This window comes from Coloeus monedula (genome assembly GCF_965178545.1).
Source record: "Coloeus monedula genome assembly, chromosome: 6".
In the NCBI taxonomy this organism is placed as follows: Eukaryota; Metazoa; Chordata; class Aves; order Passeriformes; family Corvidae; genus Coloeus; species Coloeus monedula.
This window is the reverse complement of record NC_138786.1, coordinates 44,531,021-44,675,199: the sequence shown is the minus strand read 5'-3', so window position 1 is coordinate 44,675,199 and position 144,179 is coordinate 44,531,021. Positions and strand designations below refer to the sequence as shown.

Below are 144,179 nucleotides of genomic sequence, written 5' to 3'. Positions count from 1 at the left end.
AGAAAATATTTCACCTTGGATACTTGTCTCCTTGTTACTCCTTGGATACTAACACCCCTGACACACACTCTCCATTTCATGTTTTTGAAGCAGTGTACAGGGAGTTGAGACAGAACACTCTGCAACCCCAACCTTTCCCAACACAAACAGAAAACAAAGGTAGATTCTGAGCTGTAGTGTGTTAAAAAGTGATCGTTGGAGCTGGACAGACACAGAGGTGTTCTGACTCCTCTTGATTTGATCACTGCCTAAGGGTTGTTGAATTTCTAATACAGTTTTTTATGCAGCAAAAGTTTATTCAATTCTGTTTCTCTGAGGAGTGGGAGGAGATGGCGAAGAGGCATCCATACCTCTCCCAATATGTTCAGTGCTGTTGTTCTTAGTTGTGCATATGCCAAGGACATGAAGCATATGGCCCGGGGGCTGGCACTGTCCCGTTTAGCAGATGTCTTCAATGCATTCTGCCATAAAAATCTTTTGGGGGACTGGTTAACTGCTTTTTATCACACAATTCTCTCTCTCTAGATGATAGAGAGTTATTCACCTTAGCTGAAATCTCACTAAGCACCTTTGGAGAACTTGTGCAGCTTTTCATATCCAGCAACTAGAAAATAAGACTCTACTACTCTCTCAAATTAAGTCTGCACCTAGCAGATAGATTGACTGCAAACTGACTACTAGGTGCCACAGGAAGACATAAATTGTCCTGAAGTAGTTATGCTGCTTTGGTTTTTTGGACCAAGGAGTCAGAGACAGGAATCAATCTTCAAAGGCAGGCACTCTTCCCCTTGTGGCGTTACTCCAAAGCAGTCAAGGATGAATACATCAGTAATTTGTGCAGGCCTGGCATGCCAGCAGATAAAGAGGAAGACACACATAGCTTACAAAAAAGCAAAGAGAGCAAGTAGATATTTGGAAATCCACTGTAAATTAATCTTGCATGTTGTCATTGTAAGGATTTACCAAATTATTCAAATGGTGAACAATATTTAATCCTGTAGGCTGTTTACAAATTCTACCTGGATTGTTTTATGGCCAGTTAATTCCTACTTTGGGTTTGTGCATTTGACAATCCCTTCCCCACAGGGCTTCCAGTGTTTGGGCACATCCATCAAGATGACGGACAAAATAATCCTTATAGAAATTATTCCTTTTTGACTTTGTAGAGGACACACCAGACAGTGGAGTAATGGCTGGATGGGAGAAGAAAATGCTGTTCCACAATATCATTGCCCTATACAAAATCACAGGACAAAATTGGAAAGTCAAAACATTAAAGGCAATTACCTCCTAGTCAGTGAGCTCAAAGGCAGAAGAATACCCAAAACTGACTTAAATTCTACTTTTTTTTTCTAGCTCTTGTTATAAAGGCTGAACACTTTCACCAAGTATCATGATCTGGTTTAGTTGAGCTCAACACCTGTATCACTGTAAAACTTCTACATCCTCACAAATTAGACGGGAAAGAGTAGCACACTTTGTGATCCCTCATGAAAATACAGAATAAGACCCAAGAGAATCCAGAAGAATTGCCCTTCAAGTGTCTCAAACTTGGAAACTGATGTTCCACAATGAGCATTTTCTTCCCCCTAACCAGTGGTAGAGCATTCCTGATCCCTAGCTGGTGATATGAACATGCCAGACTTCTCCCAGGTAATTTTTCTGATTACCATGCAAACAACTCACACAAGACAACTCTTTTTTGATTCCCTTATCAATGTGGTCAAACATCCTGACTAAATATGAAATTAGATTGCCTCAACAAAGTCCAATCTTCAGTGAGCAAGGGTCTGCCTTAAAAAAAAAAGAATGGGAAGGCTTTTTTAAATGACTCAACCAAATAAATAGTATATTTTCAAACAAATTAAAGAAAATCTGTATTATTTCCCCTCCACCCCCTTCTGTGAGCCCTTAGGTACAGATTCCTTGTGTCTGAATCACAGAATAATTCATCCTTTAAGAACTATAATAAGCTTAACTCTGCAGTGTTTTCACTACACAGTTGTAAATACCCCAATGGACAAAGCTTCTCCTCCTGCCTTTGGGGGGCTATTCCCTAGTCTAATACATTTCACCATCTACTTGGGATTCAGTCCTCCACAGATCAAAAATTCTGAACAGATTAAGGAAAAAGTGTCTAATTCTCCTGACAAATTACAGTCCACGTAACCTTAATGAATTTTCCTGTATCCTTCTCTGAGAAGTTAACCACTTAATTTCTGAGACTTTCACTAGTGTGTTACCATTTTGAAACACTGCTTAAGAAGCGATGTTGGGGAGGATGAAAGTTTGGTAAGAAAGTTTCACAGGTATGTAGGCTTGGCAGAAAGATCTCTGAATGTAGAAACTGGGGGTGAAATAGAAATGAAAGCAAGTTTTGATATAGAGTAAAAGATGTTTTGCTGAAACACTGAGCACTGAGTAACTGAGAAGGCAAAGGTGGGAGATGAGCTGGAAAGAGATTTTTATGAATAGGACAAAGGTATGTGACTACAAACAAAGACATGTTTTTCACCAAGTAAATAAGTCTCAAGAAGAGCATAAGTAAATAGAAAACATGTCTTTACCAAAAAGAGAGATATCACAGGCAAACAAGAAATGTTGATGTAGGAAGAAGAAGAGAGGTCTGAGAATTTTCCATTGTAAGCTTAAATTGTAACATACTTACTCTTGTGATTGGATAATAATGACTGTAATATGGTGATGGTAGTAGCTATGATAGGCTATAGGCAAATGTAAAGGCATTGTGTATGGTGCTTATTGGTTGCTATGTATTAAGATACTCTGCAAAGAAAAGTATATAATGCTTTGTAACTTGAACAGAAAGGGGCTTCAGGTATGCCTACAGCTGGAGCTGGCAGCTGTAAGGCTGGCTCTGGATACCCACTCCCTGAAATGCTGTAACTTCGCCTATGCAAGAAACAGCTTTCAAGAGAGCTGCCTGAAGTCCAGACATCCTTCATGAAACTTTCTCCTATAAAGCATATATGAAAAGACTTAAATTCACAGAGCTATTTTTATTGTCAATTGCTTCCTAATCCTTAGAAAAATTTTTCATTGGCCCCTACCTCACAAAGCACTTAAAAGCACAATCTTCCCCAACTATATGCCCCGAAGTCCCAATGAAATAAAGCATGCTTTATTTCCATTCAAGACAATACACAGACAAGAGTATCACACATAACTGAACTATTTCAATCTTGTATGAGCCCAACTCATGTGCCCAAACCACTCAGACATCTGCTGATGACTAGACAGAGCAGATTACATGAAGAATTGATACAGGTTTTACATGTTTGTCATCACCTGTTCAAATTGAGGCATGTAAGTGTCCATGTAGTCATTGCTATCTATATAAACCCTTACTCCCCTGCAGCCCATGAGCACTATGGGGCTATTGAATCCATGATATGATCACAATCTTTGCTTGGATATTAGATCTATGATATGATCACAGTCTGTGACCAGTCTTGTCTTCTGACTGTTTAGCTGTTCATCTCTGCAAAGCTTTAATAACTCCACGATTTGACAATGGTAGTGCAGAGTGATTACTTCAGGTAACCTCAGCAATGTCAGACTTACATTTTCAGAAATTAGAAGCTACTTTAAACATTTTTACCCACAGTCTCATGATCAGCCTGTTAAATTGTCTTTTCAGATAAAAAGCAAAAACAAAATAAACTACTGCCTTGACCAGGATTAGAAAAAGAAAAAAAATTAGGGTAGAAAAAGTGATTTTCTTGATGCAACTCTTCCAAGAAAGACAAAAGGCATTTGCAGTTATACTAAAAAGAAAAAAGTATGATCTCTGTGGTGCGTGGGTAGCTGGACTCAAATGAAGAGAAGCAAAAGGAAAGCGAAAAAATGTCAAGCATTGCCCATTTTTATATCTTCTGTGGAGAGAAAGACGCATGCATGTGAATGGAAGTGAGGCAGTGGCACAGTGTCAGACTGGTTTGTTTTATTTGAAAAAGCACTGAAGACTGATGTATGAGATCATTTACTAGAGAAGCTGGGAGAGCAACTCACAATAAACAATTTCGTCTCCAAATGTAGCTCTTTTACTATTCAAACTATCCACAAAGAAGCTATTTTTATAGATGTTTGCTGTTTGTACTTATCCAGACAAGTATTTCCTTCTAGTCCATACCAATGCAAGTGGGAGGATTCAGCACTCACAGTGACAGCACTGTGAGTGCTCAGGCAAGTCAGCTGGCATTTCTATTGCTCCAGCTTAGCTGCATATGCTAAATTCCTTTATACAGAACTAAAACTTCTGAAAGTTCCATCTCAGCATCTACATGTCTGAGGTTATTTGTCCCAAAACTTAGCATAAAAACCCCTGCTCTTTCTGTACACTTCACAACGGATTTGAAGAACATGTCACCATAGAATTTTATTGCAAGGTTAGTAATTTTTTTACTTATTTCTGCAGCTTTGCTTTAAAGCACACAGAGAAAAACAGAATTTAGTAGACAGTCTGAGAGACAAGACAGGTAGAATTAGTCCTTTTTGTTATATCTGCTGTGTCCCTTTCCTCTATCCTTTGAAATTCAATTTCTTGTTTGCTGATATAGCATCTCATAAAAGCTTAACCAGAATACACATAAAACATTTCTTCGTAAATCTGAGATTTATCTTTTCAGAAGGCAGGTGTAAGTGCAAGAGAATCATACAGCTACTTTTCTAAATGTAACTTGATTACAGACCTCACACGGCTCACAGAATATGTCATGGTGATATCACGTATCAGGCAGGTAATTTTATATACATTCACTGTAGTTCACATGCATACTCTGTTTATTCATATTAAGGTGCAGCTGTTGAAGTACTTATGTTTCAAAAAATAAAACCATTTGGAGTTATGCTCTAGGATTTTAGAAAACTGATGGAAAAGGAATGGGTTTTTTCCCCCCAGTGAATCTCAATGGAAATACATCCATTTTCCATGAAGACTGTGTTTCTTTGGGATAATACAATTCTACATATATTAAAGGTCAGTGTTAGGCACAACGTTCCTTACTAAAACTGGACATACTGCTTCCTAATATCATACTTCTCTGCTTTCTGTAGGACATACAAAACTAAAGATACAAAATAAAAAACAAGGTTTAAACATTATTCAAATCCTAGGTGCTGAAACAGGAAAAATAATATTTGCTGTAATTTGGCACTGGAGAATAGATGAGATAAAAGGTACATCAAGTAGTAGAAGATTCAAAGACATCTGGAAGAGTTCAAGAAGGATTGTGCTATCTCAGAATTAGAAGGTTATCAGTCATTAGACACCAAGTATCCCCTGACCTAGGGGAAAAAAAAAATCAGAGAGCACTGTACTCCATACTTGCTTCCGGTCTAATAAAAGTTCTCCTCATAATGGGCTTCCTTTCATAAAATCTGACCCAGTAAAGCATTCACCGGACTTTGGTTACAGGTACAAGGGATGCCATGGATTTCTGAGAGACTATTTACATGACATAATAATTCACAGAGTTCAAAGTTTGCTTCAGAACATAAAAATAATTAAGTTCTTGTAGGATTAAGCCCATCACTAAACCTCTAAGGCACATGATTTCATTGGCACAATGCTAATCATCACAATGCTTTCTAACACAATGCCTTCTGTCCTGGAAAACCTGTCTCACTAATTTCATCTTAAACTAAGATTTTTAGCAGTCCTAATAGAAATTATACAATTACAGAAGTAATCCACATAAATAGAGTCAAAATATCTGTTATTTATTTATTTATTTATTATTCAAAAGTACAAATAAACACATTAGCAAGAAGGGAGAAAATTGTTTGACTGCAACACCTACTTTTCTAAAGCTATAAAGAGATTTTTAATGCATGAGAGGTTTTAGAATAATTATATTTCCAAGAGATTACTCAAGGATTACAAGTCTCTTTCAAATGAACTAGTCTTAACCTAATTAATATTTCTAATTTTACAGATGGGGTAATTGACACAGCTGACATTTTCAAATTAGGTCTCCTATATTCAAATTACTATATCCACATTGAGAACTGAAGGAATGCAGGATCTTTGAATGTCAAGACAATTTTTCAGGAACCTATGCACTGACTAAGGTAAGAATTACAGGAGTTAATTTTGGGGAATTGTGGTTGATATGATGAGACCATGGATATCATTAGGAAGAAATGGGTATCTGTTCAGTAGTTTGACTACTGTCTGATTATAAAGCTAATAGCTTTGTGGTCTGCAGGTCCGACTGACAGGAGGGCTAGAGACTTCTGATCTAAAGTTCCCCATTAGCTCATAATGCTGAGCCCTGGAATATAGTTGTTGTGCATATGGGTAGCTAGCCACGCCACAGAAGAAAAGCCACTCTCAGTCCAAGCATTAAGCCAAGGCTCAGTTCATTAACAAATCCTGGAGCCTAATTGTTTCTCCACGAACTTTGGGGAAATTTGAATTTAAAGCAAGGAATCAGCAGGCTACACTACTTTTCATTCACAAATTTTCAGCATGGTAGAGGAAACAAACTCAGACGGCTCTAGTCTGTGGTGATCTGCTTACCCGCTGCTTTCCTGATCCCATATTGTTCACCCCCGCTTTCCCCTGCCCCTAGCCCTGGCCACTCCCTTGGGCTCCTGTACCCCAGCTCCGCCCATGTACCGCCCCTGAGCCCCTGAGTAAACCCCCTGCGTCCAGATCACAAAGTCTCTCTGCTTCTGGGGATCGCTGGGAGAAAATATAACTATTAGAAGTCCTCTGAAACCCTCATGGAGAGACCCTTCTCGCCTCCTTCGCCGTCACTGTGCTGTAGAGCTGATAGCTAGCTGGAGCAAAACTGTGGAGCCGTCCGAAAAGGACTGCAGGAGGACAGGCTGCCCTAAGCAGCTCCACTGGGCTCTCAGGAAAAGCTGCAGCTTGCTAAACTAAACCTAGCACTACACGAGTCCATTACAACCCGAAAGGTGTAGGACACGTTCGCAAAGCAGCCACTTAACCATACGGCCTTAAATATCTAGGGCTGTCTCCAATCCCATTTTGCTTTATTTGAAATATATTATTGTAATACTCATGCACAAAGAAACCCTGATCTTTGAATTGCTCCTCCTCCTGAGTCATTAAGAAGATACCAGTATCTCTACCTTACTGTTCCACTGAATAAAATATCCTAGAAAATACATACAAATTTACAGTGCTATCTTGATACTAATTTTATTCAGTTTCTTTAAAGTCTCAGTATCTTTTGCCAATCCCTTCTACTAGCAAGTTTTCATCAGCCAGTACAATATACATTAAATGCTGATCTCTTTCTGCCCTCGCAATATGCTGGTTCACTTCAGCAGTCAATAAACAAAAAGAAACAAAGACATAAAATTTGGGATAAAAACAAACACTAATCATTACAAAACTGGAACTGGATGCACTTGTAACATCAAGCTTCAGCTACATCTCCAGCAATACTGAAAGAGCAGTTTTAAACCAGACAGCAAGACTTAGCAACAGGTAATCTGGAATGTGTTATATAAAAATTACACCATTCATCTTTCCATCTCATATCAGAAAATTGTGCTTTTTCAAAATGAAATTTTTTGAGTTAAAAATTGCTTAAAATTCAAAAGTGAAAAAAAAGTTACCTGAAGAAGTCAGTCCCATTTAGATAAAACAACAAACAAAAACCTAAAAAATAATACCCACAAGATGAAAAACACCGAAGTAAAAATTGAAGTAAAGAAAAAGGATAGAAACATAAATTGTTCCTCTTGTTTTTGGCTATAAATACTTCAAACATGTTTAGGGATTAAAATGTCTAAGTCTCTGAACATTTGTTTTCATGATGAAGAAATCAGCTATTATTCTACAACTTGGTGAGGCAGATGATGCACAATGATGCTACATGCTATTTATGTACTGAAGTCAATTTTGCCTTGCATTTGATTTCTTTGTGATGTTTACCTAGAGATTCAAATAGCATCATTATTAAAATACTTAGAATATCACTCCACAAGCAAGTTCTTGTTCAGTAGAGAACGGATGCATTACTAATGCCATTTCACAGTTGAGCTATATAAGTTTTGAGAGATTAATGCAAGACTTCTCAAAAAGTGGACTCTGAACCAGAAAAGCTTTGCCTGTTATTTTTACAGAATGACAGAATGGGGTTGAAATGGATCTTTGGAGACCGTGTCGTCCAACCCCTTTGCTAAAGCAGCTTCACCCAAAGCAGGCTGCCAGGATCGCATCCAAGCGGCTTTTGAATAGGAGATTCCCCAGCCTCCCTGAGTAGCCTGTTACAGTGCTCAGTCACAGCAAAGGACCTTTTCCTCGTGTTAGGACGGAGTTTCCTGTGTTTCAGCTGGTGCTTGTTGCCCCCCCCCCCCCCCCCGCCCCCCGTCGCTGGGCACCACGTCCCTTGGGACCGTGAGCAGCAGTGCCGCCGCCGCAGTGCAGAGCGCTCCGCCCCTTGGAACGGCAGCAGTGTTCAAGGTGTTTTCAGAGCCCCTTGATAAGCGTAATCGGCAGTGGAAACCCCTCCGATTAGCGGCAGGAGCCTTTCTTTCTCTCCGCCCGGCAAGCCTCGACCCCGCGCACCCGCACCGCGCCCCGGGCAGCCTCACGCGCCCCCGGGCTGGCGCCGCAGCGACACCTGGCGGCTCCCGCAGGCACCACGGGCGGCGGGCGGGGAACCCGCGCTGCAGGCAAAGGTCACAGCAAACATTCACAAACAAACACACACATTGTAGGCACGCATATCTGTGGAACATACAGATATGCACACATAGCATAACCTATATGTATATCAACAACCTTAAAATCCCGCTTGCAGCGTCCAACTGTCGCAGCTTTCAGAAGCTTTGAGGTATCTGAGTCAGTACCCAGCAGGAAACTCTATAGTAGAGAGGACCACCACACATTCAGGACAAATCTAATTTACATCTCAAGCACTTTTTTTTTTAATTGTTAAGATTTTACTTCAGTGTTTAGAACAGGCACTGTTGAGGAGCAATGCCCAGTTGCTAATCCGAATGTGACATGTATGGGAGCAGCAGTAGTACAGACAGACTTTCTGCTCAAGTCAAAATTATTCTTAAGCCTGAACTCCTCCTGCACAACAAATGGATAGTTGGATCTCTAATCTAGTCAGTTTATAGCCGAGGGTACTGAAGTTTGCAACATGAACACTGTGCTCCATCAAAACTGTTTGTGTGCTATGGCTTACAGACCAGCTAAGCAGACAAAACCCGAGATCACAGGAGAAGTAAGCTGGCCACCAATGTCCTGAGGGAATGTTATAGAGTAAAAAAAGACTGATATGCCAAACATTTAAAACTCACAATCAAACCAGAGAAAAAAAAATCTGAAGTGCAGGCTGTCTCCTTGCCAATGTGAGAATCATCTGTCCTTCCATGGCATGAACTGATGGATGCTTGCCCTAATCAATCCATTCGAAAGCTCAGACTCCTGGAACAGTATATGAATAACCTGCCTTAAACCACATCTGACTGGCAATACCTTAACCTGAGTGGCAGAACTCTGAAGCCATCTGTGACACCCGTGTGTCCTTTAACAAGGTACAAAATTTATGAGATACATAGCAATAACCAAAATTAATTCCAATTTATTTCCCTGCCATTTTTACAGAAATAGCATCTAATTCTGTTTTTGAAAAACAGAAATATGAGCTACTTAGGAGCAGAGAGCTGTTACCATAGTAGAGTGACTGGGCTTATGAAGCCAAACACGGTATTTTATTGACACAGTTACATGTCATCCAGATCTCAGTTGGCTTGAATTTGTCTCCTCAGAACACACTGAATATACCAAATGAGCCTGATTCTGTGTCTCGGTCCAAAGTAATATGTTTTTTACAGACATTACAGCCCATTAAAATGGACTAGAAACACATACTCATTAATGTTGTCAACCATTTGCTTGGTAGGTGATGCAGCTGTGAATCTCCAACAGGCAAAAGCATCTGTGCATTATTTACCTTATTCAGACACCAGTGCAAGTCCAGTACATGCAAACAATATGACACCAAGTTGAGTGATGTGGCAACACACCTGAAGGACAGGATGGCATCCAGAGGACCTGGACAAGCTCGAGAAATGGGTCCATGGGCATCTCATGCAGTTTAGCAAGACCAAGCACAAGGTGCCGTACCTGATTTGGGGCAACCCCTGGTATCAACACAGGCTGGGGATGAACAGATCAAGAGCAGCCCTGCCAAGAAGGACTCAGGGGTGTTGGTGGGTGAGAGGGTGGCCATGAGCCAGCAAAGTGCACCTGCAGCCTGGAGAGCCAAACGTGTCCTGGGCTGCATCCAAAGCAGCGTGGGCAGCAGGGTGAGGGAGGGGATTCTGTCCGCCTATTCTGGTCTGGTGAGATCCCACCTGGAGTGCCACATCCAGCTCTGGGGTCTCAGCACAGGAAGGACATGGACCTGCTGGAACAAGTCCAGAGGACCACCAAATTGATTAGATGGATCAAGCACCTGTCCTATGAGGAAAGGCTAAGAGAATTGGGATTGTTCAGCCTGGAAAAGATAAGGCTTCAGGATGGCCTAAGTGCAGCCTTCCAGTACCTGAAAGGAGCCTACAAGAAAGATGGAGAGGGACTTTTTACAAGGGCATGTAGTGACAGGACAAGGGAGAAGGGCTTCAAACGGAGTGAGTAGATTTAGATTAGATATATGGAAGAAGTTCTTTGCTGTGAGTGTGGTGAGGCACTGGAACAGGTTGCCCAGAGCAGTTGTGGATGCCCCACAGGTGTTTAAGGCCAGGTTAGACGGAGCTCTAAGCAACCTGGTCTGTTGGGTGACACACCTGTCCATGGCGGGAGGGTTGGAAGTAGATGATCTTTAAGGACCATTCCAACCCAAGCCATTCTGTGATTCTATGACTCTATGAAATGGTAGTTCTCCATCTTCCCCATACTACTTCTGATTTCATAAACATTTAACAAGTTGGGTTTTTTTTCAGTTGCCTCTTTCCCAAGGAAAAAAGAACCAGTCCATTTAGTTTCCTCTCACATCGAAGGCGGTCCATCCTTCTGAACATCCTCAGTGCTTGTGTGTGGATCTTCTATTAACTTCTCTTATGTAATTTTTAAGATACAATGAACGGAACAGCGCAATGATTTGGACATACACTCCCTTTTTTATTCTATTATTTTCCTAGGAATTCTGAATGTTCCCTCTGTCTTAGTATTACTGATCACAAAACTGACGTATTCACAGAACTATCAAAGAAAATTCAAAGACTGTTGTAGGGCTACAGCCAAAAAATGCAACATATTTGTTGTGGCAGTTTGTGAGTGGCACAAGAGTTTCTGGCACACTTGCCAAGCTGGGGAAAGCCAAAGCTTCTGCAAAGCCAAAGCATCTGTAAATTTTATCTTCCCCACCAACACCACAAATGTGCACATGGGAACATCTGGGCAGTCTCCCCTCTAAGAGCTTTTTACAGTGATCTCCCTCCACGTTGTTCCAGCTCTTGCAATCATTCCTCAAGCACATTTTCTTCCCAAAAAAAATGTAATTGTTGTTCCAATTTTCCTTGCTGCTTCCTTTACTCATCTCCCTGTTCAATTACTGATTTATCTTTTGTCCTTGAGCCTTCTGTTTCTCCCCCATGAGACTTTTTTGGTTAAGAAGTATGTAAAATTGACTCTCAAGCATTTGAACAGCATGCAGTGAAAATGAAGCCACTTAGACCTGTATTAGATGAGTTCATGAATGTCAAATTCAGTATAAACTCAACTCTCATTCATTCACACACTGCATGCAAGACCATCTCACTTTGCAGCTTACACTTTTAAGTACAGTTAAACCATAAACAGAAGCAGCTAAACCATTATAGGAAACAGCTTTTTCACCAAAGCAAATATTTTCAAAATAAAATAGGTTTGATACTTTCCCATTATTCTCTCTCTAGACATCTGATCACTAGACCATTGTTAGCGCGTCAAGGGCCTGACATGAGAAACACAATGAAACTGATAGCAGTGGAGACTTTGTGTGAATCAGTGTGACAGTATCATTTGGTGGCAAGGTGCTGTTCCATTCCTGAGGAGCAGAGCCCAACCCACACACTTCAGTCCTGGCTTTCTACTAGTCCCATTTTTTATATACCAAGTTAGTTCTTTGATGATGTGCTTCAAAGAATCTTGCATGGGCTGACATCCATTCTGAATACTTTAATATCAAGTATTAGGTTCTTTTACATGTAAATTATTTCTACATACATGTTTCCAAATACATACAGTTAATAACTTTTACCATTCTCTGTTCCCAAATAACCTAAACAAAAAAAACTCCACCAAGTATGTTCATTATTCACAAGTGTTTCATGAACCATTTTTCTGAATAAATTATACTCTGTATGAATGCCAAGATTGTATATTTATGATTGATAGTTTAAAACTTGTGATTGTTTTCTGTTCTTCCACCTGAGTCAAATTTTCTAAGCAAACCATTACAAATAGTAACTACCCATATTTAAGAGCTAACTCTGAGAAAGCCCAAGAAATAACAGTGTTGGCATACCATAAACACAAATCAGATACCTGAGAGTTCACAGAAAGCTAGGGGACATTTAATATAGCAAAATATGATGCTTTCAGAGATGCACTTTTCTTCATTTAGCATTGTGTACCTCCCAGAATTACAGCTCTAAAGATGTTTCACAGTTAACACCCAGCCCTATTCCCATAATAAATATCCTGCTGCTTGTCTGATCACTGAGCAGAGCTCTGGCTTTGGTCTTGAGCCTGCAGTCAGCACAAAAAGTTTCAAGAAAAGGGCTCACAAGCTGGGAAGAAAAACATCAAAACCAGGTCCCACTTACCCTTGAACCCATTCCCAGGCTGTACTTGTTATCTTGTCCTATTTTCCCTTGAAAGCTTTCAGCCCTGTTGAGATTTTCTTACTTTTAAGTAATTCAGGCTACTCTAGAAATTGCCACTAAAATAACTGACACTGCTTAATCCATAACTGCAACTGAAGTTTTAGCTTGCAGGCAGCATTAGTTTTAATTTCGTCTGCACTGCAACTCATAAGACACCTCTCTGGAAATCATGTGAAAAACACACTAATATATCAAAATTCACATGTGTGTACATGTTTCAACTTGTTTATCAATAGCCTGGTGTGCTGGTTTGGCCAAATTTGGAAATATATCCTCTGAGAGAAGGCAGGTCACCACCCCTCCCCCACCAGGTTCGGGAAAAAATAAATTTTCCTCAAAGGAAAGTAAAAGAGATAAAAATTATTTATTTAACAAACACACAGGAAAAGAATAATAATGCTAAATAATAAAATCTTTCACTGTGGAGAAAAAACCTGGGAAAGTGTTGGAGTCCTCCCTTTGGTCTCCTCGGAGCTGGGGCTTAGCCCACGGCCAGGCCCTCTGTACTCGGTGGAAAGTCCTCCTGATGTGTTCTGAGGTTGAAGCAGTCCAGTAGAAAAGGGAGAAAATCCGAAATTCCAGGCAAGGAAAAAAAGTTCAACTCTCAGTCTCTCTCTGGAGAAAAAGAAACTGAAACTGGCCAAAAACTGACCCGGGAGCAGCAAGCCGGGTGCCTCCTTCCTCCCCTACCGCAGCTGGGAAAAAAACAGTCACTGTCTCTGCGTGACTTTGGACAAGCTGCAAACTGCTCTGAAAGTGTTTTGCTCAGTTTTTCCTTCCCCCTCTCAGGCTCAGTTTAGAGGCATAGAAAGGCACAAGAATTAATTTCTGGGCATAGGGCAGCGATATGGGATACACATCATAAAGTCACCCCAAGACACCTGGGCAAAGGGAGCCCTCAGCAAGTTTGCTGATGATTCAAAACTGGGGGGAGTGGCTGATCCACCTGAAGGCTGTGCTGCCATTCAGTGGGACCCTGATAGGCTGGAGAATTTGGTGGAAAGAAACCTAATGAGGTTCAACAAGGGAAAGTTCATGGTCCTGCACTTGGGGAGGAAGAACCCCAAACACCAGCACAATCTGGGGGCTGTCATACTAGGGAGCAGCTCTGCTGGGAAGGACGTGGGAGTCCTGGTGGATGACAAGCTGACCATGAGCTGGCTGTGCCCTTACAGCCAGAAGGGTCAATGATATCCTGGGGTGCATCGGGAAGAGGGTGGCCAGCAGGTGAAGTGAGGTGATCCTCCCCTCTAGTCAGCCCTGGTGAGAGCACATCCAGACTGCCATGTCCAGTTCTGGGCTCCTCAGTACAACAAAGACAAGGAGGTACTGGAGAGGGTCCAGCAAAGGGCCACAAAGATGATGATGAGTCTGGAGCATCTCTCCTGTGAGGAGAGACTGCAGGACATGGGCCGGTTTAGTCTGCAGAAGAGAAGACTGAGAAGGTATCTCATTAATGCATGTAAATATCTCAAACATGGGTGTCAAGAGGATGGTGCCAGACTCTTTTCAGTGATGCCCAGCGACAGGACAAGGCGCAATGGCCAAACACAGGAAGTTCCACCTCATCATGAGGAAGAACATTTTTACAATGAGTGTGGCAGAGTACTGGCACAGGCTGCCCAAGGAGGTTGCCAAGTCTCCCTCTCTGGAGACATTCAAAACCCACCTGGACAAGTTCCTGTGTCACGTGTCCTAGGTGACCCTGCCTTGGCAGGTGGATTGGGCTAGATGATCTCCAGAGGTCCCTTCCAACCCTAACAATTCTGTGATTCTGTTCAGCAGTACAGAAAGGGAACAGACCATCACTTGCAATTTCCAATTACAGACACTTAACAGACTGCTTCTTCTTTTCTTCATTTTGTCCAATTTCTAAAAATTAGGGACTAGAATACAATTCTACTGATTTTACACAGCCTTAAAACAGTAATTTAAACTTTTTTAAAGTTACAAATACTACGTTTTCACCAGACTTGTACACAGGTCAGCCTGATGTCACTATACTTTATCTCCAGAGTAGGCTTGCATTTGTTATGCTGTAACGCCTGCAAACTCATTTGTGTTTGCTATTCATTGTCATCTAAAGACAGGACATTGAGCACGCAGACAACTGGGTAACATTAGTTTTAGTGCAAACACACCAACTGCTCTTGCTGGAGAGTTCCCACACTAGGCAGCGAGCTGATGTTCTCAGCACAATTTGTACCCATAAGAAATCTATACAAGCAACTTACTCATGCCTCTGGGACTCTAACATTACAATTGTGGTAAGCATGTAATACTCAGGTGTCATTAAATCCTGTAGGAAATCTCACTGAAGATAACTGGAGCTCTTCCGTTGAGAAAATGAACAGGAAAAAAAGCAAGTTATAGCAGTAATTCAATAACAGAGGTAAAATCAGAACCAATACAAAAAGCAGCATGATTCCAGGATCTTAAATAAACAAGAGTATTTTTCCTCTATGCCACTGTAAGAGTACATAGACTGTAAGAGCATCTGGTTCATTAAGCTCTCCAGTTAAGGACCATTCAGTGTAATAGAAGTAACGAGTAACAAGGAAAGCAATAAAGCAAACATACACACAAACATTAATGAGCAGGTAATAAGGTAGACAAAGACCAGAACTCTTCAGTCACTGATTGATGGGCTGTTAAAAGGAACTACTCAGACATAGGCAAGGGCAAGGGGGAGGGGGGAGCAAAGGAGGGAACAGAGTAGGAATCAAGACTTCATGAGTATGATGGCATATTTGAAAGTCTTTGTGCGAGTGTACCAAAACCATGGAAAAGTTGAAAGAATGTGTGGGGGTTACGTAAACATTATAGATTCTTTATGGGAAGTGAAAACAGTAAGGAAAGATAGAGATATGAGTGGATAGTAGAGGAAAAACATAGGATACTTGTCTGAGCCACATGATCAACGTGATCAACACATGATAAACATATGATCAACACAGTGTATCCTTTCTTCTTAATAAATTCTGTTACTGCCTTTTTAATCTCACTCTGTTCTACATGAGTGGGACAATGCCCAATTGCCAGCAGCTGGAGAACATACCACGGGTTCACCAGGTTGTAGATCCATACAAGAATGTAATTGAGATCTGAGTGCTAGCAACAGGGGAAGGGATCATTCGCCATCGGGAATAGCATGTGTGTTGCTAGGGTCTAAACGCCAGCAACTGTGGCTCACAGGGCCCACATGTTTAAGGGCCAGCAGTTGGAGACACCAGACTGTTTATATTTCCCTAGGGAATTTAATTGTGCATACACATGTGTGCATGCACATTCATGTGTACACATACATATACTTTGCTAGCCAACCTTAAGCTGGACTAGCCATGAAGTAGAAGATCTGTATCTGGAAAGACTCCAGCTCTGAGCCAGCAGCTAGGTAAGGGACAGAGTGTGTGTGCGTGGACATTGGATCACCACCCAGTGAGAAGCCAGTATCTGAGGGATGCATGAGAAAGTGTGCTTGTGAGAACAGCACATGAGTGTGTGCATCTGTTCTGCTGTTGAAGATCTAGCCAGACTCTCCTGGTAAGCAGGGGAGGCCCCACATAATGGGTGAGGGCCACGAGTCTAGGCATGGATACTAGAGCCCACACTGATACTAGAGAGATCTGTTAATGCTGGTATATTTGGGAAGCTAGAAAGCAAGGGCTGATGTTTTCACTAATGAGCTTCAGCCCTAACCATTTGGAGAGGAGAAACAGGCCTGGGCAATCTGCATTTCTGTTTATGTGAATGCTGGTAGTTCACAGTGTTGCCTAACCTCTGCAGCTTGTTACTGGTCTAGACTGGGTGACAGCTCTTCAAGCTACATCCTTCTTGTTCGTCTTGACCGGAGTCTTCACAAAAGCCTTGCAAACAACTTCTTTTCCAACATACACTGCAAGAGACTTCTTTCCTCTCTCCATCACTGCTTCTCTCTCCCTCACTCCCTGTTACTGGGCACTTGATTTTACAGAGCAGGTGATATTAACCATAGCAATTTTCACCTTTTCTCCCTTAGCTTGCTTAAATAACACCTGTATTGTGTCTCTTAGTTTGCATATAGGCCTTGCTAGAATCATAACCCTCCAACTGCCATGAACACTGAAGATATAAGAGTATTATTCTCCTTGTAATTGTTTCCTCAGAAATTAGCATCCAAAAGCTTTAAAAACACATATTAAAATAAAGTTTTTTTAAAAATCATTTAAAAACTATGAAAATTAGTGTGCCTAAAACTATACATTTTGTACACTAATTTTAAAAAGAAAGAAATAATATATCTTTTTGTCAGAAAAATCTGTCACAAAGCCAATGTATTTTAGGACAGAAATCTTCCCTGAGAGGCGTCTCAAGCTTTCTCCTTTTAATTTCTCTAAAGCAAGCTGAAAAAGCTTTATGAGAACATTCTGCAAGGGCAACTCTCGGGAAATTGCTCTTCAAAATCTACCAAGCTTCATACATCTCCCACCTGTGCAGTTTTCATTTAAAAAATACAAGAAAGTTTCTACAATCAAAGTAAAAAGTAATATTGGTACAACACAGATAGTTGTATGATCAAACTACAGAGACAGAAGACAAGAAAAAGGGTATGAGAAATAATCATAAAAAATGTGTATCACTAAAGTACTCCAAACTTAACTCCCACACTTCCATTCTCCTAGCTAGAGAACATCTAGAATTACATCATGCCAGACCAGCTAGGCAGCACTTATCAGGTGAAATTTAAAAATCTCTTGAAAATTTAGATCAGATAATAGTTTGAGAAAACATACCTATGAGTACCTAAAACACAAAGGATGCAATTTAAGCCCTTACCATTTGTCTGGTCATTTGGACTGCTGCATAGAAGACCATGACATTTTGGCATAGAATAGAGAGGAAGAACACTGCAAAAATACCTAAGCTTCCATTTAAAGCTTCAGAGAAAAAAATACAAAACGGGCTAAGAAAATTAATGGGAATTTTATGGCTGCTGCACACATAGATGGAACCACAGTAATAAAATTACAGTATATACTAAATTAATCAGAACTAACTCAGTCTGCAACATCTAATTTTTTTGTTTGGAAGGTTATTAATTAATTCAGAAAAACAAAATCTGTTTCCCCCATTATATTTTTCCTCTTGTTCCTTCAGTTCACTTAACCCCACACACAGAGCTTTTGTTGTAGAATAAATTTGGTTAGAAGTGATCTCCAGAGGTCATCTTGTTCAACCCCTGCTTGCAGGAAGGCTGATTGGGTCAAGTTGAGGAGAGATTTGTTCAATGAAGTCTTGAACAACTTATGGGCTGGGAGTACCATAAGTGCTCCAGGCAGCTGTGACAGATTGACCCTGGCTCATCACCAGGTGACCACCAAAGCCTCCCCTCCTCAGCTGGACAGAGGAGAGAAAATATAAGGAAGGGCCTGAGGGTCAAGATGAGGACATAGAGAGATCACTCACCAATTATTGTCAGACTGTCAGGGCAAAACACACTTGACTTGGGAAAATTAATTATGAATCAAATCAGAGTAGGGCAATGTGAAATATAACCAAATCCTAAAGACACATTCCCCCCCAGCCTCATCCTTCTTCCCAGGCTTTACTTGCAAATTCTCTCTCTCTCCCTCCTAGTGGTGCAGCAGGACAGGGAAAGGGGGTTATACTGAGTTCATCACTCGTGGTTTCTGCTGTTCCTTCTTCCTTACGGGCAGGACTCCTCCACTACCTCTGCTCCAGCATGGGCTCTGTCATATGGGAGACAGTCCTCCACAAACTTCTTCAACGTGACTCCTTCCCAGAAGCTGCCGTTCTTCACAAACTGCCCCAGTGTGGGTACCTTCCACAGAGTACGGTCAGTCCTTCAGGCACAGCCTGCTCCAATGTGGGTCCTCTACAGGGTCACAAGTCCTTCCAGAAAACCTGCTCCAACGTGGGCTCCTCTCCCCAGTGGGCCACAGGCCCTGCCAGGAGCCTTCTGCAAGCATGGACTTCCCACGGGGTCACAGACTCCTCCAGGCATCACCTGCTCTGGCGTGGGATCTCTGGCTCCTCCATCAACCTCCACGGGCTGCAGGGGAATCTCACCTCCCACACCTGGAGCACATCCTCCTCTCCTCTGCTGACACTGGTGCCCGCAGAGCTCTTTCTCTCACATACTTTGTCCCGCAGCCATTGCCATTGTGCAGTAACTTTTCCCCCTTCCCTAGAGGTGCCACAAGTGCCAATGACGGGCTCGGCCTCGGCCAGCGACAGGTCCTTCTCGGAGCCGGCTGGCATGGGCTCTGTAAGACAAGGGGGAAGCTTCTGGCAGCTTCTCACAGAAGCCAGCCCTGTAGCCCCCCATGGCTACCCCAGCCTGCCCCACCCACCCCTGCCCTCATGCCTTCTGGGCAGGCCCGAGCCATCTCCTGCGGTACGGCCGAGGCTCCGGGTCACCTCACGGCCCCTCCTGCTGCCTCGCAGGCTGACCCGGCCCGCTCCCCTGAGCGCTCTTACCGCTCACGCCGCTCCCCAAACGGGGCGGGCTCCCGTCCTCCGCCCCAGGCGGTGACATTCACAGGCACGTGGATTTATGCTTTTCCATTTACCAACACATAGGTTAAACTTAGGGCTGATCCGGGCACAGAGAAGCGCCCTGGTGAAAGCCCTTCAGACCTGTTCCGAAACGGCACTCCCATACCTGTGCAGCTTCGTGTTGTCAAACTGTTTAGCCATGTGTGCTGTTTAGCTGTACTGTAGCTAGAAAAAAATTGACTGGTACTTCAGTGTTCTCCTACTTGGAATCAGAACCACTCGTTAGTTCTATCCAAGGCGCTTACATGCTATTTAGACACCTCCCGGCTGCAGCAGTGCAGGCATTCCCTTGCCTGCAGACCCTGCCCCAGCAGGCAGAAAATCCCTCACCCAGCCCTGGCTGGGACTGCACTTGCCACAGCTTCTGCCACTGTGTCCCACGGGAGAAAGGCAGCCGGTGGTGGCCACTCTCGCCCTGCAGGGATCCCAGGTGTACCGCTGTAAGGCTGAGGTGGCTTGACACTATTGAGACAGTGTGAGAAAAACCCACTTTATAATCTAGCACAGCATTGTGTAACGGCGCAGTCCTGTGAGGCGGTGGCATTTACCACCTAGCCATGTTTCAGTCCACTAAAGGCTGAGTTGCTACTTCCCTTCCTCGTTTGCTTTTTAATTGACCCAATTCCTGTGAGAACCGAAGAGTTGTGTCCCTCAGCGCTCAACCCCTTTCCAGAACTGATGCCTTTCTGAAGATAAAGTTTTACTAAACGCTTTATGTTTCACATACTCCATCTGTGCTGGTTTAGACACAGTTAATTTACTGCTGCTCCCCATACTCCCAGTCAACGAAGCATACCCGGTTCCCGGGAATTCTGCGGTCTGGAAGGGGCGGGGCTGCGGGCGGTGACGCCACGCTCGCTCGCTGCGCCTTTCGGCGCGGGGAGTTATGGGTGACGTAGTCTCTGCCCCTCCGCGGGCCCCTGAAGGCACACGCTCCCAGGCGGCGCCGCGGCCCTCGCAAGGCTCTGTGGGTGCTGTAGGAACGGCGCACGAGCCAATGGATGGAGCCGCTTCGGAAGGAAGCGCTCGCGCAGAGGCTCTGGCTGGCACACGTGAGGCGCTATTTGCGAACGGGAGGGCGTGGCGGGCGAGCCAGGCCTCCGCCGAGCCAATCGGAGCGGGCCATGTAGCGCAAGCCGTTCCCCGGGGTTGCGTGTGCTGCTGCCAGCGGCCCGTAGTCGGCCGTCAGCGCGGCAGTCGATTGGTGGCGGCGGCGCGGCGGGCGGGGCGAGGGAGCCGGAGTCGGGGGCGCTCGGTGCGGCCCCTCAGAGCCCAGCGGGATGGGGCGGTGGGCGCTCTGGCTGGCTTTGGTGCTGTGCCTGGCCGCGTTCTGGGCCGGAGCGCTTCCCGCGGCCGGAGCGCTTCCCGCGGCCGGTGAGTACTGCGGCCCCGCCTCCCTACGCCCCCCTGGGCCCGAGCGCTGCGGCGGCATCGCCCCCCGGGGCCTGCGGCGGGGGAGGAGGGCGCCGAGGTATCTCTGCGAGTCCTGGCGCCTGTAGCGAGGCACGGAGGCGGTGAGAGCGGGGGAGGCGACCCGGTGCTCTCGCTGGGGCTTTGGGGTGCGTGGGGGCAGCGCCGACCTCGCCGGGGCGCTGAGGCGGCGGAGCGGAGGGGAGGCCGGGAGCGGGGCTCCTGTCAGCTGCTTGAGCTTTGCCTCACCGAGGCTGCTCCGTAGGCCTGATAGGGGAGGACACATTGCTCAGTGCGGTGCCTACCTTTAAACAGCTCGTTAGGAGCCCACTTTGGATTGCTTGCACCGCTTAAAAGCGAAGTGAGGCGTTTTTTCTCCCTAGAACGGATTTTCTCCCCGAGGCCCTGATAATGCTGCTTTCAGCCTTATCAGAATGGCTTTCTCATCTCGATATATAGAGAATACTTATGCATCCTGCATTAGGTCCCCATGCTTTTTTCCTATCCCTGTTTTGTTGTTATGCATTTCGGGGTTTGTGTGCTTCTCATATGTTGTCATCTACTTCCTTTCCTGGGGTTTCTACCTCCCACATCCTTCTTTCCACCATGGCCTGGTGGGGGGGGATGTGCAATGTATTTATTTATAAAGCGAGAAGCCACTACCTTAACGACAGCCATATGCGATGCTACTGGGGATTTGCTTTTACACTATTTCAGGAAAGTAACTAGACGTTTTCAGTATCGGTAAGTTCAGTAGTTTGGGGGTCATTTTTCTATATGAAGTAGGAAGTTGAAATTTAAAGTAATATTACTTAAATTTAAAGTAATATTACTTTACTTCAGATTATATGAGCTCTGTAGGTCACTTTATAAGCCAGCAGGCCACTTTCCAAGTTACAGAAAAGATACATGCAATTTCTGTTAAACCACAGAGATGTAGCCAAGCTTTTGAATTATGTGCTCTCATTTATAGTGTGTATAAAGAAAAAGCTAAGGTGAGATGAGGCTGTGAATGTCAGATGAATCATCTGTTGTATACATGGAAGTTAGGTGACAAGGGCTGGTCAAGTGTGCTGCAGTGGCTGTACTACCACACAGCTCTTCTGTCTTGACTGTTTGTCCACTATCACAAAATTATTTGTGAGTATGAAGTTCTGGTAGTTTAATTCAGCCTGTATAAACAATATGCTTAGAGTTGATTGAACTAATACATTTAGCAAGCTGAAGAAAGCACAGTACATGAATGTAGGTGTAGGAGCTGTTTACAAATTTAAATTGCTACTGTGATGCCAAGCTGTTCATTGATATCCACAACTAATTAGGAGAGGGTGTTCTGAGTCCATCTTTGGCAGAAATCTATGAGAGGAATACCTTTCTTGCTCCAGTTTTTGACAAGAATCATTCTGAAAGAAAGTTGTCCTCACTTCATGCTTTGATTTCCCACAGTATGTCTTTCTGTAGGAGAGACTGGTATAAACCTTGGGACTGTGTATTAAATGCTTCCTTGAATGCTTATTTGTTTCTAATGTGTGGTCTGGAAACAGTAATCTGGGAGGGGTTTTAAGAAGAATGAGTAAAAATGGTTCAAGTTTTACATTTCCTGACTTTAGGAGGAGTTTTTAGTGAGGATATTTTTTTAGTAGTGGGTATTTTAAATATGTATTAGTTTAAATCAATTTATTGAAAACTTGAGGTGAATACGAGAAAATTCAGGCCTAAAGAAATGGGCACTGTATTTTTTCTAAACATATGATATTACTGCAGATTATGAAGGAGTTTAAAATTGGGACTGGGGAAAGATATTAAGAAGCATTTCCAAAATCAGCTAAAAAATGCTAAGCGTGTGTGTGTTCTCCAGACAAAACTGGCTGTCTTCTGCTCGTCGCAGCAGTGATGGCCTTCCCCTGTTGATCACTCATTGAGAACATTGAAAAAATCCCTTTAATTTTTTTTTTTTGTGATTGCCAGTATTGTTTCCTCTTGTTCACAGACTAAGAGGTAGAAATGTTCTCATTCTGCTTGAAGAGAGTAAGTGATGCTTCCTCTGACTATCCTACATGTTCCATGGCTAACTTCAGCATTTACCTGTAGGGAACCTCAGAACCTATTCTTCCGTAAGACAGAGCTCAGTGGTTTTCCCTGACCTTTCTGGTTTTACTTAACTGACTGAAAAACATTCCCTAAACTATTTACCTTGTTGCTTGATTGGGAATCTCAGTTCCTGCCGAGGAACTGCTGGAGAGTAAGTTCTGTAACTAGGTAGCCAGCAGTTGCAAGGACACTGGAAAAAAGTTTTTTATTCAGGATGAGGCTTGACCTATATCTCAATCTTCTAGTTGCACTAAAATGACTATGCTGCACAGATCGTAGCTGGGAACAATTTACTTGCTGCCAAGGATACTTTGGAACTATTCTTGCTGAGTAGGTGCCACTTAAGGATTTTACTTAACTCACTGCATGTTTTAAAACTTTGTGTAATGGGAATAGTATCTATGCTATCGAGTCTGTTTCTGTGCTGAATATAACAGTCAAAAATTGATGAAAAGCAGTCTCAGGTATTTTTTTTCTTAAGATTTCCTTTTTTCCTGCAAGAACTGGATAAACAGAGTTTGCATTCCTTTTCAATGTCTATCTAGTTAATTGCGCAAAAGCAACATTGAAAGAAATTGCCAAAAATACCACAGAAAATCTCTCAAGGATGCTCTAAAGCAGTCACTGCCAAACCATTTCTGTTCATGCACCTCTCTCCATAGAAAGATTTTTGAGCATGCATTTTACATGTATTTTTTGTAAGTTAAACATTGATGTATTCTGGTCCTAACATATGTACATCATAAAGCATGCACAAAAACACAAATGAAAAAATAATGAAACAAAGGTGGAATGACCACAGTATTAAGAAAAGTTTTATGTATTGACAGTATGAAAGGTATTTTGTTCCTGCAGCCCCTGCACGTTGTCTGACATACTCCCTGAGGTGTGCACGCTCCACGTGGGAGATCCCTGCTCTCAGCAGAATCCCACTAGTTGCTTTGTTGTCATAGTGTTTGAGCCTTGAAGAGCTTGGCAAAAACTAGAAGGAAACTGACTACAGTAATCAGTTAGGGATTCATCAGCACTGTGGGAGACTGTTTCGCTTTCTGAATTTTTTGGCTACTTCCTGGCTGGGAGTGATCATTTTAACATTGAAACTAGTGGTATTTTTTCTCTGGTAGTAGCAGCCCTTTAGCTTTATGGGATGTCAGTTGATCTTCTAATACAGCAAAACTTTGGAACTGTTGAACTCACTCAAGCTAATGATGTTATTGCTGAATCACACTGCATAGCTCTTTTGGTTTCTACCCTTCTCTCCTTAGTGCTCTCTTGAAAACAGTAATTCTCACAAAATGGTGGGATCTTTTTCTCTAACATAGGCTGCCAGAGTACTTTTGCTATATTTACGTAGCATGCTTGAACACTGGCCTTTCTGATTGAGGAAAAATGAGTACTTTTTAAAGCTGATTTTAATTATACATGAAGTGGCGGATGGTTGAAATAAGATTTTAGCTCTGTGAAGTGCTTTAGAGTCCTAGCTGGGCATGGGAGCACCCAGCAATGTCTACATCTCAGCACTGTTTGTAAGTGAAGTATTCTGTACAATGTTGTCAGCTGCCCACTTAAGCCACAAGTATTTTTGCCTACCTTTTCCTTTTAATATATCATTGCATCTCCCTAACTTGTTTAACAGATGTTGAGATTAATTTCCACTTGGCCCTCTTAGAAGAGGTTTATAGAATTAGACAGCCTTGGTAACAGATCCAAATAATAAAAAAAAAAAAGTAAGTTACTCTTTTTTATTGAAGTGTGGAAAAACAAGCTAAACTATCAGCTTTAATCTCTGAAGCAGGTGCACAAACATAACATCTGTGACTTTGTTCAATAGCTCAGCCTTGACTAATAAACTGTTCTTAGGCCCAACTGTGACCTTCCACAGACTTTTCATTAACACTTTCAGAACAGTTTTTTTAACTGTTTCAGAGATATAAGTAGTGGGTGCATATTGGTCAGCAGTTCCATGAAACAACAAGGCTGTAAGTTATCCCTCTTCTAGTCACACTATTCATTACCACTGCAACCTCATCTGCCTACCTTAGAAAGTAGTCTCAGAGCTAAGAGAAGTTAAATTAATATTTTGGTTTTGCTTTAGTGCATTTTGGAACCACTGTTTGAAAACAATTGTTCGAGTACAACTTCTCAGTACAAAGCTGGTTCCTTCACAGAGAATTTAAATGATGCAATAGAAATGAAAGAGGTTTATTTACTTTCAAGGAGGAAGAGCAAATACTTTGTGAGCTCTAACTTATGTTGCTCAGGTGTCTCTTGCCTTTCAATTTAGTAAACCTTCTGCTTTGCATATGAAGTTACAGTAAAACTGTCCTTTCATATGTGTGCGCAGATAGTATAACCTATTTATATTTGGTCTTGTGTGGTCTTTTGATATAAAGTCAACTTGCCACAGATTGAAATCAGTTAGGGAAGCCTTTACCGAAATATTAGAAAGCTCTAGAGCTGTCAGGCATATAGGCTGGTTTTGTGCAGACAAAAACAATCACCTTGGCTGGTGTAGCTGTTCAAAAAAAATAAACATAATGTTTCCTACTGTAATAGAAGGTACTTTATAAGTGCTCTGTGTATATTACAAGGAGCATACAAGCTACTGGGTAGGTTACCCTGTCTTAGTTTTCCCACTCTCCAGAAGCATGTCTGGATGTCCTGACAAGTTCTGAAGTTTAAAGCTGGTGTGTGGTCTTAGGTCAAAATTATTTAGGATAATAGAATGTAATATGTGGGAAATGTGGTAAATTCCAACTTCTTTTGTAGTTTGAATATAGAAACACCAGCAAGTAACCTAAATGTATGTGTACTTTTACTGAATTTAAAGACCAATTGTCATGTCATGATCTGGAGTGTCGAAGTTCAGTGGTAGAAGTTCTTTTGACTTACTACAATCACCCTTATCTGTTAGATTCCTCAAGCTGCTAAGCCCCGAGGTCTCTGCCAAAAATGCAGCTACCCTTGTTTATTCCTTATGCATCATAATGGTTTTTTTCCAAATTGGTGTTTGTTCTTATGTTGTCTTGGTTGCTCCTTGCAGGGTCTGTTTCATCTGGAGTGCTCTTTGCTGTCTCCACAAGTTTTTCTGAAGTTGTCTACACATTTTCGTGTTTGGACCTGTAGAGTACAGCTGTTTACCCACATCAACTGTTCTAGATCCTTTTTAATTCCATGTCTGTTGGCAGTCAAACTCTTTGAGCTTTACATCCTCTTCACCGTCCTCAACAGGCTGTTATTTATATGTCTCAGTTATACTCTCAATCATCTTATTACCATAGTTTTGCAGCTTCACTTTTAAGTCTCAGCATTTTTTCTTAATTTCTATTATGCTGTTACAGCTTAAGGTTGAATTCTCCATCATCTTTGTACTTGTTCCAATCAAAAGTTACATTTCAAGTAACAATATGGCATCTAGATTCCAGAAAGTGATTTCCAAGATAAAGCCTTTCATTGCAAGGGTTATGGTAGTAGGCTTCAAAACATGAACTGATGAAGTGTCATGTTTGGAATTTGTCGTTCAGAGATGGTTTATCTCTGCTAAGTCACATTACTTGCATGAGAATGAAAATTATGCAAGTTTTGTTTGCTGCTAAATGCTTACAGGAGTCAGCAGAGTTCTATAAAACTGTTGAAGTGTTTGTGCAGATAGTTTTTCATAGCTAACTGTAACATATGAAATGTATCTCATGGACGGGGCATTAACTTCTATGAGTTTAGACACTTTTTCTAGTCACAGTGCAGGCCTCCAGACTGTCATTGCTTTGCCACTGGTACAGGGCATTATGCACCTCAGAGCCTCAGAAAGAGGGATTTCTAAATGTGGGAGGAGTTAGTGGCAGCTTTGCTAAGTGGTCTGTTTATGGTTTGAGCTTTTATTTCAATGTAAGTGAGTTGTGTACCAGAGAGAGGGAGGCCTGTAGCATTTTCTTTCAAATGTAGGGGGGTTTGCTGAAATGAGGTGGTAACTGTCAACAGTCACATCTCAGTGATGCTAATTTTAGAGGCTTCCCATCAAAATGATAGCACAGACCAAGTTGTTTGAAGCACAGTGAGTAGCCCATTTTAGTTAAAGGAACAAAACAGTTGTTGCAGAAACAATTCTGAAAAACAATGGTAAAGCTGTCATAAATAAGCTTTTCTGATTATCCTTGCCTTTTCACTTGTGTTCTTTTAGATGTCTGCCTGTTAGCCTTTCTTTTTTACAATTTCTTCTCTTTCCAGTCTTTCTAATCAAATATCATATAGCTTTTAGACAAAAAAGATGACAGTTAAACAAGACTTGCATCTCTTGAAGAGTATCTTAAAGACAAAATTCCTCACAATTTTGAAGAGAAACCGCTGTTCAAAGGTTTGAATATGCTGGTCAGGTGGAATGAATTGGCATTCTATAAAAGACAATGTTTAATTACAAGTATGGGGGTGTTAATATAACTTTCTGGTCACAACTGAAGCTGTTCATACTAAAGCTGATTAGGTGACTAAAAACCTTATGTTCCACAGACCTTTTTCACTTGATGCACACGTTTTTAAGTAGTTTAATTGGACTGGAACCATTCAGACTGTGATTTGGGTTTAGAAAAACCACACTTTTTTTCACTATGGAACGCACAGTTGTGTTTGCATAATTTAAGAGGATCACCTGTGAAACATTTGATTTCTCCTCATCACACTAATAAGGTTTTTCTGAAGTGCATTAGTTGACTTAGTACACTAGAATATTTCAGTACCACAGTACAATATTGTGACTAAAAGTTTTATTTTTGAGATAGTTACTCATGGAAAAGCATTTTACTGACTTACATTGTATCTTCTAGATGAAGAAGGAAATCAAGATGAATCACTGGAGTCAAAGGTGAGCAGATAAGTTTCTAGTCATTCTCTTTTACCTGTGGAGTGAGAGCAAAGGTCTGAAATTCAGAACAATAATTTGATTTTAGGTTTTAAGCTTTTCTGTAGCTCTTGCTGTCTCATTAATTTCTTCTGTGCATCAGAGAAATTAATATGGTGTTACAAGTTTGAAACATTTGTTTTCAGACCTGAAAGGGATAGAGGCAATGAGAGCTGATAGAGGTAGCTTAGCTTACTTTTGATTCTGTTTAAGTTAATTAACCATATCTGTTAAGAAGTTTATAAATGAGTGTTTAGCCAGCTGCTGCTTCTCAATTTCTAATCTTCTAAATTATGTGGCTGCTTTCCTTCAGACTTTGTCTGCGGAGGACCAGGTAAAGGATCATTCTGCAGGAACTCGGGTGGTAGCAGGTCAGATCTTCCTTGAATCTGGGAAATCAGACTCTCAATCAGAGAATGACGAGAACTTTCACAGTCGAGAAGAGGAAAAAGAGAATTCACTGGAAGAGTTAAACTCTCTAGAAATGTCAAATCTGTTAAATAAGGATTTGGAAGAAGCAGGAATACAGAGTCCAGGTAACTGCTCACAGACTTTTGAGCAAGTGACAACAAGGATGCATCTGAGTAACTCCAGCATGTGGGGAACACAAACAGTAATTTTGAACATATGGAATAACTAGTGTCTTAACGTTTCTGTAATGGAATGGTAATTTCTCCCTTTTTCTTTAGAAAGTAGCATCAAAATGTATTGGAATTGAAATCTTGAGTAGTTCTTTTCAGATGCATTTGAAAGAATTTTTCATTTTTCTTATTGTTTCCATCTTGCTGGAAGGCTTTAACTATCAAATAAAGAAAGCCCTGATTTCTTCAAATAGAAGTCAAGTACAGATCCTGTGCTCCGTGTATGTACACCGGCAATACAGAGAGAAATTTACATCAGTCTTTTTCAATCCCCTGACTGTTTGCCTGGTGAGTCAGTTGACAGAAAAGGAATAAATAATAATCTAAAGACAAGCTTCCTAGAACAGCACTGGGAGTCTCGGCAGCATCTAAATTGCATGTAAACTTCATGAAGTTTTTAAATATAGGTAAAACCTTATGTCATGGGCCTTAATTCCCAGGAAATTCTAATGTGGCATTTTTACCACATAATTTCATGATTTTTTGATTTGTAGTTAGTAGTAGATAACTAGATGGCACAGTTGAGTACCTTAACCTACGCAGCAGACTTTTCACTTGTCCATGAAAACGAAATCTTCAATATTACTGAAAATACAGTTACGTGGCACTAATGGTATTTGTCTTCTCGACTCAGATTGAAATGTCAAAAGAAAGCAGGAGCTACTAAATGAGCTCAGTAATGTACTGACTGTTTTCTAATAAGCTGTTTCCTTATTAGAGCAGAACTAGTATCAGTTTGTGAAAACTCAGTAATAGGCTTAACAATTGCTTTTGATGCTGTGTTGTACAGGAAAAAGGTATATAAAATCCACTAAATATCTTTCTGCCACAAAACAGTGAGCTAAGCACCATATTTAGTCAGTGCAGTCTATTTCAAAAGTAAATTTTAAGGTACTTTTAATCTCATACAAAAATATATCCAGATGACTGGCTTCTTGGCAGCTAAGATTTTTAACTATACCTATCAACGTACTGCAAGTGACTTTCAAAAACCATAAATTTAAGTCTTGCACAGTTCTTGGAACATCTTATGAATTAAATAAGCAATGTGAATGGAGGGATTTTTCATTAAAAAAAGCAATTCTGAAAGGAAAGTACTTGTTTTCTGTCAGGAGAAAACAGCGCTAAAAGACAGCTTTACTGACAAACTCTTCAGGTGAGCATCTGTCTGAGGTACAGATGTTACACCCCCAGATAAGCTACTGGTGACAGAGCTGCATTAAGGGACATTAAAGCTTTTCTAAAAACAGTTTAGCTACTGTGTATGGTCATGTGACTGTGTGGGGAAAAAAGTATATTCTTCATGTTTCCATATATATTTTGTAGGATATGGATATTAAAAAATCAGTAATTTAGAATTAGTGCTAGTAAAGCTTTTAACTTTTTTAGAAAGTTGTCCTGCTCTCTTCTGATGAGTGAGGAGACTATGTGTAAGGAAAATGGTGTTTTTTTAGTTACTGCTATTTTGTGTTCTAGGGTTTTATTAAAGTTCCATACTAAAAATTTTTGCTGAAAACTGCTCACAAGTTTATACAGAGCTGGTAATTCCTGTTGCATTCATTTTCCTGTTTGGAAGAATCTTACAGTAATACTGCCAATACTTATAAGTAATTTATATTTGGGCGTCCTGTGGCATAAAGTATGAAACGAGACATAAGTAAATTAGGACAAAATATAATGAAATACCACTTATTTTATTCAGAGATAGTAAAGAAGTAAATTGCTTCTGGAGCACTTGGTTTGACAAAAGCTAATTTATCCTCTGGGTAAATTGTTTGCCTCACTTCGTATTTATGATTCTCTTACATAAATAACTGTGGTGAGCATTTTAACCTGTGATTGTCTTGCTGTGTTGCTCTTGGGGTTAGTCTTTGTTACTATCTGGGAGCAGAAACAGCATTATGGTTGAATTTAGAATTTTAAAAAGTGCAAAGGGGAGCATTGGGGCAGAGTTTCATAACTTTAGTATGCAGCTAAATCTCATGCAGAGCACTGCATAAAACTGCTTTCCACACTGGAGACAAGGTACAGAACAATACAAGTAAAACCTTGAGTTCTTGAGTAGTGTTAAAATCCCGGACCTGGAGCTTGTTCAAATTACAGTCATAAGAGGTCCCATAAGTTGTAGTTACATGAACCCTTAGCAGGAGTTTGTATACTACTCTGTAGTTAACAGATGTCTGAAACTATTCCAGGCTAGTTGCATCTTAACACATTATTTTTGAATGAAGTTACTGAAAATAACAGTTTTCCTCTTGTGATACAATTAACTTGGAGTGATGTGGTGAAACCTCTGCCAAGGCATCCAGTTATGGAGAGAAATTTGAACAGGTCCAGCTATACCTGAAGACTGTTCTTTTTGCTTCAGAAAATGAGCACGAAATATTTAAACTAGTATAGTCTTTAGGCCTTTCAATTATAGACCCTCAAAAAAAGAACTAGTTTTCCCTATAATTACAAAAATTACAAAGTTAACTTGAAAAAACTGTATAATTGACATTGTCAATTGCATGATTTTACAAATGTTTTCAAATGAAGATGAACCCAACTGTTGGATTTAGCTTAGTGAAAGAGGAAAACTTTCGTAAATGTCCAGTTGAAATAATCCCATCTTCAAAACCCAGAGAATTCTTAGTCTTCATAAAAGATTGATTTTATTTTAAAATATTGTGATATTGTAATCAGTAACCTTTGAAGTTCTAGTGCAGGAGAAATTATAAATTGTGCTGTTCAAAGCTATTTTGAATGCAACTAAATATACTGGCAAAATGAAATAATGCTTTTAATCTAAGTATTTCCAAGAGTAGAAAATTACCAGATTCATAGTGATGAGAATCTTTTCATCTACATCGTAGTGATTTCTCTTAAGTATTTTCATATAGTTGTATGTTCAAGTGTACTCCCTGCAGACATTCCAGTACTTTCAGAAGAGCATTTCGTGATGTGTGGTGCTCTGTCATGATTGTGTCCAACCCTGGTGCTAAAATGAATGTGCTCTGTAATGCACTTCAAGGGTGCATTACAAGGTCTTTTGCAGAGAAGAGAAAGTGCAAGGAAAGACTGTTTATTTTGGTAGGCCCTAATGTAACTGAGATTTGCCTTCTCCAATCAAAACAATAATTTCTTTGCTTAGAACTAAGAACATAAGGAACTACATACCTTCTGCTTCATTTCATAATTTAAACTAAGAACTATATTTTTCATGTGCTATTTAGAAAAACTGCTTTTTCAAGCTTTTGTAAATTAGAAATTTTACTGAAACTTGATTAATTGTAGCTCATAGAAATTAAAACCAACATAGGAGCACTTTTCTGTATGTTGTAATACATGATTTCAATTTGGGCATAAAGGAGAGTAGTCTAATTGCTGGGTGTGTACTTTCAGTTTTGACAGCTATTGGAGGCACTGCAGATGGTGAACCTTGCCACTTTCCGTTTTTGTTTATGGAGAAGGAATATGCAGAGTGCACTGCCGATGGGAGGGAAGATGGCAGGCTTTGGTGTGCAACAACCTATGATTACAAGAAAGATCAAAAGTGGGGCTTCTGTGAATGTAAGCAACCCTTTGTCTTGTTCTTGTACAAGGAATACTTTTTTAAGGTAGTATTTTCGGTCCTCTTAACACTCCTTATTTCAGGTTGTAGAAGTCCCTGGCCACTTTATACCATGATAAACAAGTAGTTACGAAGGCAAAGTTTTCATGATGGAAGAAGTTTTAATGCAAATGCCACTTCCCAGAGCTGATTAGGAAATCTTGCAGTGAAAGCATCTATAAAACTCTGTTCCTGAGGCTGTAGGAGGGTAGGGGTTTGACAGTTGCCCATTATACTTAATCATTTGTTGTACAAAAGCAACCCTTCTCTAGGAAATGTCCTTCTGAAGGAGGAACCTGCACGGCTTGCTTTTGAGCAATGAATGAAATGAATTTTATCAGCAAACTTGTACATGAGAGACATCCCACAAGAAGAAAGTATCTATTAATATATCCAACACATCCATTAGACAGCTTTTTGTAATCACTTTGTTTATTGGTCTTCAAAAACATGTTTCTGGCTGTATTTACCCTTTAGAACCAATAAGAATTTTGAGAGGATAGTCTTGAGTGGTATAATTGGAGCTCTTAATGTATATTTTTTTTTTTAGCTGAAGAGCAGTCTAATAAGAGAAGGCAGATGCAAGAAGCTGAGGATGTTTATCAGATTGGAATGAAAATTCTTAATGAAAGCAGTAAAAAGGCTCAGAAGAAAGTGTAAGTATACCTCATCCACCCCCACAGGAGAAGGATGATATGGCTGGTCACTCTCCTTTAACTCAAAAACAACTTGAATGAGCTGCCCTGAGATTTCAAGCTTTATTGGATTCAACATCAAACTATACAGTGATAGAAAATAAATAGTAAATTCAGGGTATTTAGAAAAATGTATGCCTGCATTCCTTTGAATGCAGTAAAAATTGTGTATGATTAATTTCTGAAGAGTGGGTGTCATCAAAACATTGACTTAATACAAGATGACGCTGCAGTTCTCTAGTCCCAGTTTTACATGGCAACTGCCCAGGAGAAAAAGTGAGAACATGATATGAGGTAATTGTCCTTTTTCAGATGTTTCTTACAGTCTGGTTCTCATTCCGCTTCAAAAACAATGTGGGGAAAATTGGCAATTCTTGTCCTGCTCTGTTTTATCTCCTGCTTTCTGATGGTTTTGGTCACCATAAAAATAGTATTAAACTTAAGCTCAACAAATCATTAAAATTCTGATAATGAATGTTGTTAGAAGGAAGAGGGTAATGCTTGTAGACAAAAACAGATAACAAGAAATTAGTGTACTATTCATTCTTGTCTCTACTTTCTCTTCTGTATGGATCCAATTACGGATTAAGTAGCTGTGGCTTTACCAGTATGATTTAGAATGGCTAGGTTAATTTAGATCTTACTCATGTTGATAACTTCTTAGTAAGTGGTGACTTCTGCCAACTAATATGTGAGGACTTACTACTATTTCAAATTTGTTTGTGGAAATAAAGGAGTGCATTTCTACTTTGTGTCAGAGAAAGTGAGGCACATCTAAAGTTGTCTGCACCTTGGCAAAGACAAAGGGAGACAATATCTGTTGGATTCTGAGTAGTATTTTTTAGTATAAAATAGTGTAAGAGTTGTAAAACAATATTAGGTGTTAGTTCTCTTGTACACCTTACACTTTCTTAGAAGATGAAGTTCTGTGAGGAATCATGTATGCCTCTGTCCTAAAGAACAAGGACAAGGCTGAGAGTAGAAAAGAGGAGAGGTAAATAAAAATCTTCGAGTGCTGTCAGAGATCTCTGAGAACAAGCTGAAGCAGGCATGTTTAAGGTTAAGGGGTTTTTAATTGCTGTGAAACCGGCTGTTGTGAAATTACTTTGAAGGGCTACCTTAAGTTCTGAGACTGAAACAGAAAGAGGAGCTTCCAGAGAGCCTCCTCATTGTTAGCATGACTTCATCACAAAATTGATCACGTATGCAGTTGTCTTGGGCCCAAAGCTTGGTGTTTTCACTGGAGTGGTTTTGTACTCAAATCAGAGAGACTCCATAGTCTTTTTCAGGCTGCTTCTTTCTAATGTGATCTACGAGACTGTTACGGGAGTGGTTCTACTGGATACCTAGCACAGAACTTAAAATTGTTGCTAGAATTTAAAATGTAGCATTTGACCTTAAATTTCTTGTATATGTTAGACGGGAGGAAATGCATACTGCTTTGCTTATGGAATAGAGTGAACATTAAAATTCAGCTTGTCCATTAACTAAATCATGAGTTGTTGCTTATGTTGATGATTTGAGGCTGGAAGAAATGACTGTAGGTAGATGCGCTTTTAGAAAATAAAGGCTAAAACAGAGAAACAAAACACCTCTCCAGAATCTTCAGGTTTATGAATGGAATCTGCTTCTTTGCTTCAAGTTGACAAAGAAACTGTTTTCTCTTAAGAGCGTATCAGTATCTTCTGAAAGCAGCTGACATGAATCATACCAAGGCCATGGAGAAAGTGTCTTATGCTTTGTTGTTTGGGGATTACTTGAAGCAGAACATCCAGTCATCAAAAGAACTATTTGAAAAACTAACAGAAGAAGGTTCTCCTAAAGGACAAATGGTATGTATATCCTTAGATTCTACAGGTGTTTCTGTAGGTTTACAAATTCTTTATAGATTGTACTTATTCTAAGGTGCTTTTTTAGATGGCTCCTGCACCCTCAAAGTAAACACAAACATATCTTCTCTTTGAGTTTTGAAAAAATGTTTAACTACTGGTAATATGGGATGGTGGTGGTCTTTTAATTTAATTTCTTTCCTGTTACATGACTGACTACATTAGATGTATAAGTCAAAAAACAGGTAGATACAGGTGACTGCAGCCGACAAACCTTCTGAAACTGTGTACTTTTTATGTGGTTTTTGTGCAATGTTGTGCCTTTTCATTTGCAATTTAATCTGAGATGGGCAGATATACACACCAATTTATAATCTAGGAAATAACTCCTAGGAATCTTGACAGCTATTTACTGGATTAGTAAATAGATTATTAGTAAATTAGATTATTACTGGATTGCTTTGTCCCTGTGCCTTTGAACATAGAATGGTTCATACTTACTGTTACAATGTGTCATAAAATATGGGTGGTTTTGATTTTAATGTCTCAGTATCTGCATATACTTATTGTTTAGTTCTCTCTTGTTTTGGAAGTGTCAGCTTCTTAAGGAACTATTAATTTTCTCTTATCTCTTTGGCTACCAGCTGTTCCCTGTTTAATGGTAGAATACGGATTTACCATAGAAAGCAGGAACATGTTTTCTATAGAGACTTTATCTCTCAATGATGACCTTGACTTTTATTGGTCTAGAGTTTCAATACTGTCTGCATGACATAATTTTTGTGTTTGCTTTCAGATTGCCTAGAATAGTGCTAGAGCACTGTGAAATATAGACGTCTTTATATATATATACTGTTTTCTGTGCTACTAGTTTCTGTTCTGAGCCACCAGCTGTAACAGGTGTGATAGGTAGAGCAATAACTATGTAAATCTTGAGAACAAAAATAACTTCTGGAAGAACCTCAGCCAAACAGCTCAGTGCATTCTGACTGTTTATAGTCACAGTTGCAACTATCCTGTGGCAGAACAGATGCAAAACTGTAAATTCACAGGATCTGTGAATCAAACAGTACAAGCCCTCTAGACAAGGCTGTGGTTCATGCATGTTTACACTGGTGTATGAGGCAAACTGGTACACAAATAACCTGACAGATACTGCTTGTCTTCAATTGGGATAATAAACTTTAAACTGGGATACTTTCACTCTTTAGGACCTTTGGATCTATACTTGACATTCAGGGAATTAGTAGTTTGTTCCTTGCGTTCGATTTCCTCATCTGAATTCTGATGAAACAGTAATTTGTTAGCATCCTAAACAACTGAGTAATTTAGAAACTTCATACTTTGAAAGGGGCAGGGAAGAACATAGATAGAGGCACTACCAAACTGAAGGTAGAGCTTGGCATACTCTTTGCATCTTTGAGTCTTTATGCCTATGTATTCCAGGAAAACTGATCCTTGATTTTTCAAAGGGTATGCTGACAAACTTTATTTTATTTCTAGGCTCTTGGATTTCTGTATGCGTCTGGCCTAGGAGTCAATTCTAGTCAAGCTAAGGTAATTTAGAAATTTCCAGTGTGTGCTCTTGTGTTTTCTCTTACGGCAGATGTTAAATAACCAATGATTTTGTTTTAGGCCCTGGTGTATTACACTTTTGGAGCTTTAGGAGGAAATCTGATCGCTCATATGATCCTGGTAAGTAAGATGGTTAATAACTTTAAATATGCAAGAGTGTTTGTGTACTCCTACATTTTCAGTGTTAAGATTTCCTTTCATATGAATACCCTGTCCAAATATTAGATCATTTTACATGCATTGGGTGGGCAGTAATACCTTCCCCATTATTCATTTTTAATGTAAGGATGAGTCTGCTCATTTTAAGCTATATGCCACTATGAATTTAGATGGACTATGTTTATATCTCTTGACTTAAATCAGAATTGTCAGACTTAACATTTTTGTAATCTAATGAGAACTATGAAAGAGATCTTTACAGAAGATGCTGTTTTAATCAGTACTGTGAGATTTAAGACCAAGTGTATATGTAAGTAAAAGGCTTTACATGTTCACCCTTAAGCATCATTCTGCTTATTTGCTTTTTCTTGAATAATATCCAAACTATTCTGGCCATGTTTAACCTTTAATAGTGTCCATCTTTTGCTTTTTTTGTAGCTACAATGGACTCGTGGCCTTTGTCCGGCCTATTGTCTCATCAAATCTTGCTCAAGTAATGTGAAAAAAGTTTGTAATGCAGCAAGCACTATGTTCTCAAGTAACTGATAGTCCCGTATTTTTATATTTCCCTTTCTAGGGTTACCGCTACTGGGCTGGGATAGGAGTCCTTCAGAGTTGTGAATCTGCTCTCACTCACTACCGACTTGTAGCTAATCATGGTAAAAACCTTTTACTAGGGTAGCATTCTTGACTTTGTGTACTGCAGTATCATCCAACTAGAAGATACTAAAGTACTCCTAACACTGATAGTATAAACAGAGAATTCCTGCTATTAAACAAGTTATCCATTTGGCTCTGAATCATTATATGCTATTTTTATCTCTATTGAAATGTCTTAGAGGGTGTCAAAGTAATTAATTCTCTCTTGAGTAACAGCTTGAAGCTCTGCAGACATCTGGTTTTACTAAGTTATGGTGTAACTTCTGTATTGAAAAAAACCGTGTGAAAATTTATCTCATCTGTTTTCCAGTTGCTAGTGACATTTCCTTGACTGGTGGCACAGTGGTTCAGCGAATTCGCTTAGCAGATGAAGTAGAAAATCCAGGAATGGCAAGTGGTATGTTAGAAGAAGACTTGATCCAGTATTACCAGTTTTTAGCAGAGAAAGGAGATGTACAGGCACAGGTAAGATTCACTTCCCCTGATGGCATTCAGACATTTTCAAGAATTACAGGAACAGCTTTATGAAATGCAGAAAGACATTGGAGCTTTAGTGTTCTCTTGATCCTGAATCAACCTGAATGCTATTTCCCCATTAGTTTTTATGTGAAGAGACTTAGATTTTAGTGTGTTTAAGGTAGAACTTGGACAGAAAATGCAAATGTTTTTTTAAAACAAGTCCATAACATTACAACTTAAGCAGCTTAGGAATGAGGTCTTGGCTTTCACTAGAAATCAGCCAGACTATTTCAAGGATAGCTTCAGATGTTGTGGAGGAAGGCTAGATAAAAAAACTGGCCTTGACAGGGGATTTCAATTTCTCACTGCTTCTGCTCTTGCATGACTTCTGCATGCTGCAGGCTGGACCTCTCCTACACACAGTGCAGGTGGGGAGGATGCTAATAGAGGCAAATAGTCACAATCCAACTTGGTCACGTATGACTTAAGACATAGGTAGGCAGGACTCAAATGAACTGTTGTTACTTTGCATCTAGGACAGTATCTCACTTCTATCTAGGATAAATTTCCCTTTAGGCTAGTGTGAAAAAGTAGGATTGTATTGTAGTTATTGAAACAAATCTGTGCCTTCAAACTTTGTGGCATCTTTTAACTCTGATACTGTCTGTCATTGTGCATGTAATTAGCTCACCTGTATCTGTATTGCTAGAAGAAGGAAGTCTTCAGGGAAAAGTGACTTTCTTGCAATGTAAAATTTATTTTTAGGTTGGCCTTGGACAGTTGCACTTGCATGGGGGAAGAGGAGTAGAGCAAAATCATCAGGTACCTTTTCTCTATAACTCTGACGCATATTACACTTGGCAGAGGGGGAGAAAGTATAACTGACAAAACAAGTGATGCAAAAGTGTGTAAGTGCCACTGTATGGTATGTAGCGATTTCAATAGCCTTGTTCAATAAAACTTAATCTTTATGTGACTAGAAGATGGAACTGATTTTTTTACATAATTAGTTTAACTATCTCAGAAGTGAGAATGTTATCACATGTACAAAAGCTCAGCCAGCTCCAGTGCTACCTGATAAGAACAGTTCTTGTTTTTGACAGTCTTTATGATGCAGTGAGCATGCATTAGTGATGATAATCTAGAACATTTTGCTTCTGCAGACAAAACAGTGCAACTTTAAATACTAAAGATATTAAGTGTGCATAGAAAATAGAACTTCTGCCGATGTAAGCCAACCTAGCTACTCTGCTTATGGAAGTTAAAATAGTTAACCTTGTCTTGAGGTATGTATTGAAAAAATGGAGAGCTAAGGATGTGCAGTCCTGAGGATTATTTCATCCAATACAGTAATTATTTAACAGAAATTATTTACTGGTCATCATATTTAAAATACCTCAAAATGACTGCTTCAGAAGGGCTCAGAGATGATAGTGAGTGGTCAGAAGGAGCTATAACCAAATTCTGTGTAAAAGTAGAATAGGAATTGGCAAATCTCACCTATTCTAAACAGGATTTGATGGTACAATAAGAAACTAAGATTTACCTGTGTAGCTTGCGCATAGTAGCAGTTGTAATTTGTTGGTTTTTTTCCTTCTGCTTTTTGGAATACACTTATTAGAGGGATTGCCGCTTACTATTGCGATTATATGAGTGAAGAGCCCTGTTACATATATTAAATTAGGTGGGAATGATAACTCTTATTGCCAGAAGAACCTGGTAATTCGGCAAACAATCTACCTGTCTCTGCTCCATTTGTGAGAAAAGTTACTCAAATCATAGTCATGGTAGATAAAACATTTGTTTTCTTCTCTACAGCGAGCATTTGAATACTTCAATCAAGCAGCTAATGCTGGCAATTCCCATGCTATGGCTTTTCTAGGAAAGGTAAAATATGAACACCCTCAAATAAGGAAACTGACTGCCTTGTAATGAAAAATAGCATATGTTTCCTACTTTCTGATATCAGGCAGTCTAAAACTTGAATTCTGGAATCTAAGTATTGACTTTTTGCTACTGTTTTGAATTTTTCTGCAAGATTTGAGTCTTCTAGTCTGTTATTTCTTGTCTAAGTTTCCTTTACTTTCCTTTTGTTTTTTTCCAAATAGTGCTTGAACTAGAGAGGGGTTTTTTTTAAAATCAAATAATTAAATACCTCAATGTCCTTTTTTTGTGGTGGAATTCAAAACTCTAAATAGGCAATTCTTCCCCACACATTGTGAGGGGAAAAGCTACACTTCTCAAAACTTTGCCCAGTAGGAAATAATAAGTTGAGAGAGGAAATGGGAAGGACATTCTTCCCCTTTCATTCTATGTAGAGAATTGAGGCGTCTGAGTAAAAATGGCCAGTAGGCCTGTACTTGCTCTATGCTAAAGCCTGAGTCTATCTGCAGGGTACACCATTGTTTCAGTTTTCTCAGATTTAAGGCCTTTTTGTCTAGGGGCAAATCTTACCTGACCAATCTGGTTACCTTCTGTGATGGAGTGAAAGCAATGGTCAACAAGGGAAGAATGACTGATGTCAGCGATCTGGACATCTGTAAGGCCTTCGGCGTGATCCCATACAACATCCTTCTCTTCAAACTGGAGAGATGTGGATTTGAAGGGTGGAATATTTGGGGGATAAGGAATTGGCTGGATGGATATAGCCAGAGAATCGTGGTCAATGGCTCAATGTCCAGGTGGAGGCCAGTGTCAAGTGGGGTCCCTCAGGGCTCTGTCTTGGGACCGGTGCTCTTTAATACCTTTACCAGTGGCGCAGACAGTGAGATCAAGTGCAGCCTCAGCGAGTTTGCAGATGACACCAAGCTGAGCAGTGCAGTGACACAACAGAAGGATGGGATGCCATTCAAAGGGACCTGGACAAACCTGAGAAGTGGACCCATGAGAACCTCATGAAGTTCAACAAGTGGAAATGGGAGGGCTGCACCTGTACAAAAATGAGTACAGACTGGGAGATGAACTCATGGAGAACAGCCTTGCGAAGAAGGACTTGGGGGATCTCATGGGTGAAAAGCTGCATGACCCAGCAATGTGCACTTGCAGCCCACAAGGCAAACAGCATCCTGGCCTGCATTTAGAGAGGAGTGGCTAACAGGTTGAGGGAGGTGATTCTCCCCTTCTGCTCTGCCCTCATGACACCCCACCTGGAGTGCTGTGTCCAGGTGTGCAGTCCTCAGCACAGGAAAGACATGGACCTGTTGGAGTGAATCCAGAGGAGAGCCATCAAGATGATTGGAGGGTTGGAGCACGTCTCCAATGCAGGCGGGCTGAGACAGCTGGGGTTCTCCAGCCTGGAGAGACCTCATTGCAGCCTTCCATTACCTAAAGGTCTTACAAAAAGAGGGAGAGCAACATTTTGCACAACAGATAGTGATAGGACAAGGGGGAATGGTTTTAAACTGAGGAGAGCTTTAGGTTAAATGTTAGGCAGAAGCTCTTTAATTCAGAGGGTGCTGAGGAAGTGGAAGGGGTTGCCCAGAGAAGTTGTGGGTGTCCCATCCCTGGAATTCCTGAAGGCCAGGCTGGATTGGGCCCTGAGCAACCTGGTCTAGTGGCTAGCATCCCTGCCCATGGCATGGTAGTTGGAACTAAATGATCTTTAACCCAATCTGTTCTGTGATTTTTAGTCTAATATGTGATTGGCAAGCTGCTGGCAGTGATGATGATGCATTACTGCTTAGAAAGGTATTTAGGTCACTTGTCTGAGATCTGGGTTGCAGACTACCTTCAGCCTGTGATGAACTAAATCCTTATTACTCCATTTGAGTACCCTCTAAGGTTAGGCTACAATAAGCACCAGCTCTAGCTCATCTTTTTCAGGCTGTCATTGCAGTAGAGGATGCAAAATTCATGTCCTTAAAGCCTAAAAAATAGCATAATGTGCTGTTCAAGGCACCTGACAGAAGAAATTGCAGTTCCTGCTTTCTCTATTGCTTGAGTGTTTTGTCACTAATACATGTTGAAGAGTACTATATTTAATAACCAATTTTTGCTTTGTTTTCACAAAGTATTTTGACTGCCAATACAGTTTGACTTCCACTGGTCTCAAGGTTTTTGCCTGATACATGTTTTTCACTGCACTGTGGTAGAAATTAAAAATGAAGGGTACCATCATGAAAACTTTTTAATTTTATGGGCAGTTCATTTTCCATTAGAAAGTTAAACCCTCTGAATTTTACAGCAGAGGGATGTATTTGCTGCTTCTGGACAAGTTTTACTGATTATTCAGTAAGGCAATAGTCAGAATAATCTAAGTACAATAGACTCCCTCACAATATGTAAAATGAAGATGCTTCATGGTCTTCATGCTAAACTGACTACTCTTAGGCTGTTCTTCAGTAAAGGCTTTCTCTTTCAGATGTACTCAGAAGGAAGTGATGTTGTACCTCAGAGCAATGAAACAGCCCTTCAGTATTTCAAGAAAGCTGCTGATATGGTATGATTATCTGTAAGCTGCAACTACAGCATGTGCACTAAGAAGTTGATTAGCTCTGAAATGCTTGAAGTGCTTCATGTGCTCTTCCATGTGTACATGCCTACTCCCAGCTTCTGTCCCAGATTAATTAGCCCATAATCTTGCTTGCCTAAGATGTCAAAAACTGCTCTGGCCATGGTGCTTCATGAAGATGTGTTCAGCATAAGGAGTCTAACTCCCGTGAATAAGAGTCTAACTCTATTTCATCAATATGAAATGCTGTCCACCTAAATAGTTCCAATTCTGTGAAGTGCTAATTTTTGTTAATCTGAAGTTGTCTCGTCACAGGAATTTACAGTGCTTCTGTTTTGTGAATATATGATAGTTTTATATCTCTCATCTCATTGGACTGTTTGTTTTCTGGGATGACATTTTTTGATCATGTTAATCCTGTGTATCCGTCTTTGACCTATCCTTTATGGTGGTGATTGTACAGTTAAAGCGTGAGTAGTCCTCCAGGAAGGGTGTTTAGCATGTGAAATACAGTAGATCAAGTTCTGAAGGGACTGTTGTAAGAGAACTGCATTCATGGTTCTTACATTCCACGACCAGAATGCTGTTTCACATCTGTGTACTAAAGTGAGGATGTCTTAATGTGCTCATTCCCTACATTCACTGAAGGTTTCTGATGTGTCCCGTTGCCTGTCCTGGCACTGAAGGAGTGCCATAGTGCCTGCTTTTGCAGGGGCAAGGGTTAGTAATGCAGCCCACAGGACAGCCACCATTCTGCCCTTAAGACAGGTTCTTAGAGTTCCTGGAGTTGATTTGGGAGCTTCTGCAGCATTCAAAACATTTTGAAGTTAGAAAAACTAAAGTAAGCTATTAATGCCTCATCTTTCTAGGGTTGTGAGTTCTACATCTTTTATGACCCTGTAGAAGTGCACAGTATTTCCCCGTTCATCATCTGTGTAGTTACCATACATGAACAAAAGTTACCATAGATGCTGTTTCCTCCCTAAATAACTATTACTAGGAGTAAAAAATAAGTCTCTCTTAGTACTGTATGCTTTAGTGATGTTAAAGGCATGCCAGATTTGAAAGATGTAGGCGTAGGTTTTGCCTTTCTTTGCAGAAGTGTTTTTCTGTGTTTTCAGGGTAATCCGGTTGGACAGAGTGGATTAGGAATGGCTTACCTCTACGGAAGAGGTGTTCCAGTGGTAAGCTTTTGACAATCATCTTTCTAATCATAGGTGATTGTGTGACTTTGTTGTCAATAGATTTTTTTTTTTCTGGAGTGAAGTACCGTAGAAGGCTTAATTGTGAAGATTTCTGTTACACTGAAAATTTCTTGAGGAAATCTGTAATGTAAAAAAATGTGCTATGAAATTAGCAGCTATGAAAGAAACATCCTGATTTTCCTCTCAAAAGTTTGAAAATGTTGCTTAAGCTATTAGAAATGCATAGAAGTGTGCATTTTAGCAGGAGATTTGAGCTTGTCTATAATTTTCTTGTGAAATAAAACAAATCCTAACTGTCCCCATTTTGTGTCTCTGGTGGGAGTGGAGGAACACTTTGAAACTTTTAATTAGTTCATTTACTTTATTTCTTTTCCCACAGGAGGGTTTCTTGTCAAATGTTTTATATTTAGCTGTGCAAACAGATATTCTAAAGTTGAATTAGCCCAAAGTTTAGGAAGTAAATAGGTGTTCTAGAAACAGAACAGAGCTTCCATTCTGTTAAGCATAACTGTTCATAGCAATGCTGTATGTGGATGCCAGCTTTGAGATAGCTGCAGAATTTCAGTAGGCCAAATATAATTGTAGTCTATTTCATTTTTTGCTTCCAAATTTTGAACAGGGGAGTATTTTCACTGGAAAATCTTGCTGTAATTTTTCTGTAAAAGAAAACTGTCCTTACACGTAGGCACATGCATATTTTCTCTCTTAAACTTTTTTATATTGCATATTTCTCTCTTAAACTTTGGTGTATTGCAAGGCTCTAATGACTGGACCAAATTTTCCTGCAGAACTATGAGCTAGCGCTGAAGTATTTCCAGAAGGCTGCAGAACAGGGATGGGTTGATGGACAACTTCAGCTGGGTTCCATGTATTACAGTAAGTGGCATCAAAACGATTTGCAGGTCTAAGCACCTGCCCTTTCAGTCACTGTTCACTAGGTGGCAGAAGTGTGCATACACTGCATGTAGAATGGGCTTACTACATTGAACTTGTTTCTGGTTTTTCCTAACATTTTCACAATGCTTTTCTTGACTAATTTTTAAAAGTACTGTATTTCATACAACACTGCTTTTCAAGAGGAATGAATAGCAATGATTTAATCTTTCTTCTAGATGGCATTGGAGTCAAGAAAGACTATAAACAAGCTTTGAAATATTTTAACTTGGCCTCCCAGGGTGGCCACATTCTGGCTTTCTATAATCTGGCTCAGATGCATGCTACTGGCACTGGAGTGATGCGGTCCTGTCATACTGCTGTTGAGGTAAGGTCACCCATTTATAAAGGTCAATAATACTGACTTGCAAGAGATTGGCTATAACCACATAAGCCTATATAGGACATTTCCAGTAGTGACTGCAGAGTCAAGTCTATCAAAAGGGAAAGTGATATATTAGCAAACTTGCTTGTATTTCATGAGAAAAATCTTTGGCTTTTGTGTTATGTCAGATTTGTATTTGCTTTATTAACTTTGAAGAAAATCAAAAGAATGTAATACAAAGCAAGCATCAGTATTTTATAAGTACCAAATTCTTCTTTTATACCTCGATTTAAGTATAACAAAAAAACTAATGCTAAAGAATAATTCTGAGTAAGCATCTGAATCTTACAAGTTACTATCTTTACTTACCAGGAACCTTACACGTTACTAAGCATCTATCTGCTTAGCAACTTGTATCTTAAATTAAGCCTGTCTTAAACAGTGGAGTTTGCCTGTCATGTTTTTCATGTGAGATATAAATATTTTGAACAGGCATCAGAATGTTAAAGGTTTACTTCTTGCAAAACCTAAATTTTTGAAGTTCCTGACAACCAGTATCCTCCCCCTTCCTTTTTCCTCTGCAGTTGTTTAAGAACGTATGTGAACGGGGGCGTTGGTCTGAAAGACTGATGACTGCCTACAACAGCTATAAAGATGGTGATTCAAATTCTGCTGTGGTTCAGTATCTTCTTCTGGCAGAACAAGGCTATGAAGTTGCACAAAGCAATGCTGCTTTCATACTTGATCAGAGTAAGAATCTGCATATGTACTGAAAAGGGTTTTTCTGGAGTTGGGATGTTAGAACTTAAATGAAGCTCTTGTCCTCTTTCCTGCTCTTCACACTGGAAAGCAATCAGTTTTCATTCTCTCTTCTAAGGATGACTTCCTAGACTAAAAATTTAATTTCTGATGTAAGGGTTTTTAAATGGCTTAGGCAGAGTCTTTAGAAATTTGCACAGTGCTAAAAATTCTCTTCTCTGGATTTCCTAAGCACAGTTGTAAAAGTAGGAATTGCATTAGGTTTACCTTTGGCCTGTACTGTGCATGCATGTCTGTGTCCTTTGTTCTTTCTCTTGTAATTCATATTCTCAGCATCTTCTTCTTTGTGTGACTTTACTGATGCTACTCTTGAAGCAGGGATGAGGAGCTGCACAGGTGGTTCTGTTAGATTTGAAAAAAACTTGTCCCATGTGCCTTACTGGAACTAGATGGCTAGAATTTGAATTTATTAGAGTTTGAAGTCATAGGGAGACAATGGAAGTACAATGACAAATCTTTCTAGAAACTGCAAAACCCAATATTTTAAACTTTCTCTATACCAAATCTAGGTCTCACTGCCAGCTTTATATCTTAGTATTGAAAGCACCTATTGGTGGCTGATGGGCTAATCTAACATCTTAATTTCCAGTTAGTGTTTTTCAAAGGTGTCTGAGTGAATCATCCTTAGATAAAGTACAGTAATGACAGTCTTGGCTGGAAGTGCATGCTTGCAAAGAAATGGCATTTTTCCCTGGGTTAGAACTCTGATTGTTTTTACTCAGCTGTATTTGCATCTCAGCTGAAGATTGATTTTAAATTATTTTATACATTTTATACAGAAAACCTGTGTGTCAGCTGTGAGATAGTACAACTGAAACCATAATTACACTAGAAGTTCAGGTTACAAATCCCTTGAATTGTCTGAACTCTGATAGTTCATGAACCCTCAAATTGTGGCATGAGCAACTTCTGAAGTAGCTGAAGCACTGCTGTGTAAAACATGCAGTCTCTGGCTGGTTAAGGAGTTTAAGCCTTTGTTTTACTTTACTAGTCTTGGGTTTCAGATGGCCAAACTATAACAGGTTATACTTCAACCTTGTATTTGTCACAGTCCAAATTATGTGCTCTTAAAACTTGCATCTTCTGCCATTCCTCAAGTATGCATCAGAATCTCCTACAGCTGGAATGGCAGAGATGCTTGGTAAGCAGTAGTTCAGGGTGAAATTATATAGTCTGTTCCTAGCTCTTCTGTGGGCAGATAAATGGAAAGGCCATATGAGTGATAGGGGTTTTTATAAGTTTCAGATGGGTTGAATCTTGTTTGTTCTATAACACAGATTGCTTCAAGTTTTTTACTTATTTCAGCAGACTGAAGATGAGCAGGGGGCTTTTTGTGGTCGTGGGTGCATATACCATGGTTCTATTTAACTGGATTCTTTTCTCTTTTAGAAGAAGCTAGCATAGTAGGAGAAAATGAAACCTATCCTCGAGCTTTGCTTCACTGGAATAGAGCAGCTTCTCAAGGTATGCCTTTACTTCACAATTCCAATCAGTTTATTTTTATGTTGAGGAATCCATTTAGTGTAGGTTTGCAGCTGCAGTAGGAGCTGCAGGTTGAGGTCTGGGTGGGAGGAGCTCGAAGCAAGGAGCCATGAGCTGCCGACCTTTTGCATAACAAAGGTCCTGGGGACCTGTGGCCCAGCCAAGTGACCAGACACTCAGAGACACAGCAGAGTCAAGGACCCCAGACTTAAGTATGAGCAGTGTGAGGGTATAAAAGCCTAGGGATTCCTTTGTTCAGGGTTCCTGCTGGGAAGTATGAGCTCAAGCTGTTTTTTGACTAACAGTGTCAATATGAAATTGTTTAAAAGCTTCAGGCATCTGAGACTCTGCTCTTGGAAACCCAGGGTCGAACCAGTAAGGAACGCTTGCCTGACTGTGTGACTGGAACAAGTAGGGAGTCAAGTACCCATCAGCCCTTGGAGCCACCCACTGCAAAGAGGAAGGGGCTTCAGTCCCCACAGTAACAATATGTAGTGGTGAGAGTGTGATGGCCTGAGTGCCTCCCAAATGGTCAGACAGGAAGGTTTCCTTAACATTTAGTAGAGCTATTAATGTCCAATTTCACAGGTTTTGTTATGAAACTTGTGAGGAGGGAACGTTTACTTCCTTCTGTTCAACAGAAATTGTATCCCAGGTAGGATAGATGGTGTTCTTTGTTCCATTGTTAGCTATAGTGTCATTGCAATATGCTTGCAGGTCTGAGCCTTTCTGTGATTCTGAAGACTAGAAGGACTAAAATACAAATGTACCGTGTGTTTCTTTTGCCGTTCCATATGGAATACATAGCAGCATTAAACAACATGAGCAATGTTTATGCTGGCTTTTCTAAAAATATATCTGCTTTGAAAAATAGATCCAGAATCCTAAAGAGTAATTTGTTAATAGTCATCATTTATAAGAAATGCAATTTCCTATTCAAAGTAACCAGAGTCCAGTGATGAAGAATGCAGCCTTGATGTCCAAACAACACAAATTTAAACTCTGGCGCTCACGATCCTATCCTAAAATAAGCAAAAGTGAACTTAATGATGAAATATCTTGAGGTGTCTAACTTCCAAATGGGTGCATCTACACTAATACCTGTGTACTAGTTTTTTACTTCGGAGTATCATGCAAATAGAGCCTAATTCAGACTTCCAAGGCTTTTAGTTGAAAGTTAAGAAATTGAGATGATGACGTGGATGATGAGACACTATTTTTCAAGTTTCCAGTGTCACTGCTTTTGAAACAAAGTTGAATCCTTTAATAGCCCTATAACAAATGAAAAGTTTTTCTGTAATAAGTGACAGATTATGAACATGTTACGGATTTTCAGCTGATACCACTTCACAGCAATAAAAATGTTGGTAGGATTACCAGGAAAAGATCTTATCTGTAAATAGGAATTGGTTGTGTTTTGGTTAGCTTAACCAAATTTAAAAAATAAAAGCTGTGTATGTGAGGGGGCAGTGAGAGGTAAACAGTGTGTACAAACTGAAAAGTAATACTAAAGCTCTTACTGCATTTTCATAGGAAGCCAAAAGGGTTTCTTTGCCTAGCTGTTTTATCCATTTTTGTTGTTTCTTGATTTATAGGATATACTGTTGCAAGAATTAAACTTGGAGATTACCATTTTTATGGGTTTGGTACTGATGTTGATTATGAAACTGCATTTATTCACTATCGACTGGCATCAGAACAGCAGCACAGTGCTCAAGCAATGTTTAATCTGGGCTACATGCATGAGAAGGGATTGGGCATCAAGCAGGTGAGTAAGCTGTAGACTGAGAGTCTCCTTCATTAGAGTACATTTGCTTATGTTTGGTTACTACTACTGGGCTTTGGGTACTATATAACCACTTAATTGGAATAAGCATATCTACCAGTACATTCACCAATAGGCAATGGACAAGAATATTGACTTCACACTTAACTATGTGAAGTAATGATGCGTAGACAGGGAAGAAACATTTGCCCAAAACTGTGGATACTGGCAAAATGAGTGCCATATGCTTCTGTAATGCTTTCAAGACTTTGAAGTGTAGTGAAGTGAATGCAAATCATCTCCAGGCTCGTGGCATTTTAGTACAGGATTATTCTCATCCTCTGGAACACTGGTTAAATTGTTTCCTGTATCATGACATTTTGAAAACAAGGTAACAAAGCATAACCACGACCAAATTATATGTGGTTTTTCAAGTTAAGCAAACTACATCACCTAAAGACGACAGTGTATCTGGGTCTAGGAACCCTGTGGTGTGTTGCTGTCCATGAGTTAATTCTTATGGGATCCAGAGCAACATATTTCTGTATGTGTCAAAATAATGTAATTGGCAATTGCATACTAGTTTTGAGCAGCCTACCTTAGCATAATGTATGAATTTAATAATAACTTGACCTGAAACTGTAAGAAATGGCTTAATTTTCTGTATTTTCAGTGAGCTTCAACTTTTTTTTATTTACATATTCACCTTTTAATTATTCTGTTGGTCTGTTAAAAGAGCAATTTTTGTTTATTTTCCCGTAAATTCCTGAGAAAATATCTGAACAAAACAGAGCAAATCATAGGTCAGTATTGTTACTTTGGCAGCATCAGGCAATCAACATTTGAAAAATGTGTAATGACCTAGATGTAGGAGTGACAATACAGTAGACAAACTGCATTTTTTTAAAGTTTGTTTTCAAATGTTGCTTTAGGATTGTTTTCCCTTTGTAACTGAGCCCTCAAAAGTAGTTAACTTCAGAAAATAAGTCTGTGGCTAAAAGCAACAATGCTAAAGTTGGAGGTTTTCTTAAAAAAAAATTATTTCAGGCATGGACTTTTTTCTTTTGCTTCTGCCTTGAATACAACACAGTTTAGATCAAATAATAAAAAAGTTTGAAAAAGTTATTGCATCATGTTCAGCATGATGGGAAAAATTATTCCTAATGCTATCATTTGCACAGAGTATTCTCCAACCTGAAGCAGAGATGGCTACACACAGAGAGCTAAAATGCATGCACAGAGGCTCGTGATGAGCATATATAGTCTTCCTTTATGCAGAGGAATAATACTTTCTCTCCTTCAGATCTACTATGGAATGAAAAGTTGAATTGCAAGGAAAATAGGTAACTTAGATATAGGAAAGGAGCACTGAGAGTGTCTAAGCAAGGAAATTGCATGTATAAAACCAGTCTTAGTAATTCTGGACATGTAATGTCCTTGCTTTCTGCATTCCAAAACCTTACATCTGTAAGATGAGAAGATGGAGATTTAGGACTGACTAGATAAGGCATGGGGCTGGGCCAGGATATTCTGGAAAAGGCTAAGACTGAGTTTTGCTTGAAGCAGAATATTTGGCTTTCCTTTCACAGACTGGAAATTGCTGAATTATGAGCACCTCTGAAAATGACTGACAATTAAAATCATATTTCCTGATGCAGTAGGATGTCTACCACTAGAGGCTCTTCCACTAGAGGCCTGTGGATAGGACATATAAACTGTAGTAGCACTGTAATATATAACAAAATTGGGGGGTTAGTGTTTTGATGAAAGAAATGTGTACTTTAAATCTCTCCTCACCTAGATCCATGTCATTAAGATTGCAAGCACTCCAGAGTTCGGGAGAATGTTCCAATAAGGTGGCCTGCACAACTTCAGGGCACTGTTCATTCTGGATAAACATGGTATTTCGTAATGTGGGGATTTTTTTTTCCCCACTAAACAGCTTTTGCCTTATTCTCACTTATTGAATAAATAGTCTTTTTCTTACATATAGAATTTCATGCTACACTTCCTGTACCAAGATGGTTTTCAAACTGAGATCAGGTCAATGCCAAATATTAAGCCGTTTCAGAAATCTCAGACATGTACACTTAGACACTCTTCATACATTTAATGCTGTCCAGTCCCTGAGGCTACATGTCAGAATGAAGACTGTTTCCATATACTCCTCAAAATTAAGAATATGTTAATTATATTATGGTCTTAAGATTTGGTGTGGTATTGCAGTGCTATTTGTATGTTATAACTCAGATTCCTATGGTTTGCACTTTTCTGTCAAGTAAGAGTGAAGTATGCATAAGCAGAATGAAGTGCTTGCTAATTAGAAATTAAAACAAGCCATTATTTAGGATCTCCTTTTACACCAACACTAGCACAGTACCAAGGAGGTAAGGAAGCTCTTTTAAATAGCTATACAGAAGATTGACTTGCCAGCCTCAATGAGTATTCAAAGTTGTTCTATTGAATTAAACTACTAAAATGTGAGCTATTACATCTCATTCATTTAATGTATTGATTTTCATACTGTTATTTCCCCAAGTGTTATGGAACTAAGCTTTGCTGTATCAATGATCAGAAAATCTTCATAAAATGAGCATGTGATGTGAAGTCCTGGAGATTTCTCTTATTTTGAGTGTCCAACTTGGAACACTTTCAGAGGCAAGTCTTACCCAGGCTTGTTCTTCATGTCATTGGGTGAACACAGCCAGTTTGTATCCAAATATCCTAACATTGCACAGTATGTATCTGTGGCAGAGCCAAAAAAACACTGAACAAACAAGGAAAGTTAAGCTATTGAGTACGTGTACCCTCAGTCCTTACAGTCACCACTTTGTTTCAATTGCCACCAAAGAGAGCACTAAGTTAAGCTCTTCCTTAAGTTGCTCTGTGCTCATACTTTTGCCAGGCACTAATGCAAGTTATGTGCCTTTTGGACATAGTGAAATCTAATTTGTGCATATGGGCAGAAGTGGTTAGAAGCTGCACTACACAGCAGGCATACTGTAATGTAACCAAAAGGAAATGCTGCTGCATATTCCTCTGGAACTTGAGTTTTCTTAGTCTGTCATATTTTGTGTGGTATTGAATATGTTAGAGTGTACTAGAGTTACCTAAATATTTGCTTTGGTTTGCAGCAAATAGGTTGAATATGCTACTACTAATCTCTTTGTGAACTTCAATTCTAGCATCAGTTAAAATAGCTTCATCTCAAATTGAAGCTTCCATTTAGTTGCATATTCAAAGGTAAACATATCTCAGGAAAAAATAATTATGGTTAATTTTTCAAGCTTTTCAAAACTGAGCTTTGAATTTTCTTTAGGATATTCATCTTGCAAAACGATTCTATGACATGGCAGCTGAGGCAAGCCCAGATGCTCAGGTTCCAGTCTTCCTAGCACTTTGCAAGCTTGGAGTGATTTATTCCTTGCAGTATATACGAGAAATCAATGTAAGTAATGCAGAATTAAAAGAACACAGCAAACGTGTTTTCCATTTTTAAAAGAAGCTCAATTTGTAATCTTTCTTAAGTAGAAGTATTGCTTGAGCCTTCTGCAAACTTAGATTTGTTTTCTGTTGTTGCATGTTAAGAAAGTCACTGAAGCTTTGATTCCTATTTGTGCAATTCTTTGAAACTGAAATGTGTACAGCCAGTGCTCTTCTGTGCTCTTCTTCCCTTGAAGAGACTTTCTCAAAACTGTTTGACTGTTCTTATTCATGACCATCTGCTACCAAAGTGAAGTAGATTTAACTGACATAATTGCTCAGGGGAAAAAAAAAACCTTTTTATACCCCTAATTCTCATGCTATTTTATATTCAGCTGTAACCAACCCCATTAGAGTTGTGTTTGATCTATGTGGGGGGGAAAAAATGTATTTGTGTTAGATAGTTTAGGTGTTTTGTAGAGTTTTTACTGTGTGATGGCCCTGGAAAAAAATTTGTCTGAAATTAAAGTCTTTCCAATATTTCTCAGTGTTCTGACATCTTACTGCCTTTGTGGATTAGTTAATAAATTAAAATGACATGGAAGTTACTACCACTTAGAGCAAATGTAGTTTCAAGCCATTTGGCAAAGTTCGACAAAATGTAGCAGTCTCAAGACTGAGGACTTTCAGGGGTGGACAGTCAAGATATTCTTCAGCCAATTGGGCAAATACCCATGTAGCACTCACAGAAGCTAGTGTGCAGAACACAGCTTTTCCCAGTTTTAAGTCTGCTGATGCAGATTTAAGTTGGCACTGACTGTAGTATCATCCGATACAGTAGCAAAGCAGAAAAGTGCATATTGGCTAATGCTTATGCAAACAGAGTCTTACAAAAAGGTACTTCAATCAAAACTAACAGTAAGTCACTTTATTTCCCTGTCCATTACCTGCACAGATCTCAGCATTGTACCACACAAGTGTCCTGGGGCTTAGTGCTCTATCATTTATGGGAAAGCCCCAAAACTCCACAGTGAGAACGTTAGTCTCTAAAATAGAAAATAGAATACCTCATTCTATATAGCATGGCTCTTCGTCTTAGTGGTATTTTAATTCCTGGAAACTAAGAATGTCACTGATATGGTACTATTTTTCAGAGAGGAAAAGAGCCACTAAGTTTTAAAAGTGGTACAAGTCAAATTTAAAATCAAAGTAACTTCCCATTTGTATTCTTTGACATGATGATGTGGACTTCTTCTTTCTTAGATAAGGGAGGTATTCTCACGTATTGATATGGACCAGCTGCTGGGGCCTGAGTGGGACCTCTACCTTATGACTATCATCGCCTTGCTCCTGGGAACAATTATAGCTTACAGACAAAGGCAACACCAAGCAATTCCCAGACCAGCAGGACTGCGGCCAGCTGTGCCTCAACAAGAACCACCCCCAGAGCATCAACCACCACAATAGCAACAAGAGCCTCAGTGAGAGAACTGGATTTTTCCATAAGGAACAATTTTCATTGTGAATTAGGACTTTGGATCAACAGTCCCTCCCCCAAAAGAGGCGCAAAGAAGTTTAAAAAAAAAGTTTGAAAGCTGCTTAGAATGATGCCTTTTTTCAGGGATAAGAAAATTATTTTGAAACTGATTTGAATGTTATTTCAGTGCCAATGGAATAACACTATGGCTTTTTTCATGGAAACACAAGAGTGCTACTACAAAAATGTTGCCTGCTGTATTTAGTTCCTCTTTATTCAGCGTCCTTTTCATCTCCCAGAGAGACAGAAGGATAGCAGTGGAAGGTTTTTGCCTGCTTGATAGCAGTTGCCCTTTATAAAAGTAATAATAATGCATTTATGGCCAATTTAAGTCTAAGAAGCTGAACTATATTCAAATTCTAAAAAGTTTAGAGCTGTTAGGAACATAAATCCTGATCTGCATCCCAAGTATTTCTAGTCCTTATTTCATTATTTTTTAGTATTTCTTACACTTTGGTCTTTTATGCTATCTTGGATGGTTTAACATAGATTATTGATAAACCCTGTAAAACTAAGCCAGCAAACATGCCACTCTCCATTTGTGCTTTTTTGTTTTGCGTATTTTCCTCCATTCCCCTTAGACAGCTCTCAGCAGTGAGTATGTAGCCTGTGAGGTGGAGTGGGACAGATTGGATCTGTACAGCTTGTCAGTTGAAAACTGTCCTCACAGCGCCCAGATCTCACATACTTCTAAAACTTTTCAGGAGCCTGTGTACTTTGCAATATTTTATGACATGAAACCATATTGGTAGTGTTCCTAAATTTAAATTTGTCTTTACAAAGAGGCTGAGTCTAGATTGCAGAAAGCACCAGTATTACTGCGCACATTGAAGAAAGGAGAGAGCCAGATATCTCAGTGAGTTAGCTGACTTGCTTTTAGAGTTGGAAGTTCTATGCTTAATTTTCAACAATCCTGTTATGGATTTGCACTGCAAGAAAGGAATGTGTGTATCTCATGCACGCATCTGCTTAATGCATCTACAAAAATGAGCCACAAAAATGCATACTCTCTACAAAAGGGCATGGGTTTATGCCAGCGATGCTACTCCAAAGCTACAGGGGTGTTCTGGCTGTAGCCAACCTCTCTTGTACCTGGCATAGATGAAAGTTACAGTAATGTTTCTGGCTGTGCCATCTCAAGGACCTCTTGTTACAAGAAAATCCAAAGAGAAAGAAGACTAGTGGTTTATGGCTTCTTGATGCCGCCAGGTCAATGTAAAGGCCTTTTAATGAGTGTAAAGAATATGACCTGTGGACTGATGATTTAAGACTGCAAGAAGAATCTTCACTTAGTGATGATTTTCATTGAACTATAATTTCCGGGCCTGGGGGTGGGAAGCAGTGGGGGAGTAGTTTAGAAGCACGAAATGCAGAAGTGTCTGTTCTTTTTTACCAATGGTAGTTAAATATTTGTTTCTGTACTAGCATTAAACCCTCTGAATATACCATCTTAAAGCTGAATGAATACAAATGAGGAGGCTTTAGCTGCTTTCTGACAAAAGCTGTTGTGTTTAAAGGGTTAAGGGCTTCTTTTAATGCAAATGTTTTTCCAGTGTATTGGCAACAACATATCAATACACTTCATTTAGAATTGAGATTTTGGTATGTTTCATACTTGGTACATTTGCAAGGAGATCATTGCACAATAGATCTCTAGTTTGGGATAGAAGATAAACAATCCATTCTTTTGTAAATGGGAATGTCACGGATGACTAGTATTAAAGGTACTAGTATTATAGGTAGAACTTCTCAGTACTTCTCAATGTTTATGCTTGTCATATGAAGACAAATCTTTAATTTTAGTATGGAGGGTTGCAGCATGTGGTAGAGGAATGTCTTGTTCAGTCTTAATCATCACTAGCAGATGAAACAGTATTGAACTTAAATATAGTGTCTTATATGTACAGCATTTCCCAGCTGCATTTCTAAGATATCTGTGACTTCTGAACACTCCCTCTGAAATATTTTTGCCACTGTCACTTAATAACTCTTTTTAGCTTGGCATGAATAAATTAAAGATTATATGGAAAATGTTTTTCAGTTAAATACCATTGGTTCATTGGTATTGGTCTCTTAGGCAATTTAACAATTTTGTTACTGCATTATTAAAATGTTTTGGTTGTTTGATCTATTATAACTAAATTCTAAAAGCTCTGTCCTACTTGCATGAGAATCTCTCATCACTGCTGCTATAAGACAGTCTAACAGATGATTTCCAGTGAATCTGATGCATTTTTACATCCAAGAAATCAGCAGAAGAAAACAATTGAAGATCAGCAAGCTATTTCGTTTTAAAAAACTGCTTTTTGAAGGAGCAATAAGGAAGTCTTTCTCCTGCTTTTTTCCCTTCCACCAAATTACTACCACTAACTTTTCAGATGACATTCATTTGAATGCAGTGGTAGAAGAAAAAAAGGTACTTACCATAAATAATGGCAAGTTAACTCAGGGATTAAAGAAATGAATAAGTTTTCTAAATCAGTTATCTACACCATGACTTAAGTTTTTGTGACAATCCCTTGCTACTCTGTTCTGAAACCTGCATTTTGAGGAAAGTATATTTAACTCTTACTAGCAATATGTTCCTTGTGCACTCAGTTAATCAAGCATCTTTTTCCTAAAGAAGCTGAGTTGCTCAGTTTAATGCAGTGAAGTACTTTTTCCTTTTGGTAGCACACAGGTTATCTTATAGTTTATATGCAGGAGTATTTTAGAAGGGAAACTTGATTTAAGAGAAGCCTTTCTGGGTGTGTTCAGCATGGTTTGAATCGAAAAGTTGTATTCTTTGTGTGTAGTAACATAGGCCAGAGCCTGCCTATTTGACCTTCCCAGACACATGCTCTTCTTTCCCTGCCCAGAAAATGGAACCACAGAGCAGTAAGTGTTATTGGTGGGATTTCTATATGTAGGAAAGCTGTGGGAAAATACGGAGAGACGCATTGTTCTGCATCTCAGATTATTAATCAAAGACATTAGCTGTTCTTGCTAGTTCAAAGAAATGCTGAACTGTTGAGAAAACAAGATTTTAGTTCATCACTGGTGAAACTTGTCCCAGAGCTATATGTTGAAATAATTTTCTTGCTTTATGTTGTCCATCATGAGACAGTGTAATAAAAGGTAAGGCCTTTGATACAAACATCCCCATGAGACACTTAGGAGTTTTACTCACTTTTTAGCCATCTTCTATAAGTCAGCTGCTCTTACTAAAAAAAAAAAAAAAAACAAACCACAACTATCAAATGTCAAATGTTATTAATTTGGAAGAAGAACATTAAGATATGGCTTGTGAAAGGACTTTAAGACTATGCATTATCTAATTTCCACCTATTATATGCTAGTTTTGGCCTATAAAAGGGGATTACACTCACCTTTGCAAGTTGCTTTCCTTTTAGATAGGCAACAATGAACTGAAATTCTATTTTTGTTTCAGAGAATATTAAACTGAAAAGATTTAGTTTGATTTGAACTACTGCAAATGCGTATGGCAAATAGGAACTATTGGGGGGAACCCTTTGTTTTTATCAGCTACAGTTCTTTAAAGGGTCTTGTAGGAGTTTTGTAAATTTATTTTGTATTTAAAATCAGTATAAAGGCTGGTCAAATGTAATATAATTGTGTAAACAAATTCTGTTAATAGAAAGATGTACAGATTCATTTTGTACTGTATCTTTAATCTTGTGAAATAAAGATACCACCTGTGTGGTTACCCTCAGTGTTCACAGTGGTTATGATAACAGAGGATGTGAATTGCTGGTCATATGCACTGGTATATGCCACTGTTAAATGCATCCCTTCCTATAAAGATTGTCATATTTCTTTCACTTCCATTCCGTAGGAGGAGCATAGAAGGTGGAATGGGTCATTATGCATTTTGTCTTCAGGTGTACTAGAAACTTGCCTGCTGTGTATATGTGTGTGACAGTGTATATAGCATTTGTACCATGCCTGGTAGACACAGAACTGCTGTGTGATTCAAGAGTCGTGACCAGTAACTTCAGAATTACTACTGCATTTTCAATACTGATACAGGGATAATTCAGTGAGTTGGAAAGAGATACTGGAGGAGGGGAGGGACTACTCCAAGCTGACAAATTCATTTGCTTTTCAGGCTATTTTTGACCCATTCATCCCTTCAAGCTCCACCTGTTGAGACCAAGTCCACCCTTGTAAATGCATTGAGTTGATTGGCTTTCCAGTGTGCTTCTTCATTGGAGAGAAGGAAAGTAAGGATGGGGGGGGAGCAATGTTAATGGCTAGGAAAGGCATCAATAGGTAAGTGCTCGTGTGCATCAGCCCAACTTACATAGTTTCTGAACTATTTGGAGGCTTCCCATGTTGTCTGCTCCTGCCAATAGCACTTGTTGCAGGTAAAAACAGAACAACGGGTACTAAAACCAGCTTGAGTTCAACTAACAAAGCTCAAGCTTAGTGAGGTCATACCTCACCTTCCAAAAAAGTCCATTGTTTGAGATGTGATTGCTGACATACTCAGTTGAGGTGAGATCAGGTATAGATACTTTATTGGCTGCAGGTAAAATATGGAGTTGTGTTCTGTGGAGGGAATTAATTGAGCACCAGGTATATATATGATGTGGTGTGGGGGAGTGTTGGGGATTTCTGTTGCTTTTTTATTTTAAAACGCCACAGAATAATATTCATTGCAAACTAGTGTATTTTGTTTGGTTTTGGTTTTTATGTTGCTGTATTCTCTATATTTTAGTCTTGAGACTAAAACCAATTAAAATATTATTAGAGAGCATTGTTTGTAAACCTATAAGACCCATTTCATTAGTTACTTGGTATAATGACAAAATGTTCTTCCTCTTTAAATTATCATGATCTTAATGGATTTTCTGAATCATGACTTTGATTCCTAGTTTTATAAAGAATAATTGAGGAAAAAGTCACTCTAGCCTACTTTCTTTAGACAACTGTAATCAACTTCTTCTAAAGCCAAGGGTGAGGGAGGGCAGTGTACCACCTGTCCAGGTAATGAAAACTGTAACATACAGTCTTATACTTTATTTTCAGAAAGAAAAGTAAGTGAAGATGGAGCACCATTATAGCTGCACTTCAGGTAGTAAGAGAGATAGATGTGATTGAGCTTCTACAGCACAGTACCTGAATCTTGTAGTGAGCCTCAGGCAAAGTATTTTAACCCCAAAAGGTATCAGTGTCATTGCTACTTAAATCTGGTAAGATTTCTGAGGGCAGCAGCACTTCAGAGATGGGTTGCTCACGTTTTTATTTCTTTGATATCCAACTTTTTGAGCTTTCCATATAACATGGGTTGCGATTCCAGATTTTTGAAAATAACTTTGAAGAACATCAATTTTTTGTGTTGCAAAGTACTGAAATTACAGCACTTCAATTGTGCTGTCAATAATTTTCTGTATTTCCTTATTTTTTATATGCTTGTTTTTCTTCATTCTTCCTCCTAAACACAGGCTGTTCTGTAAAATTAGTTGTTCTAGTTCCCATCTGTTATAAATGTAGCTCCATTTCTGTACAAGATTCATACCAACTTTTTTTATTGCATCTAATTAACTGCTTCTGTGGGGGGGTGGGGGAGGGGGGGGGAAGAAGTTGTACCTGGAGTGTGTGTTTGCAGCCACAAGGAGATATTAGACAATATTGGCAACTTGGACTTGTTAAATACTTGAGGTCTCAAAGATTGAGACCTTTAGAGTCTCCACCCTTAGAGTCACTGTCATATCTTGGGAGTATGTGTGTGTATCTATGAGTGTGTGTGTATATACACACACATACATAGAGATATAAGAAGTCCTTGTTTGCAGGAGCTTCAGAAACGCACTTAACAAAATTAAATAATTCAGTACTCTTACTTTTCTCATAGTTGTGGAGCAAAAGTTCAAAACTAAAAATACACTGTAGCTTCTGGTAAGACCTGACAAAGAATTACCTTTCCATGACTATTAAAACTTTTTTAGTATGTAAATCCATTAACCTCTTGTGCCAGTCTGTCTTGAAACATTGTTTGGAATATTATGTGAGTGGCTTCCAGGAGAGTGGCCTCTTTGCAAAGTTAAATCCATATTTTCTTAGAGTACAAAATCTTTCCCACTAAAATAAGTGAAAATGTTTAGCAACAGGTAATGAAGTATTTTTTAAATCACTCTTTCACTGGGACCATCTGGTGCACTATTTGAGCTATCCAAATAGCTTGAAAACTGTAATTTAAAATATTTTACATTATTTGTTTCTGTCCAATCTTACTTTAATGTTTGTTAGGCTCTAGACTTTGCTATATATGAAATTCCATTATTTAATAGCACTTTAGGTGCTTCTAAATAATTTATTATTATTATTACTATTATTACTACTACTACTACTATTTTGAAAGTTTTCCAGATCTAATCAACAGCAATTTTAAAGGAAAAGCCAATTTGCATTGCTAGTATTAAAAAGGGATATGCGATAAAGTCAAATACTCTTCATAGACTTTAAAGTCATTATTATAGCTGATGTTAAAATTACTGAAGAAGTATGTGGAATGTTCCCATTTAAGGGTTACAACTTTGCATTATAAAAAAGATACTTATTGAATAATCATCCAGCTTTGAATTCAAAGGCTGAAGGCCTGGCAATCTACATGTTGGGGCGTTTTCCAAAGTGATTTAGTTACCTTCATTACTGGGGCTGTGAGGTCAGGAGGACTCTATTTCATTCTTTTCGGGCTGTATTTAATTTAATCTCTGATTTTCATCACATTAATTATAGGACTGGACAGTTCATTAGGAAGAATAGGCACACCAAAATATGTATGCATTTTATTGTGGCATCTGGTGTTATGTTAATGTTCAGCTGTAACTGGATAACTAAAGAATTTCACATTTTTTACAAATAATTTTGTGTTTGACTTGGTTGTTGAAATCTGGGAAACATTGCACAGAAGGGAGGTGACTCTAGTAAGAGAATTCAGACCCAGTGAGATAAATGTGGTGATCTCACTGTACGCAGCTGTGTTGGCTTTTCCTGCCTCCTTGCTAAACAAACAGCCTTACTGGGTTCCCTACTAGGAGTCTTATTTTTTGGAAGGCAAAGGGTGCAAGTAGGTAGGAACTTCTCAAAACAGAGCAAGAAAGGATTTCTTCATTGATGTAATCTCTCAACAAATTGAACAAATCGTTGTATATTAACTTTGCCTACTCTATCTTGCATATTCAGTGAATAGCTCCATAGAGACACAAAAAATACTTCAGGTTTTTTGCACGTGTAATTGCAAAACACTGGCCTAGTTATTATGTTTGGGTTTACAAGCCCCAAAGAGTTTATTCTTTACTATATTTGTCATTCTCAGTTCAGTTACAAAAGATAGATTGATACAAAATACTTATAAATGTTTCTGGTGATACTAGTTCAGCATTATAAAACACAGCTCTCATGTTCAGAGTAAACAGTTTGCAAATAATCCTTTGGCTGAAAACTGAAAAACTTTATGGCAAATACTGAAAATTAATAGAAAAGTAAACTAAACATAAATCACCTTTAATATTTCAGATCTAGTGTCTCATTTATCCCATTTGGCACTGTGAAAGGTGCTAGAACAAACAATAGACTCCATCATTTTAAAATACTATTCCTTATTTAAACACAACAAATAAAATATTCATTTCCACTGTCTCTGTGGGATTTCTAAATGCCAAATCATAAAGGCTTTCTTGCAGTTACAGAAAAGGAAGCTTTCAAATTACATAAAATGAATATGTTTGATAAGCCTTTAGCTCCCTCTATGCTTACATTAAGCATTTGATGCTTCCAAACTTCTCCACTAGCCATTACACTGCTGGCACTGCTATTCTGCAAACTCTTCACTTGCTCAGATTGCAGGCAGAACAAGCTCTGTGGATACTGGTTAATTTGGTTCGCTGCTAGATGGCAAAACAAGGTGTCTGGTCATTGAGAAATGTCCTTCTGTGGGGAAAATGCCCAGTCTGTGAAAGGGAAGTGAAGGTGATGGCCTTCCATGCTAGAAATAGTGCCTTTGTCCCAGCAATATTCATTTTAAACTAATCTTGTCATTACTGAGACATGCAGTTAAACAAGTCTCTCCTGAAGTACGCGATCTTCCAGGCTGGGCAGTGGCAGCTGGAGCAAAGACCCCTCAGGTGCATGTACATGGTCCCAGGCAAGGGAGCTAAGCAAATCTTCTGGCACTACACATTTGTCTTACTGCTCTGTGTGTTGAGTCAATATCAGCTCACTGACTGAGGAGTATCACTCCTGTGAGGCTGTGATAAAGTCTAAAGAAATATGTGAAGTACACATTTAATTGTGGAAGCAGGTCCAGATAGGTAAAGAAAATATCAAAGTGCTTCTGTATGCTTCTGAATTGAGCCTCTGTTGGCACACCACTAAGGGTTAAGCCACTCCGCCTCATTTCATTTAGTATGATGAAATGTATTGAATTCTGTTAACTGACAAATTTAATTAAATCTGCAGAAAAGCCTGCATGAGAATTGTTGTTTTGTAGTGGAATAAAATAGCATAATTTCCCAAGATATAATGAATTATTAATATCTTTATAATGAAATATTAACATAAAAAACCCTAGTTAGCTGTCAAATTAAAAACAAAAACAGGTGATGTGTATATTCAAAATAAATTAGAAGTGGGATCATTCTAACCTTTAGTCACTCAGTGTATATGTTTCTAGTTATGATTTCACATGCTCTAACCCTGTAGTCATAACATAAATACATTTTTAACATCAATCAGAATACCAAGAGTAGAATGCTGTATTTTTATGGTTAATATGTAACATTGTCATATTCTAGAAAATGGAAGAATATAATCTTTGTTCCTCAAATCCAAATTATTTGAAGTAGGCAAATCAGACTCTCTGGAGTATGTTTGATTTTTTTAATTTCATTTTTTCTCCCCTATGTCCTTACTTCGGGGGGGATAAACATTCAAGTATATTCTAACTTCTCTTTCTGTTGTAGGAACAACAATGTTCAACTGGAAATGGAATATACTTATTTAAATAGAATAATTTTGGGTTTTATTCTCTTATGTAGTAAAATATTTCAGTGGAAAGGAGCTATAATAACCATTAGCTGCCTGACCACTGCAGGGCTGACCAAAAGTGTTTTCTGTGGTTTTGATTCTGAGAAGACTCAAGAAAATATAAGTACCTGTATCAGGTATGTTATCTGCTGCTCCTTCCATTCCAGATCTTACTAGTAAAAGAACTTCAGAAATATAAAGCAAAAATTTCTTGCAAGTCCAAACAGAATAATAGTACTAAACAGAGTTGTCTGATGTGGTAATGATGTAGTAACTTGGATGGAATAAATAGTGTAAGAAAATCAAATGTTGTAAAATGAGGCTTTGCACTCCCCCCACCTCTCTCCCCCTCCCCCTTTAATACAGGAACTTCAATTTGCCCAATATCAGAAAAAGTAATTGGTGCTAGAGCAAATTTAAGCCTGGTAATCTGCTTAAAGGAGGAAAAAGTGCTAAAAAGGATAATGTATTATATGCAAGCTTTTTTCCTTTAATGATTTCTTAAATGAGGAAACGTCCATTTCCTCAGCCTTTAAACCACCTAAAGGCTATCAGTAAATATGCTCTGGAGTGAAAAGAAAGCAAAGATGGAAAATATATTTCTGGTGCTAAGTCCTAATTACAACCTGATTGATGACATTTCATGCTGTGTGCTTTAGCAATGCAAGACACAGCAACTACTGCCACTGTTGGACTGTTTGTGACAGCATTTGTAGCTGCCTTTGTGACTACAAGTTCAAATACTACTGTGAAAAGTTACTCTGTAATGGCTTCTACTTTTATTCAGAAAACAAAGAAGGGGAAAGGACAAAACAAGAAATGGGGTTCAGGACTTGACCAAAACCAGGGAAGGATTGACGGCCTTCAAGTCTCCAGGATCTCTCACAGTACATCAGAGGTCAAAAATGTTATTCTGGATCATGGATTTATTAAAGATGGGGAAGATAAAGAGAAACAATTGGAAAACTAATCTGTAGTTCTTTTGGCTCATAAAACAGTCCTGAGAAGAAACAAAGACACCAGTTGTACCTGAGTAGAGCTATCCATGTCCTTGTTCAATTTACCCTGTACACATGTAAATGAGTCTGACTCCCAGCCTAAACCCATTTGGGCCCACAGGCAGCGTATTCAACTAAACATCTTCCATGTGACTGGCTTTGTCTGGGCAATCAACATCTACTGCTGGATAAAACAGGATCTGCAAGTCCGGTTTGTGAATGTGCGAGTTGTGTGCTATTTTCTCCCAGCCACCTCTAGCTGGCACTCGTGTCGGTGCTTTGGGACACGCGATGTCCTCCGCTTGTGCCACAGGAGCTTTGGTTCGAGTGTTCTATGTAGTGTGTGTGTGCCCACCTTGCTCTGCACCAGGAGCAAACCTTCGACCTTCTTTGAAAGCCCCTTCGAAACAATCAGGTGAACCAGGCACGCTAAGATGCTGAGTGTAACATCAATTGTAATTACATGGTTGCATCTTGCACTTTGCATTTGAGATTTTTCCCAGCGTTTTTACACTTTTTAAAACTCTTTGTTCACCCAGAGAAGAATTAAACTTTTTTTTTTTTTACAGTCAGTCTCCATTACTAATTAAGGCTATTATAGTATTTATTGCTAATGTTAAGGTCATTAACATTTCTCAGTTTGCAAGGTTCAATTTTCTAGGAAGCTCTTTGGTGGCTTGCTACTCCCTCAGCTCTCCAGAGTCATTCTCTGAATCTACTAATGGATGTAAATGTACACATCTGTGCTCACGTTTGGGTTAATGATGCACATGTTCATTTTGCATAAGCTTCCTTTCAGCTGGAGTATAGGAATTGTACTGGGGTTAGAAGTTAATTCCTCCATAAAGACATTTCCATATGCAAATTGCTCTCTGAACTATTTAAAAGCAGAAATAAGATTAATATTAATCTTTACTATGCAATTTATATTATTAGGATAATAATACTATTACAGCTTAAAAACAATTTGGTTCATAGATGTTGTATTAACTTTCTTATACCTGCCTAATACATAATCCGTGAAATTCATCAGGGTGCAACAAAAGAATTGAGGTGCCTGTTAATTGGTGTTCAAAGTGGGTACACTAATTCACCAGTTACAAATAAATAGTGTTGTATTTAAGCATGCCCGTTGAATGACCCCGAACAGAAGGATAGTTGTTTGCATTATCAATTTTTATTTGCACATTGCTATTTATTTTTGCCCGTGGGTGAGCGGAGACGGCAAAGTCCGTTGCCTTTGAATCGTATTTAGAACGGTCCTGAGAAACTTGGAAGGGCTCAATACCGAGAGTGCGGAACAGCCGCCCCTCCGCCGCCACCTGCGCTTGGGGGCCCGGTCGCGGCGCGGGGCCAGGGGCCGGCTCCGCGCGGGCGGGGCGGGGCGGGCCCGGCCAATGCGGCGCCGCGGCCGCCGGGAGCGCCCAATGGCGGCGGCGCGGGCGGGCGGGCCGGGCCGGGCCGGGCTGGAGCCGATCGCGCTGGGAGCGCGCCCGCGGAGCAGCGCTGCCGCCGGTAGGTGCGCGGGGCCGGGCGGCTGCGGCCCGCGGGGAGGAGGGGGCGCGGCCCGCGCTCTGCCTTCTGAGCGCCGGGAAGGGGGCACCGCGGCTCGGGGCTGGCGGGCAGCGCTGGCGCGGGCGGAGGACATCAGAAACTGGAGCCGAGGAAACCTAAAGCGAAGGCAGGTGGCCCTGCTGGCGGAGCTGGGGCCGCCGCCTGCCCCTCGGTACCTGCGGAGCGGGGCCGCCCGCGGCTGCGCGCCCTGACGGGACCGGGGTTCCCCTCCGCGCTCCTGCCCTTTACCCGCCCGGGGTCGTGGCACTGCTCCCGCCGCGAGTATCTGTACCGAGTGTGGACCTGTTCCCCTCGGTGCTCGCAGCCTCCCTCAGGGCCGTTCTCCGGGGATGCGCGGCTCGTTCTCCGGGGATGCACCCCTCGGGGATGCGCGGCTGTGCCCGTGCGAGCGGGTCGGGGCTCTGCGGCTGCGGAAGGGTTAACGCTATTAGCAGCAGCACGGGAAAGCTGCTTGTATCCACCTACCCCTCAGCTGCTCTATGGAATTACTCACGGTTTGGATTTTTTTCTTGCTTGGGTCCCCTGAATTGTGCTGCCTTTGAAACGTTTTTATGCGGTTAAGATATTGCAAGGCAAACAAAAATCGCTCGCTCTTCTTTCTGTTGTCACGTTTCAATACGCTATGTAAATTGTAGGTTAAAAAAGCTCAAATTACATATTTCCATGCGAAGTGGAGTTTTGTGTTGACGTACGACCAGGCAGCCTTTTCTCTGCCTATTTGTTTAGTTCATACGTTAAATATTCTTTCTGTACTGCAGCTCCATTTTTCTGTATTGATTTTTGTTAATCGTTTTGTGGATTAACTGGTTGTAATCAGCCTCAACTTTTTGGATTTTTTCTTTCCCATGGTTTAATCTTTTTGAGACTTCGGGTTTCCAGAGACACAAAAGTTTAAAAATGCTCGACTGCTTGACTAGATCAGGTGATGCTTTGCAACTCACGTCTTCTCGTACTTTAGTTGCACCTTTTGCTGGGAAATATCCTTAGGATAATATTGCAGTATTGGTTTGAGGGCACTTTTGGTATTGTCAAGTATTGCCAAATTGCAAAAATTTGGCAAACATTGGCATTTCTTTACCTGTGAATCAGATATGAATCATTCTTGTCTTCTGTGAAATTTTGCAAACTTACTAGTCTGGGCAAGTAAACTTCAGCCTACAGGTTGCTTGGAAAATGCTTGTGTTTGCTAATTCTGGCATATGACTCTGATTTAGTTTTTTCTCTGCCAAGGTGATCAAAACATACCTTGCATTACACAGACAAGTGAGATCTGGACTTTGCCTTAATATTGTCCAGCTAAACAGGTTTGTTCTAATAAAGTTTGTGTTATCACCAAAAAGCTTGAAGAGCTATTTCCCCCATCTGTATGAGATTAATTATGTGGGATTATGCAGTGCATGGGACTTTCCTAAATACTTAATTTCCTAATGGGTAGGTTCTCTCTTCTCCAAGAATTTTCAGATTTGATTGATTATAATTTACAGCAGTGTTTACAGTGAATTACTTTGTTATGCCATGCTTTTTTTCAGGTAAATCTTCAACCTTTTCTGTGTACTATTAAAGGCTTTTCATTATATTCATATTTAGCTTTAAAGTACATAGCATGTAGCAGTAAGTCCCTGGCAGATCTAACATACAGGTTTCCTTATATATAGGAATACAGCTGGCAACTTTAGCTCTCTGCTCTTTTATAGTTGTGGCTTTTAAATTATTTTTAAAATATCAATGTCATCAGGAGCATGACCATTAAACTTTTCAGTAAGAGAAAAGGGTCAGATTTTTTCTCTCTCACATGGTATCTCAGTTCTGACTAGTTGTACTGTCTTATAATTTGTGTCCTTCATTATCATTAAGAACAGAATAGCATACCTTGGTCTTTAACTGCAGAGCTTTCCTTAATTTGAGTTCCTTGTAGCCCTCACTACATGAGTGGCATAATTAATACTATGTGTGGTTGGTTTAGATTACAGTCCAAGGGATGCAAGGTAAAAAGATAACAGCTACATCTCAGTACTGGCCAACTCCCCATCTCAAGTCCTTGTTTGTGCTGCCTTGCCAGCTTGTTAAGAACTAGTAGCTGGTACAGTTCCCTGCTTGAGAAACCCAGACTGTGAGTGGGTTAAAACCATATTGTGAGTGGGCTAAATACATCGTGTTTATAGAGTCCGTAATTTTCAGCTGTTTCAAGTCTGGCATCAGCAAGTAAAGATGAGAAATGGTATCTATGTGTGTTACAAACCTCTCAAGATGTTTTGCTCTGCAAGGCTTCTGTTGCCCCAGAAGCAGTGCCTTTTCCAGTCAGTGAGACAGTTTCCAAGGTGGCATCTGCTATAAGGTCATGGCTTGTGGATTCTCCTGCTCTGACACTTGGCTCCTGGTAGTACCCTTTCTTCATGCAGCTTTTAACCCAGGTATTGCACTGAGGCTTTGTGCAGTAAGCTAACAGAATCAGTTTTGAATTGTTGAAGTCCTGTTAAAGGCCGTCTTTGCAATACCATCAGCTTTCTGTTTGAAAGCTGGAAAATTAAAAAGATCATTAGGAACTAAGCTATAGAATCTAAGGATTCATGTGGTGGTGGCAGTCTAACATAATCTTGGCCATCTGAAACTTGTGTTTATCTAAGAAAATCACTTAAACTCACTCTGCAGGTCAGCCAGGAAAGGGCGACCTTCAAAAGGCAATTCTTGGCAAATTTGTCTGAACTATTAGTTGCATTACAAAAAAAAAGACAAAATACTCAACTGCAAAACCAGATTATTTTGTCTTCAGATGCCTTAGTAGGTTTCTTTGGAGTCTAACATGACAGATATTTTCTTACAGAATTGTGAATTCTGCTAATGGATGTAATAACTTCACAAGTGGTTAACCTCAAGGAAGGAATGCCTGTCTTTGTATGTGTTGGGTATGAGCATGTGTCGTCTTCAAAACTGTAGCTGTAATTATGGCCACAAGAATTTGAGTCCTAGGAAATTAGAAGCCATACAACTCAGCTCGTACATCTGGAAACCCTAGGGATTACATCTTTGCTACTTGTAGGTGGTGAAAGGTTTGCCAGGATCTTAAACAGGGCCAGAAATCCATCCACAGGTGTCTATATGGGTAAGATTGCTTTCCAGGTAGGGATTATGTATCCCCTATTGACTTCTGCCATCATTTTCACTGTCTTCTAAATATGCAAATAAGTAGAACAGTGTGGAATGTCCTGGTTTTTTTAAAACTGAAAGGGGGGTAAAATTTCAGAAATTGTGATTCAAAAAATTGAAAAAACAGTCCCATGGAAATACCAGGGGACACACATCAGTGTTCCAGGATTCTCTTCTCTTCTGGAAAAACTATGGATGTATATACATGAGCACATTATTTAGGGCAGCAATGCACTTTTAAAATGAATGTCCTGATCACCTGCATTTCTGCAGTTCAATGGCATCTTGGAGCACATAAACTGATTTTGTTTGGGATAAAACTGAGCAGAAGGAAGAGCTCATTTAATGTACTCCAAGTGCTAATGCAAATTCAGTCTACAGGATCATTTTGGAGATAATTGTAAGTAAAAACCATAAAAAAGGTAGTGTGAGAGCTGTACCCTTAATGCTAAGTATTTCACTCCACCACTCTGCTCCTACTGGTAAGGTTTTATGCTGCTTATTAGGGTAAACTTAGGATGCAGTCTCTTGACCAATTTGACAACCCATTTTTAAATTTTGCGTAATCATTAGTATATATTGACAGAAAAAAAATATCATAGCAAAATGCTAAAAGAGTTAAGAGGAGACATCAATGCTAGGACAATGTGTTGCTTAGATAAGCACAGAAACAAATAGTGCGTTCTTTAATAGGTAATAATCTTAAAAGAAGTAGGTTACTGAAATGTATAGCTTTCTTATACATCAGTTCTATAGAGGTACAGTTTCTGAAGGGAAGCCATAAAATTGAAGAGCTTTTGCTCTCATCAATCCCAAAATGCCTTCAATAGGTGCTTTTTTGACAGGAAGTATTTCCCAAAATATTGAAAATATTTCTCAGCAGTGATACTAAGGCTTGTCAGTCAGCTGTAGTGAAATGTCTAAAAATATGTGTAAGACTAGGTGTGAAAAAGACATACAAGTCCAAGTTAGTTACCATAATCTCCTTGGAGGGGGATTCACCTCACTTGAAAATAGATCAGGTGAAGGATCCTCTGGAGGTGTTGTGTTCCTTCTATTGACTATAAACAGAGCATCAGGTGACTATCTCAGATGTCTGGCTGGGTGTCTGGAGTTAAATGAGGTGTGATTCATCTTGCTTTATTAAGGTAACTGAACTAAATGTCTCAGCACAATTCCTTCAGCTTGAAACAGAGGGCAGAACTGACCAGTGTGCTTCAGGATCCTGCAGAGGTGCTCTAGTAGTTCAAAACTCTCCTGCTATTCAAAGAGCAGACAGTGTGCTCCAGAGCTGAGATTCAAAGTGGAGCTCCTGGTCCAAGGGCAGCAGACCTGCCTGGTGAGCTAGAGAGAAAGGATGTCTTTTTGCTGAGCGGTTTCTTGATTCATTATGCTCCTTTAGGCCTAGTTTTAGTTGGCATTTATAGACATGAATATTTACAGAAACCAATTCTCTCTGTGTGCTCTTGAGTTTGCCAGCTGTGAAATTAAATGAAAGAATTATCTTCAATTTATTTTTGAATTAGGGGGTGGCTATACGATACAGTAATTTTGCCATCTGAATCAGGGGCCTCTGGTGAACAGAAGGTACTATTTCACAGAACTTCGTGGTGGTTTTGTGGTTGTGTGGGTGATGGAAATGCATGAAAAAACATCTACTAAGCATTTTTGAAGAGAAAAAGTATTACTAGCTGCAGAACTGAGACTAGAGCTGGTCAAGCTCCGCAGCACAAGGCCAGTTTGTTTTCTAAAAGAGCAGTTTCAATTGAATGGCTGTAGGGAAGAATTTGGCCTATGAAGTTTAATGATTAGTGGCTGTTTAGTTGCCAGCTGTTCTTAAGGACAGAAACTTGCCAGCAGAAATGCTTCTTTTTCTCTGGTCCTTGCTAGGTTGTTTCAAGTTCACCACAGTTCAAGTATTTACCTGGTTAAAACTTATATTCTATGTATAAAAATTATACATGATGAAACCATCAGGTGCATGCAAATTATACAGTACATCAGTTAGCATGAGGAATGAGATCTCAGTTGATAGGTGCATGGATTACTTTGGGGCATTCACAGCCAGAATCTCAAATGTCAGTGAAGAGGATAAAACTGAGATAGAATAGATTTGGCAGATGTGGTCTTTCCTCTCCTAAATAACACATCTCTGACCTCTGCAGTTTAATCGTCCGGTCTCTCTGAATGAAGGCTGCTGTAACAGTTCACCACACTGCATGTGGGCTCAGAGTTTGACACCAGCATTCACCCTTTTTTTCCCAGAAAAGTTTGCAGATTCTCCCTGTGTCCAGTCCAGGCTATTGATATGAATGTGCTTGGAACTAAGGCTGACTGAGGGTAGCCACAGACCTTTGGGACCCATAGCTCCAAACAGCTACATTAGCTCTTCAGTGACACTGAAACAGACAGTAACTTTCAAGGGATAATCCTTTCTTTTCAGGAAGTTTATCTTGGAAAAAAAAGTTAAGTTCTTATTCTGCTACTTTTTAATAGTTTCTAACATACTTTTGTGTCTGTGTGAATTATGTGTCAAATTTACAACTCTGACACAGTGAGTCTTGGTAACAGAGTGTCCCTGTCCCTTTGTGGGCCTGTGCCTTTATGAAAGAGGAAGTAAATACCTCAAATATTTTTAAATCTACTTGTCTGCATCCCACTACCAAAACTTGTCCACTGGATATGGCAGCCCTTGCCAAAGGTTAGCTGGATTCAGCCTCCCCAGAGCGGGCAAGAGAGCAGTAACACTGCAGTAGCATTGCCATGAATTGGCATTTCCACAAATCATGCTGCTGTGCTACTGAGACATGCTGTGGGCTGAGGAACAGAATGACCATGGTCACTTTGGGCTGCGTAAGGCTGGGTGGGAGGTGGGGTGACCCGACCACACTGCTTCCATTTCCAGAGCAGGTTCAGAAAGCAGCCATGCTGTCAAACACACTGCACTGCTGGGAGTCTTACCTAGGAGGGGTTGCACAGGCAGGGTATTCAGATTCCAAACCTTTTAATGGAGAAAGGCCTTGCTGGTATGACCTGAGTGCCCAGCATCCATCTACAGTGCTTTACACTGTTTTGTTCGATGAAGTGAGTGAAGTCTTCATAACTTTTTTCTTTGTTTTCCTGACTACACGCTAGAGTTTTCAAGGCAACAATAAACCTGTCTTAAACTTGTGGTGGCTTGGATGGAAAAGGAGCCTTGGGGTTTCTTTAGTGACTTCTGATTTTATGTTTTGTTGGGTTTTTTTACACAGTTGCTCTACTAAAGCACTTGCATAACACAGAAGAGGTCATGCATTAACCAGAAAGAAGAAAGTTACAGAATATCTGACAGCACTCAGAAATGGAACGTGAATTAAATTCTTGTCTAAAAATTTGGGATACTGCATTACCCAAGCTCAGCTGAGAGCTGGAATATGTTCATGACTTCACTTGTCATACCATGGGACTCTCATCGTACTCTGTATGTTCCCACATGCATAATGTAGGAGAGCACAGTTCTAACTATACAGAATGGCTGGTCACCTGCTGCAGTTAAACTTTACATGATTTCCTCTTCTTTAGGAACTGTAGTGATAAGACAAGGCAAGTGGGTACAAACTGAAAGAGGGGAAATGTAGGTTAGACATTAGGAGGAAATTCTGCACTGGAAGGTTGCCCAGGGAAGTTGTGGATGCCCCAACCCTGGCAGTGTTCAAGGTTGGATAAGGTATCCCTGCACATGGCAGGGCGTTGGAACTAGATGATCTTGAAGGTCCTTTTCAAGCTTTAACATTTTGATTCTATGATGAAATGATAAAATAAGTCAGCTATTTGAAACTGAAGCATTAATTTTTTACGCAGGAAAGAACAGGGAAGTGTCTTGCTGTAGATTTATCTGCTTTTCCCTTTCTCTTTTTGTTTCTTCTTTCTTTCTTTTTTTTCTGAGTATTGATTTGGTGTATCCAACTAAATTATTCTCTCTCCTCAAAACATGGAATTTCAAAAGATTGAACCACATTCCTATGTCTGTGTGGAAACAGGAGATTATCTTTTTCCATGCACCTATAAATAGTGGTCTTACTTTTGGTTCTGTGTAACCTGTGCATGTACACACACCTACAGCACTTGTGTCCCACTGGCTCAAGCCAGGCATACAAGAAGGTGCCACTGCAGAAGCTTCCCCAGCAAAGGGTTTGGTCTCCAGGGACCTCCCCTAGGGTGTCTGCACAGCTCTGTCATGCACCCAGGATGCACTGTCCCTGCTATTCCAGTTCTGACAGTTTACTTTGACAGTAATTCCTCTTTTGGAATGCACGAGGTTGCCTGCTGTCTCACAGGCACTATCATCGGGGTACTACCATAGAGTACCACTTATTAGTGTGTGTTAGTAAAAACTAAACAACCCAAAACCTCAATGAAACCAAACAAGAAAAAATGAAGGATTTTCTCATACCCTCTGTTCTACATCATGCTAGTATACCATGCATTCTTATGTTTTGACAACTAAACAAATACAAATGGACACAAATGCATTAGACAGTACCATTGCAAACATATTCTTTTGTACTGTGTATGAATATGACTTGTCAAGAACTTTGTTTCTACTTCAGATAAATTTTTGGCAATGTTCTATAAAATACTGGGTACCTTTAAATTCAATCTTTGCACAAGCATTTTTTTTCTAGAGTTGTTTTTCATTCTCTTGAAACAGGAGTAGCCATGCTAAAGGAATAGAAACATCAAGTCTAATGGGCCTATATTTAGGCTGTCTAAAATAGAGAGTGACAACAAACATGATGTTTATGGGTTGCCCTGAAGGGCTGCAGTGTCCTGGCATCACATTAAGTTGCATTTGACTCTTCAGACACTGGAAATGAGGAAAGACTGGTTGGATCATTGAAAGAATTTTCTGCTAGGGCAAGCTTGTTCCCTGTGACATCTCTTCCAGAACTTTGCCTGGCTTTAAATAAGCAGGGTTTCCTTAAACTGGGAGACAATTTCACGTTTTAATGTTGCCTTTATCTATAACAATCAAGAAGGATCTCCTTTATAACAAAAATCCCTGTTTAATTCTTTTCCTTGGAAGGGTTGTGCCAATACAGATTAGAAGTTACAAAAGATGTCACATAGAAGTACAATTACACAGAAATTATTTACATGTAATAGTTGTTAGCTATATGGAAATACAGAGAAGGTTTGAACAGAAGATGACTTTCTCACTCAGTGTTCCTAATCCCCCTTTCGAGCCAACATTCAGCACAAGAAAACTTCTTTGCTTTCATTCAGGGCTGCATCACTTCCTCAATAGTCCTTGTCTTCCTGATGCTTTCGCAGTTGGATTCTGTGTTTTTCTCTCACTCTGAATCTGTTCTCCTGTTCTGTGCGTACTCACAGCTCAGACAGATCAATGCCCATCCTCTGTGTAGGCATACAGCCTCCAGTGAAGCTTCTCTGTCTACAGAATTCAGTTCCTCTCTTGTCTTGAATGTGGCTAGTGTTTGAGGGCTTGAGTTCTTTCTTTCTTGGATTTTTTTTTGGTTTGGGTTTTTTTTTCCTCTTCCCCTAGCTTTCTTAGTCAAAATGAGAGTTTAACTGATACTGATTGATGGCAAACACATATACCCACCATCTTCAGTGAAGATGTTGTCACCCATCTTCTAGCATTTAACTTATTTGTAATCAGAAAATAAAGCTCTCGTTTCGTTTGTGCAGTTGAAACTTGAGGCACAGGGGGAATTCTGCTGGCTCTCCTTTTACTGATGGAAGCAGGATCAGTTTTTGAGTTGTACAGTGAATACTTGAAATGCAGTAATTTGTTGCAGTGCATATAAGCAGTGCTAGAAAGTTAATATCTGTCAGAACAGGATGGCATTTCACACAAGCCAGGTTGTGTGTTTTCTAAAAGAGTGTTTATCATCCAGCATGATATTCCAGTAAACTTGTGATCACTTACTTCCCTGTTTCTTTTGTCATTAGTCCCAGTATAGAAGAAGGACAGGTAGATAGGATTTTATTATCCGTGTTTACTTCTTGATGGCTGTCTTGAGTGATGTCAGGTTGCAATGGCATAGTTGGTTCTAGAGTGATTAATTGTAGAACATTATGCCTTTTGCAATAGTGAGATAACTTCAAAAAACTACTTGGATAATCATCACAACAGCAAATAAAGTACAGGAACTTTTGGAGGGTTTGGTAAATGGAATACATCTGGGTAGCTTGTCTGTGCAGAGTTTAAATAAGAACTTACAAAAGCATCAATATCAGATGTTCAAACCACGTTGCTCAGTGGGAATTTTCTTTTGAAACATGTTCCTTGTATGTAAACTTTTTGAGGTTTGAAAGAATAAATCAATTTTTAAACCCAGTTCCCTGCACATACTGTGGATTGGAGCATCAGTTTTATAGTATTGTGTCGTGCAATAGTTGTGTCTACTGCAAATTCACCATCCTGAAGCAGAGAAAAATCTGTGTCACATGCAATGGGCAGATGTGGAAGTCTGGATCAGGATGCTGCTTTTGACTTCTGCCCTGTGGAGGCCTTGAGAAAACAAGGAAGAGTAGTAAGGACCATGTACCCACCCTCACCTAAGGGAATGTTAGCAACCTCTCCTCCCTTACTGCATTTAGATTTCCTGTTGCCTACTGTTACTACCAACAGAATTTTGCTGAACAAAGTAAAACCTGATCTGAGCTATTCTAGTCTTTGGGAAGAAAAACCTGAAATTAGTGGTTTTTCTTCTATTTTCTCTCCTGTTTGTACAATACTGCCTGGGGGAATAAAAGTGCCAGATTTTAGAGATGTAAATGTTCTGCTAAACAAATTGACACATTGCCTCTTTCCTGTAATCTTGTCCCAGTCTAGTTTTATTGCACTGTTGCTCTGTATGGTAAGAGAAGCATTTGACTAATTGTTGCCTCAGATTCTAGTTTGAGTTGAAAGGTTGGCAGTTTGGGAAGTTGTCCTTCAAGTTCCCATGCAATTACATGCCTGGAGGCTTCAGTTACACTTTGAAGGAATCATGTACCCAGAGTGAACTATACTGAAAGTCCTGAAATGCAGAACTTCTGTTTTCCTGATGTGACTGGTGATGTGAATTATCACTGTCAAACATTTTGTCTCACATCCTCCCTTGGTTTTTGCCTGCTGTATATTACTTCTAATCATAAAAATAACTTTTTTTTTAAAAATCAAAAATTCCTATTCTGTTTTGCACTGCTGGTCTTCTACAGTGTCTTTGTACATTTCTCAAGTTTTTAGAAGTACAAGTAATAGAGGAGGTTGTACAATTTTTCTCCAGCATCAGACTTTGAATCCCTCTCATTATGAGGCATCCAGAATCCATGAAGTATTTCTGAGGCATGGCCTTGACAGAAGGAGAGATATTATTGCCTTCTGAACTGCCTAAATTTGCTGGTGTTGCCTGCAGGAGGGCATCTTACATGTCTTCTCTCTCTCTGTGGAAAACAGAGGAGCTTCTGTGGCAGATAAATTTTGGTGTAGAGAAAACAGCAGCTGTTGACCTTTCAGATGTTAGCCTTGACGCAAATATTCCTGAGGGAGATGCTTATGACTTTCTTACCACTGCATCCTGTACAGACTCTCCTCTCTTACTGTCACTGAAATGTGAGCTTCCAGGGAAGTTGGGATGTGTGTTTGTGGCATATGGTTTTATGTGTGCTGGTTGTGCTGGAGAAAATAAGGTCATTCCAGGTCACCTCAGCTTTAACGCTGCTTCTGCCATGGACTTGCAGTGTGGATTTAGGCAGATCACTTCATAGCTGTTGGACTAATTGGGAATGGTCATTAGTGTGGCTGCACTGGGCTCTGGGCTCAGGAATACCCCCAGTCTGCTCTTCTGTCATTCAGTGTGCCAGATGTCACCTTTAGTGCCACAGTCTGCCCCACTCCATCTCTGTCTAAAATCACCAGGAGACAGTAGTAATGTCCTACCTTGTAATGGGACAAGGTGGATTTGCCCAGGCTCTGCAGACACAGCTCTGTCAAGACTCTTGTTACTATTCACTTTGGTATAATCCATAACGGGAAAAGCCATCCTTTCTTCCAGAGAGGCTGCAGGAGTTTCATAAGGCATGTCTCCCTTGGGGCCCTAATTCTTCCTTTCATATTGAGAGCTTTTGTGTGAGTGTTAAATGCACCAGATAGTGACTGAACTTCTTAAGTGACATCTGAACTCATATAAAAGCATATATCAGAGTAGGTAAAACTGGTCTGAGATCTAAAACAGAGTTTTACCAGAGACTTGCTCCGGGCAATTTACAAGCTGGTGGGGCTGTATACCTGGAGAAAATATTGTCAATATTAAAAATACAATACTCAACCAGATACGATTTTATTCCTGTCATCATTTAGGTCATTCATAAGGTAATCTTACCTCAGGCATTTAGGCAGAGGTTGGTAAAATTATTTTTATCAGTAAGAATGATATCCAAGTCCAGTTCCTTTGTTTCACTGGGTTTCTCAAGTTCATTGTTTTGGTTTTTTCCTGTTGTTTAGCACTGTGTTTTCTTTATGCCGTTGCACCTTGAAGTACTTGGGACTTGGTTTTGATGCTCAAGAACAGAGTTCCAATTTGGAGTTTGTTTATTATTCAGATCATGATGTGCTGATGGTCAGTGTTTGTTACAGGCCAAGCCGAGAGGAAGAGCCATGAGCTCTTTCTCGCTTGGAAATTTGCCCAAGGCAGCAATCATTCCTCAGTTCATGCTACTAGAATTGTTTCATCTGTACAGGTTTGCCAAACACATGGTCAAGATAAAATTACTTATTTTTCCTTGAGGCTTTCCTGGTGGGAGAGAAGCTTGATTGTTACGAGAAAAGCCCTGGTCAGAGTCTTTCCTTTTCTTACTGTCCCTTTGGCATAGTTTCTTTTCTCTGCTGTGTGGAATTTAACAGCTTGTCTAGTTGTTTTCCTTTAATGGTCTCCTACAAAACCAAATGCAAACTACTGTAACCAGTTAATGTTTCAGTTCCTGGGATTGTAAGGCAATGTATAAGCAAGAGAAACAGTATTGCTGTATGGATTACAGGATTTTTTTTTTCAATAGTGTTGCCATTACTGTAAGGCAATATATTTAGAGTCTATACACTTAGCACAAGCTTGCTATTGATACTGTATTTGGAAAACAAGAAAGCAAACATCTGAATTTCATTCTCAGTATTTTTATTCTGATTTTTTTTCCTATTTTCCCATATAACTGTAACCTAGTAACTCTGGGTAGTGATCAGAAAGCCAACTGCAGCCTGCATCATATGGATGTAACTTGAAGCAATTGGAGAAATGACCCTTAGTGCTTAAAAATATTAATTGTGCTGAGCTGTTTCTTCTAGGAGAGTTGAAATCTACTGAGAAACAGTGTTCCAGTTTACTGTGCAAGTACATGAGCAATTAAATACTTTGAACGGAATGTTTACAAAAACATCATGCAATTATGGATACTTCTGAATTCCATTACAGATATTTCTGATACTTCTAAACCTCAATAAAAGCCACAAGCATTTCTCCATATCAAGATTACTACTGTTGGTGTTTGTACTCCCACAATGTGTAAAGTGAGGGCTCATTGTACAAGGTGCTGGGTGTCACACTTCTGGCACAGGATAATTATGTGTCTTTCTCAAATACATGTTTTTGATGTACCAAGATAAAGGGAGAGGGACAATGATACCCCTTTTCATCTGTTGCTAGAGGGGACTTGTACAAAAGGACAGATGGGTAATCATGTCACAAGAAGGAATGGCTGTAGACTGAATTTACGTAGTTTTGAAATGAGAGGCTTGTAGTTACCGAAGCAGTTTTGTCATTTTAGAATGAACCATCATCAGTTTTAAAAAGGACTTGTGTAATGGGGTTTATCAAAACACTAGGAGGACTAAAGAGACAAGGAGTTTTTTTCCAGCTCTATGATCTCTACCTTTTGGAAAATGAAGTAACTGTCACCTACTTGTCAGTCAGATTTACATGCACCACGGTGAAACTGTAATGTGAAAAAGGGACACCTGAAGCAGAAATTTCAGCTTCTTAGAGGGGTTTTTCTGCCTCATGGTCAAGTCACTGCCTTGGAATTGATGGTAAGAATCATTGGGGTGAGCAGGTATAACATCTGCTTTACTTTGTATTTACTGTGTGATAGTATCAAATAAACAAGCAAACTTCTAATTCACAATTTTTTTACCAAAAATCTGATAAATTAGCTTACTGGTTTTTTAAAACCAGTTCAGCACCAAAAGCTTAGTGCACATAATTGCACAAATCCAGAAGTAACAATCTAAACAATCCTGTTCATGTAGAGAGAAATAATGCTGGTCTGGCCTGGTAATATCTTGCTCCAAGAAATGTGTTTCCATCTGCTCTTGTTTGGGCTGTGCAGCATGAACTTTTGCTTTAACTGTAGCTCACTTGGAGTTTAAAGGATTTATTTGTTCTTAGTCCTTGTAGGCTCCAAAATTAATTCCTCTACGAATAACCAGAGATGTTTGAGAAGTCTGAAGAACAGGAAGGAGCACTCTGAAATTCACTTGCAGAGTACTTGCTGCAGTGTTTAAATAGTGGTGCTGACTGCTTTGCTATGGAGAGGATCCAGGTTTATCCACAATTCAGATGGTTCTTCTGGAGGTGCCAATTACTACCTCTGTAGTAGTTCTGCTAATGGCAGCATTGTTGTGTTAACTGAATGCACAGTGGCACTGGTATTGGGCTGGCTGAGGCTCATTGGTTCACAGTGGGATGGGCTTAGGTCTTTCTCTAAGGAGGATTTTGGAGAGGGAATGAGAGGTGAAAAATAATTTGTGGATGAAGTATTTTTTCCACACAGTCTGCACAGGTATTAGCTATACATGATTCATAATTCTGTACAGGCATTTAGGTCAAGGGGAGGGATTGAGGCTTTTTTGTGAATGTTCAAAGAATGCAAAAGTCTATAGTTTTCTTTTTTTTTTTTTTAACCTAACATATGCATCCTCAAAATGCCTCTATTCTGAATATCTTTGAAGTTATTAGCTGCTCAGACTGCCTTTCCTCTCTTTCAGGCTGCAGGTGTGATAACCCTGATAAGTCAACACAGTCTCTTTCATTTACCAAACTAGGAAATCTCTAGAAAATTCCAGTCATGGGGAAGTTGTATAACCTTCAATGCACAGTATGCTGATGCTTTTCTGGGCTTATAGACCTCACTGTCCATTTTGAAGTGCTAGTTTTTCTCTCTGGTGGTAAATAGATTTTAAGAATTATGGTCGTCACAGGGCAGTAGGGTTCTAGAGGAAATCCATCTTAAAATAGTGGTATAATTCTCCCATATATCTGCACACCTGAAACAGTCCATTTTCTTGCGTCTTTTCATATCTTTTTTCCCCTTGAAATTAAAAAAAAAAAAAAAGAGCTTTACTGCAGTCTCTGTGCATCAAGAGCAAGCTAAACTGTTTTCTTTTTTCATTTCCTGCCACTTCATGCTTCTGTCAGGACTTTTCCAGGAGAAAGGGCAGGTCAGTATCCAGTTGTCTGGGAAAAGAAAACTTAGTTACAGATATTTAAACAAGCCCAAAACAAATAGCTTAATTGGTCACATGAGGAAAACAAGATGCCAAGGTCATCCTCTCCTTCCCTCATATGGCATCCAAGTGACCCTAAACATCTGATTTTTTTTTTTTTTCTCTTAGCTTGCCTCTATGTTTAGCTTTGTAGTTTCTATTAACAGTATCCAACAGATATGTTGTGCAAGGCAGGCAAATGTACCTGCCCACACTGCATGGAGACAGGCGTCCTGCCATGGCAGTGGAGGAATAAGGGCTCAAGCGCTGCTGTTCCTCCTGCAGGAGGGAATTGGTTGTGTAAGAAGGGAAAAATATGCAGGGTGACTTGTCAGGGTGCCATAGGCTCTGGAAAGTCTGTGGCTAGGGGATCAGTCTTATGGCAGATTGCACTTAACCATCAGGATTATCTCCAAGAATCCTTTTTTGTGTTTGCAGGAAATTGTACATTTTGCATTCAATTCTGCTCAAAAAGATTAATCTTCGGACACTGAACATGAATTCTCTCTAGTTGTCAGGCAGGTTGGTGACTTCCAAACTTTTGAAGTTTTCAGCCCTTTCTGGATTGCTGATCTGCCTTCAGCAGACAAATGACCTTGTGGCCCTGCGTAGAATATTGGAAGCTATTTGATGATCTGCCTCCTTCAGAAAATACTTAAAGATTGAATGCATTTAAATACGTCTGCTTTTTAGGCCCAATTGTTGTTAATACAGGGTGAAGAGAAGTCTCGGTGAGGTATCTGTTCTTGTACACTAATGTGAAGTTTCACCCTGAAAAGCCCTTTAGTTAGGTGACAGACAGGAGGCCAAGAAATGCTGCTTAAAGCGCTTTCAAATAGTCAAGTGTGTGAGCTTCAGTATTTTCAAGTACTTCAGTACCATGGCAACAAGAGCTTCAATGCTTGAGAAAATTGGGGACAGAATTAGCATACTTCCCTAGGAGGAGTCTTCTGAGAGTTTTGAAGTGGTTTGCAAATCTGAGGTGGTCATGGGTGCCTGTCAGAGAGAATTTCTCTGCCTGGACCTGACCCTGCCAATTACTAGCGAACAACCAGAGCACTTGGCAGTGCTCCATTCCATTTAGCAGATTCCCAGATCTTTGTGGGGTGCATACCATTGGAGGCCCTAGTAAATTCAGTTGCCACATCTGTGAAAACATTTGCTGACCTACAGCAAAATCATGCTTAACTCCAGACAAGGTCTAAGATGGTTTTCAAAATTAAAATGTGAAGTTCCAGTCAAGCAGCAGAGTTGAAAGTGCAGCTTGATGAGAGGGCATCTCTCTATACGCAGACCATGGTAACAGTCATTGGCCACTCATCCTCATTCCAGAACCAGCTACATAAATGTTTTTGATAATGAAACATACAATTTATTGCTTGCTCTGGAGAGGGATTAGACATAGTAAGCAGCAAGGTGGGCAAAGACATGTTGACAGCTTGGAGAAGGGATTAAGTTACATCATAATCAAAATTTGCTAAACCTGGGAGAATCTCCTCATCTGCTCTTGCTGGGATTATGAAAGGCATGGCCCCTTGAGTAAGGACTAAAATACTGGTTTTGGTGCTGGACTGTTGTAACATGAAGATGTTTGGAGACCCTCAGTTGCTTTATAGTAAGGAGTTGCTCAAGTGTAGCCCTCCCCTAGACACGGGTGCCATTCCTGTCTCAAAGGCGGTAGTGGTTTGACAGTACTGTGACTGTGGCACATAAATTGCTTTAACATTGTACATTATAAAAAACTGTGGCAGTAGTTTCTCCCATTTCATTTTCTAAAAAGACATCATCTTCTTTCTTGTCTTAACAGCACTTGAAAAGAAAGTGCAGAGGAGGTGTTTCCCTCTACTGGCTCATCTTCACCGTACCTCTCCCATTCGGCTTCCTCCTCCTTACAATCCCCAAGTGAAGATGAGTGACCTGCTGCAAATATGACATCTCTGACAAGTGTCATTGCCTCCCACCAGTCTGAGTGGGTGTCCTTCACTGATGAGCTGCTCCTCCCTGTTAACCCACGAGGTAAGCTTTGTGATTTTCTTTTAAACTTGAGACTTTCTTTGCTTGATTTAGACCAACTACTGTCATATATCTAACATTAGAGAGCTTGCCTTTTACATGGAAGCAGTTTGTGCAGAGATTGAATTATCTCCTGCTACCCCTATGGAATAGGAGAATTTGGGTCAAAAAGGCAAATTACCCTCCTCTTGTGATGTAATGTAGATCTACTACAGGTTTTGGAGCTGTCCTTCAAGATGGAAGACAGTATCCAACCAACCATGGAGGAAATCTCACATGTTATAATCAAGTGCAAGACTGCCCAGTGTTAATGAAAAACTGCATTAGGTGAAGGAAAATTTCCTACATTTAATGGCAAATTTTAGATGTTTCAATAAAAAGCAATGAAATAATGGTCAATCCTGTAAATCTTTCTATGTTGTCTCTATTTTAGGTAGCACTGGGGATCCTCCAGTGAAATGTTTTCATTCCTCAGACACATCCTCAGAAGAGAACCACAATGCAAATGGAGAATTTCAAGACCTTTTCCGCACAGCACTGGAAGAGGCACCTGACCAACACAAGGTGGATTCTGCTGTGCTTGGTAACCATGTGTGTCCAAGCACTGATCTGTCATCATCCATCAGTGCTTGGGTTCAGTTTGAAGAGGCACCGTGGACCAGTGCTTCATCAACCCACCCCCAAACAGGTGAGGCAAAAGCAATGAAAAGGTCTGCTCCAGTAAGATAACAAAGTACAATGAGAGCATACAAGATTTTTGTCTTGTTCTTTGGCTTCTCAAAGTTGTACTTTGAGTAGTTTGTACAGTACTGTTTCTACTGTACTGTTTGTACTATTTTAACCCAATTAATGTTATCAGAGTTTCAAAAAGGGCTCACACTATTCTTCTGGATTGAACAAGAAATATTTTCTTTTGTAAAGAAAATGAAAGCCTTCTGTGATTCACTCTACCTGTGTCTTGACTAGGTCTTGGAGATTGCCAAAATGCATTCATGGGGAAAGAGCATAGAAGTGTTTTCAGTAGTATATATTTCTTATATAGAGGTATGAAGAGCCATCAAAAAAGTCTGAGCCATATTTGCCTCTGTAATCTGGAGCTGAAAGAATGGTGATCACCTCTTGATCTTAGTCTTTACCTGCTCATAGTTCCCATATTTTTTTTGCCAGAAGCTTATTGATACCAATAACTGTTGTGCTAGTGCTCATTGGTACTTTCTGCTGTCTTTTGATGCTATGATTTACCAGCTGCAGAATTCCAAAGACAACAGAAGTTTACCTTAATTCCAGCACTGTGTACACTTTTCTTCAGATGTAGCAGTTCTTTCTGACATACTTTAAACATGCATGCAAATCCTCTGGCTTGCCTCATGAGCTTACGCTAACTGATGTGGCTATAAGAGCTTCTTGCTTTTCTGCTTGAACAGACTTCTGTCCTTCCTTGCAGGAGGTTGTGGAGTAGTTGCCCAAGAAAATAATAGTTTATTTTTTCATGTTTACAGTGAGATTATCTCTTATTAATTCCACTTTATGATTGCTAATTATTAAAACAGTTTAAAGAGTTATAGCTTTCCTCTGCTCACTGAGTCCTTCAGATATTCCTTGTAACATGAATAATACTTCTGTCAGAAAACTTGGATTGTCAACTTTAGATTGGGTTTTGGGTAAACCCCATCTGGTTTTCCATCTGCTCTTTTGATGGGTCCTAGAGACTAGTCCTTTTGAGACAGTGGTTAGACCTTTGTACAGAAGTAGGAGAATCTTCAGGCTACAAGATATTTCTCTGATTTTCTTATGTTGATATTTATTTGTTGGTTCTTAGTTGTAAATACTTGTTGATCCTTGTGATGTGGAGAGAAGGAAGAGCACCCATGAAGTGTAAGTATGTAAAACTGAGGTGCTCTACCTCTCTCTCTAGTTTCATGGCTATGTGATCCTTATGCTTACTCATACAGCCACATACTTTTTCAAATGGGGCTGTTGGTTGCTCTGACTTGGTATTTCCTTCCTAAAGTTGTTATATCCTTGTTAACTGAAAAACTCATAAATGCACCTTCTTAAACGAAAAATAAAAATCTTTGCTCAACCTTAATAAAGCTAATCATAAGAAAGAGACTTCCATAAAATGAATTTTATGGTATATTACTTGATGTCCTACATGTAGAGGGATGTGGCCCAATGTTAAGGTATGTGCTTAGCAAAAGCACTGCCTCTTGGTGTGTGTTTTCAGTCACAGGGGATACTAGTCTGTAGGCAGAGGTCTAGGATATCAAGATGAGGAGAGTAGAATAGACTTTCCAAAAGCATTGCAGTTTTGAAGACACTCATTTGTGCCCCTGTAGAGGCTTGTCCTGTGTGGTCCATGTCACTGAGGGAGGATAGTTACATGCTAACTTTGGCATCTGACTGAGATTCATGGAGGAGGGTTGTTCCCCTAGCAGTCAGACCAGGATGTACTCCATGTAATTCTTGCATGGGAAGCTTTTATTCTATGAACTATATAGGAATCCTAAGGAGGTGTTTCCTAAGGATATTTTAAAATGCTTGCTTATGAGCTGGTCCCACTCTTATTCTGGACCCTGTATGATAAATGGCCAGACCAGTGCAGCTGACAGCCTCTAAAGGGAAGAAAAAATGACAGCTCTTTGTTTCTGGCCCTTTGCTTTGAGGGACATTTGACAGCAAGAGGTAGGGTAAACTTCAGCCTAGTTATTCTCCATTATTGTGCAGATCACGATTTTTTCTGTGGGCGGCAGCAAAGCTGGAGACGTTGTGTACGCTGACACACTCCGTGGAAAGCCCGTGGTGGCAGCAATTATTCATTTCCAGTAGCAAACGTTCTGCATAAGAACAATAGCCAATACCCAGACTGGGGCGGTGGCAGGGGGGGAAGAGTATAAAGGCCAAGTACAAACAGAAGGATTGGTGTGAGAAGGATGGACACATTTGAAATCTGCGTCCTGTGCAGGCAGCTGTGAAGAGCAACGTCCTGGAGGCTCAGCACCTCCGGTCGGTCGCGTTCCTGTCAGGGCTCCAGCGCTGTTGGGAAATCGTCTGTCTGTCTGTCCCTGCTTGAGCAGCTGCTCAGCTGACTAGATAATTACCCAGGCTGGTGGCCAGGCTGCCTGGAAACACATTTTGAAAAGGGCTTGGAAAGTGGGATTTCCAGAGTGCCGTGAGAGCAAAGAGGATGGGTCCTAGGAGAGAGAGATGCTGTCTTACTCTGACATTAGGGCTACAGTATTTTGGTGCAGGTTTCCCCAAAACCAAATATTTGTCCCAAAGTGCTCAGAGTCTAAAAAAATAGCAAGACAATAAAGACAGCTAGAATGTAGTGGTTGTCCTATAGGAAATAAATTTGAAAGAAAACCAAGGCTAATGCTGGACCCTTGTTGTTTTGGGAAAAGTGAAGACATTACTGGGGGAGCAGAGATCAGGGGGATTGATGGCAAGAAACAGGGCTGAACAAACAGACAAAGAATATGGAAGATGAGAAGAAAGGTCAAAATCTGAGGTACAAAAATGAAAAGTGCCCATAGTAAGCCTCACAGTGAGAACTATCTTTATTTAGGATGTTCTTGTAAACCCTTCCTTCTACCAGGTTCAGGCAGAGTAAATGCTAAGCAAAATGTTTGTTTCAAAATATTTCTGCATTTGGGCTTTATGTATAGTTAACTGACAGCTGCCAAATCATGTGGATTTCTCCTTGAGCCGCAAAAATTCTTGGGTGAAGCTACAGAAATATTTAGTCACAGAAATGATGTATTGTGGTGACCTCTTCTCTGTTTTCCTTTTGCTGGGAAAAGAAGAAATTTGATTTTTGTTATGGTTATTATCAGCCTAGTCAAACGGTTGCTGCCAAAGTGAAAAATGAGATTTTTAGGCTGACCGAAATGCTCCTATCATGAACACTACACAATCTGTAAATGATCACAGCCAGCGGGTGACAAAACATTTGCATTTGTTACACAATGGGCCTCCGGCTCACAGTCTCATATTCTGTCAGTGTTAGCTGCACTCTTCAATTCAATGAGGTATTCAGCAGAGCACCAAAATTAGACTAAGGCAAGATCTGTTACATCATCCATCCTACCCACACAGCCAGTCTCACTTCTTCCCAAGAGCTTTGTCTGGTTTTAAATGGCTCAAATAACTTGGACTCCTACCATGCCTCTTGAGAGGCTATCCAACAGCATATCTGAGCTTAACTACTTTGTGCTGTTCTCTCTGAAAGTGGGCAATATTTGCGACACAAGATCCGCAGCCAGAAACTACACCTGTCACTAGAAACTGTGATGCTATCCTAAAATCAGAAAAATTTGAAGTCCTATGTAATAAGAAAGGAAATTACACCAACATGGTTTATTGTAATACAGTGTAGGGATCAAGGAACAGGTCCGCAAAACACTAAAGAGGAATTAATGCTTCAAGGTAAATCTGCATATTAAAAACCAATCCATTGTTTTAAGAATAAAGATGTCAAGAAAAGTAAAATGCATGTTGAAGGAAACATTTTTTGGTCTGGGAAACAATGAGTTGATTTTCAGTATCCAACACATGCTACAGAATTTGCATTTTAGGGATAGTTCTGGCACTGGTCTTTCAACACAAACAGACTTCTGAGAAATTCCTGCAACAGAAAGGCTGTGACTCTCCAGCTATTGGCATTAGAGACTGAATTCAAAATTTTTACAAAAAAGCCCTGCCTCATGTAGGAATTTGGCTGCAGTACTTCCAGGAATCTGAAAAGCAGCAGCAGAAGCATCTGAAGAGAGATCTTAAACATGTGTAGATGTTTACTTTTGCTTGTCTTGCTTTTTGAGATTGCTAAATAGCCTTTTGGCTCAGCATAGGGGAAAATACACTTTTGCTAGTTTCAAGGGTTAGTTTTGGGGAACCTAGAACAGTCACAGGTAGAAGTTGACTGTAGTAAGAATTTAAAGAACACCTGTTGCAGAAAAAGCTGTCTGTGGTTTTGATTTCCCAAAGTACAGGACTCTTTTTAGAAAAAAACCAAACTATTCTATTTGTTCAAGATGGCCCAATTTACCTGGAATAAAATTAATTTGGCCTTAAATAGAAGTATTTGGCAACACTAGTCCAGTCAGTCACCATATTAAATAAAAATTGGTTTTGGAAAGCACAAAACTAGTTGGCAGTATATAAGTTATTATATCTTACATGGTTCTAAATTAGCCTGTTTTTCATATTGCTGTGACTGACTTAAAACAAAAAAATACTGCAAATCTAAGATCTTTTTTAAATAAAATAATTCCACAGTTTCTAGGATATAAAGCACACTTTAAAATAAACTTGGCTCTTGTTAGTGATCCACATACAGAGCTCAGTTTTTCAGCTTGTCCTCTACATCCAAATAAGGTGCTGTCTGTCAAAGCAATTTCAGGTGAAATTTTAAGGATGGCTTTTCAGGTGCCTCATGCCATGTTTAACAAAAGGACTGAGAGCGGGACTGACATTATAATCACACATTCATCATCCTTTCTCTAGAGGCATTGAGCACAGCAGTGCACAGTTCCTGGAGGGAGGAGGGGTGGGCTTTGGTTGTGTGTCTAACACAACAGCTGTCAACCTGTGCAATAAGGAGACAGATCTGACTTTCAGCTCCTCATCCTTAGGGATGACTCTACTCAGAAGCCTCTCAGTATGTAGGCTCACAGCTGTACACATATAAAAATACCAGTGCCTGCTTACCTGAAGCCGTCAGTGCAGAGATACAAAATAAATTCACACTTCTCAAGAGGCAAGGCAGAGAGCACTGTTAGGATATTCTGTCTGTGCGCACAACAAGGTTTCCATAATGAGGCAGTGCCCCATCACATCACACAAGATAAATCTTCTTTAACGTTAATTTTTCTTTTTTTTCCAAAATTCTGTCAATCTAGTAAGGGTTGTTTATTTATTACACGCTGAGAAGAGAATCTCTGTGTCAGCAGTTGTTCAGTACTGCAAGATTTGGGGTGCATGAGGATCTCTGTTGGTGTAACACCTAAATATAGAGGTACTAACTTAGAAAATAGCTATTATGCTGATATTAAATTAGAACTAGTCTCTACCTATACAGTTTTCCATAGTTCAGGAAGACTCTTTAACCATAACTTTCTTTTTATTAGTATTATTTCTTCACTAGAGTCATCCATTGTTCCTACCATTCAAGTGATGTTGTGGGCAAAGAGTATGCAATAGAAAGAGTACACAATACAGACTCACAGCAGTGGATGTGTATGACTGTGTTCTGAACTTGAGGTGATGGTTAGGCAGGACTTAACTGTTTGACATGCAAGTCTGGCAAATGAGTAGAACAGGATTTTTGGTCTACACTGAGCAGAAATGTTATGTAGTGTATTCAGATTGGGACTCTCCATTCCGCATGTTCAAAAACAAAAGCCGTTCATAGTGCACATCAGTAGGTCAATTTCTGGTTGTTTTTATGCTACCCCTACATGTGGAGCATTCCTGAGTTGATGACTGCATTTGAGTGGGTGTCACAAATAGGGAATGCTTAATTAAATATAATAAAACCACTTTAAAAAAATCTGTGGTACTGTAAAAACTCCTCTGTGTTTCTTAACAGACATATTCAGGTCTTGTCAGCAGTGTCAGAAACATGAAATTTTGTTCTGAAAAGTCACAGCTTCTCCAATACTTGAGCAACAGGAAAGCATATGGCTACCAGCAGTATGGGATCTAAGGCAGATAGCTGAGTACTGCTGGAGGTTAACAGTGCCTGGCACTGGTTAAGTTGCTCTGTGTTTGTTATGAAATAATTGTGTTGCTGTGGATGTTGGAATTTATATTTACAGAGCCTCAGTACACTGATCTAGCATGTCTTTGGAATAGTTGTGATCTTTGGGTAGATTGCCCTATATGTCTCTAACCAATACCTGTTTTCTGCAATCAGTGTCTGCATCAAAAGCACCCAGCTGGACTTCCCCTTCTTCCAACTCTTCTGAGAGGCAAGCCCGTGCCTCAGAGAGCAGCTGGACAACCAACTCAGAGGACACCAGCAGCCCAAGCATTGCCCCCTCCTACACAGACCTGCAGTCACTTAATACCGAGGACTTGACCAGTGGTAGAACATCTGCAGCAGATTCAGCTGGTAAGAGGGAAGCCTTCAAGCTTCCATCTCGATCCTTTTGATGCTACTCAAACTCACTGTTCAGAACTGAGCCATTCAGGGAATGGATCCAAAGCAGAACAAACTCAAGGATTAGGCAGACTAACATTTTGTTCTACTCCAATTCCAAAAAAATCACACTTGGATTTTACACATGCCTGACATGTGCAGGCTCCTGAAGTTAGAGCCAAATGCGACTATGTACCTGTTGATAGACTTGGAGCATTTCTGGTTTTCACGTGCCACATCAGCTTAAGCTGATCTGGGAACTAGTATGTTGTGGGAGAAGCTGGATGCCTTTCCTGAATTTCCATGCAGAAATTTTCTTAACATTGTATTGAGCTGAGGCAGGCCCAGCTCTGCATGGCCCTCTCTGTTTCAGTGAGTGCCAAGACACAGATCCAGTTTGCTGGATGCGTTCTTTGCATTGTGCTTTGCGCTGTTACTGAACAGTAATGCAGAGAGAGTGTAAGACATGACAGGATGGTTCACCAGCAGAGTTTAACCATTTAAGGATCTTATATCTGACCTTGTAGGGCTCTATTCAGATACAATCCTGATTGTGGAAAGATATGCTACATGGCATTGTAGCTTCTTTGCTCCTCAGTTGTACTCTGGGTAATCTCTGAAGCAGGAGAAATAAAGCAGAGTGGTGCCAGTCATGCCATGGAGAATGGAAACTCCTGAATGACAAAGCTGACTTTCACAGTGCGTAAAAAAAGCTGACATGTCAGGACACAAAAAGTCAATACACAGCTCCAGGAGGAAGCACCTGCAGTATGTTGGAAGCTGTTCAACCCAAGCTGAGGAAGGTCAGTAGCTAGCCAGTTTGGTGATGAAAATTGATTCCCTAGTGTCTTGATAGCTCAGACCTGGGAGATATTTAATGTGTTTTCTCTCAGGTGGTGAATGTAAAAATATGTTGGAAATAAGATCTGTTTTGTGAGAATGGGCTTCCTAAGCCTTGCTGAAGTCGTATGTCCCTTCCATAAGAAATATATACATGTAACACCTGCAAAGAGTATTATTTGGTGGTTCAGTGAAGCTGGGTTAGACTTCTGGGCAAGTTTATAAACAGCAACATGGTAGGTGCTGGCTCAGTACTTTAGACAAAGGATTTCTGGAGAAGTAGTAGTTACTTTGGATAAGTAGAGCTATTTCTTTTTTCAAACAATGAGGTTACCACAAATCTGTGTGACCATTTTTATTTTAGAACACTCTGCTTCTCTGTACCTCTGCGTTTGGAAACCACTTTTTGGTAGAAAGGTAGAATAGGCAAGACATAGTATGTGCTGGATATTTCTGTTTTGTTGATTTGTTGTAGGCTGCTGTCACTGGGGCTGTCTCCATCTGAGCGAAGGAAATGAGGGATGCCCAGTCCATATAACTTTGCATCATATAGGAAAGTCAAAGACAAAAGGGCTGCTGTATATGCCTGGCACACATATGGGACTTTATGTCCTATATATGGCCCAAAGTGAAGTTGATACTTCAGTAAAAGCTTTGTGTGCAACCTTCTTACTAGTTCTTTCTCAGTCAGTCACAAACTGACATATTTATTAGCAAGATGAGTACAAAAACACATTCCAGTCACCTTAAAAATTTTTAAAGTAAAAAAGTAGGTAAGATACAAGCAAGGCTGTGCTATTAGTTAAAACATAAGATACCTAAAGCATAAGATACACTTCCAGTACCTTAGAGGTACTGGTACTTGAAGTATGAAATAGTACATTGAGTCTTCCTATCACCAGGTGTGGAGTTTGCAAAAGGGCAGCATGAACAAAGTGCATGTTTGTCCTGTTCCTGGCATGCCTCACAGCCCACTCGCTGAGCTGGCTGCTGGCATGAGGAAGGTATGTGGAAGTGAGGAAGTTGAGGACCCAGTGGCCATGGAATTGTTGTACTGCTCTTGCTGCTTTTCTGTTGTTCAGTCCACCATCATCCCACCATCACAGTGGATAAAAAATGTGTGATCAATTTCTTCTCTCCTTCCTCTCTGCCCCTCTCCAGAAATTCAGTTCTTTAAACCTGACTTGATTCAAGCATTTGATTTGCATTTCTCCCCTCAGAAGACTGGCTGCCTCAGTCTCTAGTGAAGTTTGAAGGCTCCATCAAGGCAATGAAATGGCATGTATTTTTGCCATGAAGGCAAAGAGAGGAATCCTCGTGCTCTGTGTGATGATGAAGTTACCTTGACTGTTAGCCAGGATGTTGATTCCAAGGTCAAGCTTGCTGAAGGGAAAAAAAATATCAGACTAATTTCATTGCTGAAAAAACCTATGAAAATAAGTAATCAATGTTTGATCTACTTCGTGATGGTGAAGAATCAGGTCTATAAAATAGTCTGGGTTTAATACTGTTTCAAGTGGGAAAAACTTAGTGTTGAGAAAAGCATGAAAAATTCCACTCTGTGGTCAGATGCTAAGTGAAATAACTGTTTTAGCCATGGTGAATTTTTATTGCCTGAACAGGATGAAAGGATACTCTGTTCCATAATTTCACCATTTGTCTTGAATTTATCTTGCATGCAAAATGCTTAAACACCAACTGCCTGTGATAGTTCAGGGCACAGGGTTTTGTGTGGGAGCAGATGAAAGCCTGAGGTAGGTCTGACTGCAGGCCTACGCAGAGACAAGTCCCAGCCATAAGAATGTGCATCTTGGTGTCTAAGCAGGTAAAACTGTTTGGGAATTAACTTTCTCACAACTGACACAAGATTTGAGTGTAAAACTTATGGGCTTGAGCTTTATGTAATGCATGTGTTTATGCAAGATATGGCTTAGGAAGATATCTGAGAATATCTGAAAAAGATGAGAGAGACTTGAATGATCCCAACCTGAAAGTTTACCCTTGCTACAGGGGACTGCAGAAAACCTCCCGACTGATGGAGTTGGGATAAGCAGAGTAATATCATGTAAAGGCAGCAATGTTCACAGTGGTGAAGGTAAAAGTTGCATGAGCAGAACTGAAAAAGATTTGCTTTTCTATCAAAGTGCAGCTGAGAGATGCTGCACTACATTGCCTATGCTTGTTTGAACTCTGGCACCAAGAAGCCTTTTATATTGCCCTCATCTTTGTCAGCATGAGGGGCTCTTTAGCCTGCAGCAGCTAGCCAATAAATGTGGGTCAGGTGATAGCCGACTGTCCATTTAACGTGGGCATGTTTACATGGTTGCAACAGCAAGCACTTTGCAACAGCTGGGGTTTCAGTGTGTGTGAAGCTGTGTTTGGTGCTGGTGAAGTGGCCCCTTGCCTCAGAGTTCTTGCCATGCCTCGCCGTGTCGCTCAGCTTGGATCAATGAGCATGAAAAGAAGTGGGAACTTTTGGCCTTTGTGCTGTGCTCTGCAAGATAAGTAACACAGGACATCTCTGTTACTGATACAATACAAGTATTTGTTCCTTCTGTAGCAGATGCCTGTCTCAGCTTTCAAAAAAGGCCAAATATCTGCGAGTCAGAGGAGCAAGGGAGAGGCCTTCTTGTAACTGTGGTTATAGATCTGGAAGCACCGAGATCTGTTCTGAGGTTGTGCCCAAATACCCTAACAACTTGATTTATATTTCTGCATTTCACCATTCTTCTTTAAAATAATTTTATTAATATAAATTGAAATTAAATTGTATACAAAATATAAATACTTATATATGGTCAGTATGTATGTAATAAAGAAGATAATATCTATACTTACATCGCTTATAAACTATATTCTATTACAAATTTAATAGAATATATAATAGAATCTATCTGTATTATATAATAAAGTCATATAATAAAGTATGTGTATGTCTGTGTGTAGGCATAAGTTTCCTCATAGCAGTTTTAGGTGCATCATTGCTAGTTGTGTTGTTTCTGTTGTGGTTCGTATCTTAGCAAAACTGCAGATAAGCCACATTTGATGTTAACAATTCAATTTGCTGACCAGTTGTTCTCTCTGGCACTCTCCTGAATCTCTGGGACTACTGGGATACTGAGGAAATTGCTATGTTATTATTGTCTGAGAACATCTGCATGTTTGGAGATAGAAGGTTGTGTATGTGACCCCTAACTTCTCAAAATCCAGACAGTTAATAAATAGCACAAGAAATTAATTCTGAGAATGTTGTTATTTTCAAAGTAAAACACATGGTTTAAGGGGGTTCTGGTGCTTCTGTTTCAAAACCTGGAAATGGCAATTCTGACAAGGCTCAGCTCCAGCTCTCTCTTGAAGGTAATAGAGGGCAAGTAGTAACTTTTCAAACCTTTTCCTAATGCTTTTCTGCAGTAGTTCTCTTACACACATTTCTTCTGTAACTGCAGCCAGCTAGATACTGAATCCTGATATGATGATGGCAAGAATGGTGTTCTGTGAGTTTCAAACAAGCAGCTTTGAACAGATTATATAGCCATGCAATGTGGTTGCACTGAATGTCAGAAACAGGCTACAAGCTCTGAAGTTATTCCATGTTAATTACCAGGGAAAGGGGGAAAATTATATATGCTGATGATTACCACCTTGCATCCAGAACTGCACTTCAGTTATGCTGTGTAACTATTAACCAGCTTGTGCTGGTGTCCCAGTTCCAGACTCATGAAAAACTTGCCAAAGCCAGCTGGAGAGGCTGCAGAGAGGAACATCCAACCCTTGCTTCAAGGAGGAGGGGACTCCAGAGTACCATGAACAAATAGCACCTAAAATATACTCTTAAACAACTCCAACCTGTAAGAGCTAAATTCAGCACCAGAGGTAGGGGTTTTTTTATTCTTCACGTCCAATACCAACTAGCAATTCAGGAGTTTTATATCCTAGTTGTCATCCCATATTTTTCTCAAGCATTTTTAGCTTCTTTAAGATTAATACAGGGCAGATCTGGGAAGCTAGGTCTAGATAATTCATAGCAGTAGAAGTGCTGTGATCCCAAGGTAGACCTGTGTACTGGGAATTAGCTACTCTTCAAAGCTTCCTGGCCACAGTATCCCAATGACCTCTGCAGTAGTGTTCAGTCCTCATCCCTGTTCTTCAGTGGGGAAGCCTGCAGCTTGGTTCTGCAAGCTGGACCTAGGTGAAGTAGAAATGGCTTTTGCCATATAGACTGACAGTCATGCTCTGATGAAGACTGCAGTTAAAAGCAGTGGACCAGAGTTACTGTCTCAGTCCCTCCTTATGGCAGGAAGGAAGGCACAGAAAATCTGCCAGGAGAAAGAGGGAAGTGTTAGAATGGAGAAAGAACAGGTACAACAATAAACAAAGGTTTCTTTCTATCAATTCAGTAGAGAGAATTACAAAATAATCTTGGTGTGCAGTCATCTGAGTCATAGACTTTAAGGTCAGAAAGGAAGACTGTGCTGTCATTATTATTGTCTAGTCAGGCCTCCTGCATGTCTTAGGCCAAAGAACCTCACCCAGTCATTTCTGCACCAAACCCCTAAATTCAGTTTGAAATATACAGCACAATGCAGGCTGTGCAGAGAATGCATTGAGAGCGGCTCTGAGGAAAAGGATGTGGGGGTGTTGGTGGGTGAGAAGCTCAACATGAACTGGCAATATGGAAGAAACTTTACTGTGGGGGTGGTGAGGCACTGGAAGAGATTGCCCAGAGAAGCTGTGGATGCCCCATCCCTGGTACTGTTCAGGGCCAGGCTGGGTGGGACTTGGAGCAACCTGGTCTAGTGGAAGGTGTCCCTGCTCATGGCAGGGGGGTTGAAACAAGATGATTTTTAAGGTCGTTTCCAACCCAAGCCATTCTATAATACTACCATATCCTGAGAAAATACTTGCATAATATCATCCTGATTAACATCAACTACAGCAAAGTTAGCCCCTGTTCAGCCATTTCCATCCCTTCAAAACTTCATTTTTAGAAAGGATTCTCCTAGTGATAACACTTAAAGCAAATTTGAGATGTCACTGAGCTCAGCTCTGCCAGCTCTTGTGGGGCTAAATGTAGTCTGCTAACTTCAAAAGGTTCAATATCTGCCTCAACTATGCCCCAGAAAATAACAATGATTACTTATCTGCTCTGTTACCTTGCCTCCCAAAGGAGTGGTTGATGCTGCTGTAGGACTATCAGATTCTTGCTTTTTCTTCAGGAACAATGAGAAATATCAGGGTGTAGGAGGACAGGATTTAACATTGCTCTTAGAGTAAAAAAGGAATTAGAAGAAAGCTCAGAAGTGTCTGCTCCTACTAATGCCTGCTAGGCTGAGTCTTATGGTGCTTACCCCTGTGAATTAATTAGTCCTTCCTTGCTCCTCCACATTCTAAGAAAACCAAGTCTAAGACAAGGAGGAGGCAAAGTATGAGAGGAGAAGGTGACAGCATGAAAGAACTGAGCCTGATTTTCATTATTGCTTGGAAATGTTTTAATTAAAAAGTTTTTATCTAAATAGATATATACTAAAAAATGTAATAAATGTGCTGTTTAATTGAGTGTTTTCTTGTCTGCATGCTAGCATAGAATCAGTTCTGATCTTGTGTATGTCATTGGCCCTGTGCTGCAAACAGCTAAAGGAGCATCTCCTAGTTCAGGTGCTGAGTTTTGTTCTCATGGCTATTCGGAAGTGCACGGTACAGTAACTGTGGACTTGTAGCAGGGTTATCTTTATTATAGAAGAGCTAAGTGCTGAGCCTACATGGTAATCTTGATGGATTCCACTCTTTTCACACCTATTCACTAATGTTTTTATGTAGTCAGATCAGCTAAAAAGAAAGCAGGGAGAAGTCCAGGGCCAGTCACAGGACTGACCTTCTGATCTCCCTTTATATAGGCAATATCCTGAGAAAATAGATGTGAGGAGATGCTTTGTAGTTTGCCTTAGGCCCATGAGGCAGACTAGGTGGTACAAAGCCCTTTATTTCTGTTTGTAAGGCTGTGATTCCTCAGCCAGTGTTTATGTTGGCCCCAGTTGCTCTCTAATGCAGAAACCCACATGCTGATGTGATAAGCCCGAGGAGTTCAGTAGGAGATTTTGCAGCTGGACAGGACATTTCAGTGTAAAGCTTAATTGGAGATGGAATGCTTAATTGGAGATGGAATGCTTAAGTGCAACAGCTATCCGTGATGGCTGTGTCGACAGAGGAACAGCTTGGTTTGTTTGGAGCAATTCTGCAGGATGCTAAGTGGCTTCCAAGCTTAAAGCTGCTGGGAGAGAAGAACACCAAGATATCTCCCCACATCCAGCTCTTTCAAAGTGGAAAACATCAGTGTCAGTCTTCAGCGACATTCCCTCCCTTGCCTGTTGCATTCAGTTCCTGGCAGCATGCTGCTGTACTGCTGACAGGAGGCAGGAATGGCACTGTAGCCATAGAGTAGCTCTGGAGAAGCACTGTCCCAGCTCCATGCTGCTCAGCAGCACAGCCAGTGCCCCACAGCACTGGCTGCACCCCAAGGAACACAATTCCACAGCTCCCAAACCACAGCGGGATTCACCGCAGGGAGGAGTCACCCACCTGAGAACTGGCATTTCCCACCCTCGATTCTACGTGGCAGAGAAGCAAGCAAGGCTTCAGCACTAGTACCAATTAACATGAGCTGTAAATCATTGCATGTGCTCTTGATTAGAGATCCCAGTTCTGTGTGGAATTTCCTGTCTGATTATGAAGGGGCTGAATGGAACTGGCAGAGTGAAACAGCCAGTGAAAAAGCTGGCAGCAGCAGAGAGCAAGTAAGAATGAGAAATTTTGCAATACCCAAATGCATGGATTTGCTTGTTTCTCTCTTGCTGTGATATCATCTGAACCATAAGAAAGGCTCAGGGGATCACTGGACTACGCAGCACAGGAATTGGAAAAGTGATGATGAACTCCTGTAGGGGATCAGTTATAGAGTAATCTCCTCAAAGAACAGTGTGGGATAAAATGGGAAGCAGATTTGTCAAAAACATGAATAGTGGACAGAATCATTTAAGCAAAACCTTCAGCTTCTATGCTGACAACTTATTTTCTTGTGCTCACTTAGAAACGTGTGATAAATGTCCATTTTTATCAGGACTGATGCCTTTTTTCTTTTATTCAGCCCCAGTGTTAGGGAAAAAATGTAACACTTTCTGTCCATTCAAGGCAGAAATGAGCAAAGCTGGATGCCAGTACTCTAGGGAGATTGCTGATTTATGTCTTTACTTCAATATCTCTGGTTTTTACCTCATCTAGCCTTGATCAAACCATACAATACTGGAGCACAGATTATGACATGAATCTTACTTAGTAACCATGTTCATCTGTTATTAGAAGCAATTTCGTCTTAAGTGTCCTTATGTTTGAGAGATGAGACCAAAATCCTCTGCCTGTATAAACTGGTATTTGCATTATGACTGTGCATATTGCATGAGAGGAAGAGGAGACTTCATGCTATTTCTTCATTCTGATCTTGGTTAGCAAGAATGAGAATTGCAGTTCTGGGTTTTGTCACATGGATGCCAGTCCAATTTACTTGTCAGTACCCTTGTGGTACTGCAGTATATTTCATGGAGACTAATTTGAATTTACCACTTAGGACTCAATTTTTTAAAACTATTAAGAGTGCTCAGTACTTTTTGTGAAGAAGTCCAGATCTGGGTTTTGCACCTAAAACTGTTTTCAAGATTCTCATGTCCCAGCTATTCCTTTTACAGCTGAACAAAATTTCCAAACAGCTTCAGCTCAGTGTGCTCCTCTCCAAATCTAGCCATTTAATTTAGTGTCTAAAAGGAGATTAGAGATCCTGCCAGCATATGTCCTGTAGCTCCGTGTTCTCAAGCCCATTACAGGCTTTCAACAGTTTATTGAAGCTGCTGTATTTTCACATGTAGACATTTCAGAGAGCTTTAAACATGATTCACTTAAGATCATAGGAATGGAATCTATTTCCCAGGACCCTGATGTAAATGTATTCATGACCATTTCCTACCCATGTGTTCCTGTGCCAATATTGTCTTTCAAATAGCTTTTTGCCCTCTCCAGTGTAAGCACTTTAATATATTTATACAGGGTAATTATCTCTCTCTCTGTGTTCATTTGCTAAACTGAATGAGACAAGCTCTTTAGTATTCTGGTTCTCCATTCTCCTCCTCATCCTAGAAAGCTTTTCTCAGCTCACATTGCTGTTTGAATAACTATTTTGGGTATGTGGTGATCAAAACTGTGCAAGACTGAGGTCTCACCACAGCCTGATACCAAGATACTAGTTTTCCCATCTTCAAGAACTGTTGCCTTGATACATCCCAGGATCTTACTTCCTTTTGTGCCAGTGCATCAGGCAAGTACCCTTGCACTATATTCAAATTGATTGTTATATCCTAGATCACGTTCTCTCATATGTAATTAATTAGTTCCTTCCTTATAACAAATGTATTGTCCTTAAATGTCTGATTGTGATATTTATATTACTTACTACATTTCCTCTTATTTCTGATACTCCAGCACTCAAGATGAATCCCTCCTTTCAGTATGACATTCAGATTTTCTTTTATATCCCCAGATCCTCCTAATTGTCTGTATTCAGCAAATAACATTAGACTGTTCATTTCTGTGCCATGATCATTATTTAAAAATATAGATAAACATAGTGTTAATCATGTAAACTTAATCAAGAAATTTTACTTGTAGCTCCTCTAACCTAATATTTCACTTAAAACTCAATGGCTGTCTTCCTTTTAGCTTGGTTTTTAGTGCCATCTTAATATTGGTATCAGTCTCCATTTTAACTCCTTCCCAGGTGGCACCACATTAAATGGTTTTTCTAATACATTTTTTATCTAGAAATTTTGTTGTTGATTAAACCTCATAGGTTTGGCTGGAACAAACTACCTCTTTTAAAGTTAGATTTCATCCTCTGTATTATCTGATGCTTTTCAATTTTTCCTTCCAAAATCTTGCATACCACTACAGTCAGACTTCAGCCTTGTACTTTCCAGAACAATTTTTACCCCTTAAAGATATGGTTACTATATATGCTCTTCTCTATTTGTACAGTACCATTCCCATCTGAACCGATTCCTTTCAAATCCTTGGGATGCCAGCAACTACAGATGTCAGTTCTTTCCAAGTTTAGGGAGGGACCTTATCAGCCCTCCTCATCTGAGCACAGTAACCTCTCCAATATGTTTACTTACCTCATTAATGGTAATTTACATTTCCACTCCCTCCTTTTGGTTATCTAGCCTGCCTCCTGGGACCTTATCACTTTGCTCTGCATCACTATTCTTATTAAAGAGCCAGGACAAAATATTCATTAGCTTTGGCACAATATCTACATGTGTTAATGCTTAATTATCACCATATCCCCACTTCCTTGTTCTTTATACGTGCATATATTGGTTTGGTTTTGCTCCAGTATGTACCATTACCACTGAAGATTATTTCTGAGAAAGGTAGGGCCCATTGAGACTCAGCTTTCCAGGTCAACTGGTCCTGTGTTGGCTTCATTTACCTTTTATCTTAAATAAGAGTTTTAGTTGTAGGGCAGAACAGTGAGACTGGTAAAATAAGTAATATCTGTAACAAACAAAAATACTTCTCATTTTGGTGTCTTAAATGTTGGACCAGGGATGAAGCTAAAGCTGCTTTGAAAAATCAAAGATTAGGGCAAGGTCCTTTTCTGTTGGATTCATATGCTGATTAGTTGCGTGCATGATAACTAATTTGTGGCAGTGAAGGGAAGAAATAAATCTTCAGCACTTATATTAGTGCAGTGGCACAACCATATTTCCACAACCTGAATGCTCTGGTCACATGAGGAATGTGTGGAGAGGAGCTGGGCAGGGGCATCCAATGGTGGGAAGCAGGGCTCCATGGGGATGAGGGGCGTGATGTGCCAGGGAGCTGTGGGTGTGGTCAGTAGTCCCTTTTCACTCTTCCTCCACTGCTCTTCCCTTTCTTACTGCCTTTTGCTTCACCACGCCTGAGAACACAGGACCTGTCTCCACAGCCTCCCATGCTTGGCTCCTCATAGCGGAAGGTGGGAGCAGGAGAGGAGCTGGGACCAAGGTCTGTTTCTGCTGCAGGGAAGAAGCAAGACTATGAAGTCAAGGAGAAGAGCAGGAGGCAGAGGCTTTCTGGTCCTGGTGCTGTTTAGGGTGTGGGAACTGCTGTTTGCAGGAGAACCTCACGCACCCTTGGCAGGACAGGGCCGAGGACCAGAGGGCTGCAGCAGGTAAGAATCAGTTGCTGGAGGCAGAGCAACCAATCTCTATCCCTGGCACAGCACAACCAGGAATCTGCCACAGCTGGCAATCTAGTACCACTGGGTACCTTTTTCATCTTGCTTTTAGCTGCCTTTATATATGTAGACACAAACATGCATACTGGCACTCAGAACAGGCATCTTTAAAACTCTGGGTTTTGGCAACGTGAAGGGAATAAATGACTCTTCACAACAACACTGACATGGTCAGAGGGAGCAGGGTAGCTGTGACTCTGTGTTCAGCCTGATCTGGTGGATCTGTGAGTCTTTTGAAAAGCTGGGGTATATGCTATACTGGCATTAAGTGCAGCCATCTGACAGTAGTTAAAATAATCTGTGCAACTCTGTACACAAAGAATAGGTACCTAGCTCAGGCAGCTGCCAAGCTTTAGGCCAATTTCCATATGCAGAAAGGTAAATCTAGATTAAAAATTAATCCCCTTTTTCTGAAAAAATTTTGGTTGCATAATGGTGAGTGTGGTGGTGAGATATGCACGTTCTTACAAGAAATATGTAGTAAGAAGAGTGTCAGTTTTGAATGAAGTGAAATAAATTCATGTTCTTGCATAAGTACCAAGAATGTTCTTGATTCTCTTCACCAAAATTTGGACCTCTTCCTGAGGAGCCCAACAGAAATGTTCATCTGGTGCAGAAAGCATAAGGATTTCTGTGTGTTTGTGCTTGCTATGTCCTGCCTCCACTACACATGCGTTTGTATGCTTTGTGGTAGGCATGAGTCTTCAAGAGAGACTGGGATGGAAAGGGAGCACATGCCAGCACAGAGTGTACAGAGAGGCACATGGTGCACCTGGCAGAGCAGAAAACTGGAGGGTGTTAATGCATTTGTCACGCCAGCCACAGCTCCAGCTTCATCGCTTCCTGTGCCTCAGGGCTGCACAACACTGCCTCCAGCACAGGCAGTCGGCTCCACAAGTGGGACACGAGGTTGGCCCAGGGCACTTCACTGCACCTCGTCTGCAGCAGGCCCTTCACCAGCCAGCCAGAACTAGGATCTGGGTGGGAAAGTTTACTTAAAAGAAGTAAGGGGGGCTTTCATGGAGGCTTTGCTTTCATGAACCCACCACTCCTCCTCCCCCGGACTGATTTGCTTGTTCAGGCTTGGTTGCCTCCAGCAACACATTATTAGTGCGAACTATGGTGTATCCTGGGAGACCTGCAGGATTCCCTGCAAATCTTCTGAGTTCTTCATCACCAAGGAGGGAGAGACACAAAGGCATTTCGCTCTGTTGATGCAGTTGCATGTGCATTGTTCCCCTTCTTTGAGTGTTGGTGTGTCTCTTTGGCAAATGCTGTAATTGGACTGCACAGTCTTCATTCTGCATCTTCGTCTCAGTGAGTAGATTATACTCTTCTTGGTAAAGCCACCAAACTGCACTGCTTTAAAGGCTGTCTGTGAAAACATGCTTAGCTGAAGGGGTTTTAGCAGAGCTGTGTACTTATTGTTGAGCACACAGACCAGCCCTTGCTGATGGCCTCAGGCCTTCAGGGTAAATCTGGCCTTAAGATAAATACAGATTGTATCACGCATGAGCAGTTTTCCTTGATTTAGCATGGCTGCAAAGGCAGTGAAGACACAGCGACACAGATTAACAACGTGGGTATGTACTCAGGGCTCTGCTAAGACCATACGTCTCTGTTAAAATCAATGCCACTGCAAATTCTTGAGATATAACAAGTGTTATGAGAGCTTCCCCACAATGTGATCAAACTCTGCAGGTATGCTTTTGATCTCTGCTTGGTTTGAAATTACAGGACAGCTTCAGTTCCTTTGGCTGTTCTGTGTCCTGGGCTTGCAGGGACCAGCCTATGTGTCACAGCACAGTTAAAACATCTCAAAGAGCAATTGATTTCCTGATTAGTCATGTATGTGTCCAGAGATGGACAACATCAGATGAACTGATCTTCCATAAAGGTCAAGGCAGCTTAGCTAAGAGAGGTCAGTTCTCCAGCAGATAAGGCATCAACACCAGATGGCATCTCAGAGCAGTCAGAGGCAATGTACATGAGGGTTCCCATGACAGTGATGCTCTCGGTAGTGGGGGCCTATTGAGAGGGCAAGGGAGTTAAGGAAATGCAGAGCAGGTGTTTTGAGTGTGATCTATTTTCACCAGGTGATTCAGTTGCCTAGAGACTCAGATGTTAAAGAGTGGTGACTGAGGATTCAGCCCTGTCCTCTGTCCCTCTGCAAAGCTGCTACAGGTCTGGCAGAGGCTGGGGGACTGCTGGGGAAAAAGGGTGAGCTGTGCTCTGCTGAGATTGACAGTCCAGCTGCATCCACAGAATAAAACTAGTTTGTCTCACATGTCTGAACAACCCAAACCTGAACTAATGGAGCAAACAGGTGTGAAAGGAGAAGGGTTTTGCCAGAGCCAGTAGCTCCTTGTCTGCTGGATAAAAAGAAAAGCAGGTCAGTAGAAATCAACACATCCCTCATCAGATGCCAGGGAAAAGAGCCACTCTTCAGTGAGCAAAGGCACTTGATGTTAACCTGTTAATTCCTGGATCATTCTCAAATCGAACAGCATGGGAGCAGGACCCAGGAGGCTTCTCCTGCTAGACCTGAAACCCAGCTCATGTGCCTCCCGATATCTTTCTCCAGGGAAGAAGTAAGGGGGAAGAAAATAAAAGAATGGATGGCTAGGCTATACTTTTTCTGCATTTGAATTATTTCTTAGTCAACAGCTTTAATCCCCATGCTCCAGCCCATCTCCTGCTTTACAGGAAAGTTTCAAGGTGGCTCTTGAGCCTCCCACCTGCCAGTATGCTAAGAAATGCTCTTTAACCCACATGGTCCCTTTTCCCTTCCTTCACCTTAGATTTTCTCTCTTCCTGCCCATATTTTCTCTTATGGGTGCTGCTCTACTTCTATTTCTTTCCAATTTAAAATAAATTATTAAAAGCTTTGATGCCAGTGGCATCACCTTGTTTCTAGTGGGTGACCTGCTGCATCCTGCATTCCCTTCTGGCAGGGAAGGGAAAATGGGTAAAGGGACTGTCATTCCCCTTTACTTAGCAGAAGGCCCTTCTGCATGCAGAAGAATTTCTTCATAATCTACTTCAGAACTTAAATTTCTCTTTGTTGACTGGATAATTGAAGTAGCACTGTTGCAAAGTAATGAAGTAATGGTAATCTTTGAGAAAACACGTACCAATTCTAGCAGTAGCTAATGCTCTTCTGGAGTGCCATGCAGTCTCATTTAAATTTCATCAGTGATGATAATTTTTGCACCTTACAGGAATCTGAAGCTGCAATATTTCCCTAGACATTTTCTATTTTGTATGGTAGGAGTTTGACTCTTATACCTGGATTTCTACCATTGCATAAAAAAAAGTGTATTATCTTTAAAACTCAATTTTATGGATGAAAATGTTGTGGATAGTTTCATTTTTCAAACTTCATTAAATCATTCCTCCACCCCTCAAAAAAAAAAATCTTTATGTTCTATATTCCAACATTATGATGCTAGTCCTCACTTAAATTAGCATAAATTGGGAAAATGCCACTCAGGTTGATAAACAAGTTTTGGAGGCAACTGGTCTCTATGCTTAACATCATAACCACCTAGAGTCCCATGCAATAGTCTAGAAAGACATATAATACAGCCAAATTTGCTAGAGTCACACCAAGCCTGTCACCTACCTGAAATGAAAGTGTAAAATATGTTTTTGTGCCATTTTTAATCTACTTGCTTAGTAATCATTGGGAAGTAAATATTCCTCACTGTCTTTCCTGAAAAGTTTAAGAACTTAACAGTCCCTATATATTCCTTTAGTTTTTTGTTTCAAATGCCTTCAACACACAATATCACAGTTCTGTTTGGCAAATGCAATATTTTGTATTTTTTTCATTATAAGTGGAGCTGGCTTTGCAATGTGTTTAATAAAGTCCGTTTCCACATTGACTGTGTACAACCAAAAGGGGAGATGTTTAGAAAGAGGAAAACACTGTGGTGAATATACAGAAATGATCTCCAAGTTGTATGCTGCATCTGCCAGTACAGTTTACTTTAAAGTAATTTTCAAGTCAACACTTGTACAAAACAGTGAACAAATGGTAAAAACGGTGAAAATACAACTGCTGTTAAAAAATAACTGCTAGAATCACTAAGGCAATGAACTATGGCTGTGGCATGTTTTGTGCTCTCTGTCTTCTGTGATGAATGACAGGACTATAAGGACAAAGTAATTTTTAATTCCTGTGATGAGGTAAAATGGTGGGAACAGTGAAGATCCTCCAACATAATTTTCTACTCTGTGTTTTCTCCCACAGAAATTTGAATACAAAGGCTGCCTTTATCAACTGCATGGGGTTTTTTTCCCCTCAGCTTCTCATACTTTATAATTTGGCTATGAATTTTAAAGAATGGAGCAGAGATTAGAAATTAGCACCCTTTGTGTCCTATTGAAAGCATAACAACCCCTCCTCCTTAGACACTGCAAAATTCCTTGCCAATAAGGCTGACTGAACAAGTCTTCATTAAACTGCATGTTGCTGGGCTGGAGAATTTATTTGTCTCCATCAGCCATTCAGACCATGACCTGGAGAAATCAACCGTGATGCCTCAGATGTGAAAAGCCTTTGTTTGGCTTCTCACGTTCCTAACACAATTAGTAGCTCTGGAACTCATCCCTTTGGCCAAGGTAGAGTCATGCTGTCCCTTGCTGTAACTACTGGTCCTGAGGTAAGTCACTCAGAGCATTCCTCAAGTGATTCAGTAGAATGGGATTTTAACCATGTAACTCCAATCCCATGGAAATGAGTGGCAGATGAGGATAAAGCTGGTTAGACCCAGTTAGCATAGTCATTCTGTACTGTCCATGCTGGCAATCTAATAGGAGAAGAAACTGGACAAAATTTCCTCTAAACTGGTGTAAAGAAACTGACTTATGCAATATGTCTGTCATTAAGGTGACTGAGGCTTTTCTCAGCTTCGAAACACTGTGGTCCAGATGTTTAGCACCTCTTTTTTCAACCAGGAGTAAGTTACAGTAGATGTGACTTTTGTGTAACATGGCAGAATACATGAGTCTTTCATTAAAAATCACCTTCCACTTGAAGATAAAGTTATTATAAATGATACAAATAAAGGAGACAGCTTTTTGTAATAGTTATTAAAGGCTTAGGAGCTGTTTCACAAATACGTAACTCCTTGAGCATGTCAGAGTTTGCTTTGCTCCAGAAGAATGAAAGGCCAGAGTTTTAAGCTGTATTTCCCCCTCATAAATCCTGAGGATCATGCATTTACTTTGGCACTGGTTTTGCTGCTTCTTCAGATTAGGTCTCTGTTCTCTTCAGTGTTACTGCACTGGAGAAGTGGTAGGATTTCCACTCATTATGGTCAGGATTTCAGATTTCTTGCCTCAGGCACTGGCTGAAGCCTTTCTCTCTTCTGTGCCTGAAAGTCACAAGGCAGTGGAAGAATGCAGCAGGTGACCAACCCAAGGGTCAGCAGGTGAACCAGGGTGCTCTCTCTGTCTATGCATATAATTATCTATATTTCTATATATGTGTGGGTGTGCTTGTATATATATATACTCTTATTTGTAAATTCTTGCAGGACAAACAAAAATCTCAGATTTGTTTTTTTGTTGGAAGGGATGGGTGAACATCAGACCAACCCAAAAAGTGTCTCTTCAGTCAGACAGGTCTTAACAGTGCCCTGCGTTCCCCCTGGCTTCCTTACCCACCCCATCCCTCTCTATGCACACAGATCCTGGTCTTCTCAGCCCACAGCACAGATTACTTCGCAGCAGCAGGAGAAATGTTTTCTGTTAGCTGGAATCCAACCAGGATGTGAGGAAAACAGCATTCTCAGACACTTCTGAACCAGCCTTGTCTTTGGGGCACAGAGCTCCTGCCTCCAGCTCGAAGTCAGAGAAGGGCTTGGTCACTTCTGATAGGGGATGCATCTGAAGGGATCCATTTCAAATGGATTTAAATGGCAGGCATGGTTAGAACACCCTTAGGGGTGAAGGAGGCATCTGAGAGTTCTCAGCATGAGAACTGGACCAGTGGGACAGTGGACTGTGACCTGTGAACTTCTCTACACAGTTTTCTTCTCACAGACCTTAAAAGCTTATTGGCAAAATGCTGCTTCAGGCATGTGGAAATATGTAACAAGCAGAAACTCGTCGGAGACCATGTCTCATAGATTTCCCAGATATCAGTGGGTTTGGCTCTTCATATTTTCAGTCATGAGAAGCTGTATTTAGCTCTGACTAGTGCCTGGATTATGCCATGTGTTATATAGCTGAGGAGTATCTGCCTTTCAGTTAATCTTTTCTCCTTATGCATTTTGATGCCTTTCATTCTCTATGTGGTTATTTTTGCTTTGATTATATCCTGGCCTAAACAATCTTGTCCTGCCAGGATGATACTCCAGAAACCCATTCTGAACTACTGAGCTTTAATTTTGCCATCTTTTCCTCCCAAGAAAAGGATCCTGGAATAGCAATTGACCAGAACTCAGTGGTTGCAAGATAAATGATAAACACAAGCCAAAGGCTGCTGACCGAGGATTGTGTTCAGCCTGGTCTTGGTTCCTTCTGTCTTTCTCAATGTCTGCAGGATGAATACAGGCCAGCAGTGACAAGATACTGCTCAAGAGCAAGTCCTTATCTGTTATCTATGCTTCAAATGCCTCAGGAAAGAGTTGAAACAGACTTTCATACAGCTTTCATATTTTGTAAGGATTAATAGGAATAAAAGAAATATGAATGTGAGGTGTGATGAAAATTAGACCTGCTCATTTAGAGAGGTCCCCAGAATTTAGAGACTCCCCAGCAATTTGCTCTGCAATGATCCATTAGGCTGCCAAACAGGCCCCAGCAGTAAAAGGTCCTTTGGTTAGCTATCTACAACACTATCTGCCAGAGAGGTGTCAAACATCCAAGGGGCAATCTTGGAAGTGGTGAATTAGACACACAATATTTATCAGCTCATTTTAGTTTTTCTGTAGGGGTTGTTGGAAAGGTATTGTGACCACACTGGATTTTGACTGAGCTTCCATCAAGGTCCAAGGTGGGGTTTTGACAGACTGGACCCAAACTGGCAATAGCAGAGTGGGTAGGATCCTTCTCTAAGATGAGAGACATGAAACTCTGGTTGAGCTCTTGTGTAAAGAAGAACAGAGCTGAACTTAAGTTTCCCACAGCCAAGCAGAGGCCAAGTTACCAGCTTAACAGGCATTTTGGAATGAGTTTATCCTTTACATTTTTCACAAAGACTTTTGAGAGTTTTTGAGACCTTCAGCTTAGAGATAATAACAGCTCTATAGTGCATGTATTTTTTGGAAAGCAGATTTTATTTCTTTCCCCACAAATCTGATTCTATCCGTAATTTGAGTTAATTAATGTGCACATTTTAAAAGATTTTTTTTGTATTAGACAAAAGGTCAAGGGACTACCACCTCGTGAGGAAAAAGCTGTTTCCTGAGAAACAAGCTTGCTTCAGTATGTCTATGACATTCCTGCACCCCATGCAGTGCTCTGTCGTCGTGGCCAGATTAATTATGGACCCTAATTGGGAACAAGAAACAAAAGACAGAGTCTAGGGAAAGATGACTTCATCTCCCTGCTCATCTTACATTACTGTGCCACACAAAAAGATTGAGGCAACAGACAGAACAGCAAACAAAATTATCTACATAGAGTTTTCCCTTGGCTAAGAGGAAGGATAAAATGAGAAAAGGAACACTGTTCACCTGGAAAGTCACAAGAGCAGCTCTCAGTTTTCATCCTTTCCAGCCAGCATGTTTGTTTAAGCCCACACCTTTAAAAGTTTTTGTTCAAGCAGTTTGTCCTTGGGCTATTTTCTCCATCTCGTTCTGCTTTAGCCTCAACTTGCTATAAGCCTGGGAATTTTTAGCCTCTGTGAAAGAAGCTTTTTCCTACACTGATAGAGAACACCCTGTCTGCTACATGCAGTTGTTACAACAAGGTGTGTGAGGGAAGTGAGGCATGGCGGTGTTGCATAAAGGACAGCTTCACGGTTGGCAGACTGGGGGGCGATTACAAAACAAATGTTAGGCTCTGCAATTAATTATCTAATTTCAGATGACTAGTACAGGCTCAAATTTGCAAAGGCCTAGACAGAGAGGCTGGCACAAGTAAGGACAGCATGTGGCCATTCCTAATTTACTAGTTGTTTTGTTTTTTTCTGAGGAAAGACATCTAACCACTGATTCTGACTCCTGGCCTATCAACACAAACATATTCCTCTAGTAAGGGGCAGAGGTGAGGGCAAGGAAAGAAAACAATACAGGCTGAAGCAGGACATTTGGAAATACCTAGAGGTGTATTTGGCAAGTGGCACACTCTGTGTTGGTGGAGCTGGCTGTTTGGTAGGTAAGTTGGGTCTCCTTCTCCCTCTTTTTATGGCAAGAACCAGCAAGAACTTCCTGGATCATTAAGTCTAATTCCTGCTATCAGAAATAGGCATATCCTGTTATTGCTGTCATAAATTTGTCTTGGTGTTTAAAAACAGGTGGTTTATTCCTTTCATTTTCCATCTGTAAGACTGCACTGGAATCTCGTATCCTTCCAATGATCAGAAACCACGCTCGAATTTCTGTCCTTTGGTTTGAGAGAGACTCATGTCTGTGAATGAGAAACATAGGAAAATGTTTCCGAGGAGATTAGAAATGACTGGCTGACTGACTGAGTTCTTTAAAATGTGGTATGTGCTTTGCATTTAAAAGTTATCTCTATATTTACCCAGCCTGGAGTAAACGCAAAACAGTTCACTTGAGAGGACGAGAGGAAATCCCAATCCTAAAGCAGTTGGTGACTGAAGAGTTAACGGGACACAGTGGTTCCGCTGCTACACGGGGAGCAGCTTGCTGCATTTCTGCGAGGTGATCAGCTGAAATGTTTGGCAGTTTGGTTTAGTTTCGCCGAAAAAAATGCAGCTTTTTTTTTTACGGAGGAAGAAAACCCAAAACTTTGGGGGTTTTGTTCGGCGAAGTTCCTCTCCCGTTTCGCCGGCTGCTCCCTGCCTGTCTGTCCATCTCCCACCTCCTGCTTGCCTGGGTGTGCCAGATCTGCCCACAACCTGCACATTCCCCACCTCCCCGCCCTGCCCAGCCGAGAGGGGCGGGCTGGCCGGCGCGGGAGCCGGGCTGAGCTCCGGCGGGCTGGGCGCGGGCACTTTCCTGCCCCGGCGCCCGCAGCCGCGGGACCACGGGCACGACCGGGGGCCAGCCGGGCACGACCGGGGGCCAGCCAGCCCCGCCGAGCGCCGAATGGGAGGGACCTGACCCCCGGGTGAGCGCAGCCAGGACAGAACCCGTTCATCTCGGCCGCCTGGGGGTAGGGGTTTTTTTTGCATCGGTGGGAGGAGGAGGAGCGCATAAACTTCTTTCAGAAGCAAGGTACTGCAGCAGCGGGGCAGGTGCGCGCCTGGGCAGGCGGAGGGATGGCTGATACTATAGAGAGAGGTGATTGGGAGAAACATCTCCAACACATGAAGTCCAAGGGAACCTCCAACACGATATCATTGACTTGGGAAAGTTTTATTTACAGGCAGAGTTTGATGCTGTGAGCGCTACTGGTAGGATGAGGCAGAGAGTAGACGTTTCGTCCCCTCAGAACAAGTGATTAAAAAGGGAATTGTAAGTTGTATGTTTGCAACTAAATCGGCATTTGATGTCCTCCTGTGCTTTATTCATAGCGCCCACTGCACTGGTACGAACGCGCCGTGTTGTAGAGCCGAGGAGGATGTGGGGGAGGAGGGTGGTTTGGTTCGTGAACTTTCGTGGGAGGTTATTTCTCCTCTGATCAGACGGAGGAAAAGTTGGCTGTTTTTCGTAGTAGAAGATAAAACGAAACATACGAAAAGAGCTATAATAATCTTCTCCAAATATTGCTGAAAGGAAAATGGAAATCTGTGTCTGTGCCCGCTGAGATGTTCAAGAAAGGGAAGGTTTGGAAGCAGGTTTTGCTGTGAGATTAACAGCTCTGAGCTGCTCTGTATAGAATTTCAGTGGGTGAGTGAGCAATTCAGATTCGTCAAGGCTGCTTTGTTAGGGGACTTGAGTGCCTCGGTATTTGTTGAAAGCACAAGCAGTGCGTTGCCCTTGTGTATGCAGGAATAAGCAGCTGGATTTACACGAAAGTGTACATTGGGAACCGAGTTTTGAAGTGCAAAAAATCAAAATTCAGCTAAGTTGTGCTCTATAAGAAAGGATAATCTGATGGAAAAAAATTTATTTCCTCTGTTATTTTCAACATCATTTAGTACTGCAATATCAATATGTGTAGGATCATGTATGTCTGAGTACTTTGAGAGCAGGTTGTGTGAGGACATCCTTGCAGACACGTTTATATTTGACCTGAGTATCAGTCTGGCTTTCTCTGTAACTTGAATTTTTCATTTTTTACAGCCAGTTCCAAGATGCTCAAATTGACATCAACACCTAATTTAGTTTTATTAATATTTTTCTGTGAGGGAGCAGCACTAAAATTCATTCAGCTGTTTTGAAATTCATCACACAACAGGGGAGTGAGATGGACGTGCTTAAATAACCATTGCTGTATTTTTTCCCATGCAGATTAAAAGTTCAAAAAGCTTTAAAGTGATAGCTGGAGCTTCTGCATATCACAAACCATAGCACAACCCTGACTTATTCCTGTGAGAACTAGAATAATCTCACCTGCCTAAAGCACTCCTGTGACTTCACTGAGCAGAGTTTTTCATAAATCAGGTCAGTGGTTAATTGCCTCTGCATGGTTTTTAATCTCAGTTACTCCATGTTGCCTTCCAACTACCACAAATCACTTATTAGATCACAGCAATTTTTCTTTTATAATTTTCTGTGTAGGTGCTTACAGACTGATTGTTCCTGAATCTCCCGCAGAGCCGATTAAATAGGTTGAGCTTTTGTCTTTTGCTGTGTGGTAGAGTTTTTATTCCTTCATATTGCTGTGAATCTTTTCTGAACAGTCCTCAGTTTTTCGGTGTTCCTGAATTCCGGACAAAACATCAGGTTCCACCAGGAATCAGACCCATACTACATACACAAGTGAAATTATTTCCCTTCTCCTTCATGTTTCTCTTCCTAAATACTAATATTACATTGGTTCCTTTAATCTCCAGATTACATCAGAGGTGATAATCATCCAAATCTTTTCCAGAATCACTGCTTCCAAAGGTGCCATCCATCCCATAATGTTGTCTACTTCCCTCTGACACTCCGTACCTGAGTGAAATGCCTCATTATCCCTAAGTACATACTACTGAACATACCATTTATGGTAAAACACCTTTACAGTCAACGGTAAATGAGGTGTACAAAATTATTTCCATCTAAAAGTGTCTCCTACTGGCTCAATGTAGCAAGAAAGGTTCCCTTTTGCCACTTCAGCAAAATCGCTGCTTGCAGGATACAGGAGTTCTGCTTTACATATCTTTTATCTGGTGCATCGTGCAAGTGCAGACATCTGAGGAATATATTCACTCAGCAGTGAAATCTGCTTGGCATCTGGCCATCCAGGGGCAGGCAGGGCGATACCCCCTTTCCAGGTGGTCCGTTGTTTGGAAATGAATGAAGTAATGTAAATGAAAAGAATCAACCTGAACTTTCTCCTTCCTAAATTTAAGCTGAACTCCAGAGCTCTACCGAAGCTGGAAGCTGTTCACTTGAGCTTATTGTCTGTTTTGCAGCTGCCTCAGCATGTACAGGTTCCAGCTGGGACCAACAGAGAATCGCTGAAATGTTGTCAGGAATGCTGATCCAGGAGTCTCTCTGTCCTGACCTGAAGTTAATATATTCTCATGAGTGCTCCTCTTCTCAAGAAATTTTCAGCCTGCTTTGCAGGCCAAAAAGACAATGAAGAACACTCAGACTTTGGTGTACTTATATAAACTTACAGTTTACAAATTGTTGGAGTGGACAGCTGCTGCAGGCAGGATCCTTGTTCTTCCAGCCAACTCAAAAGTAAAGCTGCTCTTGGCTTAAAAGGGAATTGCTTTGTCTGCTTGACGTTGTTTCCTCAATTTCTGTACCCAAGCATTGCAGTGAATAAGAAGGGAAATAAGAAGGTACGAAGAGAAATAAGAAGATAATAATTGATCTTTTTTCTTTTTCCATCAACGACCATTGAGAAAAAAGTCTTGCCTATCACAAAAGCAAACAGAACTTTTCAGTTTGGACAGTGAGACTCAGGTGTGGGTTATTAAAGTCTCCATACTCTAGAGCTACATGTATATACAGAGACTCAATGCTGAGAGCCAAAAGTTGGTGAAGGCATATAGGATTCCAGTAGCTGCCCTCCCGTTAAACTCTACCCTGTGTTTACAGAGGATAATGCTACCAATGATGTGTGTATTTATTCTTTGTGTTGGGAAAGTGTTGCTGCTTCCATTGAACGACTTTCTAATGGTTCCCTACGTAGAATGCTGTGCTGGAGAAGGAGATAAAATACATAGAATAAGTCCTTGCTTTATGTTAAAGTTGCAAACCTTCCACTCAACATCCTTGATCAGCCAGAGTTTCCTGTGAAATGACTATAGCCAGGGACCTCCCGTGGTTTCCCCACTATTTCTGGTGGACCCCGAAGGATGCCAGTTCCCGGCACGCAATGCTTTTAACGTGTTTGGTGCATGTTATTTCGATCTAGTTCAAATTCCGTAATTAGCGCCCAGGCTTGTCCGTGCAAGCCAGTGCTGCGGAGGAGCCTGTCGCGACCGCCGGCCCGCACGGAGCGCCGCTCGGCCCCGGCGCTGCCCTGCCCGGCTGCCGGGGACCCCTCGGGCCCGGCACCGCCACCCAGCCCCGGGCTCTGCGCGCACGGCCCGCGGCCGGGGAGGGGCAGCCCGCTCACCCCGCTGCTACGGCAACGGGCCGGGAATGCCTCTGGCTCAGCCATCCCGGGCCCCGCTCCGGAGCGCCTGCTCTGCAGACAGCTCCATTGTCTGCCGGACAGTTGCCTTTCCATCGGCTTCCAGCGGAATAGCCTCTTCCCGAAGACAAAAGGCTCGGCACAAAGAGACTGAACAGGCCTAAAAGTTTAAAGGGGAAAAAGATCCCCGTAATTTATGTTTTAACTGTAGGGGAGAGAGGAGAAAAATAATTCTGGCTTCTCCTAAGGGATAGTTCGTGAAGGAGGAGAGGGGTCATAACTAGGTTTTGTTGGGATTTGATAATTGCTTCCTGATGCATCCTGAAACTATTTGCAAGGAGACCGGCTCGCCCACAGGACTGTGGCATGGTTTTTATCCCTTGCACAGTCGGGCTGCTGCCATCTGACAGCTGTTCAGATCGTGTAATGAGAGATCTGAGTTTCAATTTGCTTCATGCGTGAACCAATTTTCATATCCAAAATCATCAGCAGAGCTGACCCCAAGAAACAGTTTTGTTCAGATCCAGCTCAGAGAGCTCAAGTGCAGATTTGCCAAGTGTCAATAGATACCTTGTTTTCTAGAGCTTCCCCCTTATGTTGTGTTGTGGTGATGATGGAGAAGTTTAGGGGGGAGGATACTGCTGAGTTAGTAAATACAGGATTTAATCTTGCAAGCTGTCAGCATTTCTAGAGCCTTAAAATTCTGGTTCAAATAAACACACTCCCAGTACATTCTCTTTTCTTGTCTCAAGCAGAAACATGCTTTCATTAAGCCAATGTGAAGGCAGAATTCTTCTTCATGACTTCATGTGCTCATATGTGTGTTTCTGAACAAAGGCTACAAGAAATGCCATTCCACGTGAGAAGTTAAATTCAAACCTTAGCATAGGGTGCATATCCTTGTCCGCATGACTGGCCTTTTTGTTTCCACCATTTGACCTTGATGTGACCTAGATGAGCGGTACAAATCTGCAAACTGGAGAGATGCAGTGCAAAAGATCAGAATACATTACATTCCTAAATGCCTTTAGATATTTCTTCTAGACTTAGTAACCTAGTGGAAGTCCGCTGGTGGTACTTTCTCATCTGACAGCTATTTCTGACACTTTATATAAGTATTTTATCCACCATATCCAAATAGATCAGTGGACAAAAAACATTTCTCCCACCCCCATTTTCATAACATACTGAAACAATTTCGCAGCATTATCTCATGAAGAAAAAAAATCTCTTCCTAGGACATGATCAGCTTAGTTCTTGAAATGTTAGAATAGACTGCTCACAAGTGAACTGAGCAGTAATTCTTGCCCATAGCAATGTTGTTCTTCTTAGGTAACTCCTGTCAAATTTCCTCCACCAATCAGTGCCACTATGTGAGATACTGCTTTTGGGTATTTTAATTACTTGTTATGTGTTGCCCATTTATCTGTTGAATGTTCATTGATCTTTTGTAGAAATACATTAAAATAGATATTTTACAATCTGAGTGCCTTTTGTTTCAGCTCAATAAAGTCCTTATCTTATTATCCCATGTTCCTCATTTCTCTAATCCCTGTTGTTTCCTTTGAGCAGACCTCAGTTCTTTCAGGACTCTTCTGCAAAATCTCACATGGCCCTTCAGAAAGCTGAGCTTTGTTTACAGGGCACAGCAGCTGTGGGGGCCCTGTTGTTTTCCTTCACATTGGTCACATTCTGTGCTCAGCTCTTGTCTCTCCGCCACCACCAAACCAGCTATGTAGTTTGGTGATAGAGGCAGTAAGGCTTCCTATCACACTGTCCACCCCTTTTTTTTTTCCTCCCTAATCTTGTCCTGTACTCTGAAGAGATCTGTTAGGTCCCTTCCACATTTCAAGAATGCAGAAGTTTTTCCATTTAGCTTTCTGTGGTGTATTTTGTAGAGGGATTGTCCTGACACTGTCAGAGCTCCACCCTGTCCAGCCGTTGTACCCTGCCTAATTTCTACTTCTAGTACCTCAGGACAGAAATTTTCAGGATTCCCTGTTCCTCCCCACTCTGCATTCCCATCAGAGGAATGGTGAACATCATTTGGGGATGAAATAGGACACACAGCTAAGACTAGGTGATGATGAGGGTTGCTAAAACTTAACAATGAGAAAAGAAATCAGTGCATCTGAGAAGTTATTCAGGACTAGCATATAGAAATTTGGACCTTGTATACTCTTGTGTTTTGCCCCCAGCCAGAATCGTAGCTTGGACTGAAGATGCTTGTTAAAGATGGAAGGATGGGAAGTTACAATCAGCACAGAGGACAGAAGTATAGCTTTCTTCTTCACTTCTCACCATAGTGCTGTGATGACATAATGAGTTACATCTTTCCATCCTTCATGTGCAGGTCTCTTTTGCTCAAACTCTCACGCTTAACAGAGGCCCACACCTTTCTGTTCACTGTAATCACACCAGCGTGGTCCAGGGGAGGAAGGAAGAAATTGCTTGTTGGATCATTTCTGTTTGGCTGCTTCTGTGCAGTGACCCTGAATAATCCCGCGTACGGTGGCGGCTACACACACACATACAAAAAGGAAAAACAAAACTCCAAATGACATAAGATAGGCAACAGCCCAGTATTTGGTTCTGTTGATTTCCTGCAATTGTGAATAGCTGCACAACAGCTGTGGTTTTATGGTGGGAGCCTGCTGGACTGGTAGTGCTAGTAGGGGAGTCTCAGGCCTGGAACAGATAAGTGTGGAAAAGGGGGAATGGCCTCATCAATCAGAGCAATATATTGTAAAACGAGCCATTCTGTCATAGCAGCCTCCCAGGCTGGTCAACAGCTGCCTTGATGTTGGAGATGACATGCTGATAACACCGGGGAATGATAACAAGACTCTCAGACTTGGGCAAGGGCTGTATAGCAGGACCATTAATTAAAATGTCTTTGGATGAACAAGCTGACAAGTTTTCTGTGTTCCACCCTCTTTGGGAGTCCTTTTGTTATACGTATACAACGGGTGAGCTGGGTCAACTCCGGTAATTTCCAACGTTGGCTGAAGTTGTTGATGGTACGGTTGTGCTCGTCAGACTGGCAGGGCAGACATGAACTCTGACTGTACAGCCATGCTTTTCTTAAAACTCTCCAAGACAGCCCCTGCAGCATTACTTTTTTGTGAGTGGGCAAAAACTGAGATCAGTGTCACTGTAAAGGAGGCTGAAGTTTGGTTACCAATAGTGGGAATATTTCTTCTTACTGTGTCCTGTCTCTAAATTGTCTTGCTCAACATATATGCAAAACACATCTTTAAAGGCCTCAAGAGGTGGAAACCGGCAGTGCAGCACCCTGACTCCTCCCTGCAACCGCCTTAGCAACAGCCCAGTATGAATTTTGAAGATAATAACAGAACAATAACCAAATAAAGTGGTGCCTATCTGAGTGTAACAAGCGTATTTCAGGATCTGTTGCTGCAAGTATTTGCTTTCCAAGGTCTTGATAAGACTTTTTCACTTGCCTCCAATATTTTTTGGTGGAATCCTCCCTGCCTGTAAATAATGGGGGCAGTACCCCGTTTCTCAGCCTGTGGGAGGAACAAACACGAAGAAGCAAGAGCCCAGCATTTCTCCTTACAGTTCACAGCCAGTACGGTATTTAAGCCTTGAGCCTTAGCTGTTTACTCCAGTTCCTCCACCTTCCTCTTTGTTCTCATCCAGATACACGTGCTTGCAACAGCCAATGCACAAAGAGCTGCCTTGACACACGAGTTAAGTTTTGCTCAGCCAAGGGCCACAGCTTCTACTGTCTCCAATTATTTTATTCCCTACAGGAGCTTCCTTGCTTATCCCCTTTATCCTGTGTGGTTCCTAGAAAGCCCACAAGCTTTCACATGACTTATGATAGCCTATTTATCAAACACACGTGACAACAGCCATTAACACTTCCCATTACATCAGTATTTTTGCTTTGCTACAGATAGAAAACTTGTGGAGCAGAGGCCATAAACTGCTAGCTGAAGGTCACTTAGACAATCACATGGTTCAGATTAGCACCTAAGACTTTTGCAGCCCATTCCTGTGTCATATCCTTTGCATCATCCTGCTTCTCAGGCACCTTTAATTAACATTTTTTGTTGAGGGTGTGGGTGTTGAGCTGGCAGGTGCATCTTCAGTGATAGCCGTGGGGGTCAGGCATTGCACATAGATCAGGCTGTCCTTTCTGTTTTCTCATACTATTTCCGGCCAGTTGCCTTCAGTCCTTTGTGTTATGTGTCAAAAGTCCCTCCAAAATGAAAAAAAAACCAAAACAAATTCAGATACACGTGGCTTTGTTACAGATCTTCTCACCTTTGCACTGAGCACCTCACCTGCTAGCTCATAAAACTTCCCTGTAGCCTGGAGCTCACATATGCTTTGAGTCAAGAAGAACTGGCCAAACTGGCTACTCTCCTTGTTACTCTCCTGCAGTTACATGGTCTTCTCTGCATTTTAAACAGGAAACGTTTGCATAACAAGCTACAGGGGTGAAAAGTATTAGCATTAGGCAAAAGTTGAGCACTGCTATCTTCCATAATTTATAGCTATGTATCAAGTGTGTTGACTATGAAACACATTTGTCCTTACAGTTCACCAGGTAACTAAATTATTAAAATATATAACTGAAATTGAAGTTTTGATAGGATCTTACATTAGAAATTCCTAAATGGGTCTTTGGGGTTTTTTTAAATATCACCAGTGACATAACTTGTAAATCATTTTGATACTGCTCAGGGTAAAGGTAGTGTATCAATATGAGATTACCTTGTGACCGGATGACCTGAGATATGTGGACATATCTGGCAGACAGGATGTGAGCTGCTGACTTGATATGATATAAAACTTGATCCTGGGAAATGCCTTGGGCACAGGAATGAGGAAGTTAGCGCTACTATTTTTAAATGCTGTGAGGAGCCAGAACTGTTTGCAATAGTGCGTTTTGAAGATGTAAAATATCCTGTCTCTTTCTAAATGATGTGCAATGTTTATTTTTGTAAGCAGTGGATTGAGCACTGGTACAGGCTTATGCAACATCCCTGTGTACTGACTTGGTTTTTTTTGCTAAAGAGTCAGCACAAGACTGAGCAGATAGTTAGTGTGACACTGGCTTCAGCCATGCATGAACTGCCCACCTAGGAATCAGAAAACCAGTTATTTTGCATTGACTACCAAGTTGTCATCAGCTGATGTTACCATTTGTGGTCATTACCAGTACAGTTTCTGAACTGATGGACTGACAGTAGCAAACCCAGAGTGTTTCAGCCACTCAGCACACATGATGGTCTCCTGCTCTGGATTCTCCTGTGGCTATGGGAACATTTCTCACATTTATTCAGCAGGGCCAGACCCCACACCTATGCAGTACTGCAGCGGCCATTTGAATCCGTAACTCAATGCATGGGACCACAGTGTGTTGCTTTGCAGTCAAAGGTTATGCTGCTCAGTGGGACCCCAGATACTGAGCCCGTAGCTGGCACATTTCCACCTGCAGTCTGGCACTGCAAATGTCAGGCTTATTCCATGTGGTATTACCTCAAGCACTCAAGACAAAACTAACAAGGTCTGCAAACCTCTGTATTTTGTTACTGGTCCACCATATATTGCTTGAAAAATTATGGCATAATGAAGTAATGTATTGTCTGTGTGTGAGGCATTTATGTAATTTCCTTTTGCAAAATAGAGCTTGTTCAATGGATGGTAGCATCAGCTCCTCCAAGATGGAGTGGGATTGTCTTTGCATTTATAGGGCTGACTACAGATTTGTTCTGCTAGCTGAATATCAACTTCATGCAGCATCCTGGGCTTGCAGAAGCATTTCTCTTTCCTTATTCAGTCTCATTTCTTCATGAGGTCAATAGTCTCATCTCAGTGGCAGTTCCACTGTTGAAGGATATGCTGTATGTACTGTGTATTAAAATCAGAGAGGGAGGCAGACATCTGTGGAGAGAAGCAAAGTACAAACTACTCTGAGGAAAACTGACTTCATTTATCTTTGCCAGAGTACTTTTAAAGGAACCACTTTTGAAAAACGTCATGCACGTCTTGTTCTTCTCATTTGCTCCTTGTTCTCCTTGTGGATGAAAGATGAAGTAGCGTGATTAATTCTTCTGCAGAGAATCTGTCATTCTCTCATTGATCTCTCTGCTGGAATAGGTTCAGCTTTGTCTTTTCCAGCTCTTCACACACAGGCTTTGCCTTGCCTACCCAAACTGGGAGTGTAAGTACTCCCATGGCAGTAATAATGACTTAAGTCTAGGGTGTAGTCACTGTCTTGGTAACGTCTGGGCTGAGCACACCTTGCTGAGAACACAGTTAGATGACATAGTGGTAAAAATATGTCAGTCTTATCTATGCCATGTCTTCAGGCATAGAAACGAAGGTGCTTTGTAATGAATCATGTAGGTATGCTTGCTTGCTAAGACGTTTACTTTATAAATATACCTGTTTGTTTAACAGAAGCAAGGTCTCAGGTAGAATGTTGGGGTCCCTTCCCACACTCCCCACACTTGAAGAAGGAGGTTTTAATCTTTTCTCCACCACTTATGTGAGATCTGTTCACAACTTGGCTCTGATTATAAATAAATAGTATTATGTCACATGTATCATGTGAATTCTTTGAACAGGCATAGTCTTGTCTAAATCCTGTAAAAATCTGGAACACTTCCTCCAATTATATCAGTGTTAATATACCACCTTCTGGCCAGCTAATGGAAACACATGAACTGATCTTCAGGATCTTTCTAGATCTGTGACTCTCAAAATCTAAATCAAAAAAGCCTTTTTTTCTGTAGTAGTTGTGGGACCCAGTCACTACCATTGCATTACACAAGAGAAGAACTCCACTCTTTTAAGTATCTTAAGAGAACAAAAAGTGTTTACTTCAATTTCTTTTTAGAGTAGCCATCTTTACTGGAAAAAAAAAAAAAAAACCGGGTTTAAGTGATAAACAGTGCTTTTACTTAGAAAACATTTACTATGAAATGTTTTCCAGCTATGACTAGGAGAATTTTATTACTTTTAAAAGTTACTGCCTCTACCATGTAATTCTTGCCTGACGTGAAGATCTAAGAGTTTCTCCAAGATACTAACAACCTTGTCCATAACTTGCATGAACTATGTCAAATTTGGAGTCTACTGTTCAAATGATAAATTGGTATTAATTGGAGACACAGGCACACAGGCACTTGCATTTCAAAGCTATATATCTCTCGTTGCTGCAATGTTCTGGTGATTTCTGGATAGGTTGTATGCTTGTTCTTGACTGCAATTCTGTCTAGGAATATTAGTACACTAACTTCTAAGTGTTTACAGGCTAAAAACGAAGCAGTAGATCTGGAAAGAGCATTTTCTGAATATGGACATCTGCTGCACAAATTGCACAAATCTAATTTATCCGATTTGTGCACAATGTGTTACAGATGCCTGGTTTTGTCTTAAGACTAGCTAGATCCGTTCTGATTTCTTAGGGCACTGCACAGCACACGCTGCAGAACATGTAAGGAACTTTTACAAACCTGTAGTTGCAGCCAAGATCTGTACAAGGAAAAAGGGAGTTCCCTGTACACAGACTATGGATTGCTGAAATATTTTTTCAGTTACTCCATACCACATCTGACATGTTGGTGGTATGGAATTCTTTTTATGAACCAGAGTTTTAACTACTCGATAAACATAACACAATAAAAATATTGAGTATTTTTAAATTAAATCATGCGGGAAAGTTCTGTGTTGTAAACTAATTTTATCTTGAACATTTTCTTTATTCAAGGAAGAGTGAAAGGGTTGTGATTGAATTAATTAGTTTCTCCAGTTGAATAAAGATAAACAGAGAAGAGGAAATTGATAGCTTCCTACATAGCTGGTTGCAATGAGACTTACAGCTGCAACTACCACTGCTCTGGTAGTCTGATACCAGTGTCTTAATGGTTTGGAAGATGTTCTTTTCCTTCTCCAAGCAGCAAGTGGTGGCATGAGTGGAGGAGACACGAGACAAATCATTCTGGGCAATGAAGCGCTGCAAGCACAAACGGCTGAAATACAGTAGTCCTACCTTCCCAAAAACAGACTTCTGTGTAGATAGAGAACTGTAAGAAAAAGTCAAAATATCAATGGAATAAGTCAAAAAAGCTTCTGGGGTCCTTTAAGATCGTACGTAGAGGACTGTCCTTTTCAACAGTTTTTCTTGCAGTGTGAGGGCTGCTGCAACCTAGCTGTGAGGGCTGAGTCATCATTTTCTTGTATTTCATCTTCAGTTTAGTACCTCCATGATGGCTTACATTTAAAATGAAATACAGCAGTTCATATAGAGACTTATGGGGATAAATTAATTGAAGCTAGATGAAATTCATTGTGTTTTAAATAGATCTGGAAGCTCTGTGATATAACTTCTTTGTAGCTTCAGATGATTTAAATTCTTTTGACAATTAAGCTTCTAGGACTTGTGATGAATTTCGAATAGTTAACCAAGCAACAGGCATTGTATTTAAGTAGTTCCTAACCCACTGCTGGGAACAGTCTATGTAGTACTACTGCAGTATGGATTTGAAATTCAACTACACTAGGTTTAAGCAGGCCAGTGATTTACATGGCCTAAATTTAGACAATCATGTTCGAAGAGATGTTGTGATTTGGCAGAGTATTATGAATTGAGAAGTTACCTAAGGATGAATCCATTCAACATGATGTGAGAAGTCAGTCAAGTGGGAAAGGTATGAATAAGGGAGGGAACCGCAGAGATAAGATCCGTGACTTCAGTCTTTCATCTTGCACCTTCTCCTGCTGGTTACTTAGTCTGTGGTGATTTTGAAATGTCTCTTAGCTGTGCCATAAAACGTAACTTTCGTACTAACAGTTCAACATGCTGGAGAATTAAATTGCTGTTAAATTTTTGTATGCAGTGTGTTCAGTAGCAAGATTAAAAGGCATGGACTGTGTGAGCAGTCACCTCTTCTACATGCCAGAACTTGCAGAGATGCTCAAAAGTCTGAGGAATGCTTACAAACCTATCTTGCAACCTGATGGGTGTTGGTGGTCAAGAGGTTTGGGGTTTTCCAGCCACTCTCCTAATCTTTCTGAAAAGAGGCAAGGTGCATGCATCTTCTTCCGTCTCCAAAATCTGTTGTGAAGCTCATGGGAAGAAGGTGTCCTGCAAGCTTGTGAGAGGGCATTTCTAGGTATTTCCTTAATGTTACCACTCACTAACTAATAACAAAGGTACCTAGGAAGCATGCAGAGGTAATAACTGCTATCCTCACAGGGATTTCTTCTGTGCAAAATAAGCAGGTGGTACCCTCCTGTTGACAAGAAGTCTTCTGTGCTTTGAGCTGTATATTCTTGCAACTGGTTTCCATGGCACTTTTCTACTGTATGTTTATGCTGGTGTCTGCAGCAGTAACAGATTTGACCTTCTACCATTAACAGAGCTGTGATAAAAGGAAAGATGACAAAACCAGGCCTGGCTTCATAGCTTGTAATAAACTTGAAAGTCTTTTCTAGTGTGTAGGTGCAACAGGACTATTCATTGAGTTAGTTTATAGGTTTATATCTACCTCTGTGACACTTAACCACTTACACTGTGTTCTGTGAGAGTCCTGGAAATGTGCTGGATACTGAGGTACAGAGGGACAGTGTTCCACTTGTGACACTTTTACAGTCAGAAATTAGAAAAAAGTGGGAAGAGAACCAGAAGCTGTGATGTGATGTGATAGTGATGAAGTGTTTTCGCAGAGCCACATGAGAGGTTGGTGTCAAGGCTGGAAATAGGAGTCCAGTTGTATCACTTCAGAGTGATGGCCCATTCACTTTAAATATCTTTTAAATTACTCCATCTGTCTTGGTAAGATCAGAATCATGACAGACCGCCCCAAAGAATGTGCACAGACACAGTTGTAGTGACCTGGATATGGGAAAGAAATGCAAGAAAATGACCAGATACAGATGTCACGGAAACTGTGTGGAAGTATGGCCTTTGTCATGGAGACATAACTGTGCAACGGCCTGGTCCTTGATTTCTTCCAGGTTCTGTCTATCTCCATTTTCTGCTTTTCTATAATTGCTTATACAGAGAAACCACAGGTTTTGTTGCTGGCATCCTCATGACCTGGTTTATCTTTAAAGACCAGGTCTGTATAGAAGTGTCTGGTGGACTTTATTTAAAGAGTCCTAGAAGAGATCCAGCTACGCCAACAGAAATCTTAGCAGTGCTTGCTTTGTCTGAGGGACTGGTGTAGGCTACATCAGGGAAGTGAGCACCCCTTTGGAAGGTGTGACATATTAAGGCTATTAAAGTTCAAAGAGCTATCTGAATTATACATAAATTAATATATTCAGGTAACAGAAACAGTCACGTCATGAAGCTCTGAGCTAATTTCTCTCAAGAGGCAAAATAGATGAGTACTCAGAAATGTGAAAATTCAGACATTTGCTCAGATCCATTTCTGAAAGTTGTTATCTGCCTTTTTTGAAAGATGTGTAATACCCTCAGATCTTCTTCCTACTTCCATGGCACAGTTTTGATCACAAACACTTTGCAATATCAATGTCCTTTAGCAGTTGGATGGCTGCCTTTCCCCCAGGCACAAGTAATGTGATACTGCCTGGTGGTTTTGGCCAAAGTAGTCATGGTTTAGCCAAATAGAAAAACAAAAAGATGATACATTAAAGCGAACCGAAGCTTTCTTTCCTTGTCATGTCAGTCACAAGAGGCCAATCACAATGAGAGGTTCTACACCCATTGCAACAATGATGTCTTCCAGTTTATCATACTGAAATGATTAACCATTTTGCTACTGAACACTTACAAAGACAACAAAATTTTAAGAGGCCTGTGGAGGAAAAATAAAGTTAAGATGCAAGTTGGCCTTTTATTGTTGACTGGGGACCTAATTGTCCAAATTATTTAATGGCCTGGTAATGCAGGTCAGACAGTGTGCAGTAAGGTGCAGCCAGTGCTGGTTGCTGGCACCATGTAGATAAAGGAATGAATGCAGAGATGCAGAGTTGTGTGGGCAGCTCAAGGCTGCTCCCTCCACAGCTCACATTGCAGGTGTCTCTGGGAAAGGAGACCAAGCTGCTGCCCCTTTCACCTCCTCTGTAAATCTGCTCCTGTGTTTTGTTGCTGGCTGGAGCTACCTGTCAGATTGGAATCTACCAAGGTCACACAATTAAAAGATATTTTAATTTTGCTAAGTAAACACTTATCAAAGTCATTTGCTTAGGAAAACTAAGTCAGGAAGTCAAAAAGGAAAAAACAAGTGCTTTCTTTTGATCAGTTATGCCTTTTTTATGCAGATCTAGTCTTTATCAGCCAGGAGTCACTCTAGATTGAGGACTGTCCTCACTCCATCAGCAAGCTGTCCTCTAAGAATCACAGAATCGTTAAGGCTGGAAAAGACCTCTCAGAGCATTGATTCCAACCATTAACCTAACACTACCAAGTCCACTATGAACCCATGTCCCTAAGTGCCACATCTACATATTTTGATTGTTCTGTAGGAAGGAATTTTGAGAGCAGGTATGAAAGCAAGAAATTAGTCTAGGAACTTGTTTCCTTAAGTGTCATCTCCCAGACTTACAAGAGTGCTGCCAAACTGAAGGATTTGTGCATTTTAAACTTTAGCACACATGTTCAGGAACTCATCAAAAGTCAAGAAGGGAAAAATCTGAAGTAATCATCTAAGCCATCCTCTAACATTATCAAGTTTTTTTACCATGCTGTATTTGCAGCAGAGGTGCCAGTATTTCTCTTGGGATTCACTATTTCATCTAGATCTCAGTAACTTTCTTTGGCTGCTTAGCTCATTAGCATATTGGTATTTTTATCTTCCTGGCTTAGTCATTCTCTTACAGACAAAGCTAAAAACCTGTTTTTTCTAGAACCACCTCTGTATTTTTCAAACATTTGTAAACCCAACCATATGGTGCTTTGGCAGCAGTAGAATGTACATTTGATCTTAGTTTGGGAAAGAAAGATTATTTCATTTCCCAGGTTTGACACTTCCACATATCAAATCAAATAACAGTTTACAGATTTTTTTTCTAGAAAATAAAAACTATGCAATTATTACATATGAAACTATATATTATTACATATGTGAAACCAGAATCTGTTAATGATTCTGCTGTGTTTCTGGGCATCTGGATCAAAGAAAGCAATACATATTACAAAACTTGTTCAGCTTAGAAAGAAATTTTTCAGGTGATTTCTGTGTGGTTTTCACATGAACTGTCAAGGAGGCATTCTCATCTGCCTGTCAAATTTACCAGAGGTTTTAATACTTTATTTGTGGAATCACATTTGGTTTCTGCAGTTCAAAGATTAAGATACAGGAAGGGAGAAAATTGCCAGCAGAGAAGAGGTGGTCTACTCTTAAGCAACCCAGATCTTATAAACACTGGAATTTTAGAAGTCCTAAAAGAAACAGGCAGTGTTTTCCCAGAAATACCATAAAACCTTTGCTTCAAGGGGCTACACACTGGATGACCAAAGTCCTGGAAAGATGTGGGACAGCATAGACAACATATTGGTGTGGACTGAGGATCAGAACAATATCAGATTATTCTTGGTGGGTTCTTTATTACTTTCTCACTCAGAGTGTGGTTGTAGATAATAGTCAGTTGGGTTGTTGTTTTTTCCCCGCCAAATCTGTTTATAGCCTTGTGGCAGTACTTAGCAGATAAAGAATCCAGCACTGCACCTGGTGGTGTGACAGTAGTAGGGGCCACAGACAGGCACTGTGCAAAGCTGGGAGTGAGATGGCAGGATAGAGAAGAAAACCTGAGAAACTGAGACAATGGCACTTCTTTCCAAATACACTTTGCAATGCATGGGTAGTCTGTAAAACCTATCTGTTCTTGTCATTGCTTTGTATTACTGTGGCTTGAAAAGCAAATTGGTATCATTAACCTTCATATATAATTCTAAATTGTAATAACCCTTTGAACTTGGATCATATGTTTTGTCCTTAGATCAGAAGGTTGGGTAAACTTACATATTGCTGGAATGAGAGGCCCAGAATATCAAGTTAGCCAAGACATTATAATGAGCTCATGGCAGCACTTTGGCTAGCCTGAATATTCCCTATTTCATATTCTAAATGGTAACTGAAATAAAAATTCAAATTGTCTGTTATGATTGAGGCAGAATGGAAATCAAGCTCATCTTTTTTGGGAACTGGTGGCAATTTAAATAATTACTTAAAATAGTTTGTTGTTGTTGTAAATATTGCTCAAATCACAGGTGCACAGCTATACCACAGTGCTACATTTTACACTTACTACTCGCTTGTACTGAAGAACAGTGACTTATGTAAAACATGGGATGTCTGGGAGAAGCAAAAAGCACAAATGCCAGCACTGCTTTATCATGTAGAGCAAACCTGCAGTGCAACTACAGAGTATAATTTCATACTGGCTGCTCATTTTTAGTAGCACTCTGATTCATTAGCTCAGTGGGAAGAAAATGGGAGGAAAATCATTAAATTTCTGAACACTGAGGATTTGTGCTCATTTTGGAAAACACCTTATTACCACTGCAGTGATCCTGGGAAGAGCTGGGACTGAAACAGCACACTGTGATACAGTTTTCTACAAAGTGTCTTGGCACAGCGTGAGACTAGGAAAAGAGCAGTCAAAGGTGCCGTGTCCTGAGAGAGAATGAGGGCAGCTTCCACAACACAAGTCAAAAATATATTTTTCCTTATCCTAACATATATGCCTAGATCACAGCTTCTCTGAGAGATGTTTCAGAGACATCCAAGGACTGTCAGACTCTTGCACACTGGGTAGTGTTCAGTTTCTTTACTGAACACATCCTGGGCAAAAACCACACCTAGGCACCTTTTACAGTGCCATCACCATACCCCTTGTGCTTTTGTGGTAACAGCAAATGCACAGACAAGTACGTGGGGACAGACTGGAGATGTGCTCTTCCTCAATGTTCATTCCTCTTCCTACTGGATTATTCTCTAGAGCAAAGGGTATGGGGACAGAAAAGGCAAAAATTATAATAAGAGTGAGGGAACACTCCAGGCAAAGAACAAAAGATATCTGTAGAGAAGAAATGCATCCTGAAAGTTCAGAGAGGGAAGTTTTAAAAAACCACCATGACATGGTTTCTCCTTTAGGTCATTATGTTGGGATGAGATCAATACAATCATTGCTGTCATTCCTTTAATATTTCTTTCTGGATTCCTTTTCTGTGTTCAGCTGTGTATTTTTTCATTAATTCTTGTCAGACTCCTTAGCATTTTAGCCAAGTCTTTTGACTGTCTTATTCTTGCCTGACGTATGAATAGGCCTTCCTTGAGCATGCAGACTGTGGGGTTTTTTTTGAGGAGAGAACTAGGTAACTTTAGAATAATTAGCTGAAATTTCCTCCCCTCCCCTCTTCTTTTAAAGACAATTCCTCGTCTCTCCAGGAAGATGAAGAGATAGATATGGAGGCTGTCAACTGGCAGCTGAACAACACCTCCATGAATGGCCATTCATCTACCCCAACCACAGTTCGCTTTCCCAGCTGGGTGACTTTTGATGACAATGAAGTCAGTTTTTCACCACAGAGCCTTTCTCCCTTGAAAACAGATACCCCACCTGCAGAAGCACAGGCTCCAGATGTTAACTTTAATCTCACTGCATCCTTGAAGAAAAGAGAACGTCCTAAAAGCACATTGGGAGACCTCTCCAAAGTTCAAAAACTAGATCTCTCCTCCTTAGCCAAGTTGCCTTCTGTTGAAACACCACCCTGGAGCGCTACTAATCCGTTTCTGGATGAGTCTCTTCGAGATGTCCAACCCTCGCCCATCAATCCATTCAGCTCATTCTTTGAGGAGCAAGAGAGGCGTTCCAAAAGCTCTTCTCTCTCCAGTGCTCCAGGCAAAAACCAAAGAGACTCTCTCATTATTCTCCATCAAGAGCCTGATGCTATCAGTTTCCATGAGGCAAACAAAACTGTAACCCACACAGATGCTTTAGAGCAGCTCAAACAGCTCCAGATTGGAGACCCAGATCACGTGAGTAGTCCTACCTTGCCTGATGATGACCCCATGATGCCATATGATCTGGATGCAGCTTTATTTAACCTGGCACCAGCTCAGCCAAAGGATGGATGGCCAATGATGCTCAGAATCCCAGAGAAGAAGAACATCATGTCATCCAGGCACTGGGGACCAATATATGTCAAGCTGACCAAGAGTGGATGTATACAGCTTTTTTATGAGAAGGGACTAGAGAAGCCTTTCCGGGAACTCAAACTTGAAATCAATCATGAGATTTCAGAGCGCAAACTCCAGAACTATGATGAGAATGGAAGGATACACAGTGTGCGGTTGGATCGTACGACGTACAAGGAGAAAAAGAAGTATCAGCCTAAGCCAGCCATTGCACACACTGCAGAGAGAGAGCAAATTATCAAGCTTGGGACTACAGATTATGAAGACTTCCTTAGCTTCATCACTGCTGTGCAAGATACACTGATGAATTTGCCAGCTTCATCAGCAGATCTGAGCACAGTGGGACTGAATTATCAAGAAGAAGAAATCACTGTGGATGTCAGGGATGAGTTTCATGGCGTCTTGGGCAAGGGAGATAGTGTGATTCTCCAGCACAGTGTGCTGACTCATATCTATGTTCTCAGCTTCCTTTCTGGCCTGGCAGAATGCAGACTGGGCCTTAACGATATCCTGATCAAAGGGAATGAAATAGTTGCAAGGCAGGATATTATGCCCACTACTACCACTAAGTGGATTAAATTATACAGCTGCCGGTTCCATTCATGTGTGGATGAGGATGTGTTTAATAACTCCCGTATTATCCTGTTCAACCCCTTGGATGCCTGCCGGTTTGAACTGATGAGATTCAGGACTGTCTTTGCTGAGAAAACTTTGCCTTTTACTCTGAGGACAGCTGCCAGCATCAATGGTGCTGAGGTGGAGGTGCAGAGCTGGCTGATGATGTCCACGGGGTTCTCTTCCAATCATGACCCTTTAACTCAGGTCCCTTGTGAAAACGTGATGATCCGCTACCCTGTGCCAAATGAGTGGGTGAAGAACTTCCGCAGGGAGAGTGTCCTGGGGGAGAAATCTTTGAAAGCCAAGGTGAACAAGGGAGCCACTTTTGGATCAACCAGTCTGTCTGGTTCTGAGCCAGTAATGAGAGTAACTTTGGGAACTGCCAAATATGAGCATGCCTTTAATTCCATCGTATGGAGGATAAACCGACTGCCTGACAAAAACTCAGGTGAGTGGTGCATACCATCTCCGCAGGAATAACCTAAAACAAGTTCTGTGTTTTGAAAGATAGGAAATACTGAGTTTAAATGGTGAGAGATATATCATCCTTTGTAGTATACCAAAAGACATAAGTTAGTTGCATGAAACATTTATCTGACCCTTCATTGCAATAGTTTTACACATACTACAAATATAGCTAATGACAGAAACAGTTCAAGGTTTTCTAGATACAAAAATATGTGTTCTCTGTCTGCTTGGAGGTATTTAAGAGAGGTGTAGATGTGGTAATTAGGGACATGATTTAGTGGTAGACTAGATTCATGCTAGGTTAATGGTTGGACTTGATGATCTTAAAGGTATTTTCCAATTAAATGGTTCTGTGATTCTTTGGTTTTGAAACCTAGGCACCAGCTCAGTACTGTGTGCTCAGGGAAGCAGGGCTTTTTCAGTCAACTTGCAAAAGCAAGATTCTGTGCTATGGGGCTGAATGACAGGATCAGATAAATTGCTGTAGTTCGGATAAATTGCATTGATATCTTTTCCATGTATTGCCAAGCATACTAGGCCAGTGCTATATATTTCAATGCATATGCCACAATTAATGCCCATAAATTCTCTGAAACAGGGATTGTAAGAGAACAGAAAAAATTGCTCAACCATTAAAAAAAACCAGAGAAATTTCCAAACACCATTTTGTGGCTATGTTTCTGTAATCAGTGCAGACAGGCAATAAACCTGAAGAGGGAATACCAGCATGAAACCCACTTGGTATTTTTATCCCAAGTCTTTTTATTTCTAGTAACATGGTCATAATTAAACATTCAATTAATGTAGGCAAGCTACTGTTCCCTTTGGCCATTTCTACCAGTCATTCTATTTGCTGCCTGTCATCCACGGTGCACAATAAAGCTGGACAACTCAGGTTTATTTTTATTTGTAGTGAATTCTACTTCTTGACTTCTCTGATCTAGAATAGCTTTCTACAAATGAGGTGGTCTTTTCGGTATTAATGCTGTAGTAATGCATCTGGGTGACTGAGAGGGTTTCTGTATTCAGTGTTTCCTGAAGGAAAGTTCATTGTAGTGCCAGATTTGGCACTCTCTAAGGACATATGTTTTTCCTGAGTTTGAGTTATAGTGTCAGCAAAACAGTGATCCAAGTGTCCTAATCTTTTGGGTCACATTTCAGCCCAAGAACACTAGTTTACACCGCAGGTTACAAATTTGGAGGGATATCACTGACAAAAGGGAAGGCTCCATGTTTCCTGTAGTGTGAGGCATAAGGAGACAGAGCTTGGAAACTTGAGAGAAATATAGCAATGAAAAATTAACCTCAGACTGTTTATGAGCAGTAACATGCTTGTGAGGAAAATCTCAATATGCCATCTGCATGAGCTCTGAGAATGAGATGCTGTGAAATTGGGCCTTCTGTGGTGTCTTCTCTCCAAAAATCTCAGTGTACCATACAGACATTACAGCTGAGGAAACGAAAGCCCTTAGACTTTAACACAATCACAGAACATGCCAGTACCAAACCAGGAGAAGAGGCAAAACTCCTGTCTCTACTGCCTCCTGCAATGTGATGCTGCCTTACCCATTGCTACTCTGAGGGAGATACTGATCTGTGCCTCTTGTTTCCTTCTCTCCCATTGTGACTCTTTATTGTATATACACTGTGACAGGGGGAAATACATTACAGATTTCTTGCTGCTGTTGGACCCCTGCCACAGAGCATCTATCCATCAGTGTCATCATGCAAAACGCAGGGCAGTTGATATTTGTTTACATCCTGAGAGGAAGAGAGTGTCCTCACCCCTCCGGTCAGATCAGATGTAATTTCAGGGAAAGGAAGAGCCTTGGAAGCACTGTCTTGGCCAAGACACATGAGGTATGTGAGAGGGAGGGAATCCCAAAGTGATGACAGGGCAGGCCAAGTGTAGTTTAAATCTGACCTTGCTCTTCAGGGACTATTTCTGTTTATTGGTGGTACTTCATCCTATGCTTCTCTTTTCTCAAAGTATATGGCAAACAAAGAGGTGTATAAGTGGTACTCAGAAGCATTCATTCCCACTCCTTCTTAGATTTGCCTGATGGACCACATACACTTTTGTCCAAGTGATACTGATGTGGGATCTAAATGCCAGCCTTGTGCACGTTTGGTTGTATCCAGCCCTATCCACAAGTCAAATAATAACCCAACTTCTCATATTTGCAAAGTCCTTATAAATGATGCAGTTCTCAAGCGCTAAACGTAAAACTCCTCCTTTGACTCACACTTTATGGTCTCTTACTGTGATACCTGTAACTCACCTCTAAGAGCACTCTGGGTCTTCTGTAAAATCTGGCCTGCTAATGAACTGCTCTGGTGCCTGGGACTCCAAGGCAGGAGAGTAGTAGTGGCATTACATTGCAGCTGAGGGAAGTGCTGCAGGTGGCCACAGCCTGCAGCTCCACCTGCTTCCAGAGGCCCCACAGTGGGTCCACACCACTCGGGGCATATGCATTGCATGGCTCCAGCACATGTGCCTGTCTGCCAGACATGCTCCCAGGAGTGCCTATGCAGGTACACATTATGGGACTTCTTGTTCATCCACCCTGTGTGCTCTGACACATAATCCCTTGCAAACGCAATCCCAGAACTCCAGAGGTCTCCAGATAGCCAACTGGACCTCCTGTGCTTCACTCCATTCCCCAAATGTGGACTGGTGCAGTCTCTGTGTAGAGGTGAGGGGCATGACCCCCAGGCCTGCCATCCACAGGAGAGCATGTCCCTACCAAAGCTCTCTGCTTGTGTGCAGGTTGTAGTGTCCTAAGAACCCAAATTGTTAAGAATTATTTCAGCAGCTTTGCTGACTTACCTAAATGTTTTCTTTTTGTGCTTTCTAATGGGATGGGGCCCTTTGCACTCTCACTCTAGGAGACAGTGTTATCAGCACTGTCTGTATTATTTTGTAGCCAAAGCATCTGCTTATGACTGAACATTGAAAAGCACATGACAAACGAAGGACAGTGCATACTCTGACTATGATTTGACCTAAGGAAAAAATATAGACTGTATTCTACTGAGCACATTGCTGAAGTCCTGTCCAAAATAGCTTGGTAAACTTTATTGCCTTTCTTATATTTAAAGTTAATATGATCAAAAGAGTTGATAAAGAAAGCCTATTTGCAAGCTATTTACAGCTACAGTTGCTGCTAGCTGGGCTTCACATGTTCTTTTTTTTTTAATCCACCAGTAGAATACTAGGGAAACATCCAACAGTCTTCAGTCATGGGAAAACGCTCTTTCTGTGAAGCAGGGATGTAGCATCTGTGTAGAGCCTTGGATCAGGATTTGAACTTTTCTCTAGTTTGGCTGTGGATCCCAGGCATGCTGCCTGGAATACTTTCTGGAGTAAGTTAAATCTTTTAATCTAAACATGTTGGGACATTTGAAGTGTCATGAGTCATTTGGAACAGACTCCCTCCAATCACAGTTACACATACATATATATGAATTATACTATCAGATCCTTGATTGTCAGAACAAATGATTAGTAGCTCAAGGAAACAAGAGGTGCAAAACAAAAGCAGGGTATTGATTTCCTTCTGATTTTAGTAAGTAGTGTACCTGTCCATTAGAGAAAGAGCTCTGAATGAGCCTGTTGAACAATCTGCTGAGGTGGTGCCTCATGAGCTTCATGCCCAGGGCAGTAGTGAGCACTGATGGGCTACGTAATTTTGCAGTAGCTTCAGTGGAGAAGTTGCTTTCATAATCCATTTGCCTTGTTATTTACCATACTGAGCTGGTTTAAATTAATAACTTCCATAATTTTTATGCATTTGGGGATAGTGTCACCTTTTTTTGCCTCTCATTTCCCCCTCCTTTCTTTTTTGAATATCCACATTTAGGTGTGTTAAAAGAGGTTGCTGATTCCAGGTGTCCAGTTGAAATTATGAAGAGTTTAAAAGCTCGGCTCTCCAAAGCACCTGGCATGCAGTGTGCTCAAGCCCAGTTAAACACTTCCCAGTGATACCTTCACACACATTCACCCCAAAAGCAGCTGAGCACATGCCAGCTCAGGAGTGCAGCAGCACAAGCTGAACATTCCGCACCTGTGGATGTGGCTTGCACCAGAGCACAGAGCCGCTTCTCCTGGGCTGCTGGGGGTCTCCAGTCTGAAGGAGGGAGCAACCCACAGCAAACTAGAGAGGAAAAGCATTGCAAAGCAGATGAGCAGGAAGAATTACAATGAGGAGTCTGCTGAAAGTGTACAGTGTGAGGAAACAGATATGAACGGATGGGGAGCCTGAGACTGGGGATTGTTTTCCAGTACTGAGTGCTGAACACAGATTTTTTAAGCCAGTTTTAGGCATCTTCATAATGCGGTACCAGAGAGCAGTGCTGTGTCACCTAAGGGCCCCATGGCAGATGCTGAAGTGCGCTGCTACCGTGGCTGTGCCCACCACAGCCAAGTTCAAGAACTGTCCAGAAGCAAAAGCACTGCAGTGTTGGAGGGCATGGTGATCTCCCTGAGAGCTCCTAGGGCTGCTGCTCTCCTGTGGTGGGCAGGACCACCAGGAAGGCCTGCTGTGCACCACAGCTTTTGATCCAGAAAAAGCATGCTCCATGTATGAAAAGCCAGGAAGGGCTGTCAAACAGAGATCCTGGCTTACTCCAGAACCAGGGCAAATGAGTGAGTACTCTACTTGGGATAATTAATCCTGATGAAAAGCAGATGTATTTTAATGCTTGCAGAACTTGAGCTTCTATATCTGCTTGATACTGTACCCATTCATTCATAATTTGGTTCCAGCTATGGTACTGCATATCCCTGGTCTCTGCTGAACTGCACAGCCTCTCACTGGATTTGCTGCACACACATTAGTTTACAAACCTTCCAGCAGTAAGGGAACTTTGGATAGACTGTTTTGAAATATTAGGCTGACTCTAGATTAAATTCTTACCCAGACTCACACCAAGTGGAATTTTTTTTCCATCTCTGTTTCAGAGGTCAAGTGGGATGTTGCAATGCCTAAGCCTTCTAAAGACTGCCTAATTTCATCCTATTGGATGACTGTTTTTTCTCTTTTTCCAGCTTCTGGCCATCCTCACTGCTTCTTCTGCCACCTAGAGCTTGGCTCTGACCGGGAAGTGCCTTCCAGTTTCGTCCGCTATGTAGATGTGGAATTTGACATGCCCACCACTTCTGCATCCAAAGCCACTGTTCGGTCCATCTCTGTCGAGGACAAGACCAATGTGAGGAAGTGGGTCAACTACTCAGCACACTACAGTTACAAGGTAAAACTGAGCAGTGGTTATGACCATGGGTACTTTGCACGCTTCATTGTCTTGAGAACTATGGGCAGACAAATAAAATACCATGGACAAAAGAGGTGGGAATTTGGCACATGCCATGGTGTGTGCAGTAGCTACCCATGTGCAGCTATTGATTCATGGCAAATAAGCAGTGGATTATCCCTCAGCAAAGATGGAATAAATTTGCCTGCTGTTGCCTGTGGAAGAGCATGCACACGGCCAGCTCCTGGGGATTAGCTGTTATGGAGAGAGTTTGAACAGGGAGTTTTACTGCTCTTCATAGTGGGAGTGCTACCGTGGGAGTCCTACTGCAGACAAAAGGATCATGTTATTTCTCTGCTGAAATATTTCTTCCTTCTGCCTGCCCTAAGGAGAGAAGCAGATGGGAAAGTACACTATGTATATACCTGCCAAAATATCTCAGTAAATTTGCATGTTAGCTGAATACTCAGCAGAGAAATTGGCATCCTACCTGCCTTCTTTAAGAGCAATGATAAAAGATTCTGAAAAGACTCTTATGAAAAATATTTTTACTGGTAATTGTAATTACATTTTTAGTGGTTACTTAAACTCCCTGGGGATGGTATTTGATCTTCCTAAGTATCCCTTTTAAGAATTAAAACATTGGATTATTCCTGAGTTTTCAGAGACGTGGAAATTTAAAACCCAAGCATAGATCCCCTTGGCCCTCTCCCAATACAAATTGGTATCTGTAGGCCAAAGCACCTCTGAGCCTGAGGACAGCAGGGAGTGTGCTGATATTTGGGGTAGTGTTAGGCACTGCTTCAAGAAGCAGGGAATTGGATTTGATGATCCTTATGGGTCCCTTCAAACTCAAGATCATCTAGAAAATTGATCTCTTTGCTTTATACATAGTCTTTGCAGAATTTATAATTAAGGCTGGTTTTCTGGTATCACTTAGGAATCTACCTAGTAAATAAAATCCAATTTTCCCTGATCCTCAGTCTGTTTGTCTTCACAACCCTCTCAGTTCACCAAGAGTTTCTTCACCTGAGCACAAGAACCACCACTGAGGAAGATTTTTGAATTTTTTTTGTTTTCCTTTCTTGTTACGAATTTTCTTCTTCTTTTTCTTCTACCAGGTTGAAATAGAGCAGAAAAAAAGCTTGGATGAGGATCTGAAGGGAGAAAGTACTGCAAATGTCAATGAATGTGCTACACAGTAAAGGAAGATCAGTCTGCAGGTCCCAAGACGGGTGGTCAGATTAACAGACCTGGAAGAAAGGACTTGTAGGGTTTGGGTATTTTTCTTTAAAAAAAAAATGGACTACTACTTTTAAAATAATGCTCTGAAGAGTATAATTTTTTTTCTTTGTGATGATCCATACTTTGAGAAGAAGCTGGTCAGTGGTTTGTTTGGATGGGATCCAGGGGCTTTTGCTGGAACAATGTAAGTACAGTTGTACAGTCAAGCCTGCCTTTTCTGCCTTTTCACCACTTAGGTTCTGCACTCAAGTATGGTCTGGCAACCATCACAGCCACACTAGAAAACAGCCTTTATCTCACAATCTTGCCCTCCCACATTAAGCATTTTGTTTCAATGCCTTTGGTTTGGTCACTGACTGAGTCGCTTCCTTCTGAACTGGCAAATAAAATTCAGGAAGGATCAAGTGAAAAATTATATAAAATCTCCTTTCTGAAATGGTCCACAGAGTGAAAACCCTGAGCATCATTCTGGAGAATCAACACGCCCTGCATCCTAAACAAAGAGAATGGTCTCTGTGTTTAAGCAGATGAACTACAGACAGGACAGCTGATCACAGAGCTGTTGTTCTGTTCACCCCTTCCTGTCTCATCCCTCAAATGACACTGTGCAGATTTTCACGGAGTCTGCACAAGTTACAAGAAAGTCTCTGCAATTGCTTAAAATTTTTACTTTTTAGTCTGAGCCGTTCTGGTATCTTGACTGAACATGGTTATGGCTGCTAGCAATAGGGAATGTGTGTTACAGTAGTGGAGATACTGGAGGGACTTTGCTAAGATTAGATCATTCCTGCCTAGAAAGATATTGAAGGGAAAAACATGGGGGTTTAGTTTGGGGTTTGGGGTTTTTTTATGTGTTTTCCTGGATGAGTAAAATGGGTGGTTATTGAAAATGTCAGAACACAATTACTCTAACAGACAATGTTGGTTGTTTTCCTGAAAATCCTTGGATGTCTGTCCAGCACAATATTATTTTCATGTTCTATCTTGAACCCACAATATAAGTCATTTGTATCTTTATATTACTCACATTAACTGGGCCCCAAAATCTCTTTCCAAAAATTAACAACAAACTTCTGTCATGGAGATTTTTTATCCCCACTTAGCTGGAAGCAGTAGCAAGTCTTAAAACTTCTTTCTAAATAAAAATGCAGAAGACATAAATCACTCATTTACACATATTTTCAGAGAAAACAGTGTTAAAAGTACCCATTTTTAGTACTTTCTATGGCTTGGGTAATATTATGTCACAGAATGTTAAATGTAAAATAAGTAATTTATTAAATCATTTATCTTTTGAAAGGTTACTACTGACATTAAAATACACATTTGGAAAACTTCGGCAATGTAATTTAAAATCATAATGAATTAAAACGAAAGCTTTTTTATAAATTTATTTCATTTTATATTTGATATAAAAAAATTAATACACCCTTGATTTACTACTTTCACTGTGACTCCTATAAAAATTACTACAATATTAAAATCCGAAATAAAACATGAAATCAATTTCATTGAGTCTGAAACTGGTAGAGGTAGAATTTAACACAAATTGTAGGGAACTTACAAAAGCCTTTTTTAAATGCACCTATATTTCAAGCCTGCATCACCCTAGTGACACAGGTAGAGCACTGTAAATATGTAAAGTCTCAGTCCTTCTAGGACTTCTTAATAACCCTGTAATTCTCTGTTGCAGGTAGCCCTTCTGGGCCCAGGATGCTCCTTGGAGCACACCAGTCAGTACTAAGCATTTACAACATCTCTCTGTAAATGAAAGAATGCTATTAACTTTTATGAAGAATTTTGAGATCAATGGATTAAAATTTCTGATATTATTAATGATAACATTTGTATAGATTTAGAAATATCCGAGAGCACAGGGCTGAATTTGTGACTGGTTCTCAGCTCTGTCACAGGCTGGCTGTGGTGAGTTGCATGGCAACTTCTCTCTACAAAATTCACTCTTATGTTCAAAGGCAGTCAAAGAATTTCTGGGTGGTTTTCCTGCTTTTCACTGCAGCTCCTAATGTACAGTTTTTGAAATCCCACGATCAAGAAATAAAAAAAATCCAAGCTGAAGCAGTGCTGAGATGTTGCTGAGGAAATGTGAGAAAGTTTTGTGAAAGAAATGGAGATTTTCTGCTCTGACCTGTAGGCTCAGTGTCAGAATTTTCACCTATTGCCCCTCAGCTTGTGGAAACACAAATAAGTAATACAAGTTAGCAAAGTTAAGTTGTACCCCTTAAGAGGGGAGAAAATAAAAGGAATATAATTTTCCATCACTGTTGAATTGTTAAACTATTCAGCCTCTATCATACTTGTGCCGCAGAATATTCTATGTTCCAGAAACTGAAAGATAAACGTATTGGAGATTTATGGATTTACCTAATGTCTTTACCAATTCATCAATTTTTTTTCAAATTCAGAATCAGTGAATGAAAAACCTGACTCTAATCTTTCTTAATGTAGTTAGTTGTACACATAAGTATCTCTTCCAGTCGTCATGAATTTAAGCAGGCAAAACTGGAAAAGTGTTCTCGTTTATATGAAAGCTATTTTAATTCATTCTGATCTCCAGAGAGTGTTTTTAGATGTACCTGCCACTGAATTTTCAAGAGTTTAGGATGAATACCTCAGCCAGAGTTTCAAAAGATCTTATTTCCTAATAAAGGACTGTAGTAAATAGTTTGATTTTTCAAAAGAGTGCTAATAACCAAAATCTTTAGAAAGTCTAGTGTTGGTGTCACCAGGTGTCTCAACTAAATTCTTTTTTCAGTCCAGCACCATTACAAGCATTGAGAATTTGAACACTGGGATCCTAAGTGCCCTTATTGAGGTCTCCACTGTTCTTTATTGATCAAATTGTGCCAATTTTTCAGTTACACACTGTCACATGCATACTTTATGTACATATACTCTTCACCCATGTGAGTATAGTAGTAATTTGAATAGACTGTTGATTGGAGTGAAGGGAAAATATCTAAGAGGTTTGTGAGTTTGAAAGTAGCAGAAATCATTTAGATACAAGCAATGCCTGTAGTGGGGATGATTTATTTTTTTTTTTTTTAATCATGTGGAAAAATCTCTCTGACTAGTTTCAGATTAATACTTCTTTTGAGAAAGATGCAGTCACTGTCCTTTGGTATATTTGAAAGCTTTGTAGTACTCAAACACTCCATGCAGGAAATGTGCCTTCAAGGTAAGCATACATTTACTCCCTGAAGTTTTTCTCACTTTCAGTCCTCTTTTTGTTTCTCATTACAGTTTTAATATTTGTACTGTGGTAAGACTTGAGGTATTGTATGGAAATTTGCCTAGAAACATAAAGTGTCTTTGATCACAAGGGGTAAAGATGAATAATATCTCCAGGCAGCTGAGCTTATTTTAGTTAATGTCTCTTACATTTATTAACTATGGACACTCTGCTAGAAAAGGAAAATGGGTAAATTCAGCTGAGAAATACTAAAACTGACTGATGTTATTTTTGTTCTTTCTTTTATTTAGACTCAAATTTAGTCATCCTATGAAGGAGTCAGATGTAGCAGCATCATTAGAAACTGCAGAAATAATTTTCTTTTGCTGGTGGCTTGCTGGCTGACATTTAGTTGATAGGATATCCAACACCTGTCCCCATTATTTAGTGGTTGCTAAAACTCCCTCTTGAACAGTCACCTCCCAGGATAGAGAGCAACTGCATGCAAAAGAGCATGAAAACAAGTGGGAAAAGTGTACAAAGTTCAGCCTGGAAGTGCTGACTCTATTGCTTGCATAAAATTCTTGGTAATTTCCTTGCCCCTCCAGTGCACTAGTCACACCCTTGATAGGTCACCTGTGTTCTAGATGGTGAAAAATTTCTTTCAGTGACTCCTAGCAGTTTGTGTGCATAGCTGTATTAATCTCCAGAACTCACCAGCACAAGAATTTGCAGCACACAGAGATCACTTACGGATTAAGTACTTACCCTCTTCTGCCACTGAAGTGAAATCTACATCATTACTTTTCTAAGATACAAAATTTTGTGTGATAACGTGCACAACTGTTCCTGATGTTCCTGTTTTGTTCAGCCAGCCACCCACTCACACGTTCATCCATCCATCCATCCATCCTCCCATCCGTCCTACCCTCCCTCCCTCTCTCTCTCTTTCTTACTTGCAATTCATTCTTTGCACTATTGACATTGATTGGTTTAATTATTATTTTGTAACATGTTCTTACCTTCTTACTTTGTAAAATAAGTCTATACACTGGCTAACTTCATAGAAGTGGTTTATTTTTTTTCTTTTTGTTTTATCAGTTGAAATGGGATGTCATGTTTTGTTTAAACTGTATGAAAATTTAAATAAATGTTAAGATGAAACAGCATATCCACATCTTTACTGTGAAATTAAAGTTGTAAGTGCTGTATATTCTGATAAATCAGAGGTCTTGAATTCAGAAGAGGAAAGGGAATATTTTGAATGGTATAAAGGACAACATAAAGTAGAAGTTATGGGACTACATACAGAAAAGAGATTATTTCATTTGATCATACAGACTGAGCAAAGGAAATGGAGCAGGCCTAGAGCTTGAGCCACATAACAGATGTTTAGAGTAGTACTGAAGCAAAAGATGGAGGAGCAGCTCACTGTTTCAGCTTAGGTGCTGGTGTGGGTCACAGCACATGTGTCTTAAGCATGAAGTGCACCAGTCCCAGAAAAAACTCCTCTCCTTTTGGTCACAGTATCAGAAGCCTAACAGCAACTGCTGTATATAAGAAAGTAATTGGAATACTATTTTATACACTAGCTATGAAAAGTGTCTTTCTCAACCCTGAATAATGGGACAGCAAAGCCTAATGGACAGGGGTGACTGTAGTACTGCCTTCAGTAGTACTGGGGTACTGAACAAGTGGCAGACACATGCTGGGGTTCAGGAGGTCTGGGCAGACTGGTCCTTCCCTGGTTGGGGGCCTCCTACAGCCTCCCAGTTGTTACTATCCCAGAGGCTGTAGATAAACTGGGAGCAGTCAGCTCAGCCTAAAGAGCTTCTGAAGGAAAAGGCTGAATACAGGCTGAATGCAACTGAAAGTAACTCCCTAAACTGAGAGCCTCTTTTGTAAAGGTTTTTCTGATGCAGGACTGAAAAAGAGAGCTCAGCTCCTCTGTGGAAGCAAACAAATTTGTTAGGGCATGGTCAGTTCAGCAATTGTACTAATACAGAGAGTGCTCACATCGAAAGGGAATGAAGTGGGAAAACCTCGTGCCAGTGTACAGATGCAGGCAGAGTTATGACTTCAGGTCAAGCAAAACAAAAGCAAAATTGCAGGCAGTTTTCAACTGAGATTAATAGAGTTCAACTGCTATGGCACCCCCGTGCCCATCTCCTTTTTATCCAAACCTTGCTTCTCAGCAGGAGTCAGCAGGTTTGTTTGATTTTTTTTCCCCAAGCTGTCAAAGGTACCCTTTGCCGTGGCTGTCAGGAAGTGACGGTGCAAGGGGAGTGCTGGTGGCAAAATGGGATATGCTGAAGTTACAATCTCAGCAGAGAAAAATGTGTGCTAATACCTCATGAAGTCCTGTGGCAAGTCAGGAACTATGCAAAAAAATGTGACCTGGGGAGTCCCAGTCTACAAACACTGATCTTGGGAACAAAGGAATGGATAGTGTAAAAATTAATATGAATGTTATGAAAGACTGGAAGGCTTTTGAACGAATAGAATTAGATTTGGATCTGAACCACATTGTCCAAATCAACTTCCAAATTGTTCAGGACCAGCAGATGCAGCATGATGAAACTGTGAGTCGACTGACATTTCTCTTTGTTACGTTAGGGTCCGTGGTATGCGTCCTACCTGGAGAAGTGAACCACAGATTGGAGCAACAGGGCATTTAGCTGCGTGCTCACACTCCCTGGGTTCTCAGAAGTGTAGGGACTGTTGCTCTCTAGTGGTCACTGCCAGGTTCTTGCCTGGACTACTGACCTGCTGCACAAGCAGCCTCAATGAATTACAAGGTCTCACTGGTTTTCAAGACTGTGAACACTATGCAGAATTTGGCCCGTTGGAAACCAGTTGGATCTCAAAATTGGGTGTAAGAGTTGACTGCTTCAGCTGATTCCATGTTTAGCTGAGAAAAGGATAACAGACAAATTAATTTTTCAGTGGTGTTGACTAGCCTTTTCACCCAAGTAGTCTTTACCTGTCTGCGCAGTCATGCACATATTCTGTTTAAATTTACATCCATAAAGCACTTCAAATACCTCCAACAAAAAATGCTGTAATAGGATAATGTTTAACTACTGTCTGTTAAAAAATGAAAGCATATGTGTGTGTTGTATAGGCATGCAAGGACCTATACAAGAATGCATTGATGGAAAGAAAATTCAACAAAAGTGTTTGACCTTTTTATTTTCTGGGCACTTTTTTAAAAGACAGCCACCCCTCACCACCCTGAGGTAAGCCACTGTGGCTCAGTCCAAGTCCAGGCAGCCAAGCCCACTAGTCCCATCTGGTCAACCCCCATGAAGCTGCTGCCTCATTCTGGAAGTACTAAATTCCCAGAAGCTCTCATAAATTTGCATGAAAGATGTCTGCAAACTCCTACTGTTCCTGCGTGTGACCCAAACTACCACAGTTCTATACAGCCAAGTCCAGCTTGGGTTTTCAAGCCAAGTATTCCCCTACTCTCCCTCTCTTGAGGATTCCAACCTGCTGCTCCTGCTGCTGTGCTCACAGTGAGCATTGTGTGCTATAAATCTGTGCACTTGTCAGAACACTGCGCTGCTGGGAAGCAAAGGGGTTTGGGATCCCTTTCTCCTCCTTATTTGAGGCTACATAGAGGGTCAGTACAGAGGTAGAGACAATTCAAGACTGGAAAGAAGGATTGAAAACCTTGAGGGTTTAGAGTACTGACCAGGTTTGTCAATCCTAGACTGCGGTTTATGAAGTTCCATTGAGTATATTATGGAAATAGTCCTTGGAGCAGGAATTAGACACCAGACCTACCCTCTCCCTCCATCCAAATTGCTTTCTCTTTTGAACTCACTGAATCTAGAAGGCTTGTTGTCCAGTGAAAGTACTTAGTAGGATAAATAATAGCACCATTTGAGGCTAGTTCCTTATCTGTTTGCTGAGGTGCTCTGGAAATTGAAGTGTTTAAATACATCCTTGTGATATATTTTCTAAGAAGCAAATTGTTACAAAAAGTCTTCTTCCAGCAACAAAAGGATCTTTCTGTATTAGAGCCTGGCACAAATAGTATATGCCTTTGAAGAACGGGGGCAGTTTTCCTTTCCATCCACAAAAGAGCACATGACAATCAGTTTCAATTCTCTCCTGAAGTAGTTTCTTACCTAAATTTTAAGAAAATTATGTATTAGTTACTAATTTTCAGCTTACAGTAGCCATTTAGTATTTACCATGCATTGAGTCTATTTTCATAGGTGTTACAATCATTGCTGTCATGCAAGGGCTACTGGACAGTTTTAGCTCAAAGAAGGAAAATCTGAAAGTGTATTTCTCTGATTTGTTTTTTTGCTGGGGTTACTATACTGCCATAGGAGTTCTGCCTCCCTCTTGTGGCTACTTCTTCTACTTTCAACTTGGAAAAGAAAAATTCACAGTGCAGCCATGATCAGAGTTCCTTATAATTGCCTTCCTGATATATCATCTCCTCGAGTTTAATAAAAAAGCTCCATTACCAAAACAAAACAAACTCTACCTGAAAGAGAGATTCTTTTTCACATTCATGTGGGAACAACTGAACACTTTTGATAAAATTAGTAGTAATTCAGGCTGGTCACATTTTGTAATTGAGTCTGAATGTTTGGATTCAACTCAGCCAAATGTAAGAGCTCCACCTAGGAGCTACTAATTTATACTTCAGGAGACATGATATTTTCAACTCATGCAAAAACTCATGGTTTGTATGTTTTAGGATATCACTTTGTTCTTTCCTGTCACCTTCCATTTATTACGTAGCCCTTTTCAAACATTGAGAAATCAAGCTATCTGAAGAGTTAAATAAAGGACTGTACCTCTAAGATTATAGGAAAACCAAGACAGCATTAAATGGCTGCCTTGGAATGATAGAGGCCCAGCTGAATGCAGATCTAATGTCCCTCCATTGCTTCTCCAACCCAGAAGAACATCTTCTCCCTTCAAAGTCCTTAACAGACTTACGGCATTTGCAGGGTGACTGGCCTTGAGTGTGCCTGCTCTGTGCCCTGCATTCCTTTGCAATTTACACTGATACAATATAGCACTTTACAGCCTGACACACCATTCAGAAAGAGATGTGAATTTTATCTTGAAAGCCATAGCTATAGAGTGGGCAGGAGGGACATGAACATTTGCAGCAGAAGTCTACAGTAATGGAAAGAGATTAAACTGCACAGTTCAAACACTACTGCTGGTCATCTTGCTTTGTCAGGTCTAAAACAAAGTGTCTTTCTAGTTCCACACCGCTTGGTTGTGTCCTCCAGCTTCATCTCCAATTTCATATGGCTTTGGCAGCAGGGCAAGGGACTTGCTTTGACCACTCATATATTTACATGATGTTCAGATGATGTGGGTAGAGATCTTGTCACTCTGGCTTTGAAGGTACTCTCATTTGCTTCACATTAGATGGTACCCATAAGCACCTCCTTGATAGCTGGCCAGTGAAAACATTCATGGGAGC

At 40.6% G+C, this 144,179-nt stretch overlaps 2 protein-coding genes across 2 annotated transcripts; both read left to right on the top strand.

The window, feature by feature from the left end:
• The first annotated feature begins 20,659 nt into the window (after nt 1–20,659).
• SEL1L (SEL1L adaptor subunit of SYVN1 ubiquitin ligase) lies at nt 20,660–57,081 on the top strand. The gene is made up of 21 exons (XM_082284490.1): nt 20,660–20,814; nt 27,759–27,796; nt 28,146–28,368; nt 31,858–32,025; nt 32,616–32,721; nt 34,430–34,592; nt 36,093–36,146; nt 36,225–36,284; nt 36,901–36,982; nt 37,294–37,448; nt 38,208–38,264; nt 39,261–39,329; nt 41,803–41,880; nt 43,014–43,076; nt 43,886–43,973; nt 44,210–44,358; nt 44,940–45,105; nt 46,564–46,638; nt 48,252–48,424; nt 51,741–51,869; nt 53,108–57,081. Exons 1-21 carry the CDS (start codon nt 20,721–20,723, stop codon nt 53,309–53,311), a joined length of 2,394 nt encoding a protein of 797 aa, XP_082140616.1. The 5' UTR covers nt 20,660–20,720; the 3' UTR covers nt 53,312–57,081.
• A 7,779-nt stretch (nt 57,082–64,860) lies between these two features.
• Nucleotides 64,861–139,821, top strand: STON2 (stonin 2). The gene is made up of 7 exons (XM_082283794.1): nt 64,861–64,924; nt 81,460–81,668; nt 82,099–82,353; nt 88,582–88,779; nt 127,172–129,007; nt 134,078–134,280; nt 135,402–139,821. Exons 2-7 carry the CDS (start codon nt 81,581–81,583, stop codon nt 135,483–135,485), a joined length of 2,664 nt encoding a protein of 887 aa, XP_082139920.1. The 5' UTR covers nt 64,861–64,924; nt 81,460–81,580; the 3' UTR covers nt 135,486–139,821.
• The last annotated feature ends 4,358 nt before the right edge of the window (nt 139,822–144,179 follow it).

Excerpts from the sequence above, each read along its gene's own strand:
- STON2 (XM_082283794.1), top strand. The coding sequence starts at position 81,581 with ATGACATCTCTGACAAGTGTCATTGCCTCCCACCAGTCTGAGTGGGTG. Across the intron at positions 82,354-88,581 it reads ATCAACCCACCCCCAAACAG|TGTCTGCATCAAAAGCACCC; the intron begins GTGAGGCAAAAG and ends TTCTGCAATCAG. Across the intron at positions 88,780-127,171 it reads ATCTGCAGCAGATTCAGCTG|ACAATTCCTCGTCTCTCCAG; the intron begins GTAAGAGGGAAG and ends CTTCTTTTAAAG.
- SEL1L (XM_082284490.1), top strand. The coding sequence starts at position 20,721 with ATGGGGCGGTGGGCGCTCTGGCTGGCTTTGGTGCTGTGCCTGGCCGCG. Across the intron at positions 27,797-28,145 it reads ATGAATCACTGGAGTCAAAG|ACTTTGTCTGCGGAGGACCA; the intron begins GTGAGCAGATAA and ends GCTTTCCTTCAG. Across the intron at positions 32,722-34,429 it reads AAAAAGGCTCAGAAGAAAGT|AGCGTATCAGTATCTTCTGA; the intron begins GTAAGTATACCT and ends TTTTCTCTTAAG.